The sequence below is a fragment of the Haemaphysalis longicornis genome, unplaced genomic scaffold (assembly GCF_048455015.1).
Source record: "Haemaphysalis longicornis isolate Haplotype H1 unplaced genomic scaffold, Haemaphysalis longicornis Haplotype H1 scaffold_15, whole genome shotgun sequence".
NCBI classification, from domain to species: Eukaryota; Metazoa; Arthropoda; class Arachnida; order Ixodida; family Ixodidae; genus Haemaphysalis; species Haemaphysalis longicornis.
In genome coordinates, this window is record NW_027526257.1 from 18125838 (window position 1) to 18270016 (window position 144179).

Below are 144179 nucleotides of genomic sequence, written 5' to 3' on the forward strand. Positions count from 1 at the left end.
GCTGCGCAACTTCTGGCAGATGGTCTGTTAGGAAACCAGAACAAAAACACCGCAAAGGCTAGGTTTGTACTTACGCCATTTCTGAGCGTTTGAAATGATTTCGTAAAGTCGATAGTCTTTTTTTGGGCCACTTCAACGCAAAAGGTTTGGTTTCTCCTATGTCGGTTTACCTGCGGGTCTGCCTCTCTGCCTGTCACTCGATACAGCCACCCAGCCAATGTGAAACAGAAGCTGCATAATAGGTTTATTTACCCATAGACAGACCTAAATATATCAGTCCGGTGGCAAATGTTCATATTTAAAAAAATGACAAGGGTCAAAACATTAGGCCGATATGAAGCAGAAAGTCAACACTCAGTCATATTAGCAGTATTTCTTTATGAAAAATTTATGGATGCTTAACTTTCGCGGTAGCGAATGAAACACAATATCTACTGCAGAAAAAAAACCCTTCGTCACCTGTTCGCCGCGCCAGTATAGCTCCTAGCGGAATTTTAGGAAACGAAACGGCCACTGTAACGAAGCGGTCCACTACATACCTCCACGTTCTGCTTGGAATGCACGTGGGTTAGGGAAACGGGGTTCCATAGGTATTGGAGCATGATGCCTTGATGCATGCGTGTCTCCGCCATACAGCGGAATGGCACCAAGGAACCAACGAGAAGCAGTGGAGCGCGGTAAATTTGAATTGACTTCAGCAAACCTCTAGTATGTTTATCTTGGGAGGAGCTAGAAGGGAGAGGAGCAGGACCAGAAGTGAACGGGAAAGATAAGGGATGATAATATTTCGCGAGCTCTATAGAGAACTACAGCCTTTAGTCGCCATTGGCAACGGGAGTAGTAGATGAGCGGAAATATTTATTTTAAATATTCGTAAAAATGAACGAAGCTCAAAGTAACGCGCACGACTTGAACGTAGCGATGCTGTACGCAACCCTCACGACGATAACGAAGGCCTAATTTTATGATGCAGCCAATTTTCTTGTTATAGGCAGCCTTAACGAGCTTTACTCTATCATTGTTGCTATAGGTGTTAGCTTCTTTTACTTTTTTGGAAGTGATTATCATTCGAGATCACCATCGGGGGGCGTATGTTATGACCTGTTTCTCTGATTGCCAGCAAGTTTTACCACGACTGCGGCAAACGCTGGGGTTTATTATCGTTAATCTATGGCAATCTTCCTAAGTGGGTATGATTGCCGTGACAAACGAGTGTCTGTGATGGTCGGCGGTCGCCCCGAGGCACGCACGCGAGAGGGCTCGGCATTTCTCTGTTTTTTTAACGGTGGAGTGGTCGCCGCAATTTTGGCCAATGTCCTTACGCTGGTATGCTCAGCTTGACAAGAGTGCGCCGGTGACCCTGGGCGTCGTCGCAGGACACGCACGCACGAGTGGCAAGCATTTTCGTTTTTTTGTTTACTGCCGACTCGTCGTCGCGAGGTCTGCGCTCACGAGCGGACGCTCTGCAATTTTTTGTTTAATTTGCCACAGGGCATATGCATGGGATTATGAGTAGATGGTGATTAGATGAAAATGAAAATGTCCGACGGCAATTTCTTGATATATTTAACTAGGTACACAAGAAATACACATCCCACCAGTAACGACCGAAGAAGTAAGGAAGGCTTTGAAAGAAATGAAAGGGGGCAAAGCACCTGGTAAGGATCAGATAACAGCAGACCTCTTGAAGGATGGCGGAGAAATTGTCCTTGAAAAACTGGCAAACCTGTATACGCAATGCCTAATGACCGCAATGGTACCGGAATCTTGGAAGAACGCGAATATCATCCTAATTCATAAGAAAGGCGACATGAAGGAATTGAAAAATTACCGGCCGATCAGCTTACTGTCAGTCGTCTACAAGGTATTTACCAAGGTAATCGCTAACCGAATTTCTGCAACCTTAGATTTCAGTCAACCTAAAGAACAAGCAGGGTTCCGTAAAGGTTATTCAACAATGGACCATATTCACACGATCAATCAGGTGATAGAGAAGTGCGCTGAGTATACTGAACCCCTATATATAGCCTTCATAGATTATGAGAAAGCATTTGACTCGGTCGAAACCCTAGCAGTCATTCAGGCATTACGGAACCAGGGGGTAGATGAGCATTATGTAACAATACTAGAGGATATCTACAATGGGTCTACAGCTACGATCATGCTCCATAGGGAGAGCAGTAAAATACCTATAAGAAAGGGTGTCAGACAAGGAGACACAATCTCTCCAATGCTATTCACAGCATGTTTACAAGAAGTATTCAGAACGTTGGATTGGGAACAGGTGGGTGTAAGGGTTAATGGAGAATACCTCAGTAACCTCAGATTTGCTGATGACGTTGCCTTGCTAAGTAACTCGGGGGACGAATTGCAAAGCATGCTTTCCGCACTGGGCGAACAGAGTAGAACCGTGGGACTGAAAATTAATATGCAGAAAACTAAAGTAATGATCAATAACCTCGGGACAGCACAGCGGTTTGACATAGGTGGCGAGGCAGTGGAAGTGGTAAGCGAATATATCTACTTAGGCCAAGTTGTGACCCCAGATCCAAACCATGAGGCAGAGGTAATTAGAAGGATCAGAATGGGGTGGGGTGCATATGGCAGACATTCTCAGATAATGAATAGCAGCCTACCATTGTCGCTGAAGAAGAAAGTGTATGACAGCTGCATCTTACCGGTACTCACCTACGGGGCAGAAACTTGGAGGCTCACTAAGAGGGTTCAACTTAAATTGAGAACAACTCAGCGGGCAATGGAGCGGAAAATGATAGGTGTAACATTAAGGGACAGGAAGAGAGCGGAGTGGGTCAGGGAGCAAACTGGTGTTAAAGACATATTAGTAGAAATTAAGAAGAAGAAATGGACGTGGGCAGGACATGTAATGCGAAGGCAAGATAACCGCTGGTCATTAAGGGTAACAGAGTGGATCCCTAGAGAAGGCAAGCGTTGCAGGGGGCGGCAGAAAGTTAGATGGGCAGATGAGATAAAGAAGTTTGCGGGGATAAATTGGTCACAGTTGGCACAGGACCGAGGCAATTGGAGAATAATGGGAGAGGCCTTTGCCCTGCAGTGGGCGTAGATAGGCTGTTGATGATGATGATGATGACAAGAAATGACGACTTGCTAAAACTTCGCTCCTGATAGAGTTTTTAATGAGTTTCTCTCAAGATATTACATTGTTGATAACTGCCAACAAGGCTGGCAAAATTTTATCCTATTAGCCACAACCGTACTGGCAGACTCTTCGTTAAAAGAAAACGCCAATATTTTTTCGTTTCTTGAGCTTTAAACGGCGTGTTTTTTTGTTTCACAATTACATTAGACACTGTTCTTTGCATTTTGTGGCATGGTGTTTGAATATATGGGCAGTCAAACATTTTAATCCAAGCCCATTATATAACTACGGAGAGAGCACGGGGTAATAACAGCCCATGACGACACAGGTGGCCTTGATGAGAACCACATAGACGATAGCGGGAGATTCCTCTCTAGTGCATATAGTCACAAACGCTATATCTGCGATCACTTCTTCGGAGGCAGCTGCTATGCGCCGTGACTGAGAAGGCTGCAGTTCTCCCGGTGGCAAAATTTCGCGACAGAGAGTATCGTAGTTGTAAAGCAATTTTACGAACTACCGATTGCCTGAACCTTCAAACACGCGCTCTTCAAGCGTTCAGATGTGGGCTCCCGCCTTAAAACCTAATGTGACGCTAGACGGGCAGTTGAGACAGGAACACTTCAACGGGAAAGGGTGCAAGCTGGGCATCGCTTGGTTTTCAACCACTGGGCCGCCAAGTGATATTATAAGTGGTTCTCGCCGCACGTCGCCATCTTGCATTGCCGAATCTTTTCGTAACGAATATATCGTTCAAGAGCGATTAAATCCTGTACGTGTCTTCGCTGTACAAGCAGCGTACTACGACGTGGCTATGGTTGTACTTGGTCACACGCTGATCGCAACCCACGCAACAGGCGTTTAAAGCGGGCAGATTAATGATGTAGAAGTCTGGTAAGTTTGAGAGTATCAACATACTCCTTCTGCTCCCTCGGCTTCAATCTTCTTGGTATGAATAGAATCGACGGTTGACCCAACAATAACGGAAGGCATCAGCATCCACCGGTATACACGCCACAAGAAAATTCGACCCTTTCCAGTTACGCTAGCGGGTCAATGTTAATAGCAAAGCCCACTCCCTAGGCACCAAACAATTTATAGACAAACTATGTGATAATCTCATTGGAAACTCGCAGTAAATGGTTCTGCCCCAACAACTCGACACAAAATGCCTACACCGCCCACAAGCCTTAAAAGTAGTTCTACAGCACCTGACCAGAATATGCTCCCGATTTCTTGATATGTTTTTATGCTTCATTGCATTTGTGGTGGTGGCATATTAGTAAACACAAGCAAATGGGGGGGGTTCCAGCTTTATACCCATCTATAACACAGGTTCAGAAATAAATGTTTGAAGAAAGATCTAAGAAATGAACACAGAACCAAAACAGATGTTGCATCCAGACCTAATGACGGTTGTAATAGCTTGTAAACACATCAGGTCACTTTAGTTGTAACAAAAATGCCTACATTTGATATGAATACATCGTCAACAGGGAACGGATCTGTAAATTAGACACAAGAAAAAATGGCATTATATGATTGGACTCACCAGCATTACGGCCGCAAGAGAGAACTACGCAAATGAAATAAACTGTAACAACAAGAAAGGATACAGATGCGCAACTGGAAAATAAAAAAAAAACGAAAGAAGAGAACCCACAGGAATAAAAATGGCCCACGCCAGCACACAATTCCGTGAGCCGGGAGCAATATTATTACTATGTGACAGTCTTTTCAGTACCACGTGATTGGGAAAATATTTACCTTCTTTGGCAGTGCGAATAAAAAAAACTGATTGGTCAAGTGTGTTGGTACACGGGAAAGGGTAGGAAAATCGCAGATTGTTTTAGCTAAGAATTGATGCTTTCGGCGTGACGTAAGAGTTGGTGACAGTCAGTTGTGAAACGTGAGAAATAACGCCAACCTTGCCGGGTTGCGGCGGTGGTTTCCTGACGTCGAGATACGCGGAAAATAACGTAAGTGACGCCGGGAAATCGCGAATAATATGACAAAGGGGAATGTATTCGCATGGTTTTGGATAGCCTCTATTATTCACCATATTATTTTTATGCAGCTCGTATAGTCCCTAGTTCTCCGCCGCTCCAAGTTCACCGCCTTTTTTTCCCCATGGATCCGCCTGAAATGGGGCTTCCTCGGAAACGGTGGGACTAGTAGCCGCCGCCCAGCCGCATGCCACTTTTTGCGTTTCATTGTATACGGGCGCCAAATTGGGCTCTAAAGTTGTTAATGCTTTTTTCTTGGACGTTTATGAACCCTGCAGCATCATGGTTCACCAGAGAGCGCATTCCAAGAGAGGGAGAACTGCTTGTACGGCAAGTTTGCCCATGCTGTACACGGAGCGCGAATTTAAAGTGTTCCTAGCAGTTCTCGCAGTAACTACGACCTCCCAACAAACGACTAACATCTCTGCCACGTCCCAAAAAGATCTAAACGTCTATGTCCCAGCAGTATCTCTAATAGAGATTCGTACAATGTGCAATATATTTGTGAACAATTTGGAGCGCGAATGTAAACTGTTGCTAGCAGTTCTCGCAGAAACGACGACCTTCCAAATACTGACTAACATCTCTGCCACGTCCCAAAAAGATCTAAACGTTTACGTCCCAGCAGTATCTCTAATAGATATTGCTACAATGTGCAATATATCTGTGAAAAATTTTTTATGGGAAGATAACGTTGCTGGAACCTTAATGTCGGATGTTCTTTCAACTATGCTAAAGACGTATTCTCAATATCGCTGCTGCTTCATTTTTGCATAGTATTTAGACAAATTTTGCTGACTTTGTTGATATGATGCTGGCATGTCAATTTTTTACTTCGTACATGTCTATGGTAGTTACATTTTTTAGCTATATCTGCTATACTTTATTTTTAAACTCCCCGCAGGCGTACTGTTTAGAAGTTACCGAGGCATTTTATATGTGTTTTGTGGGGGTGCTGTACCGAGGGTTTTTGTGCGAGTTTTGTGGTCCACCAATACTTCTTTTATAGAAATATATATGCGGAGGACATCATAAATAATTTAGGCTCAACCTAAGCCCGACGAAAATTTGATGCTCATAGGAGTTTTTGCTGTGGAAACCAACACTTTACTTGGTCCTTCTACCTGCGTTCCGAAAATACAAAGGCTGGCCTGACAAATCACTGGCGACACTGTTCAGCCACGTATGTTAAAACAAATCCCCAGCTTGTACCAATGGTGAAAGGTTGGAGGAACGGGAGAGCTGGCGGGCCCGGTCCCTTTCCTCACCGTACGGACATGTTACCCTGCCACAGCGGAAGAGTTGGAAATAGTACTCGCCCACATCACCAGGCTGCAGCCACACAATATAATCACATATCCGATGACGGTCATTCAAAACTTCATTCGCAGTAGCGTTTCGTCTACGACACTCAAGATTCTCCAAAATCTGAATACTCAACCGCTCGACATTGTCTGGACCGTGGCTTCCACTGGGGCGTGAGGCAACGAGTGGGCCCGCAAAGCAGCACGAAAATTAAACAGCCATGCTCGGGTCACTCCTGCTCTCTAACACAGTGCTCGGTAGGCCCGCGTTCGTATGCTCTCGTACCAAGAAGCCACGGAGCATTATCACCTCTCATTAGCGCTCAGAAGACCAATGCCCTCGCCCATGGATCCCTCCTCCACAAGACATATCCCTCTGAGTTCCTTGCGCCAACTTTCCCCTCTGTGTCTCCCTGGGCGCACTAAGCCACACCATGTTGGCTAGCCCTCATAACCCATTCCACGTCATCTCCAGCATCGAGCACTGGGCGACGCGCTTGGCAGCTCGCAACCGGGGGCGCAACTACTTCTGGTTGGCCGAGCAGCCACAGCCACCGCCATACTTCGGCCGGAAGCCACCACGCATTCTTGCCCCTCTTGCTTGGAAAATAAAGTGATTTCTCTCTCTTGCTCTCGTCGTTCGTCGAACACCTGGCTGTTGCAAGTGACATGGATTTCCTAACTTGCTCCTGAAATGGCACCATCAGTGGCAATCCGGGATCGTTTTGTTCGTTAGATTTAACATATTTAACAAGGTGGACCGTGTCAGCACGCACTCGAAATGGCAGCTATCAAGTTAGCGACCTTCCCAGCAAACCACTAACATCTCTGCAACGTCCCAAAAATTTCCAAACGTCTATGTCCCAGCAGTATCCGTATTACGCATCCGTACAATGTGCAATATTTTTATAAAAATTTTCGGATGTCGAGATAACGTTGCTCGTATGTTATATTCGAACGTTCTTTCGACGACGCTAATGACGTACTCTCGATGTTGCTGCTGCTTCATTTGTGCATGGTATTTAAATATTTTTTGCTGACGTTGTTCAGATGTTGCTGGTATGTCTGTTTTTTTACTTCGCGCATTCGTATTGCAGTACAAAAATGTTAGCTATATCTGCTATACTTTACTTTTAAACTCTTCGCAGGCGTTCTGTTTTTAAGTTACCGAGGGATTTTGTATGTGTTTTCTATTGGGTTTGTACCGAGGGGTTTTGTGCAAGTTTTGTAATCCACCAATATTACTTTTACGGAAATACAAATTCGGAGGACCTAATGAATTAGACTCAACATATGCATAAACAAACTTTGATGCTCATAGGGGTTTTCATTTATTGAAATCACTATTTTACTTGGTAGTTCTACCTTCGTAATGAAAATACAAGTTCTAACCTGACAAATCGCTGGCGACATTGTTCAGCCACATACGTTAACAAAAACATTTCTCCAGCTTGTACCGATGGGGCAAGGCTTTCAATCGGTCACTTTCCTCTCCGTACGGATCTCTTACCCCGAAATGGTGGAAGAGCCGGGAATAGCCCTGGCCCGCATCACCAGGCTGCCACCACACATTATAATCACTTATTCGAAGAATGCCATTCAAAACTTCCTTCGGTGTACTGTTTCGGCTACAGCACTAAACATTCTCCCCAATCACCATACTCAACCACCCCACATAGTCTGCACCCCACCCCCACTGGGGTGGGAGGCAATGAGGTGGCCCACAAGGCAGCACGAGAACCAAACAGCACTGCTGGTCTCGCTCCTGCCCTCCAACACACTGCACGGTCGGTACTCGATCGTCTGCTCTCATACCAAGAATCTACGGAGCATGATCGCCTCTCCCACGGCGGTTTTTCCAGTGCCAACTCATCTGTCACCAACGCTCAGAAGCGCCTATGCCGACTCCTTAGGGCTAACTCCCTCGCCCGTCGATCGCTAAACCACCAGACCTACCCCTCTGAGTTGCCTGCGCCTAACTGTAACCTCTGTGAATCTTTGGACGCACTAAGCCACGCCATGTGGGCCTGTCCTCTTAGCCCATTCCACCCCATCTGCAGCGTCGAGCCGTGGGCCCACAAAAGCCTGTATGAAGCCGTGCGCTCTTTACCAAATAACGCTTACGTGCGCACGAAATTTTGGGGGGATTTTTTCTCTTCCAATCAAGAGCTTAAAAAACAGCCCGGCAGTCAAAAGATCTGAAATTTTAGTAAAAAAAATCAAAAGGCATTTGTATTGTCTATCAATGTTTTCTGTAAAAAAAACGCTTTGCCATGTTTTGAAAGCAATTCTAGCAACACCCAGCCTAACACAAGGGCTCAAAGGCAGGTGAAATAACCTGTTTGAAAAAGACATCGCTGAATTTAAAAATTACAAGACCTTCAAGGTTCGCAGTGACTTTAGGATTTTGTAACTTCGCAGTATTTACGATTCGTTGGAGTTAATTTTAGTCCTCAGCTTCACTATGCCACTTCTGGAGAATCACAAAAATTTCCCCGCATTTCCCCGAGGGGAAGAATGTGAAAGTGCGAATGGAGGAGTTGAATTTGCGCGGTTCGGTAATGTTCGCGAAAGAGAGATCACACACACCCACAACACCAAAGAAAGAAAGATGCATTTATTCACAGACACCTATTTGTGTTGTCGTTGTACTTGATTGCTAGAGCGGATCTCAGCTTTGAAATTTCGTGTCAGTACTCCTTTAAGCGGGTGCATTAGCCCTTCTCATGCCCGATTCCTGGCCAATCCCCCACGTGGGTATGTGCCATGTCAGCGGCCAGGCAGCGCGCGCCCATCTCCCCCCGTTGCCAAGGAAGACGAGGAGATTCCTGGCCAATCCCCCACGTGGGTATGTGCCATGTCAGCGGCCAGGCAGCGCGCGCCCATCTCCCCCCGTTGCCAAGGAAGACGAGGAGCGCGCGCACCCGCAGCTGTTGCTATGTCGACGGACGGCGGTCAACGGAATTCAGGGTCGCTTATAAAGTGCATTCGCACTTAAAAATTACCAGAACTTTGGATATCTCATTGAACTTGAAATTTTCCGGTGTGAGTGGTAAAGTTTTCTAACTGTGCACCACTGTTCAGCTTGGTTCAAATAATAAAATATTTTGCCGCACAAACTGGAGTTGTCACTTATTAAAGATGTGAAGCAAAATTTTTATGGTAAGTGATCTCAAGACGGTATGCACTCCCTTCAGTGGGCTCTGCTATTTTACCTGGCTTAGTAAAAGTTTATGCTGCTACAAACAAATAGGTGTGTCCATGTGTGTTTCGCCAAAATGTGGCACCTTTTCTACTTTTGCGCCTTAATATTCCCTAGAAAAATACTACATTCTCAAGCATCATACACGTGTGTTTCACAAATTCTTTAAGCAAGAGGAGCGGATAATGAAGCTAGCGCAAGTCCCTGATAACAAAACCGTGTGCTGCAGTCGGGATTGTTGGAGAGGCTTAATTAGCTGCTGGGATAGGAAATGGACTTCCCTAGTATCGGTTTCTGAAGTAAAACGTTAGCGTTATGCGTTATATTTTAAATTTAAGCTTATACGCACTAATGTGTTAAACTTGTACGCACGTAATCAAAAATACAACTTGTATGCTTTTGATTATGTTGTTTGAATTTCGCGCCATTTGCGTATGTTGGACTACTCGAAATAGCCATGCAAGATTTTGGCAGATAAATTATCTTAATTTATTTTAGGCAGCAAAATTCCTTACATAGAACGAATTTTTTTTTGGGCTCGAGGTTCGCAGCCAACAATGTTCTGTTATTTGTATCAGAGCCATGGACGCCGTCTGCTTCATTATACCCGCAATGCCCAAAGTGGGGCATGAATTCCTCCCGTTAAGACAAAAACTACATAAAATACACAAAATATGTACTAACGATACAGTTTGAACCGTTGAAAAGTTAATTTTTTATATGTTCTTTTGAGACCACAAAATAACCACGGTGCTAAAAGACAGATCACATGAGACAATGCAATCCACCGGTCATGACCTTTGGCGTGCAAGAAGTGCAACTGTCAGACTCTTGCCGCGCAGTTCAGTTTAAAGGTGTAACAGGATGAAAGCCTTGACTTTTACACAAATGCCTACTGTTACTACTGTGAATGAAAGAAGACTGTGTGCAGCCTTGTGAATGGTGTTGTGGACTAAATTCATCTGCAAGAGCTCAGCGAGTCGTAGGCACCACGGCAGTTGTCATCGATGCAACGCTATTTGGACCGTTGCCATTGCGACCGCCTTCCCCTCATGGGTATTGCGCATCTCAAAGTCATTACTAATGAAATATCACGCTTTAATATTTTTCCAGCATATCTGAGAGAAGGCATACGGGTTGTACTTTGTTGCTGGCGTTGTGGGAAACGTGGCTTCGAAATAAAGCGGCGGCGTCACAGACGGGACGGAGCGATAAGTAGAGAAACACGTGGGCTTTGTCTCTTTAGATTCCGCCCCGTCCGCTCCTTTTGCTTCTGTCTTCTCTCGAACTAACCAGCCGAAGTTCAAACTCTTGCCATGCGTGACTCAACAAAAACTGTATTTGGCGACGCTATATTCAAAGGATTAACAGCGCACGTAGACGGGGACATAACAACAAGAGAACACAGGAGAAACGGCAGGACCATAACCTATTTTTAGTAAGACAAAAAATACACAAACCGGGACACTTACGATAGTAATTGCAACGCCACCTGAAGTAAACATCAAATCGCGCACTGCCAGCTACACCCGTTGCTCCTACTGGCTCCGCAGTGTTGATTGGCCGCAGTGCCCTAGCTGTGTGGATGTTTTGTTCATATGCTTTAGAGCAGCCTTGTTTCCCACTCGTGCGTAAACGCACAACGCTTAAGAAGTGTCTTCAGGATTTCGATGTGTTCGCAGCGGAGAAGGAGCCTTTTGTGCAGTCTGTGAAAAAAAAAACAGAACGAGAGATTGTTCACCGGAATGGGGAAACCCTAGTGCGGCAGTGATGTAACGAACACAAGTGGTAGGCAATTTAATTTTTACATTCTGTGCGTATATATTTCTGTGATTTGGGCGGAGAGCCTGCAAAATGAGAAAATTTCTGTGATGGCACCCGCAATGAAAGGGAAGCGCCTAACCACTCAGCGTGCAATGGAAGGGAAGATTATAGGTATAACATTAGGCGACAAGAAGAGAGTGGGGTGGATCGGGGAACGAACGCGTGTTAAGGACGTATTAGCAGAAATTAGGAAAAAGAAATGGACGTGGGCAAGGCATGTAATGCGAAGGCAATATAACCGTTGGTCATCAAGGGTAACAGAGTGGATCCCTATAAAAGGCAAGGTTGGCAGGAGGCGGCAGATATAAAGTTAGATGGGCAGATGAGATTAAAAACTTTGCGTGGGTAAATTGACCGAATTGACGATCTATGGTAGAGGCCTTTGCCCTGCAGTGGGCTTAGATTGGCTGATGATGATGATGACTCACTTTGTCCTCCAGCATTTTCAAAATAAGCAGCCTAAAAGAATACCATTGTGACATTCATATTTTTAGCACATCGTTCTCTCTGAATAAAGCAACCCGGTTTTCGCACAAGTTGGTGTCTCGTTTATGTTTAGCGCTTAACTCCAAGTGCGACGCCAAACTCGTAACAAGACTGACTGCCAACTTTTACTTGGGAAACACCTACCCCCAACAGCATGCTACACAGTCAAGTAATCCCACCTATGCAACAATCGAAGATTGCTGTATGCCATAAAATTGAGCCAGTATCAATCAGAAATTTCGTTTATCATGTTTTACTTCACGTGCATCGTTTTTGCATCCTGCTTATTCTGTCTGCCAGTCTTGTTTGTTGCCTAAATGCCACACAAGTCCTTATATTTTGTATGTGCTTCATTGCTTGGACAAAGATTCCTTTACTTGTTTTCCCTGTGTAGCTCTTGGTGCAGGAAAATGCGGTCTCATGCCACACCCTGCACTGTATTGTAGGAATTGTGCGGTAGTTGTTTTATGTGGCCCTATTACTGCGCAATGATGCAAAGTTGAATTGAAAAAATATTCAGCTTGCTTTAGATCAGGGTATAGTAAGTATCAGTAGTAGCCAAAGGGAGTGGGGGGATCTATTATTTTGGTTTCATTCCCACCTGGTTTTTAAGCAATGACGCAGCCATTACCGTCACATGGCCGTTGTTTAGGCGCATAGGCCACTGAAAGAACATAAGCAAAATGCACTTAATTTATTGAAAGCCTGCCTAAAAAAATTACCGTACTTACCCGATTCTAACGCGCACCTTTTTTTCCGTAAAAATAGGCCGAAAAATCGCATGCGCGTTACAATTGGATACAAAACCGAAACTGCTGAAACAGCTGAAATTTCGTTCCACCCATCGCCATCGCCATCTCAAGATGGCGCCAAAGCTTTTAGCAAGAATTTTTCGGATCTAGGCGCCTAGGCCTTTTTTTCGGCGTTCACACTGATCGTCAAATTATTCCACTTGCGTGCTTGATAACAGGAATGGCAGCAACGGCAACGAAGGTGCACCGCTTCCGCGGCTTACGAGCGGCTCCCGCGCGTTCCCAACGAGCAGTTGGTTGAAGCGTATGCCTCTGGAGAAGCTCGCGGGATGGGCATGCGAGGCGTGGGCCACGATCCCATCAAACATGGTTGAACATTCGTTCAGAAGTGTGGCATCGCGAACGCACTTGACTGCACCAATGACGAGATGTTGCGGTCAGCGGAAGGCGACAAGGAGCTCTCGGAGAGCGACGAGGAGTGAGATGAGTGAGATTACTTCGGGGAATAAATCGCCCGTTTCGCTCGCATTCGTTTTTCTTGCTCACAAAGTTCCTTGCGCGTTACAAACGGAGGTGCAAGTTTCTACGGTTTTTTGCCTGGAAACTAGGGTGCGCGTTAGAATCGGGGGCGCGTTAGAATCGGGTAATTACGGTACTACAATCGAATTCAACCTTGGCTATTCGAATACAGTGGTCACTGGAAATTTCTCTTAGAGGTAAAATAAGGAAAGACTATGTTCGAATGTGATTGTGAAGTAAAACGTTCCTACACTACTTTGGTGCTTATTGCTGTACAAAGCTTCCTTGAATTAAAAATGTAAGCATAACAAAACAAGGAACAGGACAACCGGACAGGTTTTGCAGTGCTGTGCTTTTTGAAGGTTTAGTTATGCATATATACCAACTAGCCCACCTCGCCATTCTGCTGCAGGAAGTATACGTCCAGAGCAGTGACGCTGTCCGTGTTTGGGCATGTTTCCTTTTGCCAGGTTTTGTGGACATGTCTTCATCCGTTTATATATATTCATTTCAATCAACCAAGCGGTTAAAATAGACACAGTAAAAATATTTTTCGAGTTCAGATGGGACCTGTATCTGGGCTAAAATGTCCTCACCGTCCTCAGAAGCCTCCTGGGTTGCACCGCGAGCAATGAAAGCCGGCGGGCGCCACCAGGGGCGCGGCAGGGCGGGAGGGTGCCGGCCGTGCTGCCTTTGCAACCTCGGCAGGAGCACTGCTGCATTTTTGCGTTAGTGCAGCAGCCCACATCTGTCATGTAGGGAGGTAATCACAGCGTTAGGTTTATTGTGATTCTTCAAATAAGAGGTCCATAGTTAGAGAATGTTCCTTGCGTGTAAGCGTGCATGAATTTCAGCAAAACTATGGGGTTTCGCACATATCATGCTCTCGAAGGTGCGTTCTATCGCCGTTTCATCAGTATAGGCTTTCTTTATAATGCTCTTCAGCTAACTCTATTTTCCGACAGAGTAAGTGGACTGAGTGAATTTCATCTGCTCTTAAGCATATGCATACTTTGTTACCCATTGCTTCGGTGCAATGAAAAAAGCAAAGGCCTACTCCGCGGTGGTCTTCCTAAAAAGAAAGCACTTCTGGGGAAAATCATTGTTCTGTAAGAAGGTAGTGTTACTGAAGCATCCTCTCCAGCATTCCTCAAAAAGATTTGTCTTGGAAACATTGTTGCATTATAAAACGGTCTCTTTGCAAGCGTGCACATGTCTGGCCGTCTTTCGTTCAGGTGCATACCGTTCATATCGATGTCATTAGAATATAGAATATCCTAATTAGGTGCTATTGAAAGTGTGCAGAACCCGATCTACAGGCGCTTGCCGCTTCACAACCACGGCCTATGGTACCCTTAGGGCATATTTATTAGGGATAAATGACTTGTGGACCAATCAAATACTTTCTTAGACACATTGGGAAATGTGCCCTACTCAGAAACATTTCAGCTGTAAAGCTGTTATGAATCAATGCTTATTTGAATGTGTAAAAAATGAAAATATTGTTTTCGGTCCAAAGTTCTCAGGGCGCTTTGACGGTACCCAGGGCAGCAACACTCGATATCGCGCTGGTGTCATCAATGGTGCCCGCACACGCTCATCAGTTGCTTGTTTAAAATTGTGCGAGGGAAAACATCCTTCACGCTGTTACATAGTTGGTGATCATAACTTGGCATAGAGGTAGTGTTGCATTGGGCTGCTTACAAGCTGCGGTTGCTCAGTGCATAAGGCGCTGTGCTGCTGAGCATAAGGACGCGGGTTCGATTCCCTTCCGGGGCGGCCGTTTTTCTCATCGAGGCGAAAAGCAAAAGGGCCCATCTCCCCGTGAGGGGGACTAGAGTAAATGCGTCGCATAGGGGGTGGGTGCATTGCGTTAACGTTTAGGGTTTGGGGAGTTGGTGGTAGTGAATGCGTTGTATCAGCAGCTTCTTGGCGTAGTTTGAATGTGTCAAGGATATAAGGCGCGTTCGTAGCCTTTCATTCTGTGTCGGCTTTGTGGCACAGTGGGAAGAGCACCATGTACCTCGCGTTACGCCCACAGGTAGTAAATGCATTGTATCAGCAGCTTTTTGACGTAGTTTGAATAAGTCAAAATATAAGGCGCGTTCGTAGCCTTTCATTCTGTGTCGGCTGTGTGGTGCAGTGGGTAGAGCACCATGTACCTTGCGTTCCACCCGAAGGGTCGTGGGATCGAAACCAGGCGCCGGTAGTATTATTTTTTATATAGTGTAGGGGGAGGGGTGCCGACCTGTTGTTGACAGCGAGGAGGGTAGCGTGATGCGGGGGAGGAGGAGTGGGGGAGAGGGCGCACGTGGAACTGCTGTTGCAGACGCCGAGGCACGCCAACGCCGACAACGCCGGGTGCCATCGTGAGTTAAAGAAATGCTCTGCATTTAAAATTTCTTTGTCTACAAGATTTCGGCGCATGTTAAATATCCCAAGGTGGTCAAAATTAATCGGGAGCTCTCCACTACAGCACGCTCCATCACCTGCGTTGCGTCGGCGCGTTAAACGCTACAATCAATCAATCCATCAATCAATCAATGAATCACTGCTTTTAGGTCCCTCAACCTTTTGCTTTGTTTCGTAGCGTGGGCATTGTCTTGGAACCTTGGCTACGTTGACGTAGAGTGTAGCCTTTGACTTTTTCGAGATTGGGATGGACGTTTCTAAACTGGGTTTACTATGTTTGCATGGAAACCTCGCTTTTGAACCATTGTCCCCTTACCAAAGGGGCAGAGGTAGGAAAACCCAAATTAGAGCTAGTGAAGACCACGAGCTGCTGTTTTGCCTCAGCCTTCCCACCTGAATTGTGAAGGTGTCCGAAACATTTTCAGTTTTTCTGTAGTTAGTGAGAAATAGTTTGGATGAGATCACGTTCAGCATGTTGCTGTATTTTGTTATAACAACTAAGTAAGGAGTAGCATGCGTGCAGCGAAAGTTGGAGTGGTTTGTTCTACACAATGCGAATAACCGTTTCAGTCACCGTTTGTCCATATAAAGACGCCACTTTCTTGGTCGTTTTCCTCGTGAAAACGAAAACCGTTCCCGCTGCAGAGCGGAGCGGCCGATGTTCGAAACCTACGAAAGTGACAGGTTGCACCATGTGATGTGGAATGGTGGAACCGCACTCATAATCATCGCTTCAAAATGGACGCCACCCCGTTTTTAGGAGCTCCGGTGCGTTGCCGCGCTAAGTTCTCTTTTACCATCGCGTAAATCTTTTATAAACGCTGAAACCTCTCTTTCATGTGCAGAAATTATAATTTCACCTTTTTTGTGAACTGCCAAAGGATATTTTTATTTTTTATGGAAAAAGCAAGATTGAGTAATGGTGCCTCCGTATGAGGAAACGATGTCATTTGCGTAATACGTATTCTAGAGAGACTGAACCTTTTTTTTTCTTATCTCTAGAGAATTGACACTGCTAAACCTCCAAGCAGGAAGTTTTTCTGCAGTGAATATACCAACTCGTGACTGAAAGGGATAAATTCTCGATCTGGTAGCGTGTTGTAGAAGTCTTTATGTTACAATAAAAAGAGGAGTTAGAATAAGTTGTCAGTTTTGTTGTAAACCCTCGGAATAAATTTATCAATATGATAGAATGTTATACAAGGTTTTATGGTACTCCAACTAGGGGCGTAGAATAGTAGCAATATATTCTTAGAGCACTGCCCTCCAAGTGATTCCACTCGTTGAAGAAAGCTTGGAGTTGGCCACCAATGCTTTGTGTCGGGTGAGCCTTAACTTGCATGCGGTTGTGACATTTCAATTTACCCTATACCTGACACCAATGTAAGCTCTCAGATCCCGGCCAGGTAAGTTTGTACTGCTCAAGGTGGTGCTAGATGTCTTGATCGCAGATTTGTTCTCACTGTTTGAAGATTTCCGCCATGAAATTCGCGTTGGTGCATGCGCTCATTAGCGACAAGCATCTGCTTTGGGCAGCCTGTTCCTTCGGAACGTCGGGGAATGCCTGGGCATGGTCATAGACACTTCGAATTTAAATGCTATGGTGGTAGGAGGCCTTACACTTTCACGGAATATCCGCTATTTTCTCAAACATATGTATTTCACAGGTCCGGCGTAATTTGAGATTAATTCGAGAGGTGTTTTCCCTGCACTGGGCGTAGATAGGCTGGTGTGATGATGATGATCATGATGTGCTTTTCGTTTTGAATCCACCTCTCCAAACCAAAAAAAGTTGTTTACAAAGATCCGTTCAAATAATGACCACTTTATTTTGAAACAACCGAAGCGCAATAAACATTTTATTTCGACTATACATGCCGACGATACCGGATTCATTCTTTTAACACGTGTATAACATGGCTGATAGCTCACGTTAAAGCTGATACAGCTAACATTGTTTTTTTGGGGCTGAGATAATACAATTAATATAACGGTAGTGAAAATTTTTATTTTCACATCAAGAAAAAAACATTTGAAGCACAAATGTGTCATTGACCAGTGTGAGAATTCGGTTCAGGCTGTTGATAACACAATTTTCCTGCAGTGAAGCTCAACACGTAAGAGTTTGCAACTCGTATCGCATAAATGGGCCAGAAAAACCATACCATTTTTTGCTTTAGGTGAGTTCTGGGTCCTGATAACAATGACACCAACTTCCTTGCAAATTTTTATACATTTTGCATAATAGAAAGAAAACACACGAACCAGTTGCCACTGCAGAGCCTCATCTCGGAGATTTATATATGGCGTCACAGAATCTCGTTTGTGGAAGGGCGACCGATGAAACAAGGCAGCGCCATGAGTTAATACTGGGGCTTTTGTAGAGGGTTCTCTAGTGCGGTTTTATTGTATCATTACAATTCTATCGTCGAATAAAACACTAAGAAATATGTTTTTAAAGCTAGTCTATATAACGTCATTCCCGACTATATTACGTTTGTGGTGCAAGAGTTCCCAATATTTCACCATTTTTTGCTTGTTTTCGCTGAAAAACACTTCTTTCGTGGTGGTGATTGAGATGATGATGGTGATGATGTTAATATGGTTGGTGCATAATGGCGCGAGGCGAACGAGGGCAAAGAGCGACATAGAAAAAGTTATCTAATGGTTGAAGAGAAGTGATTAAAACTAAAAGAACCGCAAAAAGTTGTGTAAACCGGACATAGCAAAATCATTTAAAAATAATTGTGATGTCTGGTGTATAGGGCCAGATTTGATTACGCATGATAGGAAATGAGGTTTTAAAACTTAACGTCTGCCGAATACTTAAACATCTGTTTCGCAGAAACCACGACATCGTCACCCAGAAACAAACATTGGGGTACTGGAATGTATTGTGTCTAAAGTTCTCTTAAGTGTTTGTGTCGTATTTTGTCGAGTGCCTTGCATTGATTGAGTTCTTTAACTACGGTTAGATACTCTCCTTACGGGCTACACACAGGTCTTAAGACCCTGCGTGCAGATACGAGTGTGTGACATGCGTGTGCCCAATGCGATTTATAGCAAGTGCAACTTCTGTTGATCTGCTGCGTGTATCGAGGGTGTTTGGTCCCGAATATGGGTTTATTACGGGTAACTTGTTTGTATTTGTGACGAGATGCCAAGTCAATCCCCCGTGCGAGGGTATGTGCCACGATGTCATGCGCACTGATGATGAGAAGGCAGCGAGAGTGCGAGAAGGGGGACGAAACGGCGACATCAGCTCATCAGCGACATCGGTAAAGGCAAACGCAAACTGGCCCCCACACATTCAGGGGGTGAAGAAGGCGAGCTCCAAAAAGGAAGCCTGGCAAGCAGCATGCCTGTGGCCACCGGCCAGGTCTACGGGCGGTTGGTTTCCGTTCTACGAGACACCGGCAGCAACACCGTCATCGTGCGTCGAGAACTTATTCCAGACAGTTGCCTCACAGGCCAGGCATCGACAGTCCTGTTCGTAGACAACACCACGCGGCGCCTTGAGGAGGCATACATTTACGTAGACGCACCGTATTTCACAGGACATGTCCTGGCAAAGTGCATGGGCGATCTCTTATATGACGTCATACTGGGAAACATGCCAGGTGCTAGGGAGCCCAACGATCCTAACCTGGCATGGCAGCCACAACTACCGGATCCGACAGTGTCTGAGGAGACGCGCGAGCGTGTAACCTGTCACGTGACAGCGGAAAGCGAACCATCCGGTGTTCCACAAGAAGTCTCTGCTGTAACGGGCCCCATCTCGATCACGGATGTTACAAGCAGAGACATGATCCGAAAACAGCAGCAAGACAATACCCTTGACGACTGCTTCAGGAAGATCGGAATGGAGTTTCTATCCCGAAGTGGGAATGCTTACAACTTTGTACGAGAAAAAGGGCTGTTATACCGTCTGTACTGTTTGCCATCTGGCCGACGGTTTAAACAACTGGTCATACCGCAAACCCTCAGGGAGGCCGTGATGAGAGTGGCACATGAATGAATCATGTCTGGCCACGAAGGCACGAGGAAAAGCACGGACAGAATTCTTCGAGAGTTCTTCTGGCCGGGCGTTCATGCAGACGTAAAAAGATTTGTAAAGTCATGTGACGTCTGCCAGCGTACGCCTCCAAGAGGCAAGGTGGGTATCGCCCCCTTGGGGAATATGCCTATTATAGACACGCCGTTCCAAATAGTAGCAGTGGACATTATAGGCCCGCTGAGACCAGCCTCGGAGAAGGGCAATAGGTATATCTTGACGATGAAAGACTTCGCCACCCGCTATGCGGATGCGGTAGCCCTACCGAGCATCGACAGTGTCCATGTCGCAGAGGGGCTATTGGAATTGTTCTCCCGAGTCGGCCTGCCGAAGGAGATCTTAATGGATAGGGGGACCAGTTTCACATCCGGCCTCATGGAGGAAGTGAACCGACTCTTCGCTATGAAATCTCTGCACACGACACCATTACACGCTATGGGAAACGGCCTGATCGAAAAGTACAACGGTACGCTTAAGACCATGTTGCGAAGAATGTGCCAAGAAAAACCCAAACAGTGGGACCGCTATCTTGCATGTCTGCTATTCGCGTATCGGGAGGTCCCTCAAGCCAGCCTGGGATTTTCGCCATTTGAGTTGATTTATGGTAGGCACGTCCGTGGACCAATGGCGGTCTTAAGGGAGCTTTGGACAGACGATGGGCTCGACAAGAATGTCCGCACCACTTACACGTACCTTATCGAGCTCCGCAACCGTCTCGAAGAAACCTGCAAGAATGCTCATGAGGAACTGCGGAAGGCTAAAGTCAAGCAAAAGGCCTACTATGACCGCAAGGCAGTCAGGCGACAGTTAAAACCTGGGGACTATGTCCTGGTGCTTCGTCCAAGCAGCACAAACATGTTAACAATGCAGTGGAAGGGGCCGTTCGCTGTCCTCGGTCAATGCAATGACGTGCATTACGAGGTGGACGTTCGCGGCAAAACGAAGCGTTTCCATATCAGCATGCTAAAGAAATATGAAAAGCGACAGCAGGCTTCAGCATTCGTGGCAGCCATTAACATTATTGAAGATGGAGCCGACGGCGAGGAACTACCTTTCTTCCCCGCCAAACACGAGCAAACCTTTAAGGACGTGTGCATTTTACCGGGGCTAACGCCAGAACGCAGACAGGAGGCACATTCCCTGTGCAAGCAGTTCCAAGACATTTTCAGTGACTTGCATGGAAAGACCGAATTCGTGGAATGCGAACTAACCCTGACCAGAATGACACCCGTACACGTGCGGCAATACCCTGTCCCCTTCGCGTTACAAGAACCCATTGAAAACGAAGTTCAGGATACGTTGCGCCTCGGCGTCATCGAAAGATCATCTGCCGCATACAACGCACCCCTTCTGGCTATCCGTAAGCCGGACAACACAATCCGAGTGTGCGTCGACTTTCGGGAGCTAAACAAGATACTCCGGGAGGACAGAGAGCCTATCCCACGAATTGAAGTGTTGCTAGCACAAATCGGACCAAAGAAGGTTTTCTCAAAGTTTGACTCCACATAAGGATATTGGCAAGTTCCGATGGCCGCAAACTCCAGTGAAAAGACTGCGTTTTCCTGTAGGTCGGGGTTATACCAGTTTAAATAAATGCCATTTGGGTTGAAGACACCACCAGCAGTTTACGCTCGCCTTATGAGGAAAGTCTTTGCGGGAGTTCCAAACACGTTTCACTATTTTGATGATGTTCTCGTCGCAACGGAAACATGGGAGGAGCACATCACCACTCCACGTGTTATATTTGAACGCATAAGAGAGGCAAAGCTCACCATCAAGCCGAAGAAGTCAGAAATAGGACACCAGACGGTGTCCTTTCTGGGGCACAAAATCGGTAACGGTAGGGTTGAACCAATGACCAAAACCCTGGATAAGATTCTTGCATCCATACGCGGAGACGACGAAACTGTTGACGGATCTCACACGCAAAACTGCCCAAAATGTAATTGTGTAGACAGAGCAGCACGAACACGCCTTCTCCGTTTTAAAACAGAAGCTGTCGTCCGCTCCTATATTAGAAGCACCAGATCTGCGCAAACACTTTGTGCTGCGAACAGATGCGTCCGACAAGAATATTGGGGTAGTTCTGTTACAAGAGGACAACGGAAACCTCCACCCCGTCTCCTATGCAAGTCGAACGCTTTCCCCGCGCGAGACCAAGTACTCCACCGTCGAACGTGAATGTTTAGCTCTAATTTGGGCTGTGAGGAAATACCACCTTTTCCTGGGTGGCCGAAAATTTGTCCTCCAGACAGACCACCAGCCTCTACAATACATCCAGACAGCGAAACACCTGAACAGTCGCGTCTTGAGGTGGAGTCTATTTCTCCAAGAGTACTCCTTCACGGTGCAATACATCAAAGGCTCGGATAACGTCCGAGCTGACTTCTTGAGCCGGGTGTAATCAAGTAGCGTTAGCAGCCGCTTGCTCACTCGATATCATTTCCCCTTGTTGCAAGCGTTAAGTACTGTGTACATAATATTTTCATTCTTTGTCTCCGTTTTTCTTACTTTTTCTTTTTTTCCTTTTCCTCCTCACCGCATCCCGCCGACCGAGGACTCTGAAAGTGTGTGCGGCTCCGCCCCAGCAACTTTCTGAAGCCGGGGGTAGTGTGACGAGATGCCAAGTCAATCTCCCGTGCGAGGGTATGTGCCACGATGTCATGCGCGCTGATGATGAGAAGGCAGCGAGAGTGCGAGAAGGGGGACGAAACGGCGACATCAGCTCGAGCTCGGGGTCGCGCTTGGAATCGCGAAGAAACCCATTAACGGCGCCCGTGCTACCGCGCCGGGACGTCGACAGCTCTTGCCGGGGCTACGGGGCCATCGCCACAGCGCCGGATACCCGTGTCTGTCGCTGCGCCGGGCATCCGCGCCTTGCGCTGGGTCGCCTGGTCGTCGGGCCAACCAGGAGGGGGCCGCAACCTCTTCGGGCAGACCACCCGTTGGATCCACCCCACTACCTGTGCCTGCTGCCGCTTCTACCGTGCCTGGCGCTACAGGACCTCATCGGACGCTGCGCAGCAGCGTGAGCACGTTCGGTTGGCATTAGGCGCTGACGCCGCACCCGACTAAGGTTACTGGACTAGCGCGACTAGGACTGACAAGGACTGCTGTCCTCTTTCCTTTTTCTTAGTCTTATTATTTGGTTTTTTTCTTTCGTTCCGCGCACCACGTGTATCACGTTCCGACAATACAACCACTGCATTCTTCGTCCATGCCATGTCTCCGACCCTTATGACTTCTGGCACGTGTCTCGGCTAACCCGAACTTCATCACAGTATTGTTACTGCAGTGCATTTGCTATGTTTTGTGAACCACTTGTTTGATGTGTGGCTTTATGTTAGTGTTGAATAATGTTGTTATGTGTAGAGTATACAAGAGTACGTGCAGCAGCCGTTTCATCTGCGGTTTCGTTCCCGGCTATCCTACAGTGGCCAGGAACCCAGCATATGAAGACTTGAGGTGTATGGAGACATAAGGCCGTAAACACAGGATTGATTACATAATTTTTTGAACGTTTTCTAGACAAAAGAGCGTGTACAACGATATCAGAATATGTAGGCACTATGCACTTCTAAACTTGATGTTCTAAAATGTCATGTAAAACAAGTAAAATGCCGTGTGCTTCAGCCGTAAAAATGTTTTGGGAGCTCTTTACTGGCATTCCAGTTCCGGCCATGCACAGCACAAGACACAGCCGCCGCAGTTTATTATGCATCGCCGTAATACTCTGCGCTGTGGTGCTCCTCCTGGAGGAAGAGGATATGCTGCATAATAGCTACTGTTGGTGCACTGTTTTTGTTGAATTGTGAAAGGATAGATCATAGCACACAACCCGGAGTTGCCACGGCGCAATAAAAGTAAAGATGGCTGTTTTGTGGACGTCTGAAAAAGGCACTCTTAACTCTGAAGCTTCTGCTCTCACTCTGAGAGGGAAAGACATGAAAATAGATGGACAGTTTAAAAAGAGTCGCTCTAAGGATTCATCATGAGTGGTCAAATTAGAAGGATGATTTGTCGTAGACATAATTTTGGAGGCATACAAGTCAGTGCATATACTATGGTGATATAGGGACTATTGGTGACACTGCATATAGGCTGTAAGGTCCTCGTATGAGATCAGGGGCCAGGCATCCGGCCTGCACGTCTGGTGGCTCAACACTGTGGACTCTACGCCGCAGCCGTCGCCAATTCGTCACAGCGCGCACCAGAGACGGATTGTCTGGCCCACCGAATACCACGGGGATAATCCTCCATTGAGAACGCAGACGGCGCCGCCGGGTTCCGAGAATCATCGACGCGACGCACAGAGTGAGTGGAATTACCGGCGTCGAAGGGCGCGCCACGCGAGACACCATTGTTAAGGCACCCCGGTCGGAACGGTGCACTCTCACCGCTTTCGCTCTTACCCCGCAAGGTAGCGCGCACTTGCTCGTCCGCGAGCGTGCCGTTTAACCAAAGATGGCGGTGCCTCATTGAATATTCCGTAGCGCGCTCAGTGACAGCGGTCTACGTAAATTTGGGCACTACCTTAGGCGTGTACGAGCGCTACAGGGGCGTTCCCGAGAGAGTGTGATCGCGATGTGCTATAAGGCCGAACTCGGCCGTTAGAAATCGTTCTTGTCTGAGCGCTTAGCTGGGCAGTTTCCGGCGGAACAAGGAGTCTCGACTGTTAAAGGTTTCTTGGGATTTGTGAGCCCCCTAGGCTAGAGGTTAAGATCCCCTCGGAAGTTTAGGGTGCTGCGCCGTACCGGGCAACTAGACGGATCTTGCGGCGAGACAGAGTCTCGGCCATCGTTTTTTGAGCGGTTTGTGTACGCTCAGAGAACAGGAGAGTTAGACGAAGTTGAGGAGCTCGAGTGATTTGTGTGCACTCGGAGCTAGCGTCTAGCTGAAGGTTGAAGTTTTTCCTTTCACTGCTCATGTACCCAGTTATCCTACTGTAAATAGCTGTATAGAAACCTTTGTTTCACTTAATCAACCCCAACGCCTCGAGTTCGTCAATTCGACCACCGTCTCCTAGAACTTCATCACCAACGCCCTGCCAGCCTCCTGCCGAATCAACCGGAGCCCGGGCGATTGGGTTCCTGATCGACACCGTACTTCGGGGAAAAGAGCCACAAGCATCTTTACTGAGGCTTTCAATGGGGCTAGTGGGAACGGAGCCCCAGGCAAGACGAAGACACGGCCATAAGACACGGCCATAATTTAGGCGAGATCCTTCCACTGCAGTATAAAGGCACTGAAGGAGCTGCTTGCCAGCACCGTAGGATTGCTGTAGAAGGTCTTCAGGAATGTTCATTGTTTTTAGGCACTTCTGTTGTAAATGCTTCAACTGAGGGATAAATGTGAGTTTACTGTCGAATATTAAGCCCAAAACCTTCTCTTCCGTTCTGACAGGGATAATTACACCAATCATAGGGATATCGGGGTCCGCATAAATCCCGCACTTCCGGCATAAAGCAGGTACTTTTTACAGCATTCAGTTTAAAACCATATGTATCCGCCAACCCAACAAGTTTGTTCACCCCAAGCAGGATTTGGCACTCACAAATTGAGAAGTTACAAGTCTTAAACGATATTTCGACTTTAGCTACAGACATAGAACTGGAAATGGTTGATGGTAGTGCCTTCCGGAGCGAGCTCATCTTAACAATAAACAGTGCACAGCGCAACATACGGCCTTAGGAGACACTATTTCCGTGCACGTATACATTCGACAGATCACTGCCAACCTTCACTCAAAAGCTCCTTTCCGACATGAAGCTTGCGAGGGTGCTCAGCATGTTACCAGAGGCACAAACCGACTTCGTCAATCAAGATGCCGTACCACCACGCTGTGTCCTAGGCCTTTGCGATATGGAAGAAAACTGTTATACAATAATGGTTATGGATGAAGGCATTTTTACATATGATTCCAACACAACCAGTTCATTGTAGGTGGATCTCCCTGCCCTGAAGCCAGCGTGGCAGTTTTCGACAAGACCATTGTACTGTAAGCACATGAGTCTCCTATTGATTATCGTCTCGAGCAGCTTACACAGGCAGCTTGTCAGGGGGATGGGACAGGAACTTTCGGGAGCGGAAGGGTCCTTCCTTTCCTTCCGAAAGGCCAGTACGATGGCTTCTCTCCAAGACCCTGTATGGCACCCCGAAAAAAATATTTTTTATTGTAAAGGTGAAGGAGTGTTTAAAGTGGGTCTCCGTGTGTGTGGGTTGTATCATAGTGTATGTAACGTCGTCTTCCCCGGGAGGTAAAGGTTGTCAAGTTCTGAGTGCCATCTTCAGCTCATGAAGTCAGAAGGGGGTGTTATAAGATGAAGTCGACTAACTACTATCTCCCAAGAACTTCTTCTCACCGGGTGTTTTGTGTTTTATGAAATTGTTGGTGTAGTGTGCTGAACTGGACACATGTTGGAAGCGTGCGGGTTTGTTAGCCTGGTTTCCCAGTTTGTCCCCTCTTGCACTAACCAGGGTTGGCTGTGTGTTTGTTGTCTTTTGAGTTTTCGTGTACGTATACAGACATTGTGAGGGTCGGTTTTTACGGTAATAGGTGTAAGGAAGGTGCGCAAACTTTCCCTTTTTGCCCCACGGCGCACGAATTTCCCAAGTGGTTTTGTCCGTTTGAAAGGTGCAAGGTTGTTCGGCGTGGGGTACCAGCGAAGGACACCCCCCGCTTGTTTTAGGCCTCTCGTTCTCACCTGCAGTCCTCGTACCACGAGGCCCTCCTTGGCTTGCCTCGGAAAGTTGAAGCCTGGGGAATGGACGTTCTGGCAGCATCGAGGATGTGGGCCTAGATGAGTTGGGCAGCTTCGTCTACATGTAAACGTGCTGTGGCTGTGTGCTGAATTTTGATGTGTCAGAGAATTTACTCCAGTTTGATTTTGATTCGAATAAACCTGTTCTGGGAAGATAAACTAAATGAGCCTTTACCTATACATGTCATTGAAGTGGGGAAGTGGTCACTACCATATGGGTCCGTGCCCACGCCCCACTCAAGGCAAGGAAACAGAGCTGTGAACCTTTAGCCAAGTCAGGGCATTAGTAGGTGTTGTGTCCTATGGTACGGTATGTAGGCTGTTTGTTCATCATCATCATCATTCAATAAACCTTAAGGACCCCAGAGGGGTATAACATAAGGGTGGCGCAGTTATCGTAGTACCTATGTGGCACAAGATGAATGCGGTTCGATACAGGGTTCAGTAGAAAGTGTATCCAAAACTTTATTTTGAGAATTTAAAGGCAACCAAAATATTAATAAACGAGAAATGGCAGCAGGGGCAAGCTGTGGGAATTTAATGAAATTAACGTTTAAGGTTAAATAACAATAAACCTTTGAATTTGGCCGGATTGCGTTCATGGACAACAGAGTCTGGCGACTTGTTACATTTTTCGATGGCACGTGGTACGAATGATATATTGAATGCGCTAAATTAAGCACGCCAGCTTTGGAAGCTCTTGGAATTGAACAGACGGCGTTAGTAACGGGATGGTGTGAGCAGGACCAAAGAGCGGAAATGGTTAAAGGGATAATACAGTTTGTGAAACAGGTACATCTGTACAATTTCTTGTGTAATTGTCACGGAGGGGAGGGAGAGCGGCGCTGTTTCTTGCTAAAAAGGCATGCTCCAGGTGATATAAAAACTCTGTCAGGCGACCTCGGGAATCCGTGGGAGATGAGCCCCAAAAATAATTGTGGCATTCAGGTGGCCTATGAGGACGTACGGTTCGGGAAGCTTGTGAACCAGCGCCTCGAAGACAGAGCTCGAAAGTGCAAGATCAAAAGGAATGTGAATTAAGCACACCATTATCAAGCTTTTAAATATTATTGTGTGTATAGCTGCAGCCTCAAGGACAGAGTTCAAAGAAGGAAGCTGGCATAGGCTAACAATTTTCTTGCGACAACGGCCACACCGCCGGGAGAGTGTGTGGAGACAACCTGTCCTTTCTGAACACCATGTGCCTATTTAAGAAACTTGTTTGTTTGGAATTGAGGTCTGTTTCGTGGAGACGCATAACACTTGGCTGATTGGCATGCAGTATCTCATAGATATCATCAAGACTTTTAAGGAGGCCCCTTCCGTTACATTGAATGAAGCTTGCAATTCCAATTTTTGGAATTGAAGGATAACAGGAGTATGCGTGGTTGTGTTCATGTGTTGTCTGTCGGGGCTGTTATTCTAGGATTGGGCTTTTTGAGCTTTTCTGTTGGCTTGGACGCCAGAGGTCAATCCTTGCGCTCCGTTCCAGGCCGGAACGGCCCGTCATCCATCTCCTCTTCAAATGTCAGAGGAGTTACCAATAGACCGGGACCCCTGTACTTTCCCCCCCTTCGGGGGTCCTTCGTTTGCGCTACTACTGCCGAGGGCGTCGTGGACGCCAGAGGTGGCACGGCCGGTGCGGTGATGGTGGGAGCCGATGCGGCGCCTCCGTTGAACTTCTCGGCAACCTCCAACGTGCTGAAGTACGGGGAGCAGAGGCGGGAGCGGGATTGGTCCCGACCGAGACGGTTGGCACCACCACTGCGGCTCCCTCAGCAAGCGGTGTGTTAACGACCGGGGTTCCTGAGGCAGCGCTGCGGGAGGCGTGGGTGGGACCTGGTCATACTTCCTGAAAAAGGAACTTGTGGAAACCAGACGCCGCTCAGCCCCCAGCGAGCTGCTTCGGCGTACCTACTGAGGTGAAGTAAGCGAACCCGTCCGCTCCTCTCTGAAGGGGATATTTTCAGTGAGCTTTACATTTATGATCTCCTTCTCCTGCTTAAAATTCTCGCATTTTCGAAAGTAGGCGGCTTGGGGTCCCTGGCAGTTGGCGCAGGTGAGGGTTTGTGACGGCCAATTCTCAGATGGATGATCATGCTGCCCGCACATTGCGCAGGTTAGATGGCCAAGGCAGGAGTTGGTTTCGGGCACTTATAGCCGCAGCGCGGGTTTGGAATATATGACCGGGCATTACAACGTACAAAACCTGCATTTACGTACTTTGGGAATGTGGACCTGTCGAACGTAAGGAACATGTGCTTGGTCGAGACTTCATTGTCATCTGTCCTCAGAGTTATGCGCCGCAAAGCGTTCACGCCCTGATTTCTCAGGCCGTTTAGCAGGTCAGCATCTGTCTTATTCATGAGGTCTAGTTCTGAAATGATACCCTGTGAAGTGTTCAGGCTCTGGCGTTACACTTGGCACCATTGGTACCATGCGCAGCTAAGCATTTAGAATTACAACTTAAAGAAATTTTTCATTGTATGCGATCTTATTACTCGGCACATTTCGTATATTGTAATTTGGAGATTTAGGTAAATAATTTCTTCATGTTTATTGGTATAAATGTTCTTACGAACAATTACCAATATCACAAAACCAAACCCTGGTTCACCGCCAAGTAATTTTTGCACTACAATGACAGAGTCCCGAATGTACTTCGGTCAACTTTCGCCGACTATTTTGGGCCCGCCATCAAGGAATTCACCATCCGCTGCCACTAAATCATCTCCTTCAATTCATATGTTCAAGATGAAGCGGTTACACAACGTGGTAAAAAGTGATGATTTATTTTACCCATCAAAACGTGAACAAAAATATTGCCAGGAAAGCCTCGTGCTTCCTACTTTCCGGAATTACCCAAATTGTCTACACTTCCGTAAATACATTTTAGGTATCATACGATCTGTACTGATATGAACGGCATAGTTTGTTATTTTTTCATGTTCCTATGGTAAAGGGTGCATCCAAGTCTTGACTATAGGACATTTTAAAAGGAAGTGTTTGGGCAAATTTTCATTGCTCTAGTAAACAGATATTGTAATGCATCGATAATAATGAAAAGACATTCGCTTAAACAGCTACCTTTAAACCTCTCGGTGTCTTTCCGCAACCACGAAGAATTTAAACCCTTGGCTATGCATTTACGGCAATGTTTCTTAATGAGCCACTCCGGATGCAGCTCCCCTGCTCGACGCAAGGCATGGGATATCCTAGAACCATTCAATCATAGTCCTATAACGCTTTTACTCAAACCGGAGATAAACAAGCTATTCAATAGGGTGCTTGCAGAGCGGAATGTTTGAAAGTTAATCACTGACGCCATGAAATTACTTTCCTTAAAAATTCCGTGGGCAACAAACGATTACATTACGAAATTACCTGCCCGAAAATGCTTCATGGCTACATATACTTCCTCCCGGTTACAGAGATAAAAGAAATTGCTATTCGTAAGAGAGATAACTCTGTATATTCACGTTGAAAGGTGTAGAAAGTACTAAACTTGAGATCAGCAAATCAGGCAGAGACAACCGTTTTTTTTTCATTCCAAAGAGGCTACTTTGCACTTTGTTTCTTGTGACCTAATCGTGTTCACGCACTTCGTGGAGCCGATTTCACTGCAAAAACTGCAATTTCTCGGAGACGTTAAACGAGTTCGGAATTGGTTTTCGAGGAAGTTGTCTATAATGTACTTGTGGCAGGTGTGTTCTTGTTGCTCTTCGTAAAAACTTGAGTGCGGACGCGGTTAACAGCACCGTGCTGCTTGGACATGTGCACTGTTCACCTGAGCTCTTTGTTCCTTCTGACAATTGGTATTTAGCGGGTGTATGAGGCGGCCTTTGGCCTGGTCAACGTTTGCCCACTGGTGGCTAAAATTTTCAGTATCAAGCGTTTTACTTTTCTGGATCGCGGCTCTCCAGTAGCCACGCTGAGTGAATTCTGTAAAACGCCTCCGCGGTGTTTATTTGTTTGTTATTGTTTAAACAAAGCCACGGAATTTTGTGCCACCCTAAGTTCTCTCTTTCACAAGGGAAAGCCTGGTGTCTCTCGGTATTTCGTGTCTTCGTCTTCTTTTGTTAAGTGACATCGGTCGTGTCGAAGCCATTCCAATGACGAATTCGTGGGTGGCAGCACAAGTAAGGGTGATGATTGAATGGATGCCCCGGTATGCAGGCAGTGGCGGTGCTCATCTGCGCCGGGTAATTTCTCTCTGGTCCACGAACTGCTTCTAATGGCAGGGCAAGCTGTTTTGATCCCTTAAATGTCCATACACCTGCCCCATAGAGGGGCCACGAAGACAAAACGCTACACCGACACCACTTTTATTGCAAGAGTCACTGAAATAAGCTGCGTGGTGAGTAAAACAGAATTGCAGCACGACCCCATAGTTTTGTTTCCGCACTAGACCTACAGTGTAAAATGGGTAGCTTTTGTGATTGGCTGACGCCGACATATTCCGAAGCAAATTAAACCGATTAAACACCGAATATAAGATGGCGGCAATGGCGATTTCTACTTGTATTTAGCGCACATTCTTTCATAGCAGTAGGAAAGTTGGCCTAAGCATGGAAATTTACAAAAGGACATGTAGACATAGAAGCTGTTGTGTCCTTGGTGTCTAGGACTCAGAATTCACGTCTCATAAACAAGACAGTGTTTGAAAAGAGCGTAGTACACCTAGACAAACGTTTCTGCAGACGAGACAACTGACGGTAAACGATACGGACGACACAATAATGAGCAGAATAAAATACAAAGCTCTCTCTTAAAGATACATAGTTCTGCGAGGGCGACAAAGAAATAACAACCGTTCACGGTCTAGTTTAGAAACCTGCCCATGATAGATTAAGTGTTTGACGTGGTAGGGCACACTCCATGTTGAGGCGTTGGCCAGTCCCGGATATCGATGGCTTTGGGTATAACGGCCGGACGAACACCACGTCACACAGTCGACGCCGGCGATTCCGATTCAATGCGAGTTCGTACACGCAGGACACGGCTGACACTGCAGCCTTGCTGGGTTTTCGGGCATTTTCGACGACAGCCTCGGGAGACCACGGCTACCGCATCTTGCAGGGGCAGCTCTAGAAGCCTTGCTGCCCTGTTTCTACTCCTGCGTCATCAGCAGCCTTTCTCCTCTTCTTCTTCCTTCCTCTGAGGCATACTCACCAATAGAAATTTTCATGTTCCGCAATTATACGTTCTTAAGAAACTTTCTCTTCATCGCAGCCACGTCTGACACACTTCCAACCATTGTCCTCTATCTCATCATCAGGCTACCCACTTAAAAAGGTAGCTGGGGACCCACAACACACTTTTAAAAAACACACAATGAAGAACGCCACGGCCACACATAAAATAAACAACCGTCCCAAACACTTCTAGAACAGGTCCTGGAAAACAATCACCTTTAAGTGCAGCCCTAATAAAAGTCCAGATTTCTGTTAGTTAAAACAAATGTGCGTAGCGCTTGGTTTAAATCAAGGCACAAGCATCCGGTATGAACCACCAGTTTTTTCCTGTACTTCTTAATACGCAAGTACTGAGAGTTCTGGAGAAGAAGTCGATTCAGAAAGAAGACACTAGTTATTTTTATGTGCCCTTTCGGCTTACCCAAGGCCATGCACAATGCTTTGTGGAGCTTGTTTCGGCATCCACTCGAACCTTTCTTACGTTTTTTCATTGACCAACCTAATGAACGCAAATGGCGGGGTGCTGTTGAGGGCTCTGTTTCCGTATCCTCTTTGGTTTTGGTCGTCTTCTCAGTCTCTGCTCGCGGCGAACTTCTGCCCCATTGTAAACAGTCGCCTTCTGCTTCAACGAGGTCACTGTTGGAACGGATGCAGGGTTTTGTCTCAACTTCACATTTTTGCGGTGAACCGGCTGTCCGTCTCCTGAAGGCGCGTACGCACTGAAAAAGCCCTCATGTAGTCTTGGTTTTCTTTCGGTTTATGATTATGAATAGCTTCACCCGCCTTGACTCCTTTCATCGTGTTTACAAAAATGGAACTCCGTTGCGCTATTTTGTCTTTGCTCCTAGTTCAAGCTTTCGCGCGTAGCAGCTTTGGTCCGAGAACCACCACAGTTATCCAGGTCACATTCAAAGCCGTGTTCTGCAAATTGATCCCGGTCTTTATAATCAACACTTTCGGGTAAGCAACCTGGCTGCAAAGTGTAGTCTCCGTTTATAGAAGATGTCTCTTCACTTTCGTTGTTGTCAGGAAGAACACTGTCACTTGCATCGGCGAAGTTTTGTTGCGGAACGATAGAACAGTGCGCACTCGCTTGTACAAGCTGTAGTCGGAGATCCAAATTTCACTTTTCAAGTTCTGCTTGTGACTTTCTGGTCTCAGCTATCTGCTTGAGTGCTTCTAGCTCAAGAGCTCTTTCTTCGTGTCAGCGACTTCGTTACGTGACCACCCACCCTGACAGCTATTCTCTGCTTAACCCTAAGCGCTTAACACGTTCTGTTCACGTTGCTGTGTCCATACTGGGTTTCTGTGGCATTCCAAACGATCTAGTCTCGTACTGTCTGAGCACTGACTGTCATTAGCTTCTAAATCTTGTTTTCTCGTATCTGCTCCGCTACTCCCGAATTCTAGCCTTCACCTCTTGCAGATGGTATTGGAGTTTGTCCTGTCGCGGACACCAGTTGTGATGATGTCAGGTTCGGGTGTAATGAACCAGACGACGAACACGTGACAAGCGAAGAAAGAGACGCAACACGGGTCTCGAAAAAAAGTACACACATTTATGAAAAAGGTTCAAGAAACCTAATACGCGGAAAACACACCAAAGAAGGCAAAACTAACACACACTATACAAAAGCAAAACTAAATTGAATAGTCTTGGTAAAAAAAATATTTCTACGACCTACAAAATGTCACTATTAGGGCAAAGAACAAGCTCCCAGTTCTTTAGGTGCGTCGTCATCAGGTGCGTTCGCACGGTAGGACAAATTTTGCATCCCTGTTTTTATGAAATCGCCGTCTACAACCTCTGGCTGGAACAATGAATAACGAGGCAGGCAGAAGGGTAAGAGGAACATCCAATTCAAACAACGACTTCCAAAAAAATTGAGAAAAGACTGCCGCGACGGCCTAAATCGTCTTATAGTATTAGGCAGAAATCGAAGCTCTTCGAGCCGCATCCAAAAGATGGGCGGAGCATCTTAAGCGGAAATATTGACTCATGACATGCTCTACTTAACAGTGCTTTTGGTCACACTGCACATGATTGTCTCACCGGCGGGCTAATAGGCGATGAGAGTTCGTCTTCACTTTGAATACAGCAAGGTAACGGGGCCCATTTGATGAAGACACATTTACATGTTTTTTGTTGCAGGTGAGCATGGGGTACGCACGATTGTGTTTTTTTTCAGTTCAAGGTAATTCTTTATCCAACATTTTTCCACGTTGAATTTAATAGGGTATTTTTGACACTTGGTCGATGGGAAAGTGGTTATACACCGCCCCCTTTATTTGCAACATATCGTCGACTTACGAACGGGTATTCCAGAAAAAAGCAAAAGAAGCTAAAGGAACCAATGTTCCTTTTCTAAGATAGAGATGGTTAAAACGCCAATCCTTCTGCCATGCCACTTCAAATAAAGTGAGTATCCAAGATCTAAACTACTTCAAACGAATCGGAATGTAGCAATGGGATAACCGTAGTCTTCTTCACTCGAGGGTCGCAAGTTCGATTTTGAGCCCGGAAAGTATTTTTTGGTGGCAATAGATGGGCGTCTATAAAAACCCGTTTTGTAAGATTACTTTACTGCAGTCACTTTTCTGCGAAACAATTTTCATATTGAACGTTCTACTTTGAAGACACAGGTTTAATAACAGCTGAAACCCCTTGGCTTCAACCATTTTTTCTTTGCCAACAACCGTCAACATCGTCACAGAAAGTTAACTCTTCAGAAATATCCAGCGATTAAACAAGTCTTGGTCGTACTAGCCACAGAGAAAGATATAACTGTCGAACAGACGCGATTTTACAAGCACGCGCGTAGTTGTCAACGATCCGGTGCAACGACTGGAGGGCTGGGTACGAATGAATCGTCTCGGCAGTGGTGAGAAAAGCACTCTTCCTCTCATTTCTTCCCCTCTCATATGCGGCTAGAAAGGAGTGGCATCTCCAAGCAAATTTTCGCAGCCGCCGTCAGAGACTGAAACCTGTCCGAATGAGCCAGAACCCATGGGTGAGACGTGTGTAGACCCGTTCGTCACAAGGAGTTTCGTTATTGGCCTGTTCGTAATAGGCCGTTTGGTCACATAAGATCATTCGTCATTGGACATTTTGTCACTTAGTAAAGTTTGTCAATGGAATGTAAAACAAAACTTGCGGTGTGTTTTTGGACGTAAGTGGTGACTATTCATCATTCATTATGATTTTTACATCTTGCGTACAGGTTGATCAGTAAAAAAGTACAATTTTAACTAATTTTCACACATTGTTCTCACAAACCATGTCATTCTCACAATCCTTTTTCAGCTATTTGGATTCAGCAAGTTTTGTACCTTATCTTTCCGGTTGACCCATATTTCTTGACACGTGACACATTTCTTTGTAAGGGGAAGTAAGACAAGAGAGAGACAGCGTGTTAACAAAAAGATTAATTTCCACCACAACGTGCAAAAAAGCAAAAGGAAAGCCCAACTCACGAACTGCGAAAGGGTGAACCTGGTACGAATTATCAGAACTGACGCCCTACCCACCCCTCCATTCCCCCGCTTTCCCACCTCCTCTACATCCATCCGAAATGAAACTTCCACACAAAATTTCCGTGAATGAGAAGGTCACTGCTACCAGTTTCACCATTATGGACCAGTGGGAACCATGTGCCTCTTTGACCAGTGTTCCCACAAGGAGTCGAATGTGACGTGTGGGCCTGTTCTCATGGAGGGTGCCCAAGCCGCCCGCAATATTAAAAGGTGGGTGCGACTCTCTCTTGGTGTTACGCATTTCAAGAAATTCATTAGGCTACCTCTGTGCCTGAACTTTCTGTCTAGGGTTCTTAAACTGGGTTCTGTACTCTTGATCAACCCAGGTCACCCTACGTGCCCGCTCTGCATGTTCCAGGAGGGAGAGTTGGGTGAGTTGGTATTGCGACATGGTTATTTGGAAACACCGCGTTAAAGAGAACCAGAAAGAACAGAACTAGACAGGACGAGTAGTAATTTATGCCAGATGTACAGCCAAAAAAGAGAGAGAAAAAAAGAAAGCATGTCCCTCACTCCTCCCTTTTATGTCAAACCATCCTAACTTCTTCCGTAAGACCCACATACATTGAAAAAACACGTGGACAGTCATTTTCTGCACCTATGCCGAACTTTCCAATTTGTCTAACTGTTCTATGACCAATAATTCTATGTGAATAAACGGCCTATTAAGAACCAAAGTATGACGAAACATCATGTGACATACGGGCCGTATGTATGTGGGGACACTACACAAATAAATGTCGCACGATGCTACTATTCACGGGGAACTTCTGCGCCCGCCGTTAAGGACAGCGCCGCGGGGTACCGCTTTGAAATTCCAAAGTGAAGGCAGCACTATCTCTTCGTCTCGACAAACAGATTGGGGGAAAGCGCAAGAACACAAGCTGCAGATTTGGCGCGCCCGCCTATTCGGTAAAATAGCGTGCGCGGTAAGCGAAAACCCATAACCCCAAGGATGGCTTGGGGTGAGCGCTTGCGCATAACGGTGCCCCAAGATGTCTAGCCCCTGTTGTGAAACTCCCGGTTATTTCATAAGGCACCACTTTGAACCAGACATTGTGATATTGGCAGTGAGATGTTTTATTGGCGACCCCTGGCTCTGACGTCAGGTTAGGGACTAACGCCGCGATGTCTGCTACACTGCGCTTGTGTGGGGCTACAGTGCCTGTGCAAGAAAACGCCCGCTTTGAACATTTATTTCTTAAAAAGCGTATTTCCAGTACTTGACCTATTATGCCAGCTTCTGACACCTCTGAATATTTTAAAGCTGTATCCCGCACACGTCTGCAACACACGAAGAGTGAGAAAACGTTTTTCAGAGCATCGGTCAGTTGATAGTGTGTAACTCGTTCGATCTAGCTTATTTGCAAGGATCAGTAGTCAGAGCACCTCGATAAGTATCTAAATGCGTAGGCGTCCCTATAATATTTTTGTGATGCTCTTATGAAGATTCCACGGTCTAAAGCTGTGCACCGCTCCTTACCCTGGATTCGCATAGCAGCAAATAAAACGGCTGTCTTCTATTTATTTAGTTTTTGTTGACTAGTACTAGATGAATTTGTTTCTGTGCCCAACATCACAAACGTATTATTAGCAAATTTGAGGGTGTTTGTGAGGATCACAATGTTCGCGTAGATATTTTCTTCAGGCGGTAAGGCAAACAGTACGTTCTTCACAAATTAGATTTTGTTTACGTCCACGTGCAAGGCGCCCATCCTCGGCATACATTGTTTATTCACATGCAATTCGATAAAAGTGTTTCTGCTACGCCACTGCGAAACGGTGGGGACAACAGTGTCCAGAGCTCTTCGATGTGGGCAGTTTCGAAACTCCGCATCAGAAAATGCCCCGCACCAGGAACCCCCCCTGCTTTGGATGGTGCGTACTGCGGCGCTACTGCGCCCACCGCATGCACAATTCAAAAACAAACTTATTTATTCAAACTGACAACTTAACGTTACATTTTGTTTTAAAGTGCATATTTCTTTATTACTGCGCTTTCGTAAGTTAATTATTGCTATCTTAACTCCGGTTTTTAGGGTTAGATTATTTCTGCGTCTCCGCATCTGCCTCGAACATTTGGCGCTTGTGCGGGCCCTCCGGCACAACGTAGGTCCAAGCGGAAGTACTAAATGTGCAGTTATCCTTTGCCTGCAGCTCATTGTATGACAAACCTAATCTAGGAGCCGATCAAGCGGCTCTACGTAACCAATTTCAGCTTGCATACAGCCGTCGAAGCATCTTATTTGTTGTTTTTTCGACAGAAGACCGAAGAGGGATCGCAGGAGACGACCATCGCAATTGCGACGGTTGACCTAATGGTCGCATTTCTTTTTACTGTTTTTGCTTCGAATGGATGCAAAACACATGCATAGTTGAGCACATTTGGCTTCTTTAGCATAACTAATAAACGTAAGACTGAAGTATCTTTTTTCACCCAGGTCGTCGAGCGGCAAAGAAAGTTGTATAGTTTATTTTGTCACCAAAAGATTGCACGACTGCAAACCAAGACCAAAAGCAGTGGACCAATTGTAGGGGCAGTTTTTGATGCATGGGGCCTAAGGGGAGGTTTGCAACTCTATATCAAGTAACTCTAAACGTTGTCCAGAGCAGTCGAGGCCGGTTTCCTGCTCCGAATTTCCATTGCAACCATCGTTATCACAACGAACTGACTACCAACCGGCACAGTGATGACATGAATACGGTGTTGAAGGCTTGATATACTCGCTAACGAAAGCAATAAATAGTATACCTGCCGGTCTCCGGTAAAACAAGAATCGAAACGCATGAATATGTACACGCAGCTCTTTATTGTTTTCAAAGCATGTCAGGCGTGAAAAAATGGTAGCCTACTCGGGATGGCGTTCTATAAATTGAAAATTGCTCGCTCTTTCTTGTCCGGCCACTGAGGACAGCGCCCACGAACCAGCTCGATTTTACCGCTAAATAAAGTTTTCTCTTCGTTGTTCCTCATCCTACTTAACGCTTGCGTGCATGTTTTACTCTAATGCATATCGTAAAATGTGAGGATAGGGCTGTTTTAGGTGTACCGAAATATGCTTCCTGGTCGGAACAAACGTAGCTTACTGCATTATTACAGTACACGTGACTAAGTTTGCTCAACGAGGCTACGTACTGGCAGAGTCCTTCAATGCTTTTGAAGGACTCTGGTACTGGTTAGAAACCCGGTGTAAAACCAGCAAGCGCTTATACACACAGTGGGTTGTTTGAAACCCAACCTACAAGTTTTCCAGCCCATAGTGCATGGTTAATGTGCTGCAAAAGTGCATGACTTTATGGCGCCTTAGAACATTGTTGATTTGAGATATTTCCGAGGCATGCCGATGCCAGACTTTCCACAAAAGCGGTCCTATATGACATTTCTGTGCGTTTCATCCGTCGCGACAAATCAAACAAAAAAAAACTTCTAGGTAAATGACGGTTATATGGCAAGGTCTATTGCAGGTACCACTGTACAGTGCTACATACAGGCGTAAATTGAAACTTTCCTTGCTCTTTTTAATATCCTGAACCTGGTGTCATAATAATTATATCAATGTGTTCAAGCAAGGACATCGGTTTAAAAGGGAACTTCAACAATTTAGCGAAGCTTAGTCGTTGAAAGTATGTATGGTGATGTATACTATGCATGAGAATGTAAAGAGGCTGCGAATGAGGTAAAACATTGTCTGCAGCAAACGACCATTCGAAGTCATGCATATTCTTTGAATGGTGCACCAAAACAAGCAAGTCTACCAGCGGTTGATCTGGTAGACAGTAGCCAACCGCTGTTGCGTTCCCACATCACAGCAGAGAAATGTCGATTCTGGGGTTTTCGCCAAAGAAAATAGTAGCTGGTCCCACCTAAAGTCCCTGGATCGGCTTTTAGCCAAGCAGCGACAAGTTCCCCCTCTCCACTTTCTACCGCTTCTCTCCCGTCGTATGCTAGCGCTGTCCGCAATGAACTTCCTAACTCGCAGGAGCTGCACGCCCGCCCGACACATAGGCAGCATCATGTGCACTTCCTGCGCAGTAGTACGAAGATGCTTCACCAACGTTTCGCTGTAGAATAAAGCGGCAACGTTATTATTCATGCCATACCACACAAAAATGAAGTCAAGCGCTGAATATACCCGGTGAAAAGCCGATTAAGGGACTTCAGCTACGCGTGCCGTGGAGCGCGGCAGTGAGTATGGTCTGAAGATTCGTAATGCAGGTAGACGACATTTAGTGCCTTCCGCTTTGAATTAGGCATAGATAAAGGTAATAAACATGAGCTAAATATGCCTCGACGGATTTGCTTTTATGTAAAGCCTGTTGATCGGCGGCGGTGAGGGGACTTCAGTTTTATGTTGGCCGTGCACCCTTCCGGGGTATTTCTTGTTGGTTCGTTCGCAAAATACCCTGCTAACAAACTCTTTTTGCGCACACGTAATTCCCCACAGCAGTAGTTTGGGTGCGTACTGTCAAATTTACGAATCAACCTTGAAAATTTTCGTCACCGGAATGTTTTTGTACCGCAATGTTGTACTAATATGAAACCGCAGTAGATAACAGCGTGGTAAACTCCGCACCGACGTTTGTTAGTCGCAAAGGTAGATAAGCATGCTTAGCTGCTCCAAAACAAATGTATTTTCTTCAAGAATAGAGCGCTGCCCAGTACCTCTCATACATCTTTCTACGCTCAAGATCTCCTCCCCAGATCTGCTTCATAGGCAGTAGTGCTTCGCCCTGCGAGTGTCGGGTATATGCTACGTGCAGACGGCGAGGTATTAAAAAAACATGAAATATAGCCCTTCTGGCTTGCAGTGTACTAGTTTCAGAAAAATCAAGCCTATTTTCTCAGAAAGCAACGCTAGAAGTTTACAAAATAATTCTGTTGAAGTATTTTTTTATCTTATATAGAATACAATGAAACCTCACTTCAGGGATTTCCGTTATTTCCTGACATTTCGCATATGAAAGATGCATATAACTTTGACGTACTTCTGAGTTTAACAAATGCAGATGTTCAGTGGTAGCTGCATTGCACTTTCGTATTTTGTATTTTTTTTATAATTTTCCGAGGGATCTGGTGGAAGTATCTTACCAAGGTGATATTTTGTATGCAGCATGCTGTTAGCTTGCACATTAGAGAAAGAGGTTTTCTCAAAGTCAAACACTTCTGAGATCATGCCCAAATAATGAAATTGGACACAACCAATATTGTAGTTAAAGCAAGGTTTCATATAAAGTAATCCGGCGCCACAAATGCCATGCATGGCACTGTGGCTTTCAATCTATTTGTGTAAAGGTATAATCTGAGTTCGACCCAAAAAATGTACTCCCTTCAACTGAATATATTCTGGAAGTAATCTTGAAGAATCTCACGTTACGTGTTCGAAATATTTTTTATTGGTGTACAGTTAGGCGAAATTTCAGCTAACTTATGGGGAATCCAGGGTTCAGCATTATTTGCCTTCAAATAAACATTTTAAAATAAACACCTGACATTGTGACTAGTCACATGACATAACTGAAAGAGTACACAAAGAATCGTTTACCATAAAAACACTGCTAATTGAATGATGGGAAGAAAAACAGGTGCAAACAAACATACTCAGTTTAAAAGATCTGCTCGTCTTAACAGCTGCAAGCTCTAGATTTGAGTGAAAATTGGTGAAAGAAGAGAAGGCTACATTGTTAGATATAGCCTTCAGACTTGTTAAAACTCTGTACATCTCTACAACTGCCAGCTTACAATTAAACTCTTACAAAAAGCGAAAACAAACGAAAACCGAAAAAAAAACCGCGGCAGTAGGGTAGCTCACAGCCAGATATTTAGAGACGTTATCAAAATTTGCACCAAACTCGATCCTAATCGTTGCATGTAGCAGTTAAGGCACAGCTAAACAGTGGGCGACAAAATCCATCACCTCAGAATAAACTTTTTAAACATACCATTTGGGCTTGTTTAAAAACATGCATCATATAAACAGCAAACTGAAAATGCCCTCCTTCTATGTATTAGTCCGTAATGCATATGTGAAAAGGAAATGACAAGGAGTACAAGTGGCAGAATTAAACAATGTGCAGAACGCTGAAACGAGAAACTATAGGATTTCGTATGTGTATGAATAATACATGAGTGGAAAAGAGGTCACCACAGGCAAAACACAAACAACTAGCAGGTTCACAATCACTCAGCTGAATGCCTAAACCGAAACCTGAGCAATGACCATCAACCGCTTCAGTAAAAATAAAAATAAAAGAAAATACCCTTCAAAAGATAAGAAACGACAATATCAACACATGAGACTACAGAACTTCACAAGACTTAGTTTAAATTCCAACATATTGCAAAAACATCAAGATCATTTGACCTCACATCATTATACAAATGAAACAGTCGTTGCATTGGAGAACAAACTTTGTTCCCAACACATTTATTTCTCGAAATAGCTTTTAAGGTACGCACAAGTGTATATACGACGTCAAATTCTCTCACTCAGTCACACGATGCAAATATTTATACAGAAATATAAAATCTGCATCCTTTCTTCTCTTGGACAGTGTTACCAAGTGCAATTTATCTAAAATGTTATTGTAGTGGTAAAACATTCTCCGATAAAAATGCCTATCATAAACAATTCTAACAAAACGTCGTCGAACGCCTTCAATCTTCGCAGCCTGGCTTGCCCAAAGTTCTTTCATTGGATAGACCCAAAATGATGTTTAGAAATGAATAAAAATAAAAAAAAACGTTTGAGGCACGACACATCTGGAAAGGACGTGTTATGCCTGATATTTCTGCTAATTGACTGTGTGCCTTTTTAACAAGCTTTTCAATGGGCACATAAAAACGTTGAATTTACAAAAATCCCTAGGTCAATACACCCATCCACTCTTCTAAGGATGCATTGATCTAACATGTAATCATATGACACACTTGTGCATTTCCTGGTTAGACTCAATACATGTGTTTTAGTAGGATTAATAATAACTTGTTAACAAGACACTGATTACGCTGCAAATGTCGGAATGTAAAAGGGCCCAGTCATCACGACAGTGAACTTTTCGGAACAGCTTGATGTCATCCGCGTAGAGAAGCATTTGGCTATTTCTTACTGAACAAGTGAGGTCGTTAATAAAAACATTGAACAAAAGTGCCCAAAAATGGATCTTTGAGGGACAAAAAAGGGAAAAAAGATTCACAGAACACGCCACGTATGTTCGGTCAGTTGGGTCAGCTATTTAGATAGTCACGAAAGAACATGCAAAGGATGCTGCAAACACCATATCGCAGCAGCTTTTGAAGTAGAAGAGTTTGATCCACCAAGTAAAATGCCTTAGACAATCAAAGTACATTACATCAACATGTCCGCGATTGGCGATGATTCAGCTAGTGCATTCAACCAACGTTGTCGGGTTGGTTTCAACCGATAAGATCAAAGTACACTACATAAATGTTGCCGCTATTGGCGATAATTGGGCTAGTGCATTCAATAAACATTTTCAAGTTGGTTTCATCCGATCAGCCTTTTAGAAATACATGCTGAGCATCTGTTACTTGACGTTTAAAAAAGAAAGATAAATGCCGAAATAACACAATTTCAATAACCTTGGCAAAAGGACTTAGCAAACATACTGGTCGTTTTTTTGTAACGTCACGCTCATCTTCTAGTGGCGAACATTGACCAGACGGTGAGCACTCAGCTGTAGCAAGTGGGCATGTCGGTAGAGAATGTCCTTGCTCGATTATAGTTGCTGAAAATTTGATTTGGTGTCGTTATGGATGTACATAGATATGAATGGGAATGTTGTTTTACTTTTATAACATCGGACTTTAGCTTTTTCTAAATAAGCAAGCACTTACTTCCACCGCTTCCACCTGCAGCACAACTTCGACGGTGTGTCAGCTTGCGTAATGACTTTTCTGGCCTGTGGATGAATACTGATGCAACAGCAGTACTCCTTAGCTTAGAGTGCCTTCACTCTCATTTGAAGCTATTTCAACGCCTTTCAAAATTGAACGCACCAAGATGGCTCAGCGGCTAAGTAAGGTGTTGTGGTGATGAGCCCGAGGACTGATACAGGACACGGTGGCTGCTTTTCCGATGCAGTCGAAAAGCGAAAACGTCCGTGTGTCGAGATTTCAACGCACGTTGAAGATGCCCAGGCGGTCAAAATTAATCAAAATTATATTAGCAAGTAAGAGACAAATGCTCAAAACTACAGGTTTTGAGCATTTGAGCACAGTTTTTGGGCATTGAACAGGCTTCCACCTGTCAATAAACATCGCTACCACCACGACCACTATCACCGGCACAGGCTTACAGCTTGCAGGTTTACAGGCTTCATTTTGCTCATTCAAACGTCATGAACACAGATGTCAATGTTTCATCCTTGCTTGTGCGCATTGCCAAGTGACTTCGAGAAATACTCTTGCTGTCAGCACAATAGTGCTGACCAAGCGGTGCCATTACACTGTAGTTTTTAAGCGGAAGGTAGTCTTGGAGACTAAGAGATCCCCGAATCACCAACCACAGCGTGACATCAGCATGGGTAAAAAGAATGCGCGTTCATGGCGAAAGGAATAGAACGACATTTTAAACTGCACTGCCAAGCGAACGGCCTTCACAAGACCTTAGACGTTGTCGACACCACGGGGTGGAGAATTATGTCGCCTACTTTATCCTGCCGCAAGAGAAGGTGGAATGACTCTGACGATGGAGATTTACAGGTAAAGAGAATAGAGATCGCAAAACATTCGAGGTGTAGCATGGACTTAGCTCAAGGCCGGCAAGGGATGGGTAGCTAGTTTTATGAAGCAGTCAGGTTCAGCCTGTGACGGCCGATGTCTGTGGGACAAAACCCAGCACGTGACATTATGGAGAGGCTAGTCAAATTCCAACTCTTTCTTATCAAGAATCAGCGAAAAAAAGAGTGGGACAAATCCTGACCGCAATCAGACCCCAGAGTATTTTGGCATGGGTTGTGGACTTTCCTGTGAATGAACAGGACGCTAAGCACGTGAAAGTGGAAACTGCAGGCTACGAGAACCTGCGCACCACCGTGACATCATGTTGCACAGCTGATGGGTGAAAGCTGCTGCCCACATTATTTATAAGGGGATGACTTCCAACTGGAAAAATATGTCCAAAAATGCTTTCGAACGAGATCATGAGAATGGGTGGATGAGTGGTGCCCTCGTCAAAGATTGGGTGACGACTGGCAATGTGAAAGCTCTCCTGTTTAGGGAGTCACTTCTGTTCACTCCTAGGAATCACTCCTACCGTGGTTACTGGATATATGTTACGTCCGTGCTTTCAGGTGGTGGTACAGACATTGCAGTAATATATGACAGCATAGTGAGCCAGGTACAACCACTGCATGCGGCCATCATCAAGCGGTTTAGGTATAGGCTGCGATAGAGTTAGAATGAATGGTTCACGCTGAAAAACATCCTACTCGCACCTACCAGGCGCATCAAGCGTGCTTCACTCAGCCAAGTCGCCAATTAGGGTCACTGCAGAATGGGGCAATATTCCGGCCAAGCTAATTGTGCGGCCCTTCCATAACTGCAGCGCCTCAAATGCGTTGGACCGAAATGGGGGCAGCCCGCTTTGGGAATGGCCTAGCCATCAAAACGACAGCGATTGCAACAAAGACGACATCGACGAGTGAGCATTGAACATGCAGAAATGTATGCCGCAAGCGCAATAAAGCGCATGCCTTAGTCTCAAGTCCAGTGACTTTTTATTGGGTTTTCTTTTAAGGTAACTTTACTTTAGGAGCTTCCAAACTTCGTGGTTCGGTTTAAAATCGAGGCAGGAACAAATTCGAGTAAATACGGTAACTCTTGGCTTCTAATAAGTGAACCGCTACAAGCATCAAAGAAAATAGAAACCCTTGAAACCAAATTGCTACTTGAACACGAACTGCGCAGTGATCCAGTGCTGTAAACACTACAACTTTACCGTAAATGAGCTTTTAAGATGCATATTTCCTGAAAACTAATCTGAAACCAATCGGCGAAGTTGCTTTAAATTCAGCAAAACCACAAGAGAATATAAAAGATCACTATTTATTACCGCAGGTGGGGTTCACAATGCTACTTTTACATCTGGGTCATGGGACAAAGTTTGCAGAAAGATTTCGAAGTGCTCTCCTGGATATGTTTACTATAACGTCACCATATCAACGTGAATCCATGCCAGCCTCAATTCTAGGTAGACCCACGAAATTTAGGTCACAAAATAAGAGAAGCTTACCTCGAATGTAAGCCGAATGAAAAAAAAAAAGGTGTCGGTCTGGGACTAGAACGTGAGCTGTATTGTGCTTATGGTGCTCGTCGAACATTTTGAGTGCTCAGTTACCGTCGCTTTCTTCGACGTTGCGGTCCTCTTCCCCCAGCCCTGTCCTCACTTTCGTCCAGCGCACTAGAAACGCTGCAGTTTTGAAAACACGCACAATTAGCTCTGCCAAAATATCGCCTCTATCTACGGTTACCCAGGTTTGCTACTTGGTTTAGTGAAGCGTGCTTGATTCGCCTGGTAGATGTGAGTTGTTGGACGTCAGAATCAACCAGTCAGTGTAACGCTTCTGCAACATGTTCCTAAACGGCTTGTTGATGGCCACGCCTTGCAGTTGCAGCTGGTTCACCATACTTCCAGCTATCCCTGCAATTTTTGTACTAGTTTTTGAAAGCACGGACTTAACAGCTCCTGTCACATGACCAGCAGTTACACCTTAAACTGCAGAGCAAACAATGTTGCCAAACAGTCTTCACCCAGTACTTCGTGAGTGCACTAATCGTCAATGCATTCTCATGAACTCGTACCCCTTTTTTGGGTAAACATTCCGAGTTGGAAGAGTCTACCGCTTAAAAATTATTTATGGCAGCAGCGTGACTACAATGACGACACTGACAGGAGACGCAGAAATCCCGAGCCCCTAAAAAAACATCGAGCAAATGCACTAACCTAGTAGGATGATTGGCTTAACGTACAGGACAGCGATTGCGAATAAAGCAAAATCAGATCATAGGCTCCAACCTACCATAAATGGCTTCAGTGTAGCAGGTTGCAAATCGTGATCATGATTGACCTAACTCTGATCAGCGAATGTGGCCTGTCGCTAGGAGCCCACCTTTGTGAAACCGCTGCTTGCACCACAAATGCTTTACGCGACGAGCAGTAACTATTTTGTAATTGCAGTACTTTAGATTCCGTGGCAACGCAAAAGGATTAGAAGCTTTTCCTTTGACCGGGCTGTGAACAGGTTGAGCTATTTTACAAATTCAGCGTTCACGCGTATTTCGAGCTGCGTTTCCACATTTGCCTGCCTGCTTTTCCTGCTATCGACCAGCAGTGTGCGATGAAGAAAGTGATCCTTTCATATCGTTTGGCAGTGTTATGAGTTGGCCTGAAAAAAAGTAAAAAAAACGCCTTGATTTTAAAGGTTAGATTAGATGAAAAGGGGATTGTTTAATACCAATCGGCTGTAATGACAAAACAATATATGGTATTTTAAATTGACTACAACCAGAAGTTATTGTAATGTTGTATTGTATCGCCGCTCGTGAAAGATCCCCAAGTGGTCAAAATTAACCCGCAGCCCTCCACTACGGCGCGCCTCATCACCCATGAAGCGTCGGGGCGTTAAACACCATATTGAACGAATCAATCAATCAATCAACCAACCAGTCAATGCTGTATTCTAAAGGATAAAGTTGCTTCTAACATTTCAGGGGGTTCCGTTCATTGTCGCAGCTTTGAGCGGGAAAAATGAATTTCGCTTCGTCTGCTTGCCGTCCAAGTGCACCCAACAAACCCTGCAGTGTGTCGTTGGTACAAAGTCGTTGAGATTTATCAATGGAATCCACCGACATCTCAACTCGGTGTGCGTTAGGAAGTGATGCCGCAAAAACACGCCGCAACCGCACTGCATTTTCTCCAGGCAGTGCCGTGCACATGCGTGCTGTTAGCGACTGTTTCTCGCTTTCTCTGGTTTTTCAATAACCCACCACCGCGCAGTGCTGACCAAGCGACGTTTGTGCCTTGAAAGGCATCGTAGCATTGGTTAAAACAGTTGAAAGTTCCGCAGAAACTAAGCACATGGTGCGAAATACTCCTTATCTACGCAGCGGAGCACACCGCGCCGAGCGATGTTAGCAGCCCAGCGCGCTCAGGAAACGCTGGTCGGCCGCCGAGAGAACTGGTTTGAGAGTATTTTCCCCCTTTCCCGGCTGCTTATGGAAAATGATGTATAAGCGGCGGAGCGCGCGTTCGGAATTCAGTGAAGGGCGTCTTTGCTTGGCTTTCGCTTGACTTGACGCTTTGCTTGACTCGAGTAGATGCGATGGAAGCAACGTCTTCACCAGTTACGCAATCGCACGACCGCTCCTGAAAGACGCCTTGACAGTGCACTTTAGCGACCACAAAGCAGTCATCCTATACGTCCAATACAACGACGGCCCCAACCAATAAAGACAGACTTTAACTTTACACTCCTTGCACTCGCTTCTCCTTCATTCAATAAATAGGAATAATAAAGACGAAATAACAATTAAGCATTCCAAAACCATACCCAATTACGCAACATTCACGCGATACCCCCGCCACTCTGCGACGCATTTACTCGAGTTCCCAGCATGGGAAGATGCGGGCGGGTTTTTTTTACAAGGTACACATTCGAGGGAACATCGTATTGTTTATAGTGTAAATATTTCGACACTGTAGGCTACGCAGTGTAAGCCATGCCATGTATTGAATCCTTGGAGCAAGTCAAGCTATGTTTAAAGATTTTTTGCCTTGGAACCCACCTAGGTCTTTTAGAAAATAGGTAAGTAGCTGGGTTAACTGTTTTATTCAGAGGAAGAATTGGAAGTCAATAAACCCCGGCTACTCCATTTCGCGGAACGAAGGGCCAAAGATACAATTAAGGATATCACAAGTACACAATATCGTCCACGAGGTTCCCGAGGTTTAGTTGGTCCTTCTGTGTTCGTTTTCAGGAATTCGCGGTGAAAGGCTTAAATACGCGTTGTTTAATTTGAAGGGATACCTGTTGAGTTAAAGAATGCATTGAAGGCACGGACAACCTTATTTTTACGTCAACCGTCAAGCCATATATTTTCTGGACACTCCATATTATGGTTAGCTACTGCTATTGCTTGTTGTAGAGTTCACGTTTTAGCCTGCAGTATATTGGGAAGTCCAAAATAACACGCTGGAAACATCTTCCTTGTGCTCTCCGCATGCACGGGATGGTGAATTTTCACAGCCATTTTCACAGCAGAACTGGTTAGGTTGAGCTTTGGCCGTCAGTCTTACCAAAAAGCCTCGAAGCCTGAGAAATAACTGTGGTTCAGGAGGGCATGAAACCATAAACCAGAAACGCCATGAAACCGGAAACCGAACACTGTGCCACCCCAAAGGCCCGATAGTGCCACGATTGTAGCGGCGGCAGTGAACAACACAATAACAATAATTGGAAAGAAAAAAATCCCGGGCCATCTCCACTAACGTGACACCTGAGGTGGGGCGATGCATGCAGTGGAAAAGTGTATTTTGGCGCTTTGGCGTTTTTCAAACGGAGATGAACCCACTGGGGGTAGAGGTATACAGCTTTGCTGTAAAAGTCTCTTGTCTTCGAAGCACGAAGCTCTCTTGCGCGAGGCGTAAACTAGTGTACCGATTTTTTTTTAATAATCGTTACGAAGCGCTCCAGCGCGATAGGTAAACGAGTGTCCCGGATTTTTTTTATTACGCGTTACGTTCTTGCGCAAGGCGCAAACGACTTTTGCTGTTTTTTAGCACCATGACTACGCGAGCCGATGATTACGACGACGAAGACGATGACAGGATACGGCAACATCCCCAGCCCCTAAGGGACCCATGCCCGGGGTGGGTATCGAACCAGAGATCCTCGCGTTATAGATACTGACTGAGCATCGCATTCCGGGCGCACCGCATTTCCTTGGGTTTGTAGAGCGGGCGTTGACTTTAGACACGGCCGCCAGTTCTAGGGCGGGCGGCCCACTTCGGGAAAGCTGTGGAAGCCTGCGGAAGAAACGATCCGGGCCTGCCAGACTTGGAGACGTTTCAGCGGCAAGTTAGGAAATAAATGTGAGATGCAACAGACTGGTGTTCGACGAAGAGAGGGTGCCGCTATCTCTGCTTTTTTTTCTTGCAGTGCACGCTGCGACATTTTTTAAACAAAAAAATGTGTAGGCAACGCCGAGTCGCATCAGGTAGAAAGAGCTTTCACATATTGTGGCACCTCTACATTCAATCGGAACTGCAAGGCTGGAAATAATTGAATAGAATCGAAAGAACTGTGATACACCGAGATTTCCTAAAATTTTAGTAAGGGGGTGTCAAGGCAATAGCTTGTTATTATTATTATTATTATTATTATTATTATTATTATTATTATAATCTGAAATTAACCCCCAAAAATTGAAGGGCTACATTAAAACGATTAGTGTAAGGGATCGTTTGAAAAGGAAACAAAGGCCATTTTGAGTTTCATATAGCCCAACCTTTCGTCGTTTCTTTTTGACATTTTTGGTTCTGTAAAAGAAAGAGCAGCGCAACGTGAAGAGAAACTCCTACAGAGCATCTTCCGCCCTCTATAGTATTTGTATACGCTTTAAAAGCTAAACAATTGACCAGTTAGGCATTCCATAAAATTCGTGCACTTCTCTCGCTGTGCTGTTGTGTCGCGAGCCCTTTAGACGCCATTTCTTCGTGCGCTGTTTTGACAACGCCCCACATATATATATATATATATATATATATATATATAGATATATATAGCGAATCAGAAAATGGGAAATGAGGGGCTCCGTGAAATAAGACAGAAATTAAGGGTTGGCAGTGAAGAAAACCTCTGAATGCAAAGGGGAGGAGGAGGGGGGTCATTGAAAGAGATGAATTTTTGTAGTCAAAAAGAAAGTGGTGAAAAAATTTCCGCTGGGTGGGATCTTAGCCCACTACCTCCAGAATACCGGTCTGGTGCGATAACCACTAGGTTACCGGCGGGGCTGTTTCCCCAGCACTTTCTCGGGTATTTATGTTAAGGTATTTTTGTTTTCTGTACTTGGGGGTGGTAGCCAGCGCCACTCAGAATACTCAAGGTGAAGGGGACCTTCTTTTTAACCCTCGGGCAGTGACTCGAGTGTCTAAATGTCGAGAGTGGTCGACCAGCGTTGAACCCTCTTAAGCTCCCTTTGGCACGAAGACTGCCAGAACAGAGGCCCTGGCTAAGCATGTAGCAAATCAGAAAATGGGAAATGAGGTGCTCCGTGAAATAGGACAGAAAATAAGGGTTGGCAGTTAAGAAAACCTTGGAAAGCAAAGGGGAGGTTGTGGTGGGTCACAGAAAGAGATGAAGAATTTTTCTAGTGGAAAAGAAAGTGATGAAAAAATGCCGGCCGGGTGGGATCCGAACCCACGACCTCCAGAATAGCGGTCTGGTGCGATAACCACTACGCTACCGGCGGGGCTGTTTCCCCAGCACTTTCTCGGGTGTTTATCTTAAGGTATTTTTGTTTCCTGCACTTGGGGGTGGTAGCCAGCGCCACTCGGACTGCTCGGGGTGAAGGGGACCTTCTTTTTAACCCCCGGGCCGTGACTCGAGTGTCTAAATGTCGAGAGCGGTCGACCAGCGTTGAGCCCCCTGAAGCTCCCGTTGGCACCAAGACTGCCAGAACAGAGGCCCTCGCTAAGCATGTAGCGAATCACAAAATGCGAAATGAGGGGCTCCGTGAAATAAGACAGAAGACAAGGGTTGACCGTCAAGAAAACGTAATTGTGAAGCATCCAGAGCCATGCCAACCCCCGCCACGTATTTAAAGGCCAACTCAGAAAGCAGAAAAACGATTCGCATCGCCAGGCTCCCACGACCGATCTGAATCTCCGCCGCTGGGGGGAAATAAGCTTCTTGTACAGAGAGCAATCCTGTGGTATGTCCACCGGGCAACTTTTTATTTTCCTTTTCCTTAGCCAGGGAACTGTCCCCCCGTAAAGGGATGCTAATTTTGAAAGCATCTAGAGCCGCGCTATTCCCCGACACGTATTTAAAGGCCAACTCAGAAAGCAGAAAAATCATTTGTATCGCAAGTCCCCCTGGGCCGATCTCAATCTCTGCCGCTTGGAGAAAATAAGCTTCGTGTACGGAGAACAATCCTGTGGCATGTCCCTGGGCCAGTTTTTATTTTCCTTTTCCTAACAAAGGAACTAGGCCCGCCACGTAGGAATGCTAATTTTGATGCATCCAGAGCTGCGCTAATCCAACGACGCGTATCTAAAGCCCAACGCATAAAGCAGAAAATCCATTCGCATCGCAACGTTCCCGGGACCGATCTCAATCTCCGCGGCTGGGAGCAAATAAGCTGCCTGTACAGAGAACAAATCTGTGGTATGTCCCAGGGCAACTTTTTTTTTTATTTTCCTTTGCAAGGAAACAGGCCCCGCCACGTAGGAATGCTAATTTTGAAGCATCAAGAGCCGCGCTAATCCACCGACGCGTATTTAAAGGCCAACTCAGAAAGCAGAAAAAATATTCGCATCGCAAGACTCCCTGGACCGATTTTAATCTCCGCCGCTGGGGGAAATAAGCTTCGTGTACAGAGAACAATTTTGTGGTATGTCCCTGGGCAACTTTTTTATTTTCCTTTTCTTTTGCAATGAAACAGGCCCCGCCCCGTAGGAATGCTAATTTTGAAGTATCCGGAGCCGCGCAATCCCCCGACGCGTATTTAAAGGCCAACTCAGAACGCAGAAAAAACCATTCGCATCGCAAGACTCCGCGGACCGATCTCAATCTCCGCCGGTGGGGGAAATAAGCTTCATGTACAGAGAACTGTGCTGTGGTATATCCCCCATGCCACTTTTTATTGTCCCTTTCCTTTGCAAGGGAACAGGCCCCGCATCGTAGGAAGGCTAACATCGAAGCATCCTTAGCCGCATTATTCTTCCGCCGCGTATTTCAAGGCCATTTCACAAAGCAGAAAAATCATTCTCATCCCAAGGATCCCTGGACCGATCTCAATCTCCGCCCGGGGGGAGAGAGAGGGATTAGCTTCGTGTACAGAGAACAATGGTGTGGTATGTCCCCCGGGCAATTTTCTTTTCCCGGGTTTTTATTTTCTTTTTTCTTAGCAAGAAAACTGCCCCCGCCACGTAGGAATGCTACTTTCGAAGCATCCAGAGCCACGCCAATCCCCCGCCGCATATTTAAAGCCCAACTCATAAAGTAGAAAAACCATTCGGATTGCAAGGCTTCCTGTATTGATGTAAATCTCCGCCGCGTGGGGGAAATAAGCTGCGTGTACATAGAACAAACTGTGGTATGTCCCCCGGGCAACTATTTTATTATCCTTTGGCTTAGCAAGGCAACTGGCCCCGTCGATTAGGAATGCTAACTTCGAACGACACAGAGCCGCGCTAATTCCTCGCCGCTTATTTAAAGCCAAACTCATAAACCAGAAAAACCATTCGCGTTCGCGAGGCTCCCTGGCCCGATCTCAACCTCCGCCGCGAGGGGGAGGGGAAGGGGGAGTAAGCTGTGTTAGGTCCCCCGTGCTTCTTTTTATTTTCTTTTTTCTTAGCAATGGAACTGGTCCCACCACATAGGAATGCTAACTTGGAAGCATCCAGAGCCGCGGTAATCTCCACCGTGTATTTGCCGACCAACTCAGAAACAAGAAAAACCATTTGCTTTCGCAAGGCTTCGTGGACCGATCTCAATCTCCGACGCTGGGGGGGAATAAGCTACGTGTACAGATAACAATGCTGTGGTATGTCCCGCGGGCACCTTTTTTTCTCTTCTCCCTAGCAAGGGAACTGACACCGCCAAGTAGGAATGGTAACTTCGAAATATCCAGAGGTGCGCTAATCCCCCGACGGGTATTTAAAGGCCAACTCAGAAAGCAGAAAAACCATTCGCTTCCGCAAGGCTCCCTGGACCGATTTCAATCTCCGCTGCTAGGGGGAAATAAGCTACCGGTGCAGAGAACAATGCTGTGGTATGTGGCCATGCAACTTTTTTATTTTCCTCGTCCTTTGCAGGTGAGCTGGCCACGGCGCGTAGGAAGGCTAACTTTGAAGCATCTAGTGCCGCGCTAATCCCCCGGCGCGTATTTAAAGCCCTTTCTTAAAGCAGAAAAACCATTCCCGTTCGCAAAGCTCCGTGGAATGATTTCAATCTCCGCCCCAGTGGGAAATAAGTTACCTGTACAGAAACCCCTCTCCTGTTTCCGCCGTCTGTCCCCCACCCCCTCGGCACGCCGACCCACCCGTATTTCCGTCCCCTACGTTAAATGAACGAGTGAAACATTATCCGGCATTCTTCGCAAGGAAGGCATTGTCACCTCCAAGGCATTGTCAACTCTTGGACGGCTTATTCCTCGACCTAAAGAGCGGCCGCCAAAAGAAAAATTCCAAGGGGTCGCGTACAAAATAGCTTGCGCACAATGCCCCACTAGTTATGTTTGGGAGAGCATGAACTTCCCGGAATGCTTCCGCCAACACAAAAACAACGTTCGCAAGTCCGACACTCAGCGCAGTGCGTTTGCCGAGCACCGTGAGAAAGCTGCCCACAGGATTAACTTCGACGGCGCACAGGTGATTGGCACCGAAACCAATTAATCACAAAGATTTCTCCTTGAGTCCTGGCACATACAAGGCAACCGGCAAGGCCTGAATACATCCCTCGGAGCCCTTGCCACCATCTACGCCTTCGACCTCCGACGCGCAAAGGCAAGAATCCAGTAAGAAAAAAGAAAAATAAGAACACACATATAAAACCACTGTTTCTTGTTTGCACATAGTCACCCCTGATGAAGGAGTCGAGCTGGCTCCGAAACGTTGGGACCGCTTTGAATAAACGCCCTTTGTTGGTGTATTTGCCTCTTACGGTGGCCTTTTAATTACGTGCGATGACCACGCAAAAAAGCACAGTATCATGTTCAGACACTTGTTATCTCCAGACATTATTTTTTTGGAATCTTCACATCCCATCACCATTGGGACGTCTCTACTACGGCAGTCCCTGAACCCGACGCTTTTGCATGAGTCATAAGTATTGAAATCGCTCTCTTTTCTCGACTCGTCTGTATTTGCGCAAACTATCTATTCATTTTTCGTGTGCTTGCGATGCCCCAGTCGTCGCACTTAACATTCTGAGCTATTGAACTGGTTTGTTGGGAAAAGAATTAGCAAAGGCGCATTTCTCTGGCTGAGCACTTCATAATATCTGCAATCAATACCCATGCTTCTTTCATGTGCAGGCAACGCAGTTTTTAGGCGAACATTTACAAAACTTACCAGTTTCTTTCTGTGACAGAAAAACCTTTTATGTTTATTATTGTATTTTGCTTTCTCGCCACTCCTGCTTATTTAGAGTAGAGTCACCCGGGAAGGCCTTCTAACACCAAAGGAGTGGCACAAAATTAGTTCTCAACTGATTCGGAAAAGGCCACGTACGTCCTTTTTTGACGGTGGTGAAACAATGGGTGATGCAGAGCGTTTGCTGCGACTCTCATGGCGAACGATAAATCATCGCATCACTTCTAAGCGGAAATTATATAAACTTTTCTAATTTTTGTATGTTTTAACAGGATGACACAACGAAGGCGATGAGGCGCGCCGTAGTGGAGGACTCCAGATCAATTTTGCAACCCGGGGATCTTTAACGTTGGCCGAAATTTTATACAGACAGCCATTTGGCAGATTCAGTTACAAGCCACCGCGGCCGGGAATCGAGCCCGCGTCCTTGTGCATGTCATCTTTTCCGATGACGGGTGTAAGTACTTTTTGTTTTATTTCAATGACCAAAATTAAATTTACGTAGATAATTGAAAAATTACGTCTTGATAGTACGCCTTAAAGAAGAAAACAAGGTTTAAAAAGTGGTGTTGTTTAATAAAAAATGGAAATTAAAATATGCAGAAAAATTTGTGTTTAGTAAACAATATATATTGCAAGCCTCAATAAACCGTAAATAAGAGTCTGCCAATGAATATTTATCATTTTATAATTTGTGGTAATAAGAATAATTTTTAGAATAAATATAAAATCCAAGGTAATGTGAGGATAACTATTTTCGGTAATCATACGCACAATACTAAATAGCTGCTTTTAAGACGATACATACGAATTTTTACTGGTTAAAATTGTTTAAAAATTGCGTGAAAATTTCCCTCTAGCAATATATACAAAAAACGCATAGCATGCAAATATAATTGAAAAAGCTGAGCTTAACTGCATAGAGCACTTCATACTACGGGTATACACCTAATATATAAATAACAATGCATTTGTTTGGGTTGTTCCAAATTTAGGATTTTTTTTCCACCGCAGTAAATATGTACCTAAAGCGTTTATACAGTTAAACATGGATGCAACGAACATCTAGGTAACGAATTCCTGGATTTAACGAACTTTATCAATTCCCCACTTCCACCACCATTGATTCCATGTTTACGACCCCTATAAAACGACGGTGTTCGGGCGGCTAACCTTGATGTAACGAACTCGCTGCACTAATCGGTAATTTTTTTCACGTTTTCTGAAAAATTGGCTGCCGAAATGCAATAACTTACCGAATACTAGCACTGCGTTAGGGAGCCCTCAGCTATAATCATTATCTATAATCATTATCTATAATTTATAATCACTGAAAATAAAATTGTTATGATGAAGATGAACGGAGCTGGAAGAGTCTTTTCATGACTTACGTAGCGCTCACTTGGGATTTTGCTTGAGTATAGTGACACCAAGTCGCAGGGGTAGCTACACTTTCCTTTTTTCTCCCGCACGGCAAACGAGCGTGCTTCCCCATGTCTGAGAGCGGCGTCGCTTCGACTGTTGAAGTTTTTACGTGCTAGATGTACCTGTGGGCGTGTATTCACGCATCTCTACTACTATATGTTGTACCGGTTCGTCGGCGATGAGGGCTGCTGCACGTTAATGCCATCGCCGCCCGATACACTATCCCAGCTGGCACCATTAAAAAAAAACTCTCCCCACCTCCCCGAAGGGGATCGTGCGGAAATGCGAATGCATTGGGTGCACCGATGAGTGTGCTGCGGCAAGCAGTAACGAAGAGAGGCGTGCGCTCCACTGCATTTATATACATTTTCTGAGCGCAGCGAGCGGAGAGAGGGTACGCGGAGAGGAGAGAGAGACCCGCGCAACACGCCCGCCCCGCGCGCGAGCTCTCTCTCCTGCCGAGCTCCGCGATGCGAGCGCCCTCACAAGCCCGGGCGCGCTCCACCTCTCCCCTTGCCCTCCGGTACTCCCGCACGAGCTCCGGTTGCTCCGGTTGCTAGGCGCGCCACAGCTGTTTCTAGGGGCGAGGAGGAGCGCGGAGAGATAACACCTGCGGGCGCACGCCGACGGAGCACGACAACCCCCGACTAAGAAATGCATTCGCATTTACGACGACGACGACGACGAAGGAATAACCTCGAGGCGCGCGCTCACGTGCGCTAGCGCTGGAAGAATGCAGGCGCACGCCGGCCGACGGAGCAAGACAACCCCAACCCCCGACTAAGAAATGCATTCGCATTTACGACGACGACGACGATGAAGGCAGAACCTCGAGGCGCGCGCTCACGTGCGCTCGCGCTGGAGGAATGCAGGCGCACGCCGGCGAACGGAGCAAGAACACCCCCGGCTAATAAATGCATTCGCATTTAAAACAGGAGTGCCCAAGTGAGCATCACGTTCGCAAAAATCCGCCATTTTCAGCCTCAGCTTGGTTCTTTAAGCGCATTTCAAACAAAAAAGTTTCGACTGTAAGTTATGGTTGTGAATTCGGGGTACGGGACTTTGCCTCTTTGGAGGTCCGTGCAGTGACAAAGCTCGTGCGGAAGCAGCAGGGTATATCCCGCAGTTTTTAAAGACTATAATCGTTCTTGGGCTACTTAAACCAAGAAATTTTGGTTTGTCTGTCTGTCTGTCTGTCTGTCTGTCTGTCCGTCTGTCTGTCTGTAACTCGATTCAACCACCCGGCCAAAGTAAACTGCTCACTGCGCAATAGTCTTATACACTCACAACCAAATGTAAACCTCTAAGCCTGGTTTATATGTTCATACTTGTCAACTTTGTTGAACAAGAACAAGACATTACGCAAATATAAGAAAGGAAATTAGTACACAAGGGATATTTACAGTGTTCCTTTATAAAAAAAATCGTGAATGCTTGGTTTGTCAATAAAAAATGATATTCTAAATCTTCTGAACAAAACCGCCGCCTCCTGGCGGCATGTAAAAAAATCATGCGGCAACAGCAACGAAAGGTTCTACTAGCTAGTTTCCACGCTCTGCTTGGAACGCACGTGGAGCACGGTTACGCGGTTCAATAAACCTTGTAGTCGGCCGCCTCCATTCACGCGCGTCTCCGCCGTACTGCAGCGCTGGCATCGAGGTACCCGGCCTGTAGCAGTGGAATGCGGTAAATTAAAATCGCCAAGCGCAAACCGTTAGTGTGTTTACCTTGGGATGAGCGCGACGGTACATAAACAGCATAAAAGGTGAGCGGGAAAGCAAAGGGGGGGGTATTTCCTTGGCAAATGTCTCAAAAGACTATCGTCTTTTGACGACATTTGGGACGAAAGGAGCAGATACGCGGCCAATTTTTTTCTCGGTAAATGTGTCCTTGAAGGGTAAGTTCACACTCACTAAGGTCTAGTATTACGGTTTCATTCCTGCTTCATTCACGCGAACCCTAACTCAAAATCGGCAAGTAACAAAATCGTGGATGTAACAAAAATTCGCGAGATTTTGTCAACTTCGTTATATTCATGTTTACCTGTAGATTACATCATTTTTTAGGGCACCAATCGATGTCTGCATACAAATATTCTGTAAGAAAAATTTCATAATAAATGTATTTTCACCAAAGGTACACTCATCAATGATTACCGGGAAATTGAAAACATGATGGGTGTATTTCAAAACTCTAGTCCAGTATTTCAGTCATATTGTATCTTTGATATTCTTACACAGAATTCTTCCGTCCTTGATGCAGGCAATATTCGTGTACCAGCGTCATCCAGTATAATAAACAGTACTAAAAAAAACTCCAAAATTATTTTAGGCTTGGTATAAAAAACCACAGGATAGAATTGTGATTATAAAGTTTGTTGCTTTTATCCGACAAATTAGGGTGAGCAGCTAAAGATATTGAAAACGGACTGCCCAACAAAGCATCATTCATTAGATACGAACCCCTTATCCAGACATTGAAAACTGTGCAAACAACTGACGTGGCAATTTCGGGCCAGTACATGGTACAGCTACGAATCCCGTGCTTGTTTTGCAATAACTTATAAATTTCGGTGTGTCAATGACACGTAAATCTTGAAGACAGGTCAAAGGCACCATGTGAGTTTTCTTCTTTTATAATTTCAAGGCCACGACAACAATTGAAATAAAACAATTCAGGGCATTTCCATAGATATTTCTCTAAAAACACCTGCTCTGCCATTAGAGCAGGCTCTATTTGTTGAAGATGTTTTGAAAAATGTTGGAACCTTTGTCTGCCGCAACAATGTGCATGACCATACGGTTCAAAACTCAAGATACGTTACCATCTCGTGTTAAAGTTCACTTTCCAAAAGATTTGAAGATCATACTATTTATGTCCTTGTTTTGACAGCAAGCTATATTGTTGACTCACAAAATGGTGCATTGACATTTGGCTTAGCAAAAAAATGTTTTCTGATTATCGCGTAAAAACATTCACACTATTACATTTGGATAATGAATATAAAACGCTATAATGATTTGAACCTTGTGGAAGGAGCTTGTATGTGTCAGAAACAGTGCCCCCAAGGCATAAAAAACCCCCCTTTTTTCCCCCTACTCATTCTGACTTTTTTCCCTGTACGCCCATCAGGCTATGTTCAGACAACCTACGCAAAAAACCACATTGTGACCTGTGGACCTAAGAAAACGGCATGTCACGCAGTTGAATAGGCATAGACGTGAAGTGACGACATTCTGTAAAGTTGTTACGACTGTTGTTGCGATAGTCTGAACGCGGCCTGACAATTGTCCCAAAAGGTGGGTTCGGCCAGGGCCCCTGGAGAAGCTTATGTTCACTTGTTTGTTGTTGCCTATTGGTAACTTACCAACAGGCGTAATCGATAATTTGTCATTGTTTACCTGGTCTCAAAAAGCTTTGCTATAAAAAAATGTTACTATACTTGACTTCAATCTTTTACATTCGCTATTATACACTGGTTGGTGGGTGTAAACGTTCATTACCCAACGGAACACTGCCACGGAAGAGTTTTTACGAGAAAGGGCAGGGTATGAAGATTTCTTTAAATAGGCACAGCAAAGCGAGTCATCAAGAGAGCTTATTGACACAAATAAATGCGGAAGAACTCAAGCAGATGTTTTTTAAACAATTAAGTAGGGAAGCTAAACGCCACCTCATCGACAATCAGGATGGTTCAAGTCCACAATTGACACCGATCTGCTTTTTCTTCGCTGTCGCTACGACATTTACTCCATAATTGTGGATAAGGGTTGGTCATTCTTAGTTTTTGGATAGCAAGTGCAAATTACCTTTGAGGTTCTTTCAGGTTCCGAACTAGTCTTGCCACGATGACAGTGAGCGCTTGAGAGGTTTTTTCACAATCTTCGCCAATCTCTGTAAGTGGGTATGCTTGGCTTGACAAACGTGCGACGGGGACGCTGGGCTGTACGCATCCGAACGCCGGGAGTCACTCACACAAGTGCGCTCAGATTTTTTCTTTTCAAACGAAGGGTGGTCTCCATGTGCTCTGGACACGCTTGCGCTGGTCTGTTTTTTTTCTGTTTTTAACTGCAGACAGAAAAAATTGCGATTTTCTAATATTCTACGCGTTTAGAAGACGCTAACACTGTTGCATAAACCAGGTGCAGAATTGCAGGTTGGCCATTAAGTGGTGGAATTGCCGTATTATTTGCTCGTTACCCGCGGCAGCCGACCTTATAGTCTAAGCGAGCAGCCTGGTTTTGTCGTGACAATACATTTGGAATTGGAATTTCTCCTGCTCAGCTCTCCACGATACTTGCAATGCTGAGTAACGATTCTTTCAGAATTGTTTCTGAACATGCGGTAAAGGATACCCATCAATGATAATTGCCTCATTCGGTTCCCGGAGGTCCACACACAGCCGAATGTCACCGTTCTTTTTCCGGACGACGACGAGTGGCGAAACCCACTCCGAGGCGTCGACACGTTCAATGACATCATTGTCCTCCAGGCGTCGCAGCTCGCTGGACACCGGATCACGGAGAGCAAGAGGCCATCGTCGTAGCTTAGATGCAACTGGAGTCACACCTGGCCGCCGTTGGATCTTATGCGAGACGTCTTTGACAAGACCCAAGTCGCCGTTGAAGAGATGTTCGAAACCCGAGGGCACGTTCACGGGACACTGCACTACACACACCGATGCTAGTCGACACGTAAGAGACGCACCGTCGATCTGAATACCCAATTGCTGGATGGCGTCGAGTCCCAAAAGCGATGTCCCTTTGTCTGTGACGTAGAATGTGACGGAGCAAGACCGTTGCAAGACTTGAACAGGAGCTTGGAATGATCCGCGGATGCCGATACGCTGCTTGGAAAAATTCTACAATTCGACGGAGGCCTTAGACAAGGCATGCTGTCTACTGAAATGACGCTTGAAATCTTCGGCAGTCATCAACGACACGGATGCTCCGGTATCGACCAAGAGTTGCATGGTCACTCCACTGACTTCGGCTTGTACGACTAAGTGCTTTCTCGGAGGATTGTTGACGCTGACTTCGGCTTGGACGACTAAGTCCTTCCTCGAAGAAGTGCTGACTGTTAAGACGGAAGATCTCGAAGATGAGTTGATCTCCGTGGATGTTGGATGCTGTACAGGTTCCGGTGCCGGAGCGAAGCCCGTAGCTTCCTCCGAAGAAACTCAATGCACTGGTGCCGGCTTGCGACACATCGACGCGAAATGTCCCCACTTATTGCAAGAGTTGCAGCGCCGATTTCGGGCTGGACAATTTTGAAATGCTGAATTATGCCATTTATTGCCGCATCGTTCGCACAACTGAAGCTTGCCTGCAAACGTCTTCGCCTGGACTGTACCGCGAAACTCTGCAGCTGACTGCGAATGGAAACGTCCATCTTGGGGGCCACCATCTTGCCTTCCCGAACCCGGTGGAATGACGTCACGGCCTCCCCGGCTGGCCAGGCCATCTTGAATTCCTGTGGCGCCATCTTGACCGCGCCGGCTTCCCCGGCGGCCCATGCCATCTTGAATTCCTGTACCGCCATCTTGAGCGCGCCGGCTTCCCCGACTGCCATCTTCTGCGCCGCCACGTTCTCCGCGCCATCCTACCGCTTGTACTTGATGATGATGCGAACCGAAGGCTTGATTCGCCAACGGCAACGATTCAAAACTCCGGCCAATCTCTTCAGCTTTCTCCAAAGACAACTTTTCACCATGCGCGAGCAGCTTTTCTCTAACTTGGGGGTTAGACGCTCCATGAATAATTTGATCTCGGACGCGCTCCGCGTACGTCAGACCGAACTTGCAACGTACGGCTTTCTCCTTTAGAACGGTCACGTATTCTAAAAAACTTTCCCCCTGTAACTGACGACGACTTGTGAACTCGTGTCGTTCAACAAGCGTGTTTGTAGATGCGGCGAAGAGCCTGTCTAGCTGCTCCACGAGTTGGTCGTATTTCGAAACGGCCGAAGCCGATGATGCGGTCACACTTGAGTCGGACGGGGAGTCTGTCACGTTGGGGTTGGTCACATTAGAGTCGGTCACGTTACTGGCGGCGTCCCTCCTTGCTTCCTCCTGCTCCGTCTCGGCAAAATACTTCCGTTGCCCCTCCCTACCCAAAACACTGACGAGCGCCGACGCGCGCCGTGCGTCGCTCCACTCGCTGCCGCCAGCCGCCTCGAGATGGGCCTGAAACAATTTTTTCCAGTTGTGCCACGGAATCGGAGGCGGCCCCGGCAATTCGAGGAAAACGGGCAGGTTATCGAAGAGGCCCATGCTGCCAAGCAGGAACGAGAGAGACGCAGGAGCAGAAGCAGAAGAACGAAGTAGGGCGAGGCCTAGGCGATGGTTCGACGAGCCTCAGCACAAAAGAACGCTAGGCCTCACGACGCCAGACGCGCCAGACAGTCACACTCGAGCGAGATCAAACAACGCACTCACTTTTTCATTCTGCCAGAACCGTCGGCGATGTCGCTGTCGCAGCAGAAGAAAAGGATCCCAAACTCGTCGCCAAAAGATGTTGTGTCGTCGGCGACGGCGAGCCGCCTCGGCGGCGACGGGAGCGAAGGCGCAGCGCGTCGGCCCACGCACAAGCCCACAAGAAAGAGTGCGACCTCGCTGTTCCAACCCCAGACAAAGAATGATTTATTTCTCATCACAACGGCACCACCGGACACGCATACGCACGTGATTTGATCATTAGCATCACGTGCGTCCCACCGCAACGACATCTAGTAACAACCTAATACAACACCGCGCACACAGTGCGCGGGCGCTCCACAGAGGGCGCCACTACACCACACTTAGAAAGTGCATTCGCACTTAAAATCCTGAAGGCAAACAGAATGGCGACCGCCAGTGCACGCGTTCCTTTGGGTGACTGCCATTTTGTTTGCCTAACCGATTCGCAATACGCGTGAGGAACAGGGAATGACGAGCGCTGGGGAGACGGTGCCTTGCACCGACACCCGAACGACCTCAGCAGTGTTAACTTTACTAGGAAAGCTGGCCAAACCGCGAGGAGGGACAAAATAGTGAGCCCACGCCAGCACGTGCCATGCGCCAACCACTGAGCCCGTTTCTCATCAAAGACTTTAGAAAAACTGGCGGAACATGGAAAAGCAAGAAATTATGGAGTGCTCGTCACTAATTGCCTACTGTCGACCAGCAAGCGTACAGGGTGTTTGATGAAATACCTATCTAGCGACAAGCGTAAGACGTGCGGTAAATGGTGCGAGGTGCGTTGCAAGAGCGCTTTCTTCTTTTTGCTACACGTACGGGGATAGGACATTGTCCCACATTCTTTACTCTCAAGGAAGATTACTGTTTTGAGTGCAAGAGAGAAGCCACTCTGGAACGGTTCAATTGTGCACTGTTCCACTTGGGCAGCGTGACGCGCACCGATCTCCTGTACATTGGGTGGTGCCGCTTCTCGTGTGTGTTGCCCTGGTCAAAGCTGTCTCATCCGCTCGTATCGTCACTGCTTTTTCTGCGAACGTCTCCTCGCTGCTGCTTCTTGGCTGTCGCTGCGGGCTCCGAGAGGAGAACCTCGCTCGATGTGGGCGGGGACCCTTTGCTGGGGGTGTAGTCGGAGAACTGGCTCATACGCGATGGTCTCTGCTGTTGCGCTGATGGTCACCGCTGCGGCGTTGAGAATGCGGCTCTCAGGGTGGCAGGCACCTCTTAATTATGTTTTATAACCGTCCCCGTACCCGCCGCTATTTGACGGTCCAGCGCGCTTGTGGTTCGAAAGAACTCCTCGCTATCGGGCAGCGAGCAGAATAAAGGTTCCAGCGGCGATTCGCTCCTGTCGTTGCCAAAGACGTTGAAACATGACTCGGTCGTCTCCCCAGCAAGGCTGCCTCCTGGTTTCATCTTCTCTGGGTGCGATGAGGGGACACGCGGATGCTTCGTGAAGTTGCGGAGAATTGCAGCGCTTGGGCGTGGTTTACCGCGAGGGTATCAAGGGGCACCCACGGGCAATCCTGTGCTGCGTCGAGAGGCAGACCAGAATCCGGTCCGGGATGTACTGGGGAGGGCGTTGCTCGATGTCGTGCTTCGACAGTGGTTTGACACTGTAGGTATGGGTCATTTTTTAAAGACTCAGACAGCGCTTTCGAATCAGTTCTGAGAATCTTTCCTAGCACAATCGCTGGAGCTCTTCCCTGGTCTTCTCGTAGAGTAGAAGTGGTACCAACACAATGTTCACTGACAGGAACAAACCTAGGTTGGTGATAGCTGGTTTTCCAAGGAGGGCTCAGCGTAGACAAGGATGCCAAGTCCTTCCATGCGGACCTTCAAGCCTCTGGTGGGTGGGATTTAGAGCGACGTGTTTGAAGAGCAGTCGGAGTTGTCGCTTCGGAAAAATAGTCTCGTGCTTTTTCGTATCGATTTTGAAGCCTAGGGTCGGTGACGCGACGAAGGGACAGACCTCCTACCTGGATGAATCCGTCTTCGCTGTGAGGCTAAAAATACCTAGCTACTGTTTTACGTTCCGCAGAGCATTTGATGGGTGGCAAACGGTTGAGAAATGACCCTTTTCACTGCATTCCTGGCAGATGCAGTTTTTAGCGGGACAAGTGGCCCTCGCTTGACGTTTTTTGCTACACCAACTACACGATGCGGGTTTTTGATGGAGCCTCTTTTGTGTTCTACGGTTTTAGGTGGCGTCGCAGCGGGGTCTTTAACGGGCCTATTCCGTTGTGGTTTTCGAGCATTGAGGCCTCCTACTGTTTCCTTCGGCGTGGCCGCAAAAGACTTCTGCCAACTGCTTTTGTACAGTCTGATTGCGATGGTTAAAGACTTCATGAGGTGTAAGCATGGATCAAGCTGCAGAGTTTGCGACAGTTTTCCGTCATTGAGGCCCACAACTAATCTTTCATGGTTATCTCTTCATAGAGGTCCCGGTAGCTACAAGTCTCTACTAATGCATGCAGAACTGTGACGAAATCTTCGACCGACTCACCATGTATCTGGACTCGCGTGGTGAACTTATCCCGTTCAAAGATGACGTTTCGTAGAGGGAATAGTCCTCTAAGGCCAAAGCTGAGCTTCGAAGTTTTTTCGTTCGTGAGGGGTCCACTTCAATGTTTGAAAGATGACTTCTGAGGGCAGTCCCATGAGGTATCCCAGTGCGTCCACTTAGCAGTATACGGGTCGATTTCTCCGCCCTGAAGCAGCCCATAAGGAGGAAAAGCGTCTCTCAAATTAGGGCGAGTCTGATGGTGACAAGGTGAAGGGTCAGGTGCCGTGATCTGGAATGAGACAGCGCAGCCGTGTTTGTTGGCCATCGTGGAAGGGTCGCCCGACAAGGTTGTAGTCTGGTCGCAAGTCGAGATAAAGCGATTAGATGAGGCGAAAGCGGTCGAACCAGCTCGATAGCTGCGGCTTCAGGACGAGGGGTTGTTTGGTGTACAACGTGTCTTTCAATCCGAGATCAGCTGCCACCACATCCCGTTTCTGAGAACGTGTTGGATATAATGCCTGCCAAACGACACGCTAATGATGTCAGGTGCATGGCGCGAGGCGCGTGGCCAGGGCGCTTTATTCTTTTCACTAAGCTACAAGTGCGGGGTGTAGCCAAATTTGTCATACCGAATTTGTCAAACTCCCGAAGAGCTACAACGTAGGGAGCGCTCATGACCGCGTGCTGCGTGACTCCTCCTAAAGAAAGTAAATCGCCAACAGGGGCAACGTACTTAGCGAAAAAACAAAAATTTAGCATAAGACCCGATTGGCATGGTCTTGAGCAACGCTCGCGAGCGCGTGCATTGCAGGGACCACCCAGTTACTCTGGCACCCGTAGGTATTCAGTAAAAAACTGGCAAAAATCATTAGGAAAGACAGACTGGCGGACACTGATAAACGGGTGCATTACTGTCAGCGCCGAATCCCTGCTTCTACATTGGCTTTACGAGAAGAAATGCCACAAGTGTCGATGAGGAAGGCATTTTTTAGAGCTCGTAAGCGCTTGCCTAGCGGCGACCACCGAGCATCCTGTGCAAGCACAGGGTGTTTAGCAAAAAAAGCAGGCAAACACCCAGTCACGCAAAGATACAGCGACCGCTCGATTGCTCATTCCTGGTATTGACCGCCGACTGTCCTCCGCAAACGCAGTGGTTTTGTCGACGATCAACCTACGTAAACTTGGGAACACCGAGAAAATGGCGAGTGCCCGTGAAGGAGTGCCTTGCAGCAATTTCCGGACGTTCTCAGTGCGCGCAGTGGCTTTAGGGAAAACTGGGAACATCCCCAGTAGCGAACAAAAGGCGAGTGCTGGTAAACACCTGCCTGACTGTGGCCACTACGTTTCCAGCTGCCACAGTGGTTTGAGCAAAAAAATCTAGCAAACAACCCACTGCCAAGTTCTGGCAGGCACAGTGGTCCTTTCAAAAGCATTTAAAAACAGCGAAAAGCAAGAAAAAGCGGAGCTCACGTGACCGTATGTCTTCTTGTACCGCTGTGTCTCAAATAGCGCATGTTTTTTGCCAGAATATTGTCATTAACCACAAAAGCTTGGAAATCGCCAGCGCTCGAGGGGGCGTGTGTCACGCTGAACGACATGTCATGGTTCGTGAAATCGCAAAAAAATGCCAATAACGCTGAGGATACAAAATAGATAGCGTGGCTCATGGCGACGCCCAGGGTCTTCAACGTGAGCAATTACTTTAGCAAATAAATAGGCAAAAACCAAGACGAGAGCAACAATCGCGACGAGTTTTGAAGCCGTGGCTCCTGTGGTTTCAAGCAGAACAACAATCCCTTAGTGCACATACAGGCCACGCCAGACAGAAGCATCTACGTTCAGAAGTCAAGGTTTTTAACTTTGTTTTGGTGTCTCTACAGTGACGTATCGTGTTCCCCAGACGATGCTTACAGCTATTTCGCGAAATCTGTTGACTGTGCGGTAAGTGGTTTCATTTTCTTTTCCTGCACCACCTTTCGCCCACCGGTGTCTTCTGTAAGTGTGTGTGTGGCGTCACCTCAAAACACTTTCTAAAGCCGGGGGTAACGTGATGAGGTCCAGAAAGGAAACAAGCCCAGAAAATAAAACAGCGGAAGGAGACGAGGAAATTACTCGCTAATGGGTATGCGCCTCGAGAGACCGAAGAAAAGCAGGAAGAACGCGACCGGGCTCTTGGGCAGACGGGCGTTCGGGGTGCGCCTTAGTACAGCTGCGAATACAGCCATCGACGGCACCCTTGCGACCGAGTCGGGAATTCGCCAGGTACCTCCTGGTCGCCAACCGGATCCGCGACTGCACCGGGAAAGAGCGCCGGGATCCCTTTCCTCCCGCTAATATACAGCAGCCACTGCCTGAGACGGTGTCTTACACCAAAGGACTTGCACAAAAATATTTCTACACTGCTTCGCGCTCTTTGACGGTGATGAAACAATGCATGATGCAGAGATTGTCTCGGGCTGTAATAGCGGACAATGAATCATCGCATCAATTTTAAGTGCAATTATGTCAACTTAACTGCTCACAGGTGTAAGAACCTCCAGTTTTTAAACGAACAGAAATCAATTTTTGTAACGTGTTAAAAATTCGTATTGATACGCGGCCTTAGAGAAATACAACGATGTTCAAATCGTAAGAAATTCAATTTTTAATCAATGATTACCTTGCCCTATTCAATATTTAGGAAAGCAAAGGAGAATATGTTGAAATCGTTTTTATAAGCAGTGATGTGCATTTGAAGTCTATAGAAATTGTAAAAACTATGCAATAAATTATGTTTTTATGTTTGTGGAAAATATTAACATTTATACAAAAATTAAGAAAGATTACATGTTCTGATTATCATTGTATTTTCAATAAAATTATACTAATTTACGATTACAAAAAGAAAATTGAAAATAAATTGGCAGTAGCTCAATTCGCAAGTACTATATTCTTCATGTGCATTCTTTCATATAGATACATGCAATTCTTTCGTCTTTGATACAGCAATATTCATCTACAAACGCCATCGAGCATATTGTATGGCATGCTGCAGAATTGCCCAGTTATGAAAACAAGCAAAAAATACCCCATAGGGTCAGATCTTTATCAAGGTGTGGCACAACTCCAACACGTTAGGGGAAGTGGAACTAACGTTTTTTTTAAATGTAACACCAAAAACGAATGTTCCCTTGATAACGACCAGGGATGCATCCCTTGATAAAGACACATCAAGAGAGCGGCAGCAATATATCCAATAAAGGCATCGCAATAACTCGTACACACACCTCAGCTTGCAAAAAATTTCACTTAAAATCTCAATGTTCTCGGAGCCTTTTGATCAAGAACGTTTGGTGGTAATGCAGCATCAAAACAAGCAGCACGCTTTTTTATCAAGCTTACCAGCCGCGCTCCATTTCGAGAAAGCACACACCTCAGCTTGCAAAAAACTTCGCTTAAGATTTCAATGTTGCCAAAGAGAAAAATTTGAACTGATTGTAAAGGTGCAGTGCCTAGTCTAACCTCACGGGTGCATGAGAAACAACTACAACATCTGAAAAATGGCAATGTAATGCACCGATCACCGGGGATCTCAGCACAAATCTCATGCAGAAAAAAAAAGTCATTTCAAAATGTTGATACCTGTCTCAAGGATTTCCAACGAATGTGTTGTCTTCCATCTTATGCACTGTTCTTCACTTCAACACTCGGACCATTCGAAAACATTGCGTTGAGTTTGCCCTAATCTAGAACCTTCTCTCAAACACGGTTGACGTTTTTACACTGACTGAAATCATGTCACTGAAAACCTGTCCAGCACCTTCTGTCTTCCTGGTTACAGCCAACACTTCCTCAACCGCAAAAATTGTAGAGGTGGTGGCATTGCCATGTTCATTAAGCTCAGTTGTTAGTTTCAAATATTAACATTGTATTTTCATCGGCAGAAGCTCTGGCTTTTGAGCTAACAAAAGTGATCTTGTAAGTCATTTACTAGTTGTTCATTGTCCTCCCTCCGAAAGTGCGCTTTGTTTAAGAGAAGAACTGTGAGAGGCGTGCAGGAAAACTTTCAGCTCAGGCAACTTGTGCATAATCGGCCACTTCAACATCGACTTGCTGAGAAGCGAGCGGTCAGCTGTTCAACAATACTTGAACGCCGTTTGCGAATTCAGTATTGAGCCTCTTATCTGGGAGCCCACAAGGGAGGAGTTCGTAAAAGATATTCTCACCCGTACATGTATTGATCATGTCAATGTGCGAGCATCCGACCTTTCTTGTACGGACGCGGCCATAATTAGGCAGAAATTAGATCACTACTTCGTTCTAGGTAAGTTAACCAAATCCCACTCTTTACAAACGGGTCATACTCACACTATCACCATCTTAGATAACGAAAGTTTTAAACACAAATTGATAGCTTTGACTGGAATTCTTTCATTCTGTACAATAACAATGCCACTGCATGTGACAATTTCCTTCGCATGTTAGGCCAGATGAAGGAGGCGCGTAAGAAAACGGTAGTTTTAAAAAAATAGAGGGCTGAGCATCAATGGTTGACCCCTGCTGTTTTGGCAGCGATAAAAGAAAAAAAATATTTTGTGGGCAAGACGTCGCCGAGCCCCTGACAACACTGCGCTGCGCGACGAGTTCTGTACGGTGAGAAACAGTGACCCCGCAGATTCGTTTGTCAAAGAGGCAATACTGTAGCGAACAGTCTAAAGCATATAGTCACAATATGACTAAAACGTGGTCCCTAGTAAATAAATTACGAGTTACCGAGCGCCTGCCTACAAAACCACAAAAGAACGCAACTTTGGTTCCGCTACTTCCCACCTGGCCAACAAATTCAATGAATCGTTTTCATTGGAACGAAACGATCTAACGCAGTGTTCAAGTAACAATATACTACCAAATGTTGTGTCATCGCCCGCATTTCTGCCGTTTTTGACAGAGCCTGATCTTTGGATAGTAGGTAGTTTAAACCGCAAGAAATGATTATTCTCTGGTAACATACAAATACGTGATCTCTGCAGAAATATTGGGTATTCAAAACGTGGTATTTTGTTTACTAAACAACATATTTGAACATTGCTCTTGGCCAGAGTGTTTAACGTCCACATGCGTAGTTCCCCTCTATAAAAATGGCCAAAAAAGACCCTTTAAGCTACCGCCCTATTTCAGTTGTATCTTGTTTTTCTCAAACTCTTCAAAAGCACATATTGGGTGTCATGACTTCCCTGTAACAAAACATGAGTTACTGAGTGAACATCAACACGGGTTCATCTCTGGCGCGGGCAGGCAGGGGTTACTTGAAAAGTTGTTTAATACCCTTCATAAGAGCATTGATCAGAATTCACAAAAGGTGTGTTTTTTCGTGGAACCGTATTCGAGGAACAGTAGGCAAATCGGCTTGAAGTTGAGTAACTGCGTAGTACTTTGAAATATCAAGGTTGCAACATAACAATGAAAGGTTAACTGCGGGAAAGTGGCTGTAAATGCCAGGTTCACTTGCTACACATGCATGGAACCTTCAGAAATAAGTACATTTTCTCCGAACCAAAGCTCACTAGTGGAAAGCTGGTGTAACGTGAGGTACTTTTCACCTGTTAACACTATCATACTGCGAAGCAGACTACATAATTTGGTATTTGACTTTCTCGGAGCCTTTTGATCAAGATAATTTGATGGTAATACAGCATCAGCACAAGCAGCATTATTTTTTATCAAGCGCACCACCCGTGCTCTATTTCTACAAAGCACACACACTTTAGTTTGCAAAAAACTTCACTGAAAATTTCAATAATGCCAAAGCGAAAAAATTTAAACTGATTGTAAAGGTGCAGTGCCTAGACTAACCACGACGGTGTATAAGAAAGAAGGAGAACATCTAAAAACTGGCAATGTAAAACACCGATCAACGGTGATCAATGCCGTAAGTCATTGTTATCCACGTATTAGCCATTTCTCATGCACCTAACGCCTCCCACTGGTTAGTCTAGGCGTGCAGTTTTAAAATCTGTTCAAATTTTCCAGCAAAGGAGACATTGAGATATCCGACGGTATTTTTTTAAAGTTGAGGAGCACGTTAGCGTCCGTGGCTGCTGCACTAGACAAAAAAAATGTGACTCGTGGTTACACTCCCTTCCTGTTCAACGTTTTCCTTGAAAAGGTCACAGCAGGCCAAATAAAGAACCATGTCGTCAGCTTCGCAATCCGACAGTGATGAGAGGAGAGAACTACATGAAAATGACATGTATTATCCAGTAGTGAGCTTTGGTTTGGAGAAGGAGCAGCTTTTTTTCTTTGAAAGATAATTTGTCAATGTAACCGCATGTCTATGATGTGCACTAAGCATTTTCCGCAATTTTCCATGAGTTTTAGTTTAGTTTTTGCATTGCAGAATTCATAGTTGGCGCTACAAACAGTTAAACAACTTCAACCTGATTTTCCATACCGACTTCGTTGCCCGCTACTGTTCCTCGAAAAAAGAATGCCGTTGGTGATTTCAGTTCAGCCATGCCGTATATCTCAAATACAGATGCAGCTGAAATTTAGAAGATAACCTCAAGTCATTATAAATCAGTTAAGACAGGCAAAGAGCTTCAAAGTTGCTTGTGTTTTCATTCTGTACAAGGTTATCTTCGGAGATTTAGAATGGTTCCTCAGTAGAACTGCATGTTCAAACATTGTTTCCAACAAGTTTGGAATTGTTTCTTTTCGAATAGATTAGGTGGAGCTGCAATTCCAGAGGCTCATAGGTGTGAACTTGTTTTTCGTGTCACGTGAAAGGTACTTCGGGATAGCTAGCTGGGCACGGTTTCAGCGCATTGTAACTAATTCCTGCAAGCACAGCCAAGAATGTGATCCTGAAGATTATAATAAATAGCAATAGATAGTTTTGACAGGTATGTCATAATAAACTAATAGTGACCGAGTCTTGTATTCAAGGCCAAACAGTTTTTGTCACATCCCGAAATCTTGTGCTGGCCGTAAATGCGGTGTCAACCATTGACAAGAAGTTTTTACATCACAGGGGAGAAATCAGTTTCTCGTATAATGTCAAACCAAGAGATATTTCTCAGGAAACTATCGAAAATTGCACATTGTGAAACATGGGTTAGGATTCACTGCATGACGAGGGCACCACGGCTGGTAAGATTTTTTTGTCTGACGATTTGTTGCGGGCAACTCCTTTTGTAGTTACCAAGCAGAGACTGCTGCTCCAACAAGAAGAACAATTATTGAAGCGATAGCGCGGCTTAAATAGTTCAGCGCCGATGCTTATCGGCGCTCACAAAAAGAGAAGGAAAGGCGCATGCTCGCCTGCCCGTCCTGCACGTCACCGCACGACGTCACTTGGCACGATTATCACATCGCCAGCTTGTCGCTTGTTTTGCACGTCACCGCACGACGTCACTTGGCACGATATCACATCCCTCCCTCTTAGTCATCTATGTCGTATCGGTGCACTGGACGACGCTGGCGAGAAGAACGTCTCAATACGGGAGTCGAGGCCGCAGGTGACCTCGCCCTCAGACTTGACGGGCCCGGAAGAGAAGCCCCGGCTTACAGAGGGCCAGGCACCGAACCGGGCGTTTCCGAAAAGGCAAACGAAGGTCTTGTCCCGCCTGTTGAAGTTGTTGGTTCCCAGGCCCTTCGCACGTGGTTCCGATGGCGTCGATGGATACTCCCGTCGGACGTCTGAACCTCGTACATGACGTGACCCCGAGGCCGTAGCACACGAGCAGCTAACCACTTAGGTCCTTGGCGAAAATTCCTTGCGTAGACAGAGTCACCGCACTGAAAAGTTTGTTCTGGAGGCTGCCAGCTGCATTCCACGTCCATCGCATCGGGGTGAAGTTTTGACAGGCCCGAGCGCAGGTTCCTGCCCAGCATAAGCTCTGCTGGGGTCTTGCCTGACTCGGAATGAGGCGTGGAATGTTGCTTGAACAAGAAATGAGACACTTTGCACGCTAGAGAGCCTTGACTCTGTTTTCTTAGTGCACATTTAAGCTCACGAACCATGCGTTCTGCTCTCCCATTACTTGCAGGGTGGTAGGGAGCAGTGTACATGTACTCAACGCCATTCAACTTCAGAAAGGACTGCATGTCCCGGCTGGTAAACACCGTGCCATTATCTGAAACAATCAAATCTGGCAGTCCGTATGTTGCAAACATCTTACGCAGCCGCTCGATTACGGCAGATGGGGGCATCGACGTCATTATTTCCACCTCAGCCCAGTTCGAGAAAGCATCAACTACCACTAGGAAAACGGCACCATCGACAGGACCCGCAAAGTCGATATGCACTCTGCTCCATGCTCGCCCCGGTTTCGTCCAGAAAAGCGTAGGCGCTTTCGGCTCACTTTGCCGGTTCTCCTGGCACGCCTTGCAGTGCCGCACAAATTCTTCGATCTGCGCATCCATCTTAGGCCACCAAACGTAGGACCTCGCGATAGCTTTCATTGCTGTCACTCCCGGGTGATTAGAATGCATCAAGACGAGGACACGTTTTTTCAGCACCTCAGGAATTACCACGCGGTTTCCCCAGACCACAAAATCCCGATGCACGGACAGTTCGTTCTGTCTTATCTCGTATGCGCCGTAGTCTTTCGGTACCCCTTCTTTTGGCCAGCCGTCGATGATCCATTTCCGTACTTCCGATAGCCGACTGTCTTGCGACGTGCAGCAAGCAACTTCTGCGGCGGTGACTGGCGGGTACTCGGCGGCTTCGAAAAGCAATACGTCGCCTGGCGCTTCTGCCTCTAACCGAAATTCTGAAACCGGTAGCCTGCTCAAGCAATCCGCGTTCGCGTGATCCTGAGTTTTGCGGTAGTCAAGCTGGTATTCGTACCCCGACAGCATTAGGCTCCATCGTAGCATGCGTGGTGACAGAACATCTGGTATTTGTTTCTCGCGCCGAAATATTCCTAGCAGCGGTTTGTGGTCTGTGAGAATTGCAAATTTTCGGCCGGCTAGGTACTGATGAAAGTAACGCACTCCAAATACCACAGCTAATGCTTCTCGGTCCATTTGAGCATAATTCCGCTCAGCCTTCGTTAAAGTCTTTGATGCATAGACAATGGGTTGCTCATTTACCGTCTCGTCACAGTGAGGGAGTACAGCACCCACACCCACCGGAGATGCGTCCCAGGACAGTATCAACGGAGCACTTCCGTTGAAATGCACCAGCAAGGACTGCGATGTTAGCAATTTTTTTAGGCCTTCAAACGCCCGTTGGTGCTCTTCGCCCCACTTCTAGGTAGCATTGTCATCAAGCAAACGGTAAAGCTTCTCGGCTATTTCTGATCTGCCCCGCAAAAAGTAGTTGTAAAAATTCAGCATACCCAAGAATGCCTGGAGTTCCTTCGTGTTAGTTGGGGCCGGGGCTTTATGGATGGCCTCGACTTTCGCCTCGGAAGGGTAGATGCCACACTTATCAATGCGATGACCCAAGAACTCGAGGCTTTCCTGAAACAACTCGCATTTGTTTGCTTGTACTCTGAGTCCAGCCTTAGCTAGGCGGCCGAATATCTCCGTGAGAATGCGTTCATGCTCTTCTGCTGTTTCGCTGACCACCAGGATGTCGTCCAGGTACACAGCTACTTTAGGTAGTCCAGCAAGGATAGTGTCTATTGCCCTTCAAAACAGTCCCGGTGCCATAGATACGCCGTATGGTAGCCGGCGAACTTTGTAGAGCCCTTGTACCGTGTTTATCGTGAGCAGTTCGGCAGTTGTATCGTCGACCACAAGCTGCTGGTACGCTTGTGCCAGATCAAGCTTCGAGAAGAACCGCCCCTTTCCTAGCTTCGCGAAGAGCTCCTTGCTGGTGGGTAGAGGATATACATTGCTCTTTACTGCTGGGTAACTGTGCTTCGATAGTCTCCTCAGATTCTTAGCGAGCCATCCTTTTTCCGCACCACGACAATAGGTGTAGCCCATTCGGAGTATTGGGTTGGCTCCAATATTCCTAACTGCACAAGCCTATTTAGCTCGCTCACAACATCATCTTTCAGCGCAAACGAAATGTTCCGGCATTTCAGGAACCTTGGAAGGGCGCCGTCCTTCAGTTCGATGTGAATGGGCGGTAAAACAGCGCGAGGCAGAGACCCGCTGAACACCTGAGGAAATCGGGCAGCGAAAATTTCTCGGCTCCTGCCGATGGAATGAAGACCCATTACTTCTATCTCCAAAGGTCCGAACCAATCGCGGCCAAGCAAGGTGTTCCCGTCATTCTTAACAACCAGCAGCGGCAACTCGCAATTTCGGCCCTTGAACCTCACTGGCACCACGGCTTTTCCCAAAATCTCGATACCCTCTTTCGTCCAGGTTACCAGCTGCGTGTCCGGCTCTTCCAGCTTTCCACGCTTTGACACCAGCAGTTTTTGAAACTCCCTCTGGCTGATAATAGAACGCACTGCCCCAGAATCTACTTCCATTTTCACATTCTCTCCGCCAATCTCGACATCAACTACGTACTTCGGGACAGCGCTTGCTACTTGGCCGATGCTGAATAGGCTATCGTACTCGGTTCCTGTACCACCCGTAGTCTGAGCCAGCTGATCCTGTGCTTGCGTCCTTTTAGCTTTGCATGCTCTTTCTATGTGTCCTTTCCCGGAACACTTGAAGCACTTGGCATTTTTGAACCTGCACCGCTCAGCTGCGTGGTTGCCCAAACACCGAAAACAATGCTGCTCACCCTGCTGACGCGCCCCCGCGACACGTTGGCTTCCGTGGTTTTCCGCGTTCGGCATTTTAGCTCGCGAGCCTACTTCCGCGGTCATTTCTAGCTGAGCTTCCGCTTCTCGTCGTCTTTCGCTTATAGCTTGGTGCTGCTTAGCTGTAGGCTCTGCCGTGTTTGCGAGATCGTACGCTGCTTCGAAAGTCAGTTTTTTTTTCGCCAGTAGCCGTTGTTGCACGACTCCGTCGGCGATTCCGAAAACCAACCGGTCACGCAGCATTTCAGTAAGCGGAAACTTGTCCCCGCCGAACCCACAGTTTCCAGCTAACCTTCGCAAGGCAGTGACGTAGTCGGCCACAGACTCGCCAAATTCCTGGTCCCGTTTCGAAAACACGTACCTCGAATACAGCTCGGAGGGCTTTGGCTGAATGTGGTTCTGTACGGTGTCGATGAGGACCTGGTATTCCACGTTCGGCGGTCGTAGGGGCTTGACGAGTGTTGATATCAGGGAGTACGTTTCCTGCCCGCCGCAGCTCAGCAGCACCGCCCTCTTGTCCACGGCCTCTGACACCTTGTTGACGGCACAGTACAGTTCGATGCGCTCGACGTATTCTTCCCATGTCGAATTTCAATGCACGTCAAACTCCGAAATGCGGGCACCCAACGCCATCACGCCTCTTTCCGGCGGCCCGCACGGGCCAGACCGTGCCTCGTCGCCAATGTAGTGACCAAGCAGAGACTGCTGCTCCAACAAGAAGAACGTTTATTGAAGCGATAGCGCGGCTCAAATAGTTCAGCGCCGATGCTTATATCGGCGCTCACAAAAAGAGAAGGAAAGGCGCATGCTCGCCTGCCCATCCTGCACGTCACCGCACGACGTCACTCGGCATGATATCACACCTTTTTTCTGGGATGTGTTTTGTAATGTTTGGCAAATTCTATACTCCAAATTTTTTTAAACTATTTAGCAAATTGGTGTACACTACTTCTTCGTTATTAGCTATTTCAACGTTTGGACAAGAATGGGAATTTTGTTAATTTGCTAATCTGGTCTTGTTGGAAACGCCATAATCATCTGCAGTTTGAGCTGCAGCAGTGTGTGCTTAATTAACACGTTTAGAACAAAAAAACTGTTTTTTACACTCCAAAGATTTTTCAATTTTCTGTGCTAAAAAGAATGTTAACATGTGTCTGTCTGGGTACCATATCCCGACGTCTATCCTTTGCAGATATCTGCGTCAACGTGACAAGTGCTGTAAACAGCGAACATGGCAATTGATATGAAAGTGTTTTGGTTTTCAGACAGTCTCGGGCGTTTTGATGTTTTGGGACAGGTTCTAGTACTGGGCAGCACGGTTCCGTGCACGAAAAAAACACCATATGTAATCTTAAGCTGTAATCGACTGCTATGAGACAAATTCCACCAAGCAATTTTTGCTGAAAAGCTGTAATAAACACAGCTGGTATTCTTGCGTCTCATTTTATTTATGACTATGGTGCTAGAGTCAGAAAAAACGCGACTGTGCGAAATATTTTTATGAATTGAATAAGGGAGCCCTAACCTAATTGCTGGTACATAAGCCCTCAAGGGCGGTGCAGCAAGATCAAGTCTTGAGAAACGAGCGTTATCATAGCAGAACAGCTTAAAATCTTGAATTCCTACCCAAACCAAAAGATATTTATTGATAAAAAGTTCGCATGTACAAAGACACAGAAGACACCTACGTAGCCGTCGTCGTGCGAGCTACGACGGGCGAAGTCTACAGTGCCCGCAGCGTTCGCGTGCAGCGGGAGCATCAAGCGGAGGAGACAGCCATCGCGCTGGCTCTCACCGACGACAAGTGCACGACGATCCTGAGCGACTCCCGCACAGTGATCCGGAACTACATCAAGAACAGTGTGTGTGCTAATGCAGTGCGCGTTGTGAAGTGCGGTGTCAGACAGTGCGACGAGAGACTGCGGACTCCGCTGGTTCCCGGCGCACCAAGGCTACAGTTGCGGGAGCTACCCCAACCGCAACGAGACGGCGGATGCCGCCGCCGCGCGAGGACTCACTCGCCGCGTGGAGGTAGCACCGTCCCTCGTCTCTGCGGAGGAGCAAGCTGCTGCGAGCGACGCCAGCGACGGCGAAGACAACATCTGCGACAATGAAGACGCCGAGCCCGTAACGAGCTACGCGGATGTATTGGACTGGTATCGGAGCGCACGCCGCTCTATGCCGGGCCCGCACACGCTGCTCTCGCGGGAACAGGCGGTGCTCTATAGGCAGTTGCAAACAAACTCGGTGCTCACGCCGGCGCTCGCGAGCTACATGTGCCCCGACGTCTACGACAGCGAAAAATGCAGTGTTTGTAGGAGTGCTACTGCTACGCTGACTCACGTGTTGTGGGATTTTGAACTGCATCCAGAAGAGGCGGCTGCCTACCCAGGCAGGTTGCCGAAGGACATTGCTAGAGCCGTGTTAGCACAGGACTCAGTGCAACAGCTACAGGCGGTCCAGCGGACCGAGGCAGCTCTCGCTCGCCAAACGCGCAGGGATGCATCCGACGCGATCCAGGGGCTGAAGCCTCGCGGAGAGCGTTGGAATCCCCGACGTAAGCGACGGGACACGACTTGATGACTGCCCCCTTATAGTCAGGTAGCAAGAGGGCCCTGCGTGGCACCCTGCTACCTCCGCCGGAGACTTCAATAAAGTTCACTTCTCTCTCTCTCTCTCTCGCATGCATAGGTTCAGGATGTTCATCACGATGTCTCAATGGTGGCGTGGATAAAGAACCAGACAGTTGTGTTCAATGTCGGTCGTTAGAACGTCACAAGGGCGATTTTTTGAGAGCATTTAACATGTTTTTTTTTGTTTCGGACGTTGTTCGGATCGAGATGATAGAGAAAATTGTGGATGACTTTTAAAGACTGGAAGTATTCCTGCCAACAATAGTGATTTCTTTTTCACAACAGACTTTCTGAAAATCGTGGAACCACAGAAATAAGCAACACTCACTTTACCGAAACTTCTGTGAAGTGAAGTCTATGAAGTGAAATAAGTAAAGTTACTCCTATACTTACTTGTGCTTTTCTGAAGAGTTCGACACCTCTTTCATTCAGCACAACAGGCCGCCGGACAGTGTGTCCACCCGTCTTGCTTCTATAACATAAAAAAGTTGAATAATACTGTGACGTATGAAGCAATAATGTGGGGAAATATAACAAAGGGTATAGAGCAGGGCATCAGAAATAAAAAGCCCCTATGAGGCACGAGCATCAGAAATGCAATGTGACAATTCCTGTGTTCTTGATATTCTCATGGTGCCTAAACATTTGCTTTATTATCAGGCTTTCAACTTTCCCACTAGTTTTATTTATAATATTAAAAGTTGAACTGGATCACAAGTATGTGAAAGAAACTATATTGCTGTAAACAGACAGATGGCATTGTCAAGACTGTTAACGAAGCAAGCAAGTAAAAGCACGTGTAGTTAAATGGTCAATAAAAACAGAATACATCATTGCTCAGTTTGCAAGAACTAGCCTTCGGTAACTCCCTCGGCTCCATGCCAACCGGGGAATATATTCTTTCGCTGGAAATACGGAATCGAAAGAGAATATTTTTCAATTTCCCACTGAGGCTTTGGCAGAAGATCCAATATGGGCAACGACTAAAAATGTCGACCGACGATATTTTTCTGCCGGCCCTGCTATATTAGCGTCAGCACACTTATCAGCACACTATCAGGCTGAATCAAGTCCACAATTTCCATCGATCTGCTTTTGCTTTGTTTTCGCTACGACCTTTACTCCATAATTGTGGAAAAGGGTTGTTCTTTCTTAGTTTTTGGATAACAATTGCACATTACTTTTGATGGTCTTTCTGGTTTCCAACTAGTCTTGCGACGATGACAGGGAGCGCTCGAGACGTTTTTTCCCAATCTTCGCCAATCTCTGTACCTGGGTATGCTTGTCTTGAAAAACGTGTGACGGGGACCCTGGGCTGTACGCAACCGGACACCCGGAGTCACTCACACAAACCCGCTCAGAATTTTTTCTTTTCAAACGAAGGGTGGTCGCCACGTGCTCCGGAAACACTTGCGCTGGTTTATTTTCTTTCTGTTTTTAACTGCAGGCAGAAACAATTCCGATTTTTTAATAATCTACGCGTTCAGAAGACGCCAACACTGTTGCATAAACCAGGTTCGGAATTGCCAGTTGGCTATTCAGTGGTGGCATTGCATTATCATTTGCTCGTTACCCGCCGGTAGCCGACCTTATAGTCTAAGCGAGCAGCGTGGTTTTGTCGTGACAAGACGTTTCGAATTGGCATTTCTCCTGCTCAGCTCTCTACTGTATTTGCAATGCTGAGTTACGATTCTTTCAGAATTGTATTCAAGGTTTGGGAGATATGAGCAATATTATCTGCGCCAGTAAAAGTAGTTTAAATCTAAAAAAAATCATATCCTGTATTCTCGTCGCTTTCGTTCATTTGCGGCAGCCTCTACCAGGAAAGCCACCTTTCACCAAAGGACAATGGCACAAGAATTCACCAACACTTCGTTGCACGAGGCCATGCCCGTCGTCTTCTAATGGCAATTAAACAATACGTGATTAAGAGCTTATGCTACAGCGGTAAGAGCAATCAATAAATCATACAGCACGTTTAACCATAAATACGTCAGCTTTTCTTCTGGAAAAGAGTAAAATCCTTTTACTTAAATTGTTTAAAAATACATCTTGATACGTGGCCTTCCGAAATTCAACAAAGTTTGTAAATTAACAAATTGAATGCTTGGTATATCAAAAAGAATTCTTTTTGTTAAGAAATAAGGAGACCTTTTTATTAAAATAGAAAGAGAAGCGAAATATTTTTAAACCGTTGTTATTTACCAAGCAATGAGGCCTATCGCAAGAGAATAGAAACCGTGAGAAATGGGCATTGAAATAAAAGAAGAATAGGCAGCCAATGAGTAGGCCGCCAATGTTTAACGAAAATAAAAGTTTGTATACTACATAAAAAAGCAAAGGAAGTTGTAGGATAATTCCTTAGTTGTCGTCCTAACAAAACAAAATAGATCCTTCAAAAGGCAATACATCACAATTTGTGTATTACGGAACAGTCAAAACAACAAAATTACCTATAAATATCACTGTGCCCCTATATGCAACGAAAACCACAAAAGCGTAAATATATACTTTAGAAATGTTGTGATACCGGTATAGGGACCTTATTCCGCAGATATCCACGTAGGTACTAACGAAGTCCTAATGTCTGCGTTCTGCCAAATTTAAATAGGGAACAGAAGCCTTTTTGTGATACGTGTATACGGCAACAGCGCTATTAAAAATCAGACCAGCTAACTTAACAAGCAATTTTTTGCTAGTTTTCTTTCTACACACTATTGTGCATAATAAGAACAGTTATCCAAAAACTTCCCCGGCGAGTTTTCCTATCTTCTTTGCATTTACAACAGCACATACAGCCATATTTTAAACAGCATACAGTCGTAGATATATAGCTGCTATACATACATACATACATGCATACATCTGGTAAGAGATGGATACGTCCTCTGCCTTGGCTTGAATGGGTCTATGTCACCGTGTTCTGCTGTAAAAAAGTCTGTGCCCTATCAAACGGCACGTGATGAAGTCCACCACGCGCATTGAAGCTTTACAGCTGCAGGAAAAAAATAAATTCGGTGAATGTTCTAAACAACTACACAAAGCTGCTCTGACACAAATATGCAGCATTTGGGTGTGGTTCGTGTTTCATGCGATAGTTGTTTTCCGTCACGGAGCAATAAAATATCCAATTGGTAAGTGAATAAAAATGGCATAATACACTTTCCAGTGTATAGAAGAGTAATATATTTGCCTGCACAGGCAACACGGCGAATGCAATATCCGGGCATACTTATATCGTAGTTTCATTCTCCAGATGGCGTGGAGGGCCTCTGGAATCTCTGTATCCGGACCGGACCGGAGGACTGGAGGGCCATCGGCTTTCTGTATCCTTAGATACACGGACTTCGCCCCAGCCATTCAAGTGGGCAGGAACATCTAAATGTCGAGGTTGCCATTAAATAGTATTCAAAAACAAAAAGCTTTGCTGGTGAATCCAGCCTTCGTGAAAAACTCTTAGCAGTTATTTAAAAATAATGGCGAAATACAAGGGCGTAGAGGGTACATGAAGTCATATCTTCACAATTACAGTGTCAACGTTAGCTTCTACACCTCCCTGACCAAGCGATACACTTTGCACGTGGGAAAATGTAAGGGCTAATGGCGGAACTAAATTCTACAATTTAAAATTTTCGTTGCTCATCTCTAAAGTTGAGGTCGCAGAGGAAACAAAAGTAACTGTCGCCCTATTTGGAGCTGCTAGCGGACAATATTTCCGGAGTTCTTGAAATGCAAAATATAAACCAAATAGGTCATAAATCTGGCTGAAACTGCAGAACATCGTTATCACAGCTCTGGTGGGAGCTAGCATACCCTGTCGCATTATCGTAATGCCGACTGCGTAAAATATACCGTTATGGCAAAACTTTATATCCATGCCATGTGGGGTGCTAACACCCTCAAGTATATTGATAGTACCGAGCGCTGGCTACGACAGCCAAGCCCAACAAGCCTACATACCCTAACATAAATACCCCAGAAAGTGGAGGGGAAGAATGGCTCGGCCGGTAGCGTTGTAGGAATCGCACCAGACCGGTATTCTGGAGGTCGTGATTTCGGATCCCACCAGGCCAGCATTTTTTTTCCACTTTCTTTCTTTCTTTCCAACTTCTGTATATGTTTCAATGACCTATTACTTCTTCCCCTTTGCTTTCCGAGGTTTTCGTGACTGCCAAACCTTATTTTATATATCTATTTAAATATATAGATGCATATATGTATATGTATATGTATATTGTTGATAAAGTGTTTTACTCAGGAATAAAAATAAACACAGTGCTTTACTATCGTTTCGACTAGAGGTCTAGTCTTCATCTTGAGTAAAGTAACATGAAGAAGCACACACGCTTATATAGGTGCAGGAGGTGTGCTACAGTGCACCCTTGTTAAGAACATTGGTGGGTTGGTGCGATGGAACAGGGAAGGGGGCGGCACTGTACAGCATGGGTCTCAGAATGGGCCTGTTGAGCATGAACCTCAACTGTCCGCCGGGTCCCGGTTAAATCTTTCAATTTACATTTAACTTGTAAAAACCGCGAGTAACGAGAAAATGGCGAGCGCCCATTTGCGCGTAACTTGCACTGACTGCGATATCCCGGCTCGAATATTAAGTTTAACAATGAGCTTGTAAAATCGCCGGAGATCAATATATCGCCAACAGCTCGAACACGTTTGCCTCGATGCGTTCGCCAAACGTACGGCTCGTGCTGTTGCTTTGGCATTAAAACATTAAAGCCCCGATTAGCGAGGAAACTACGGGAGCTCATCAGCGCGTGCGATGGGGCAAACACCTGTCCTGACATGTGCCCTGGCTTCATCAATAAATTGGCATGAACCACGAGAAGCGAGTAAACAGCACTTGCTCGTCCGTGCGTGTCTGGGGAAGACCTCTAAGCGTCAGCGCAAGTGTTCTCGCGTTCGAGAAAAAAACGGTGAAAAACCGAGAGGGTCTTTTGGTGACTGCAAAGTCCACTACTCGCACGTTGCCTTTGGAAAATCAAATTCGCCTTAAGCATAAAAACTAAGCTAATAATGTGCGACCGTGAGCAAGTGCTCGCCTCGACATCCGAGGGACCTCTGCCCAGTTAGTGGGTTTACCATAGAGCTGGACGAAACATCGTGAAGCGAGAAAAAGGCGAGCCAGCGTCTTTATAAAAAAACTGGCAGAAACATCAAAGAGCTTGAAATTTCCATGGGCTCGTCAGCGCGCTCCATGTAACGACGTAGCGGCTTTAGGAAAAAACTGGCAAAGGCCCCGAGGACCGAGAAGTTGGCAAGCGCTTGTTAGCACTTGCCTCTAGGCGATGTGGAACCTCCAACTAGCGCAATGGCTTCATACAAATGCTGCCCAATAACCGGCAGAGTTATTATATGGCTTGCGCCGTTTAGCACGTGAAACGAGTAACTCGTAACTCGAGGCAACTGCCTCGTAACTCGAGGCAACTGCCAGTTATCCTACTACAGCAGTGGCGTTAGCTAACAAACATAGGCATAAATCTCGTGGGGGGAGATAATAGCGAGTGCTCGTGGGCGCTTGCCCCAAGGCAACCGCTGTGTACCTTAGGTATGCGCGAAGGCTTTAGCTTGTAGGGCGCTATGTCGGGCGAGAGGAAGGAGCCTCAGGCAGGACGACCGTTCGTCGCAAGGCAAAACCAGATTCTATTGTCAGCACCAGTGCGACCCCCGTGTCCTCGTGCGCTCGCGCGGCCACGCAGCCTGTGTCCATGTCCATCGGGCTGCTGCGCGAGGAGCGGCGCTCGATCCAGCGATGTCGCTGGAGCTGCCGCTACAGGGCTCCCCCCCAAGAGAGGAGCGGGAGTGACGAGCGAAAAAGTCATGCATGTTTCCAGTGGACACGCCGAGGTCGTCTTGTTAAAGGGGGCAGAGCAGGTTCCAACGAAGTGACTTCGGGCGGCTCGAAGTACGCGGGCTTCAGGCGTTCGATTGCCACGGTGTCTCGAGAGCCGTTGATGTCCAGTACGAAAGTAGTCGAGTGACGTTGAACGACTGGATAGGGGCCGATGTAATGTGGGCGCAGTGGTCGCAGTGGGCGCAGTGGGCGCAGTGTAGGAAGCTGACTCGGTCGTTGTGGTTGATGAGGCTTCCCACATTTTATTGGTGCGCGTAGGCCCGGCCAGGAGTGGGAGCGGCGTGGACAAGCTGCCGCCCAGCTGCACGGTCGTGTTCGATCTAGTTTCCTTCTCGCGAGGCGCGTGGCACTGCTGATGTGCCAGTCCACTGATGATGATAGTGGTGAAAGGATGTGGATGATGATAGTGGCGATGATGCCGCTACAAGCTAAAGAACTTGTAAAAATCCTGAAGGCAAAGCGAATGGCGACCGCCAGTGCACGGGTTCCTTTGGGTGACTGCCATGTAAGAGACTTGCACATTTTGTTTACATAACAGATTCGCAATACGCGTGAGGAACAGGGAATGGCGAGCGCTAGAGAGTGCCTTGCACCGATACAATAACGACATCAGCAGTGTTAACAACTTTAATGGGAAACAACTGACCCCGTTGCCCGTCAAAGATTTTTGTAAAAAACTGGCGGAACATCGAAGAGCAAGTAATTATTGTGTGCTGGTCACCCAATGCCTGCTGTCCCACCAGCTAGCGTACAGGGTGTTGGATGGAATGCCTATCCAGCGACAACGTAAGACGTCAGGTACATGGCGAGAGGTGGGGGGCAAGAGCGCTTTATTCTTTCGACTGTGCTATACGTACGGGGATAAGAGATTGCCCCACATTCTTTACTCTCAAGGGAAGGGTACTGTTTTGAGTGCGTGAGAGAAGCCTCTCTGGAAAGGGTCCCTCGTGCACTGTTCCTTTTGGGCAGCGTGACGCGCAGCGATCGCCTGTACATTGGGCGGTGCTCCTTCTCGTGTGTGTCGCCCTGGACAAAGCTGTCTCATCCGCTCGTGTCATCCCTGCTTTTTCTGCGAGCGTCTCCTCGCTGCCGCTTCTTGGCTGTAGCTGCGGGGTCCGAGAGGAGAACCTCGCTCGATGTGGGAGGGGACCCTTTGCTGGGGGTGTAGTCTGAGAACTGGCTCATACGCGATGGTCTTGGCTGTTGCATTGAGTGTCATCGCAGCGGCGTTGTGAATGCCCCTCCTACGGTGGCACGCCCCTCTTAATTATGTTTTATAACCACCCCGTACCAGCCGCTAGTTGACGGTTCAGTGCGCTTCTGGTTCGATAGAACTCCTCGCTGTCAGGCAGCCAGCAGAACGAAGGTTCGAGCAGTAATTCGTAGCTGTCGTTGCCAAAGACGTTGAACCATGGCTCGGTCGTCTCCCCAGCAAGGCTGCCTCCTGGTTTCATCTTCTCTGGGTGCGGTGAGGGGACACGCGGATGCTTCGTGAGGTTGCGGAGAATTGCAGCGCTTGGGCGTGGTTTACCGCGAGGGTATCAAGGGGCAGCCACGGGCAATCCAGTGCTGCGTCGATGGGCAGACCAGAATTGGGTCCGGGATGTACTCGGGAGGGCGTTGCTCGATGTCCTGCTTCGACAGTGGTATGACACTGTAGGTATGGGTTATTTTTTAAGGACTCAGACTGCGCTCTTGAATCAGTTGAGAATCTTTCCTAGCACAATCACTGGAGCTCTTCCCTGGTCTCCTCGTAGAGTGGAAGTGGTACCAACACAATGTTCACTGACGGGAACAAACCTAGGTTGGTGATGGCTGCTTTTGTAAGGAGGGCTCAGCGTAGACCAGGATGCCAAGTCTTTCATGCTGACCCTCAAGCCTCTGCTGGGTGGGATTTAGAGCGACGTGTTTGCAGAGCAGTCGGAGTTGTCGCTTCGGGGAAACAGTCTCGTGCTTTTTCGTATCGATTTTGAAGCCTCGGCTGTATGACACGACGAAGGGACAGACCTCCTACCTGGATGAATCCGTCTTCGCTGTGAGGCTAAAAAACTTAGCTCCTGTTTGACTTTCCGTAGAGCGATTGATGGGTGGCAAACGGTTGAGAAATGGCCCTTTTCCCTGCATTCCTGGTCGATGCAGTTTTTAGCGGGACACGTGGCCCTCGCTTGACGTTTTTTGCTACACCAACTACACAATGCGCGTTTTCATGGAGCCTCTCTTGTGTTTCTGTTTTAGGTGGCGTCGCAGCGGGGTGTTTTGCGGGCCTATTTTGTTGTGCTTTTGGAGCATTGAGGCCTACTGTTATCTTGGGCATGGCCGCAAACGAGTTCTGCCTACTGCTTTTGTACGGCCTCATTGCGATGGTTAAAGACTTAATAAGGTCTAAGCTTGGATGAAGCTGCAAAGTTTGCGACAGTTTTTTTGTTCTTGAGGCCCACAACAAATCTTTCACGGCTATCTTTTTATAAAGGTCCCGGTAGTTACAAGTCTCTACTAATGCACGCAGGGCTGTGACGAAATCTTCGACAGACCCACCATGTATCTGGACTCGCGTGGTGAACTTATCCCGTTCGTAGATGATGTTTCGTAGAGGTAATAGTCCTCGAAGCACTAAGCACAGCTTTGAAGTTTTTCGGTCGTCAGGGGTCCACTTCAATGTTTAAAAGATGTGTTCTGAGTGCGGTCCCATGAGGTGGGCCCGTGCGTCCACCTAGCGGTATTCGTGTCGATTGCTCAGCCCTTAAGCTGCCCGTAAGGGAAGAAAGCGTCTCTAAAATTGGGGCGATACTGATGGTGACAAGGTGAAGGGTCAGGTGCCGTGATCTGGAATGAGGCAGCACTGTCGTGTTTGTTGTCCCGTCGAGGAAGGGTCGCCCTTGAAGGTTGTAGGCTGGTCGCAAGTCAATATAAAGCCACTAGATGAGGCGAAAGTGGTCGAACCAGCTGTATAGCAGCGGATTCAGGACGAGGGGTTGTTTGGTCTAATGACGTGTATTTCAGTCGGAGAGCAGCTGCCAGCACATCCTGTTTCTGACACCGTGTTGGATAAAACGCCTCCTAAACGACACGCTCATGACGTCAGGTGCATGGCGCGAGGCGTGTGGCCAGAGCGCTTTATCCTTTTCACTAAGCTACATGTGCTGGGTGTAGCAAAATTTGTCATACCGAATTTGTCAAAATCCTGAAGAGCTACAACGTAGAGGGCGCTCATGACCCCGTGCTTCGGGACGCCTCGTAAACAACGTAAATCCCCGACTGGGGCAACGTCCTTAGCAAAAAAAGAAAAATTTAGCATAAGCCCCGATTGGCGTGATCATGAGCAGCGCTCGCGAGTGCGTGCATCGCAGGGACCACACAGTTTTTCTTGCTCCCGTAGGGTATTCAGGAAAAAACTGGCAAAAATCCTGAGGAATGACAGACTTGCGGACACTGATAAACGGGTGCATTACTATCAGCGCCGAATCCCTGCTTCTACATGTGCTTTACGAAAAAAAAATGCCAGAAATGTCGAAGAGGAAAGCCTTATTGAGTACTCGTAAGCGCTTGCCTGGCGGCAACCACTAGGCACCCTGTGCAAGCACAATGTGTTTAGCAAAAAAAGCAGGCAAAATCCCCGTCACGCGAAGATATGGTGACCGCTCGATTGCTCATTCCTCGTATTGAGCGCCGACTGTCCTCAGCAAACGCCGTAGTTTTGTGGAAGACCAACCTACGCAAACTTGAAAACACTGAGAAAATGACGAGTGCCCGTGAAGGAGTGCCTCGCAGCAATTTTCAGACTTTCTCAGTGCACGCAGTGGCTTTAGAGAAAACTGCGAAATTCCCCAGTAGCGAAAAAAAGGCGAGTGCTGGTAAGCACCTGCCTGGCTGCGGTCACCCCGTTTCCAACTCCCACAGTGGTTTGAACAAAAAATCTAGCAAACAACCCACTGCCGAGGTCTGGCAGGCACAGTGGTCCTGGAAAATGCATTTACAAACACCGAAAAGCAAGAAAAACCGGAGCTCGCGTGACCGTATGTCTCCTTGTACCACAGTGTCTCAAATAGCGCATGTGTTTTTCAAGAATATTGGCATAAACCACAAAAGCTTGGTAATCGCCATCGCTCGAGAGGGCGTGTGTCACGCTGACCGACAGGTTATGGTTCGCGAAACGGCCTTAGCAAAAAATGGCAATAACGCTGAGGATCCAGAAAATATATAGCATGGCTCATGGCGAAGCCCACCGTTTAAAACGTCAGCAACAACTTTAGCAAATAAATAGGCCAATACACCGATGAGCGCAACAATCGCGACGGCTTTTGCAGCTGTGGCTAGAGGGGGCACCTGAGTTTCCGGCTCGCGTATTGGCTTTAGAAAGGAACGAGAAAAAGCCTGAGGCGTGAGAAAATTTCGTGCAGTCATGAGGGCATGCCTCGTCAAACTGCCGAGCGCACTAGGCACTTGCAGTGGCTTCCGCAAACAAAACCTGGCAGAAACACCAAGGAGTCAGACAACGGTGAGTGCTCATGAGCACGTGCTTAGTGATAAGTTCCCATCCCCGACAAGCGCACTTTCTGTCGCACGAAAAACAAGATAAATTGCAAGGACACAAAAAATAGCGAGCAATGATAGGCGCGTCCTTCGTCGCGGCCGGCGCCGAGTTTCTATCTCGGAAAGTGATTTCTGGCAAGATTAGCGTACCAAGAAATGGTGGAAAGTACCAAGAAAAGGAGAGTTCGCATGAACGCATGCCTTCTACACGCCATGTGGTCCTATATCTCCAAGCCTCTTTAACAAGAAAATTGACGTAAAACCTGAAAACCATCTTAATGACGAGCAGTCATGAGCTCGTGTCTGGCAGGAACCGCTCAGCGTTCTTGGCAGGCCATGTGGCAGTAGCAAAAAACGGGCAAAAACCGCAAGTAATAACAAAATCGCAGGTGCTCGTTACCGCGCTCCTTGCGGCGACTGCCAAGAATCCTTGGCAACCACAGTGGCTAAAAAAATACCCTGTCAAAACCCCCCGGAGCGCGCAAATCGCGAGCGCTCGTGAGCCCGTGCCTCGCGGTGACCACCGAGCATCCTCCGCACTTGTAGAGTTGTAAAATGTTCCCCTTGTATGCCTTTCAGAAGTAATAGGCGAGACGATGGCTTTCCTAGGATTAAAGTGCTGACGTCGGGTGCGGGGGTAACTGAGCCGCTGCTAACTAAATAAAATAATACACGAAACAGTTCAGATGCATCCCGCGTATAACGGAGGCGCGCACATGGAAAGCGCTCTCTGATATGTAGATATAAAAAATACACAAAGAAATGTACAAACACTGCAAACCATAAGTAACGAGAACCCCGGAGCCGGCGATGAAGGCGTCCTTATCCAACATTCTCACCTAACATCTACCTTCCTATCCTAATATATAAGCTCTCTCTTTGCGCTGCCTGCCTCAGTTGGTTATGAGCCATCAACATTCAACTTATGCAATAATACAAGAACTGAAACTTGAGCACACAGTATTGCGCCACTTTAAATGAGCACCGAGAAACATGTGTTCTCGTACTTTATGTGAGGCTGCGTACGTGTAGAGGGTACATTGTGAAAGTAATGCGGATGATTTTATTATGTCGTTACTATCTATGGCAGTGTATTTAAACCGGTGAGAAGAAGTGGTGGAGGTCCGCCCTTCCAACAGAGATTGTCGCTAGTTTGTTTACTCCGAGCAGTGTGAGCCTGAACACACGCGATGGAGCATTGTCCCAAAAAGCGGTACGGTATTCATAGGCGACATGCTTGTCTCTCTCTCGCTCTCCCTGTAACTCTCACTAGACTTTGTAGCTTCTCGTATGGCTCTCACCCGATATACACCCGATCATGACGCATTGCTGAGAGGCTACTCTAGATTCGTTCAACCATGCTTGGAAGGCTCTTTGGCACACAAACAGCACTCCCTCAAGAAAAAAGGATGTAGTAGTTGGCTTAGACCTCCTGTGAATTGTCAACGCATATTTCGACCCCAAGAGCTCAGCAGCTGTTTAGCACCCATCACGGCGGGGGCAATTCCATCACCAGAGTAAATGGTACTAAGAATCCGAACTGCTGCTTTTGGAACTTCACAATGGCAGCATTTAATTCACGAACCGTGTAGCAAGGGAGGCCTAGCTGTACTACTACAGTAACTCTCTTACATTAGATGAGATATCATACCATAAAGTTCAGTTAAAATAAAACAACAGTCATGAAGATGACTAGCGGGCATTGTTTGTGCTAAAGAGGGTGCAAAAGAATCAGGGATATGATGTGGGGTTCTCAATCCAAAAAGAAATAGAAGGTAACATGGGAGGATTTCGGCAATTACCAGAATTGCAGTCTCTGTAATCAAGCTAAAGAAGCTATACAGGTGTAAAATAGTATAGGCGAATTTCCCAACCCATAGCTGAGGTGAATATGTAGTTATGGATAATTTGTGTAGGGTTATGAAATGAAATACGATGAAGGAAAAGTACAGTTTTCTATTGGGATGAAAAATTAATGCATGATGAGTTAATAGGGCAATGGCATAAAAATCAGCAGCATTGTTTGAAAAAGACAATCGCAACAGTCGGTAAGCTACACTGGTGGGTTTTTAAAGAGAAATAAGCAGCGGCCGATGAAAACATTTTAATTATCAGCGGCATATGACGACAGATAAAAATGAAGCAGTAGGTAATCGACATGTAAAAACCACTATGGTACAAAAAAAAAGAACGAAATGGACCTGTTATTAGGTGACAGACAGGGTATTGTGCAAGAGATAGTGGTTCCAATGAGAAGTCATTGTCGGGATGTTAGGACAGTTAGAGTCAAGTTGAGCTAAATCATAAAAGAGTAAAAAGCAAACTAGTGAAAAATATGAAACAATCCATGGAGCCTGTGAGCCCCAGAAAAAAGGAGAATATTATACCTATTCAAAACAAATTTGCACTTCCAAACTAGAACTATAGCTTAGACCGGCTACATAATACACTAAATAAGGTAATCACACAAGCTGCAGTAGTTGCGGTACAATCAACATGTATAAAACACACTTACCTATTAAACATATGAAATAACTGTGAAAGTTAGGAACATGATTGTGCCAAGGACGGTTAAGTTAGCAGAGATGTTAAAGTTTTTAACAAAAGTAAAGCAAGCAGTCTTCGTGCGTATAACATGGCGCTAATCTAGGAAACCCTGCAATTGGGAGGAACCTCGAAAGCAGCAAAAAGTGAGGTTGCGAAAAGTGAGTGAGTGACTGAGTGCGCGAGCAAAAAGTGTTAGAGCAAAAAATGAAGCAGAAAAAGTGAGCAAAAACAGAATGTACGCGTTCAGGAATGAGCAGTGTAACACTACGTAAGACAAGAAAGAAATTATAAAAATAGCAGATCGAGGTATGTCACTGACCTTAGATCGGGTAAACAACTCAGAGTAGAAGTTTAGGTTGCGGTGTTCCACTAATACCTAAAGAACGATGCAGAATTGATCTCAAAGGCACAAAAACAGAAAACGTGAAGCTGTTGAGGGCATAACCGTGGCTATATTGAAGTAAGAAGGAGATATTGTACTAGAAAAGCTTGTGCACAATTTTCGGAACACCTAAACACTTAAAATATTCCTATACCCTGGAAAAGCGCCAACGTTGTTGTCACCAACTCAAGCGTAGGACGTCTAACAGTAAGGTAACGTTTTTTTTCTAATGTTGTCAGTGCATAACTTTACCTTTAGCTACCAAATGGCATTGGCCCAAATGAGCGAGGTAATGGCGAGAACATATTAGCGCGTGTCTCAAAGAGACAGCGCATATCCTCTGCATATTATTGGGGTTTTTCAGAACACTTCCCAATCGATAACTCAGGGGAATATCTCACGACTCTCTCCTGGAAGCGATTTTTAATTTGTCCCTCGTGATACCCTCATCGAGACCTTTGATTCCTGGAAAGCCCTAGTGGCAATATTTCCACTTTTAGCCCGATATATGACTAATCAATAAATAACTAATTATTCGAGATTATGTAATGAAATAAATGAACCCCGCACAAACCTAATTTTTGATAAAAAAAGATGTGCGTGTCATATCCCTGCCATTATTCCGGTCATGAGACGTTTCACTCTTGATGAAGACAGAAACGTGCGTGCTTCACATGCACACGCATTGCAAGTCCAGCCCATTTTGCGATTTTTTTTATGGGTGGCGTTGTTGAGCCACCTTTCTAATCATAATCATCATCAGCAGCAGATCAGCAGCACCCCCTGTACGCAAAAAAAAGTCCCGGGCCGCGCAAAAAAAAGGGCTGCTTTGTGTTGGTGAGAGGTATAACTCTCCGTCCATAACTTCCGTTTTCCGCCGCTACGGCTAAACATTGGTGCTAGTATCTCGCGGCAAACTTCAAGTTCTCATCCCTATACCCAAAGTTGGAATTAACACGTTAAAAATATTTCCTTGTCCGCCTTTTGTAAACTGTTTTTGAGACAAACTGTGCCATGCTCCTCCTAATTTTAAGCTCCTCGCTTGTACTCGCTTGTAATGCCAAAATTACGGTATGCATGTTCGTTACGGGACCTCTACATATACATTATTGTCGATTCCCTTGCCATATTCCAGCGTTAAAGCTGACCGATTGATATATTTTAAGTATCGTGTAACTAAATCCCCTACCCACCTGTTTAAGCAACATGCAATTCCTACGCTACAAAGTTGAAGCAAACTTTTATAGTCACAATTCGTGTTGTTAGTTATAAACAACAACTTAACCATGCAACCTGCGAGCCATCCTCAGCCCGTCTGTCCAGAAATAGGCACATCCAGTCACTTAGCCCTTACTACGCCAGAACTAACATATCTAGATACTCTTGTTTACGTCGAAAAATAACATAGTAAATCCCCTTTTACATCAAACGTTACAAAATTTGATGCCATCCAAAAAACTGCGCTCTCATAGATGTTTTCATGTAAAACTTGATGTTATGCCTCTCCTGCCTAGTCCATTTAATGAGCATGCAGTATTTAATTTAATAAAAAAATCAAATACCATTACCGCAGCCAATGCTGACAAGTAAACTGTAAGGGCTAATGCAGCCACTAACGTTTGCAATTTTCGGCTAGTCATTGTAAATATTTCACAGGAGTTCTTTTAAACAATTTTACCTCCTTATTTACTCCAGTTCCGACACGATCACTATAGTGCGCTCCTTTTTGTCCACCTTTTTTCACGACATCCAGATTAACCCGAAGAGAATACCCAGCCTGATTGTGGCCTCATGCTATCATTTTCAACAGTCTGCGACCACACTAACAGAAAAATTCTAAGAAAATGTGTAATATTCTAGCCTGATTACAAAATACACATAGAATATTGTTCAAGCCGTATTCTAGCTTCAATGTGCACCACGTTTTTGCAATCAGGCTGTGCTCTCGGCGACCGAAAGGTTGCTGAGATAGTTCTTTTATTTAAATGCAGCATTCGTTAAAAAGTAACCAATCAACGACCAATTTCGCGAACGAGTATACCTTAAAAACTACTCGAAGACATTATCCCCTCAAGCTTACTTTGGAACCTGAACTCAATGCTTTAAACCGCCCCAACATGCCTTTCGAAAATAGTAGTCATGTGAAAACACGCTTTAAAATTCTTTTATGATATAGTACAGGAAATGGAGTATACACATGAATAAAAGCAATTTTCTTGGATTTTGTGAAGCATTCGACAGCCATCTACTCACCAAGGTATCGGCACTAAACCTCACTTGGGCATAATATTACGGGTCTAACAATTCTTAAAACGATACATGTTTTCATCTTAACGTGGGCCCTCAATAATCAACGAGGCGTCCGGTATACCGAAGGGTGGGAGCCTATCGAGTCCTCTTTTTTAACATATATAAATCGAAGCTGATTACATTAGCACAAAGATAAGACTCTTTCCAGGTGACGTCGTGTTATGCAACATCATTTGAGCCGGTGGTGATTCTTCCGACCTGCATTCTAACAGCATTTCAGTGTGATGTATCAACTGGCAGAAGTAATTAAACCCAACAAAGTGCAGAGCACTTTCATTTTTCGCAACATCTAATACCTCATTGCAACTATTCCATCTACAATGTACCCATGAGCTCGGTCACATCATACGAATACCTCGAGGTGCACGTGACTAAATCGCATTCTTGAGCGATGCATATCGGCAACATTTACAGAGAAGCATATCGCACTCTCAGATATCTTTGCTGCAATACTAAAGTTGTTTGTGGACAAATAACAGACTAGCCGATCTGGCATTCTTAAGTAGAAACTTGAATATGCATGAGCCATCTGGCACCCATCCCAAGCAGACAAAACTGTAAAAATTGAAGCCAATCAAATCCACGCTGCACACTTTGTTCCCTCGCATTATACGAGTGGGTCACATTCGCAGCCCTTACACTCTCTACTCTATCGTTCAATCACGCCGCGTCATTGCTCATCTATGAATCCTTCACAGTTTCTCATATTGCCAAAATCAACACTACCGTTCAAATGGCCACCTCACACAAAATCACACCGCTTGAACAAAACGCCCAACAGCCCCGATAACCGACGCAAGGTGAACTTTTTTCTTGTTCGTTTTTCCTATTGCCCATCTCCTATAGAACCTGTTGTCCAGCGACATCGCCACGTTCACCATAAACAAGACTTTTCGAGATATTCTCGGAAAGACATTCAGATCATGTATAACGATGAAATTTTAGTTTAGGTGATTCGATGGTACCTATGGATCTTCAAATGCATCTTGCATTACATTTGTTTTCGCTTTACTTCGCTGTTACCTATGTAAAGATTCTTGTTTCTTTGTTTATTTAGGGTGTTCTTTGTGTATAGTTTAGGTGTTTCGTTTTGAGATTCTGGTTTTTGCCGGGTTTGTTTATTAATACCCCCTGAAACTCTGCTATCGCCCACGTTAGGCAATGCCATATGGCCTTTAAGGGTATAATGAAAGACATAAAACAAAATATTCACTACCAGCAAAAAAATTTTAAATCATAACTTTCGCATCTGGCATACTGATCAGTACCGTTCAATTATGGCAGACTCTGCGGGGAATTTTGTCTTTCACTGAAGGGCAACCTCACAAGAGATCTACACTGCATTGCAGAAAGCCATGCGCATCGTCTTCGAAAGGTTATACACCATATGGGATGCAAAACATTTGGTGCAACAGCAATAGCGGAGAGTAAATGGTGTCTTCACAGTTAATTAGACAAATCACCTACTTTTTGCAAAATGATAAAAGTTCTCTGGTTGTTATTTCACGGAGTAAAAATATTTATATGTGCTAAGCTTGAAAACAGCTCTTGATATGTTTCCTAAAAGAAGTGTAACAACGTTTAAAAATAAAAAAAATCAATTTTGGTGCGAAAAAATAACCAGTATTCATAAGAATCTTTATCCGTGTATCTTCATTCGTGCAAAATAGGCGTCTATACTTGACCCTAAAGACACGCAACAGGCTTTGTAAATTAAGAAATGAGGTTTGTGTTTATATAAAAAGAATATTTTTGTGCCGTGGACATGATAAATAATAAGGAAAGCAAACGAAAAGCACGTGTAACCTCTTTCGTGTTTTAAACAATGATGTGTATGGCAAAACAATGAAAACTTTGACGAACATACAGCCAAAATATACCTTAAGATGTCTACGGTATGTAGAACTCATTTGTTTAAAAATGATAAAACTGAAGTGTTGTTAGATTACGTTTTTTGGTACTTGTACTCACCAAACAAAACATTTTCTGCTTCAAAGGTGTTATATTCCAAATTTTCTGATGAACATAATAAAGATTAAACCTATTTTTTTTCCTCTCACTTTAAAAAAGACATCGCAAATGTTGCAAAGATAATTCATAAAGCTCAAGGTACTTGAATAGACATCGTCGCACAGCGGGTGTTCTCCTAAAATATAAAAAAAGTAAACTTTCCAATGCCTGTGTGTTGCGAAATTTTAAATACTTTTCAGATGAATTATCTGGTATCTGAAAATTTTATAAATGTATTATTCATAATGCCCCAATTAAGGTCAGCATGTAGAGATTTTTAAGAAAGATCACAGGTTTCGAAGGTAAAGGTATATTGACGAAGACATGGTCTTTACAAATAAAGAGTAGTTAATACTTGGGTGTATCTCTAAACACTACTCCTGTGCGTAAAATGGCGTAAATCTTCAATAGAGATACGCAGAAATCTTTTGTTCTTGATGCCGAAAGTATTGTTCCACAATCGGCATCGAGTACATTCATTAATGTTACAAACATCACCCAAGGTATGCTAAACAATCTATCAAAAAAATCCTAAAAGACGGTGATCTTTGCTAGCTGATCATTAACTGCTACACACTAGAGGGAGCAAATAAACTGTACCAAAGAGATGTTGAACAAAAATTCAACGGTCAGCTTCGGCGACGTCTAGAAAACTATGCCAAACAGCTCACGTGACCATTGTGGCGCAACACATTAGATAGCAGAGAATCCCACAGTTGTCTTTCTATGAGAGCTAATATTCTGCGCCACCTAATTGAGCCAGAAAGCAGCGAAATGGCGAGTAGGCACAATTTCAGTTTTCTGGTTTACCGATACGAAAGCGCGAGCAATTATTTCAATGAAACAATACAAGACAAGTGCTTCGGGTTGCTTTGATTGCTTGTGTACCTAGCAATCTAGCAAGCTGCATTTTTGAAGAGGCATTCAATCACTTTACAAACTTTTTTTGGTAAAATGAATATGCATTTTTACTCTGCTCAAAACTTAGGATACTCGGTGGGGAAAAATCTCTGTCTAAAACATTTTTTAATATTCTGGATATACATGCGTAATGAGGGAAAGCTAAACGATTGAAATAAAAAAAATGAAGCAGCGACACATCGCTTGAACAAATTAAGTGTTTTGTGATTATATATTTGGAATACGTTCACAGATTAATATACAAATGATACATAATAAGCTCGTATGCTGGAGTTACCCGGCTCGAATCTGCGTACCGCCAGGCACCCATTGGTTTCTTTATTGGTTACAGGCGTACCAGGTCAACTGTGGACTCAAGAAACTGGAATTGTCATCTGGAAGGCGGCGTTTACCCTTGCGAGGTGCCCCTGATCCTTGTCCATGTGGTAAGACCGCCTTGAATTCATGCCGCGTCGCCACATTGCCAGAGGTGGAACAGTCTGGCGGCATGTTCTGCCACAGCCAGTTGCGAGTCGAGGGTTTATCTTGGGCACTCTACTGTTGTTAGCATGTCCTCAAAAATTTGGTATTTATCCAGGCCCTCCGGTCATGGTCTGCAACTATGCCCCTTTTAATTTTCAACCATGAAGGATGTCCGGTCTGTCTCGTCGATCAATCGACAAGGCTCACTGCTCTATCCTCAACGCAGAAAGTCGCAGCTCCCTTCCCTTCCCGCCAATTCCGAGCCTTCCCCGCTTCCTGGTCTGACAAGCATATGCCACCATTAGAGCGCATAATTCAGCTGCTGGACTACAAATGCTCCGCCCTCTCCACAGCCAGCTCGGGCACGCTACCGCTGCCAGCATAGCCTCAAAATTTTGCTGATCCTGTAGGGAGGTCGCGTACCCACGAATTTTATATACGCTCTAGGGATACCTGGTTGTTAGCGGGTTCGGGCACCCAAATTAGTTTATTGTTATTGCCGATTACAGTTCAAGTCACTTTTTGAATACTGTTCCACCAGGCACCTCATCACCGTACTTTTAAGTCTGTCAGAAGCGGTTGAAGTAAACCCCGGTCCCGACTATGTTGTGGTGCCCGTAACTTTATGAAGCATCGAAGAAAGGTTATCACCTCTTGAACTTGAACATACTGCTGTTGAAAATGACCTTGCATCTGTCCACTTGACTGATACTAACATTGGAAACCTGATTGGCAGCCTCTCGCCTCGTGTCGAAGGGCCTAAAACAATTGAAACAAACCAGTGTAAGAATTCATCCCTAGACACTCCTCCAACCACTGAAATTCCTTTCTTATATTTTGAGCTGAAACAACGTCTTGAAAAGTTACATGATACTGAAATCCGCGTACCACACTAAAATAACCAATTCGTTGGTAATAAAGAAAAAAAATGTGTAGCCTGGGCTGATTTTGTTATTTATTTATTTATTATACCCTCAGGGCTGGAGGCATTACAGAGGGGAGTGGTACAAAAAAGGCATAAAATGAGGTAGCATGTTTACAAAAACGTGGTGTGTATAAAAAAGAAAATAAAAGACAAAACAAATTAGTATTATCGCAACAATATGGTCACATAAATAGAGGTTAAACATCAGATATTTCAGCATATACAATATTGACTGGTGCAGCTCGGAACAATTCTTTATCAGTGATACACGCAATTTCAGCAGGAAGGCGGTTTCATTCCTGGGATGAACGGGGCAAGAATGACTCAGTGGCAGATTTTTTATGATAATAGTTAATGCCAACCTTGTGAAGGTGATCAATGCGATTGGAAATGTATAGTGGTTTGGGTAAGAGATCGTTGCGCAGGGTGGAATGATGATATATTTTGTGCAGCAGGTTTAGCGGAAAAAGTTTCCTGCGTGATGATAACGAGGAAGGGAAAGTCTGCGTTTCATTGAAGATATGCTGGTAGTCCGGTTATAGTTTGATAGGATAAAGCGAACGGAATAATATTGAACAACCTCGAGAGAAGCGATTAGATTTTCATGGCTTGGATACCATACTGATGCTGCGTATTCTAACCTGGGGCGTATTAAGGATTTGTAAAGCGATACTTTTAGTGACGATGGGGTTCTAGAAAAATTGCGGCGCAAATACCCTAACATGCTGTTAGTGTTGTTGATGATATGTTCAATATGTGTAGACCAGCTGAGGTTAGTTGTAATGTGAAATCCAAGTTACTTATATGATGTAACTAGTTCTAAAGCTATGTTGTTTAGGTAGTAAGTTGACTGATGCCTAGGGTTGCGGGTTGCATGCATAACCTTACATTTGTTAATGTTTTACTCCATCAGCCAAGTGTGGCACCAGTCAGAAACAGTGGTTAGATCAGACTGAAGGATTCTAGTGTCATCAGTACTATTATTCTTACGAAATATCACACAGTCGTCTGCAAACAAATGAATATTAGAGCACAATTTCTAGGGAAGGTCATTATATAGATAAGAAATAGAAGGTGCCCAAGGACGGATCCTTGTGGGACCCCAGTGCGTACTTCGCTGAAGTAGTTTTTTTTTCACTACAAACCTCCGGATGGTAGTCAGTGACGCAGACTTAGAGTGGGCAAAACCACTCGGCCGCTACGACTCCGTTAACACACGACCAATTGTCGTGAACATTGCACATTAAAAGGAGAAATTTAAAATTCCTCAGACTTCACTACAAATAAGGAACACACCGTGTTTTATACGGGAAGACAACTCCGCACTTGTTCGCATCACAATGCAAAAGTTATACGCTTTCGGTTAGCAGAGCAACGCAGTTCCTCAAAATCAGGCTTACACATACAATGCAGACACAGAATCTGTCGTGGATCTAACCTGATATCAATGGCAACGTGCCCATTAAACACACTCTAGCCTATTAGAACGTACCAAGAAAACCTTCTCAAGCCATTGAGGCTATTTATAACAAAACCATAATTATAACTACCGTTCGGACCTACATCTTCAAGAAAGAAACTGTAGAAGCTCTCGTGGAAAATATTTGCAATGATGTCGCCATGTCATATATTCGGCCTAATTCTGGCATTCAAGATAATGAAATACCTTCCATGGCCTCGTCACACATTATTCTCTGACAAGATAGGCTCGTTCTCCGCACGGGCTTGGTTGTGGTGCTTGCAAAGCCTAGTTTGCCCTGTTCAAGAAATTATATAGATCGCTGCCATAAAATCATGTGCAATAACCTTATTTTTCAACAGCAAGAGCAAGAATAATAATTTGTTATCGACCGTCTGATTCTGCCAACGATTTCACAGGTTAACATCATTCCACATCAAACCTCCTGCTTTCCTGGGTCAAACATCTTGCTTTGCGGAGATTTCAATTTCCCCTAGACTGATTTCATGCATTCGCGTTCTCATACCTTCCGGAGCCCATCATCGTCTCCGTCGCGGGGAAGAAATACGCTGCAAGTGCAGAGATCAACTCTGTGGTATGTCCCTCCTCGGGAAACCTATTTTTCCTTTTCCTCGCAAGGAAACTGACCCCGCCGGTTAGAAATGCCAACTTCGAAGCATCCAGGAACGCGCTAATCCCTTGCCTAGCAGTTAAAAGCCAACTGAAATAGCAGAACTAACCATTCGCGTTCTCACACCTTCCCTGGCCCATCTTCGTCTCCGTCGCGGAGAAAAAATATGTTTCACGTGCAGAGATCAACGCTGTTCTATGTTCCTCTGGTAACTTTTTATTTTTTATTTTCCTCGCAAGGGAACTGACCCCACCGGTTAGAAATGCCAAATTCGAAGCATCCAGGAATGCGCTAATCCCTTGCCGAGAAGTTAAAGCCAACTGAGATAGCAGAACTAACCATTCGCGTTCTCATACCTTCCCGGGCCGATTTCCGTCTCCGTCGCGGGGGAAAAATACGCTACGCATGCAGAGATCAACTCTGTGGTGTGGCCCACGGATTCGCGTTCGCTTTGAGGCCCAGGACCCAGCTCATGCAATCTCCGCCACGTGCAGATAATACGCTGCGTGTTCAGAGAACAAGGTCTTGGTATGTGCCCCGTGCGCATTCGCGTTCGCACAGACTCCCGGGACCCAGCTCAGTCTCCGATGGGGGAAGAAAATAAGATGCGTGTTTTGTTTCGACATGTCTCCCGAGCTACTTTTGATTTTTCGCCTCGCGTGTAAAAAGACCGTGGTTCGAATCCCGGTGCCGGACGATCCCCCCCCCCCCCCGAAAAAAAAATCCTTTGCAATTCTGGATTTGCACTTGGGGGTTGGGGTGCGGCCTCACCCCGGCGACAATTGCCGGTAATGCCCTCCCTCACCAGAGCAAGATTGGCCAGTCTGGTGTAGTAACGGGCACAACCTCCCATGAATATGCCAATTAACCCACGGCCCCCAGTCACCAGTGGCTGCGAAGCAACCGACCACGGCGGCGGTCAGACCTGTGACACAGCAGGGAGTGCTAAGAATCCCTGGAACCGGGCAGGCCGCCATTGGAATCTGAACCTGGCAATGTTTAACACGAGAACCTTATCTAGCGAAGCGACTCTAAAGGTGTTGTTCGAGGAATTAAAGAGCATCAAATGGGATGTCATAGGGCTTAGTCAGGTAAGGAGAACAGGTGAAGCGTTTACGGTGCTGAAAAATGGAGGCGTTCTATGTTACCGCGGTCTAGAGGAGAGAAGGGAACTGGGGGTTGGATTTCTAGTCAATAAAAGCTTAGCTGGCAACATAGAAGATTACTACAGTATTAGCTAAAGGGCAGCACGTCTTGTAATTAGGCTCAATAAGAGGTACGAGCTCAAGGTGGTACAGGGCTATGCCCCACATCCAGCCATGACGACCAGGCAGTGGAACGCTTCTATGAAGATGTGGAATCGGCAATGGCAAAAGTAAAAACACAGTATAACGTAGTTATGGTAGATTTCAATGCTAAAGTTGGTAAGCGTCAGGCTGGAGAGAAGGCAGTTGGGAAGTATGGTCTGGGATATAGAAATAGCAAGGGGGAGCTACTAGTTGAGTTTGTAGACCGGAATAACCTACGCATAACGAATACCTTCTTCTGTAAACGGGAGAGCCGGAAGTGGAGGTGGAGGAGCCCGAATGGTGACCATAAAAATGAAATAGACTTCGTACTATGCGATAACCCTGGCGTTGTGAAGGATGTTGAAGTGCTCCGAATGGTAAGGTGTAGTGACCATCGTAAGCTAAGATCTCGAATTAAGCTAGATTCGAGGAGGGACGGTAACCAGCTAGTACAAAACAAGCCGAATATTGAGCTAACAGTAAGCCATAAAGTAGAAGAATTCGGTATCGCGCTGCAGAACCGATACTCAGCTCTTACCGAGGAAGCCGAGCTTACGACACAGGAAGCCAGCGACAACCTTACACGCATTATCACGGAGTGTGTAGTAGAGGTCGGGGGCACGATAGCTAGACAGAATACAGAGTACTGGAGACAAATTATATAACTAGGAAAGGGCAAACTATGATAATCTCCACACCAGCTGACAGAAGAGAACAAACGAGCTTTCTAAGTTAACCCTTTGATGCCCAAAACTTTATCTTTCAATCTAGGAAGCCAGAATGTTTATTTAGTTTGAATAGACACAAATAAGCATGAAACAGGTGAACGAATAAAATTAGCTTTACTTATTCATGCGTAATGAATTGTTGCTCCTGGGAACATCGGGCATTTGAGGCACTATTTTGTGTGGAAGGAGTGGAAGCAGTTGCGGCTTGGCCGAAGGCACAAGTGCATTTGGCATTTCTCGCAGTAGAGGAATGTGTAACCTGCTTTGCAGAACTTGCACCTGGTTTTCTTGTCGCCGTACTGAGGCCAGTGGTGTGTGCCATCGTACCGGACATCTACAACTGGCCGTGGAGTGAGAGGCCGCATGATTTTTGGTGCAGGAGCTTGATGACTTCGCGCTGCAGTGGTGGAATTCCTTTTCTGTGGTTTCGCGTTTACTAGGGCCAGAGCTTGCGCAATATGTGCACGAAAGGTTAGAAGAGGCAATTTCTTCTTGATGCCCTGTTGCAAGCATTGCCGCTTATACAGCAGCCATCCATTCACAATGGAGACGTCGATGAACCAAAAAAATATGCGCACATACCATTTTTTCGACTTGTGGTCAGTGCGGTACAGCTCAATAAGCATATCGGCGAGGTCTACGCCGCCCATAAAAGTGTTATATTCTTTTACAGCGAATGGTCGAGAAACGTCAATGGTTCGCTGCTCTTTAGTGCTCCACCGCTTGCAGGTGTCCGTCGGCTGAACTCCAGCATAGCTTTGTACTACGACGACGCAACTGCTGTCGTACCACTTGATCACTTCAACCCCTGATTTTTCGTCCGTCCGGAAATCTACTGAGCCTCTACCCTCAATTTTGAGAGTTGCTCCGGTGGAGAGAGGACATTTCTCGGTCCGGTCAACTTTTACCATCCCTACGGAGTGAAACCCTCTGGCCTTCAACTCGTCCATAGGTCGTAGGCTGGTGAACCAATTGTCAAAATATAACTTGTGGTTGACGTGCGGCTACTAGTACTCTACGAGGTCAATGACGGCATCCCCAGAGATTCCAAATCCATGCTCGCTTTTTGTTTTTTTTTTTGCCTTCATATATGACAAAGTCGTGTATTATTCTAGAGGAGCTTGCTCGCGTGAACACTTTATATCCCCACTTGTGGAGTTTTGACTTCAAGTTCTATTTCAGAGTGGATATCCCTTTGAAGGGGAGTATTTGCTCATCAATGCTCTGGGGCTGCTCCGGTGCCAACTTTCTCATATTTTGCTTCAAAAGGTCTAAAATTGGGCGTACCTAGAAAAGGTGATCGTAGCCGCCTGTGCCCCTTGGCTTTGCCTGCAGGTTGTCATTCATGTGTAAACACTGATGAATGGCCTGGAAGCGATTCCGACACATCAGCTCAGCCACCGCAAGAAACCGCGTTCCTGTCTGCCAAACATACGAAAATGCTGCATTCGTACGATTCCTGATATTACAAGAATCGATAGGTATTTTCGCATCTCCTCAGATGTTACTCCAATGCAAGATCCATTTTTCTAAGTAGAGAAAAGGTTTGTTTGATAGCAGAGAGTACCAATCATTTCTGCGTCGAAGAAAGCTGCGAAGTACTCATACGGACTGAGTACGGCTTCAGGTGGAAGGGGTAGCTCACTTTTCAACGCCGTATCCACGACAGACAAATCTCTGCGCAGCCAGTGGCGGGGAGGCTTTTATTTTGAGTTTTTACAACCTTTGCGATTTGAAGAAATGGCTGATGGCACTTCAGAAGACCCGCTCTGCACTGTACGGCTCTCGTTTTCTGGGGCATTGTTGTTGCGAAGGTTCGTGACGAATTCAAGAGGGCAACGGTCAAGAAAGTTCTCTTGCCTTGGGTCATATTCGGGGTCATCCGGGTCGCTGTCGATATCTACGTCGGATATTTCACCGTCCGGCAAGAAAATTATTTCCTGGATCTCCTCGTCTGTTACAGGCCTCCGAGATCTTGACATGTCCATCTGCATAGCAACACGAAAGCAGAAGCTGTGTCACCGAATGTATTCCTTACTATGTAAGCTTTTCATCATTCGGGAAACCGGCAAATGGAATAAAATTGTGCAGTGTGTATACAGCATTTCAACTGTGAGAGCTCCCTGCCTTCAGCGCACCTAATGTCGCATTGCACCCACAAATGCCCGACGTTGCTCCTGAGCAACATCATATTTTGCACGCTTTGCGTCATCAGACTGTAAACTGTTTTTTCAATGCTCCTGTACACGAGTGTTGTCTACTTCATAAATGAAAAGTTGCATCCAGCACTGATGTTGACAACAGTGCATACCTTGGAATAAGAGGCCAAATATCTCACCTTGTGCAGAGGCATACATCTGTATACTACGGATGCAGTATCTCTAACCTAATCGGATGGTTCAGGAGTAGCTACTCAATGATTGCGCCGAAATAAAATATTCGTATTTCTCGACTGTGTTTACCCATGAATGTGACACCAACATTCACTTTTCACTGTCTAGAAACTTCGCAAAAAGTCTACATATCAATCTCACGACCGAAGGAATTTTGAAGAGATCGACAAGCTTAAGTTCTTGAGTTCCACAGGTCTGGATAACTTCCGCTAAAATTTTGCAAAGCACCAAACTAAAGTCAAGTCATATCCTTGATATCATTTTAAACCTATCTATGGAGACTGGTGGCACTACAAAAGGCTGCAAAATACGCAACGTGTCGCCCGTACCCAAATCACAAAACTGTTCTGACCCCTCAAACAATTGTCCAATTTCTCTAACATGCATCTTCTGCAAGTTCTAGAACACATGATCTATTCCAACATTGCAACACATTTAAGCCTAAATGCCTTGTTTTCTCGTAACCAGCAGGGGTTCCTACGAGGATGTTCGTGCGAAACACAGCTGTATGAACTTACTACCCATCGTCATCTTGACATAGACTCCTCCTTTCAAACCGATGCAATATACCTTGACTTTTCAGAAGGATACCTGCCTTGCAGCTGGTGCAAACTTTCCAAATATTTGTGGCGGTTTTAGCAAAAAGTAGCAAAAACCCTGTAGACCGAGAAACTGGTTAGCAATTGCCCGGCGTCTACGAAATAGCATTCTCCTCAAATATACTAGTGTTATCAAAAGGCCAGGGAAAGGCCTGTGGAACAGTGAAAATGACGAGTGCTCGTGACCACGTACCTCGCAGAGAGCACCGAGCATCCTCACCATGCCCAGTAGCATCATGTAAAACTGGCGAAATCCTCGAGGAGGGCCAAAATGGCTAGCACTCGTGCATGCTGCCTCATGGCGATTGCCAAGCCGGTGAGATAGGAACACTGGTAAATGGGCTATGTGGTGTGGGGAGACGCCCACATTAGCTTTAGCAAGCAACTAGCATTGGCCCCAAGAAGCGAGCTAATGGCGAGAACGTGTGAGCGCGTGTCTCCAGGAGACAGCGCATATCTTAGGCATAATAGTGGGGTTTTCCAGGACCCTGGCCAATCGATGACTCACAAGACTATACAACGACTCTATCCTGGAGGCAATTTTTAATTTGTCCCGCGTGATACCCTCATCGAGACCAATGATTTCTCGCAAGCCTTAGTTGCAATATTTCCACTTTTAGCAAAATTTATGACTAATCAACAAATAAATAATTATGCTAAATAATGTAATTAAAATAAATGCACCTCGCACAAACCTATTTTCGTATAAAAAAAGATGTGCGTGACATATCACTGCCATCATCCCGATAACGAGCGGTTGCACTCTTGAAGAAGACGGAAACGCGCGAGTTTCACATGCCCACGCATTGCAAGTCTAGCCAATTTTTGCGATTTTTTTTGCGGGTGCCGTTGTTAGCGGCCTCTCTAATCATAATCATCGTCAACAGCAGATCAGCAGCGCCACCTGTCGAACGTGTGTGCCCTACTTCGACCGAAAAAAAGTACCGGACCCTGCGAAAAAAATTGGTGCTAGCTGTGGGCGAGAGGGCTAACTCTGCGTCCATTACTTCCGTTTTCCGCCCCTACGGCAAAACATTGGCGCTAGTATCTCGCGACAAACTCCAAGGTCCCGTCCCCATATCCATAGTTTGAATTACATGTTAAAAATTTTAATGCGACCGCATCTTATTCACTCGCTTTGTCCCTTCATCCGGCGTCGTCGGCGTTGTCGTCAGCGTCCACCCTTCCCCCATTCTCCTCGCCGCGCCAGCTGCGCTCTCCACCACTACCCCCTCTCCTCTCCGATAGCGAACACTCTCTCGCGAGGGTCATTGGATTGGATTCGATTGGAGTGGCTTGGATTGGCTTGGCTCTGCTTGGCTTGGCTTGGCTTGGATTGGATTGGATTGGATTGGATTGGATAGGATTTGTATTGGATTTGAATAAAGTAGGTTGCGTTGGATTGTGATGCGTCATAGCGCTGCAGACCCACTGGCACCGGCGCGTCCCCTTACCGTTATGCGCGCTATAAAACGCGGTGCCTGCGACGCGCCGCTCCATTGTTCCAGCGCCGTTTCTCCGCTGTCAAACGCTGCAACGTGAACCCGTATGCGTCGCATCTACACAGGGGTTTTAGCGAGGGGAGGCGAGAATTTGTTTTTGCTTATCTGCCTTTTGTAAACTGCATTTGAGACAAACTGTGCCATGCTCCTCCTAATGTTAAGCTCCTCGCTTGTACTCGCTTGTAATGCCAAAATTAGGGTATGCATGTTGGGTACGGGACCTCTACATAAAAATTATTATTGATTCCCTTGACGTTATCCAACGTTAAAGATGACCGATTGATATATTTTATTCATCGTGTAACTGAATCTTCTACCCACCTGTTTACGAAACATGCAATTCCTACGCTGCAAAGTTGAAGTCACCTTTTACAGTCAGAATTAGTGTATTTTGTTTTAAACAGCAACTTAGCCATGCAACGTGCGAGCCATCCACAGCCCGTCTGTCCAGAAATAGGCCCATCCAATCACTTAGCCCTCACCACGCAAAACTAAGATCTTCAAATACTCTTGTATACATCGAAACATAAGAGAGTGGAATCCCCTTTTACTGTGAAACGTTACAAAACTTGATGCCATCATACAAACTGTGTTCTGATATATGTTTTTATGTACAACTTGGCGTTATGCCTCTCATGCCTCTTCCATTTAATGAGCATGCAGAACTAATTTATCAAGAAAAATAAAATACCATTTCCTGAACCAAAGCTGGCAAGTAAGCTTTAAAGGCTATTGCAGCCACTAACATTTGCTATTTTCGGCTAGTTTTTGTAAAGAATTCACAAGAGTTGTTTAAAACAATTTTGCCTCCATATTTACTCACATTCCGATACGATTACTATAGTGCGCTAGTTTTTGTCCACCTCTTTTCACGATATCCACATAAACGCGGAGAGAATTACGAGCCTGATAATGCCTCTTGCTATCATCATCAACAGGGTTCGACCACACTAACAGAAAAATCCGAAAAAACAAAGAGTAATATTCTAGTCTTATTATAAAATACGCATAAAGTATTGTTCGAGCCGTATATAAACCATTAATATTCATCCAGTTGTAGCAATCAGGCTGCTCTGTCGGCGACCGAAAGGTTGCTGAGGTAGTCTTTTTTATTTAAATGCAGCATTCCCTCAAAAGTAAACAAACTCCGACCAATTTCTCTAACGAGTATAACTTAAAAATTACTCGAAGGCGTTATCCGCTCAAGCTTATTTTGGAACCTTGAATCGAAATTTTTAACTATTCCATCACGGCTTTCGAAAATAGTCCTCATGTCACAACCAGCTTTAAAATTCCTTCATGATATAGTACAGGAAATGGAGAATACGCAATCAATAAAAGGAATTTTCTTGGATTTTACTGAAGCATTCGACCGCCATCTACTCACCAAGCTATCGCCACCAAAGCTCACTTGCGCATAATATTATGGGTCTAACAATTATTAAAAGGATGCATGTAAATCATCTTAACGTGGGCCCTGTTTATTCAACGTAGCGTCCGGTATACAGAAGGTTGGCAGCCTATCGAGTCCTCTTTTTTAACATATATAAATCAATGCCGATTTCATGAGCACAAAGATAAGGCTCTTTCCAGATGACGTTGTGTTATGCGAGACCATATGAGCCGGTGGTTATTATTCCGACCTGCATTTTAACAGCATTTCAGTGTGATATATCAAATGGCGCAAGTGATTAAACCTAAAAATTGCAAACCACCTTCATTTTTCGCAACATGTAATACCTCATTGCACCTATCACATCTACAATGTACCGATTAGCTCGGTCATATTATACGAATACCTCTTGCTGCACGCGACCACATTGCATTCTTCGACTACGCATATCGGCAACATTTACACAGAAGCATCTCGTTCTCTCAGACATATTTGCTGTAATCCTAAAGTTGCTTTACGACAAATAAAAGACTAGCCTATTTGGCATTAGCCTATCTGGCCAAGCACACAAACCTGTAGAAATTGAGCCATGCAAATCCATGCTGCAGGCTTTATCCCCTCGCATTATACGAGCGTGTCAGCATCGCATCCCTTAAAATATCTCTACCGTATCTTTGAATCACGCGCGTCATTGTTTGTCTATGCCTCCTTCACCGTTTGTGATATTGGCCATATACAACGCTACCGCCCAAAAGGCCACACCGCTTGAACTACATACCGAACAGCCCCGATAACCGACGAAAGCTGAGCTTTTATATTTTCCATTTTTCCTATTGCCAATCCCCTATAGAGCTTGTTTCTGCCGACATCGCCACGTGCACCGATAACAAAACTTTTCGAGATAACCTCGGAAAGACATTCACATCATCTATTAACGATGAAATTTCGATGCTGCTATTCGATGGTAATTTTGGATCTTCAAGTGCTTCTTGCATTACATTTCTTTTCGCTTGACTTTGCTGTGACATTTGTAAAATTTTTTGTTTATTTGTTTATTTAGGGTCTTCTTTGTGTGTAGTTTACGGCTTTCGGGTGACATTCTGGTTGTGGCCGGATTTTTTTATTAATAGTCCTTGAACCTTTGCTACCTCCCACTTAAGGCAATGCCTTATGGCCTTTAAGGGTATAATGGAAGACATGGAATAAAATATTCCCTACCAGGAAATAAAGTTGAAATCGTAACTTTCTCATCTGGCATATTGATCAGTCGCGTTCAATTATGGCAGCCTCGGCCCGGAATTTCATCTTTCAATGAGGAACAATCACACAAGATATCTACACTGCATAGCAGAAAGCCATGCACATCGTCTTCGAAAGGTGATAAACCATAGGGGATGCAGAGCATTTGGTGCAACGTTGATAGCGGACAATAAGTGATGTCCTTAGGGGTAGTTAAAATTACACCAACTTTTTCCAAAATGATGAAAGTTCTTTTGCTTTTATTTTATGGAGCAAAAAATTTTATATGTATTAAGGTTGAAAATTGGTCTTGATACATTCCCTAAAAGAAGTTAAACAACGTTTGAAAATAAAATTCAATTTTGATGCGAAAAAATATTCTGTATACATAAGAATCCTTATTACACTATCTTCATTCGCGCAAAATAAGCCTCTATACGTGACTCTAAAGACATGCAACAGGATATGGAAATAAAGAAATGAGGTTTGTGTATTTAGAAAAAGAATATTTTCGTGACGTGGACATGTTAAACAAAAAGAGAACCCAACGAAAAGCACGTAAAACCTTTTTCGTGCTTTAAACCATGATGTGTATCGCAAAACAATGGAAACTTTGAGGAACATGCAGCCAATATATATCTCGGGATGTCTATGGGAATTAAAACTAATTTGTTTAAAAATTATAAAACTGAGGTGATGTCAGAATAAGTTTCTTGTTACTTGTACTCACCAAACAAAATATCTGGTTCAAAGGTTAATTTTTACAAATTGTCTCATGAACATAATAAAGATTAAAGGTAATTTTTTGGCTCTCACTGCAAAAAGGACATCGCAAATGTTGCAAAAAAAATTTATCAAGCTCAAGATACCAGAATAGTCATCGTCGCACAGCTGGTGTTCTCCTAAAATATAAAGGAGTAAACTTTCCAATTCCTGTGTATTGCGAAATATATAAATACTTTTCAGATGACTTAACTGGTATCTGAAAAGTTTATGTAACGCATTATTCATAATGCCTCCATTACAGCTTGCATGTATAGATTTTTAAGAAATATCACAGGTTTCGAAGATAGAGGTATATTGATGAAGACATGGTCTTTTACGATTACAAATAAAGAATCGGTAATACTTGGATGTATCTCTAAACACTACTCCTGTTCGTAAAATTGCGGTGTATTTTCCATAGAAATACGCCGAAATCGTTTGTTCTAATGCCCAAAATATTGTTCCACAATCGTCATCGAGAGCATTCATTATTGTTGCAAAGATGAGCCGAGGTATGCTAAAAAAACTATCAAAAACTGCAAAAAAAGGGAGATCTTTGCCAGCTGATCATTTTCTGCTACACACTAGAGAGAGCAAATAAAGTGTGCCAAAGAGACTTTAAACAAATATTCAGCGGTAAGCTTCGGCGACGTCTTGAAAACTATGCCAAACAGCTCACGTGACAATTCTGGCGCTATAGATTGGACTGGAGAAAATGCAACATTGGTCTTGCGATGACAGCAAATATTCTGCGCCGCCTAATTGAAGCGGAAAGCAGCCAGATAGGGAAATAGCACAATTTCAGTTTTCTGCTTTACTGATATGAAAGCGCCAACAATTATTTAAATGAAACAATGCAACACAAGTGCTTCGGGATGCTTCGAAATCTTGTGTACATCGCAACCCAGCAAGCTGCATTTTTGAGGATGCATTCAAACACTTCACAATCTTTTGGTGGGAAAATCATTATGCATTTTTCTCTGCTCAAAACTTAGCATACTCTATGAAGAAAGGTAAAATCTCTGTCTGAAACATGTTTATAATATTCTAGATATACATGCGTTATGAGGAAAAGCTGAATGATTGAAATAAAAATAGAGCAGCGACACATCGCCTGAAAAAAATGAGTATTTTGTGATTATCATTTAAGAGTATGTTCACCCAATAATATACAAATCATACATTTAAGCTATTAAAACTTATGTGCCCCAGGTACAGAAGAGTCATGTTATCAGGAACATGCGGTTGGGCCCAAAAAAACGTCCCTTACTCCATCTTTGTCATATCCCATTTAGGGCATATTGCACCCCTGAAACATACCCCCGAGAGGAGTGGTTGGCCAAGGCGCCTTCACCAGCCAATCTTCACTTTGTAGTTGTAGTCTGCTGTGAATGAACAACCCCCTAAAAGATATTGGGTTAACGTAAACAACTAATCATGTGCTTTGTTACAAACGAATTTTAAAATCCCTCATTATCTTTTACATCACGTAGAATACGCTTTGTTGTGTGTGTAAACCTTCTTCGCCAAACGCCCTGACATCAAGGAGGTGTGGTTGGTGTAGTCGTTGATCCTATTTAGGATGACATGTTCCAGTATTCCTGCACACGAGGTAAACAAAATGGGACGAAGGTTTTCAAGTTTGAGCTATTTGCTGGGTTTAGGGGTGGTGATGAGGACAACCATTTTGCATTGAACGGGCATGTGGCCCGCGTCCCAACACACGTTGAAGAAGCGTGCGAGTATTAGTTTGGACTGGATTGCCTTTGAGTTGAGCTAGTTCTGCTTTACCACTCGGTTATCCAAGAGGACCAGCTCTAGCATTTGGCGGATTCGGGCTAGTTCGGAGCGCGAATTAGTTTAAGTCGCACATGTTTGTATCCGGTGTGCTTCTGCCCTTCCGCTCATTTGTACTGCAGGAGCCCGTAGCTCAAAGCTAACCTTTTTTTGAGGTTGTTGACGATGGCCCTACGACGCCGCTTGACGTGGTTCTGTATGTTCGTCGCTGGAGGCTCTGGCCCTCTATGCTCGGTTGGCAACGACGTGATGATGATCGCGAATGGTTGCGTCACTGGGTAGAAGTGTCCCGGGTTCCCGTTCGGTTGACTGTGTCTCCCTTGCTCTGCCGCTCTTTTTTCGGCAACCATGAGACGGAGGTCAAGCGATGCCGGTCTCCGTCCAGAGAACCACCGGATTTAAGGATGCTTGACGATTTTACTCCGTGAGTATTGCCATGCTGTTGTTGACAGCGGTGTTGCTGCTGCTCCCTTTGCCGCTTGTCACACTTGCGCTTCTCCAGTACGTAGGGGGTCTGATTGTGGAGTCGGCATTTGTTGTCCCCAGTGGCGTGGTCCTCGCTGCCGAGTGCTCACTTGCGCGTGCACGGGTGGCCCTCCCCCGGTGCCTCTTAGGCGAAGAGATTGCAGTTCTTCTTAACTGGGGCTGGGCATATATCCACGCGGTGTCCTAGTCAGCCCCAACACACGCAGATTTCATGGCGGTTCTTGTGAAAGAGGCAACAATACTTGGCCCCGTGGTAGTGGATGTAAGAAGAACCGTTTTACCCTCGAAAACGATAAGGACCGAGTTGGTCCGGCCCATACGTCTTGCCTGAAGCATAATGGGGTTTTACCAGGCTGTTAGTGATGTCTTCAGCCCTGTCGTAGTCTGGGATATTATTAATTACCCCATTGAGGGTGTCTTCCGGTGGTGCCGCAGACGCGGTGATCTCGTGCATATTTCGTCCAATGTGTACTGCCTTCCCTTCGTTGTTTTTTTGTGCGCGACAGATGCTTGGTGTGCTCGCGACAGTCATATTTTTCTGCAAACATTTGCGGAGGATATCCTCGACTTCCTCGTCGTGGGTAAGGCCGGTAGCATGCAGCACCCCGTCGCAAAGGCCCTCGTGGAAGAGTTTGCTTACATCGAGGCCCGTTCTCGGCCGGAGGACTATCTTGATGTCTTCCCTGGGTAAGTGCGGTTCAAGCGGCGCGCGATTCTGTCCTCATAGGGACTGTAGTGCTCGCGGCTATAGATCTGGCTAATGAGAGCCAAAAGCACCTTGCTCGACAGGATGTTCTGCTGTTCGCTTAGGTTGACAAGGGCGCGTGCACCTCGCAGACCGTGGCCTGATATCCATGCCAGCTTCCTCGGCAAACTCTTCCGGTGTGATTGGCTCAACCTCTACTTCGATGCCGTCAATCGCGCTGCTCCATCTCTCTAGGGAAGTCTCCTGAATCCCTGATGGATGCCGGAGGGCCAACCCTAAGTGCTGCTTTGGCGCACGAAGGTGGAGCGGGACGGAGAAAAACTAGCGCTCTGCGACATGCGACGAGGAAGAGATGAGTGGCAGGTAAAAATGACTTGTGAGGAGTGGCTGGGGCATAGTGGGGGACAGAGACGGCTGTGTATAAGGCATGGCACAACGCAGGTCTCTTGGGGAGGAGGCGAGTAATACAGAGGTTGCTACGTATGGTGATGACGTAAGCTGTGAGGTCAGGTACCCTGATTAAAGAGGCGTAGTGTGCGCTGGCAGATAAAGTTGGCATGGGCTAACGTGTTCAAAAAGGACGCAAAGAGCTCGGCTTTATCATCCGGCTTCGCGACATTAAAAGGACACAGAAGTGACTTTGTCAAGCTCTTGCTTTGGTTTGAACTGTGTAGACTGGCTCAAATAAACAGACTTTTCATCGTTGATTCGGGTGATAAGGTGGCATTTATTCTTTAAATCGAGAAAGAAGGAATACTACCATGTGCGGTTGCGGCGGCTGCCCCAAATAACAGCAGTGACGTCAGTAAAAGGTGTTACGTGATTGGACGATGTTTATTATTCGAATTCAAAAAAGTGTTGGTTTCGGTTTTGTGACACAACAGGCGTGGCGTACGACGTTATTGTTGGTTGGACATTCTTGATATCTCAGTAATTGGCATTCCGCGCTTTTTCCAAGCTTTTGGCTGTACAATTCGTCAGATAAGCCTACCAGCGCGGATTGAATAGTTGCAATCATTAGCAAAGGCATACGCAGTGGATAAATGCCTTCCGCGTCACTCCAGACGCCTAAATGGGATGCGCTTTTTCGAAACCTTTGGGGGTTTATATTGTTTAAAACAGCAAAGAAAACGGGACCCACTATATTCCAAGCCAAGCCAAGCTAAGCCAAGCCAATCCAATCCAATCCAATCCAATCCGATCCAAACCAATCCAATCCTTGTCGCGCTTACGGCCCACGCGAAACTTCTCAACCTCGGCTGTGTAGCTGACGCTACAAAAGCGTGTTTGCAACAGGCCAAGGGTCTGCAGATTCTGGCCTGTGCCGATTTCTCGCAAGCAGACGGTGCATATGGCAACTGCACACGAACGAGAACTGGCTAGCACATCAGTGTCACACAGCGAGCTTTCTGCGAACTGGCTCGTGGAGCATTTATCGTTAAAGTGCAAAAATGATGAATCCTGTACAGAACAATGGCGAGGAGGAAATAAACTTCAAAAAACAACAAAAACACCTACTCTGGGGGATTCCAACTTGCGACTAGCAAAACGATACACCCATTGCTCGAGACCACTTGGCAACAAGGCAGCACTGCCGTCATCGGAGATATAAATATATATATATATATAAATAGTTAACATTTTCATCTAGTTTAAGCATTTAAAGCAGCCTATATGACTATTGTATACCGCTCGGGCGGTAACTGTTCCCAAGTACCCACAATACGTCACGTCTTGCGGCTGCACTTCCTAGACGGTTAAGCGTTCGGAGATCCAAGGTCGTGCTGCTGACCTCTGTGCTTGTTCACCCAGTGCAGAAAAGTGCTTCCTGCACCCTGGTTTTACGCTGTATGGTAAATATTTTGGTTGATTCTTTATGTTTTATAACTACATTAACGTCGATGAGTCTTCTCGCACCTTCGATTGGCTTTAGTTGTTTCTGCTGTCGTACTAGTCAGAGAAAAGTGACTTGTGCCCATGTGCGGAGATACTTGGACATAGCTTGATACTGTTTACAGACTAACAAACTAAAGGCCCATTCTTCCAGGCACAAACGTTTTGTCGCTTAGTTTCAGTGTACCGACGGAAGTGCGATGACCCGCTAGTGGCCGGCCCACTAAACGCTGGGTCGACGTACTCTTTCGGAGGGTCGGCGAGCCAGGCGATCGCTCTGTGTAGCCAAGCCACCTTTTGCTGACGTCATGCGACATGTCATAGGAATCGGCAAAGAGGATGCAGAGAGGACAGTATTTTTAGTCAATTTCTCTGCTGAAAAGTTGCGTAAACGCGCCGAGAGTGGCCGAAACTTAGCCTAGAGACTCCGGAGTACAATTTGTACGCTTAATCCCGTGATCTTTACAAATATCTTCAGTGTCTCTTTAAGCTTGCGATGCTGGGACTACGGGACAGAGCATGCAACGACGAAGCACGTCCTGTAATTCAGACAGGCCGATAAGTACCTCGGGGTGACACAGCCGTAGGAGGAATAGCCGAACGTTCGGTTCAGGTGGCCTGAGGGGACAAATAATACATTTTTAAGGAACGTGTCACCTGGAAAGGGTTGCCGCTGCAATCGAAAATGAGCAAGCACCATTTAGTGGAACGATCGATAAAGATTGTTGAATAGTGTGCACCGAAAGAAACTGTCCGACTTTAAATCCAACCCACGAGAGCCGATCCATTCGTCGCATATGAAAGAGAGGTAGAAGTGGTTTCCCGAAAGGTAATATAACTGACACAAGAACATCTTCAAAGCGAATACCGCCGTAGCTCACCGCGGCCGACATCTAGACACCACCCCATGCCTGTCTTCAAATGTTGAGCGTTGATATACTACAAGAGCTTCAGCAGATCAGCCCTTATTCATACAAAACGTGATTTTGTCAAATAATGTGGTTGCCATCAGGCTGTGTCTAACTGTGACCTCCAATCCAGGGCAGCAGTAAGTGGTATCAGGGAGAAATCGCTACTGAGAAAGTTGACGTCATTTCCAGAAGAAAAAGTGCTTGCGTTGTGCCCATCGTGTTTTGTCTCCTGCGTGTGTGCGTGGTGCCCGTCGCGCCTGCTACCAGTGCCGGAGAAGTTCGTGTGGTTCCCGTAGCGCCTGCTACCAGGAGGTTGACTGCCGCGTGCAGCCGGCAATTCATTGCTTTCTCTGGTATGGAAAAGAACGGAGCCCCGTGGGGAAGATCGACTCGGGGAGCTATTCTTGCACTACGCGCGTGTAAATTGAACCAGCAAACACCTTTCGAGTGGACATTCTGTAGTGCCGACGGGTGACTGATTTTATATTATGGGTTGAGGCGGTGGCGCCACACCGAACGAAATGTCTTCCCAACTATGGGTGAGGGGACAGCGGTGGAATTGCAGGTTGTCTTCCACTACACTATACGCGAGGAAAAGAAAAGAGGGAGTTGAAGCAGTTCGAGAAGTTGGTCGCCACAAGGGTAACGCTCCTTTTTGAACAGCACTTTGTTTTCACCAGCTCGTGAGAGCACGTGTCTCGGAAGGAAGGGCGACTTTGCGCTGCTTTAAATAAACATTCAGACACTACGGAAACTTGTACACTTGAATGACAAGTGCGGCGTCATTGCAACAACGTTTTTTTTTTCAGGTTCTATGTCCGATATGCGTCTGTATTTGTTGCCATAGGTTTAAAACAATATGCCATCTCTGTGGTTTTCTGGAGAATTGCCAGGAAGCCCACCAACTTCAGCGTTTGGGAGGCAAGTTTAGGCAAACAGCGCACCGACGATTTGCTGATCTCATTGGTTGCAAATGGCTTACATTTTTATTTAAGAGTTTTGAAAAAGATAAAAGTTTTACCCAGATACCTTCTATTCTCGATGCAAGTGTTCTGTTGATTGAGTGTTTTTTATGGTGTTCACACGTATTTTGTATTTATGTAATTGACATGCAATAAATTGACTGTGTCCAGAAAACAAACTGTTCACGTTTTACCATTAATATATTTCAAGCGAAAAAAGACTGGAAATTATTTCCAATAGGGTTCCTACCCACTCCTACACAAAAAATGAAAATACGATTTCTGCACTAATTAGGAACTGAAAATTCAGAAATACATTCCTCAGCACCGCTTATATAAAACGTCGCAGAAAATAAAAAAAAAACACTCGGAATGCTGGTCAACAGCGCTCGCAACGCGCCCTATGAAAACGTTCAGTTGCAAAAAATTATATACTCTCAATGGTCGCCCAGAACCGCCACCTGCTTGATCGGTCGGAAGAATACCTAAGACCTGCAAATACATCAATTTGTTCCGCCAGGGTAGCGTAAGGGTAGAGTTAAGGGTTTTTTACGGCGATGGCCCGGGTTTCAGTCCCACCAAATGGAACTGTTTCCGCAAAAAGAAAGAGGAAAAAATTTTATCTTTTAGTAGTTCTCCATTCGTGTCAATGGCGGGTCTTCTCAGTGCAGAAGCCACTGCGCGGTCGCTGCGAGGCTGGCTATTTCATCCATCCCAAGCTGATCGCCGTTATACGTGCTGGCTGTCACGCTTTCCCAGCGCTCTTTGATGGAGGAAAGAATAAGGGCAAGGTATAGAGTGACCATTTTTTACTAGAGAAACTTCCCATAGCTCAGTTATACCCGTTGTTTGAAGAAATAAAAATTATTTCCTAATATTTAGGTCAATGCTCGTAACGGAGAAGTTCAAACATTTCTTTATTCGTTTTAATACAAAGCGATTAAGAGGGCTGGCTGGGGTGAATTTAGGTTGGCACGTTTTTCAAAAATGCTGGCCGCCTTGAAATGATGATGATACCGTTCTCTACTGTATGGTAAATGGATCACTGCCCAAACAAATGAAAGTGTTCGAAAGGCATTTTTAACTCATACTCAAAATAGTGCAAAAATCCAACAGAAGTGTCTGCAAGTTTTTTAATCAGTGTTGGAACATTGGTTGGTTATCGCAAGCTGTACGTTGTAATATACCGCTGCATTCACCAACACCAGATAGATAGATAGTGAGAGAGAGAGAGTAAATGTTTATTGAAAAGGAGAATACTTCGGCCTGAGAAAAAGATCCTGCGCCTGCTACTTTCCCAGGGGGGAGGGTATTGGTCATCAAAAGAGAAAAGAATGAATATGAAAGGTATGAGAAATGACAATGAAATCGACAAACGAACCATGTACTACCCGTAAAACCTCCCATAGAACGAGGCGCTGAATTAGACGTATACAGTCCACCTTCAGCAGGTGATTATCGTGCGGAAAAACATTAAGACAATATTTTACAGTCTGATAACTTTTCTCGAAACATGGATACCAAAATCCCGAGAGGAGACACTGAGAAATGTCAGCAGGGCTTTAACAGCTATGCGTTGTTGCTGGTTGTCCGACCACATTCCTAAAATATTTTGTTCGGACAGAAGGAGGGTGTCCAAGCGAAGTATAGCCGCTCAAGGTTCTTTGATCACTAGAGTACTCACGACAACCTTACAGAAAGCACTCCGGGCTGTCCTTCTGTGCGATAGTGTGGAGATATTTCCGGGTCAATGCTACTCCAATGCGCAGCCTGTGCAGCAGTGTCTCTTGACTTCTGCGAAGTCGAGAAGCATGGCCAAGCCAGAACCTTCCCTCTGCATCGAGTCTGTGAAGGCGTTCATATATATTCTTCGGGTCCGGCTAATGCAAGGCTGCAGCTTGTTCACGTGGCCGGTAGAGTGTCGCGTTCGCATCCTGTCTTGATAAGGGAGTTTTATTGTGGTGTTCCTGCGGTGCGTCTGCTTCCGCCAACTCATTTCCAGTGATGCCAAAGTGGCTTGGTATCCAGTGAAGCACTATCGCGTGACCCTTTCCCCTCAACTCTTTAAACAGGATGGTGACATCACTGGTGAGCTTATCATGCGAGCTTCGCATCATTGGGTACCTATGTACCTGGAGCGCTAGTTTGCAACAAAAAAAGGTAGTCTACTGCTGTAACCTTTCACAAGAAATGGTGCGGTGCGTTTCGCAGAAGCCGAGCAGTTCTGCCGCCGCAGACGGCATCCTGTGAGCAATACTGAACCATTGGAAGAGTTCCTTCCCAGGCATAGCCACTGCTGTTGCCGACGTAGACACCATGACTGAGCCGTCAACAAAAACATGCCACGCCCTCTACATTTCGCTGATGTAACATTTAAGATCAAAGCCGACATGTGGGACTTTGTACCGATTCCAGGAAGCGATAACCACCCCTGTAGATCATTTACGACCCATGAAGGCACCTCTACGAATTTGGTGACTACAAATATGGAGGGCATGAAATATGGCTCCGCCAAAATACTTTGTCAGTAGTTAGAATTCGGCCGGTTTCTGAAAACACTCGACAGTGGATGACACTCATGCATTGTCACATGTTAGAGGTGCACATGAAAAGGTTTTTGCGCGAGGTAGACTTGAATTGAGCACATTACCGGTTCTGCGATCGTTCCACGTGTTGATGTTCCTCGAGGCAACCCCAAACAGATTCGTTGGTATTGTTCATTTGCACCTAAAGCACACGTAGAGCCGATCGCCGAAGGATAGAAAGTATAGAGGCACTGTATTGCAAATAGCCTATAAAGCGCACCTGCTAAAACCAAACAGCAAAGAAACCGATGGGCCCAATGGCTTCCCCCTAATATCTGGAAGTACGTGGGTGAAACCTGGTAATTTTTTTTTCAGTTAGAAACATGTTCTGACCATGACAGATCTCGATCAATTGTCATACCAAGAATTTTGTGATCCGTGACATATGAAACCACAGCCTGGTCAATCTTCACTGGGTAGCAGTAGCAGATTATGGGTTTTCTGGTAAATGCCAATGTTCCACTTTTTATGATGAAAATTTTAGTCCCTGTTGGCTTAGGTACGTCAAAGTAGCAGAAAATGCTTTTTGAAGTGGTGCGTGCACGTCAAGTCACCTTTCACCTGATGTCCAAAGGCAGATATCTTCTACATTAGCAGATATTAACACTGTTTTAGGACGCATTTTTGTGATTTCTATGAGAGCCAGGGGAAATACCACGGGGCTGAGGAGTCTTCCTTGTGGCACACCGCGAGTGACGGGGTGATCAGACTGTCACTCCATCAAGTGTGGACATGGAAACCATCACTCCGCGTAGATAGCTCGCTAACCACTGAATCAACTGTTCTTCAATACCAATGTATTCAATGACATTCAGAATGACATCATGGAACACTGCTTCCTAATGTCCAGGAACAAGGCTGCTGTGAGACGACGGCACTGTTTCTCAGTCTCGATGGTGGTGACCAGATCAATAAAGCTGTCTATTACTAAACGTCCTTTGCGAAAGCCTGTCATTGCGTCGGGGTTGTTGGGGTCACAGAGATGTAAAAGTAGGCCAGTTACTTTTCCATGCCATGCGAAACCGGCGGCGAGAAACACAAATCAGCCTTTGTCTTCTTGTTTCACCCAGCTAGCAAGCTATCTTCCACCCCGCGGCGGTGCGCTGTACGGTGCCAGCCGCGGCCCACCGTGGTTCGACGGAACAAAGGCCCCGAAAAGTGTTTCTTAACATTGACAGTTATTACTGAAGAAAAAACACACAATGAGCATGCAGGATGCGGTGTAGTAGGTGTTAAGTACTTTGTTGAGTACTGCAAATTACTTTATTCGTCCGAGGTTTACATGACTGGCGGTGCACAAGATGGAGACCGTGCCGAGAGAGTTGGCGGGGAAAAACACGGTCACATGATTGTCTCCCGAAAGGTGCCCACCGGGGACGTGGCGCCACCCATCGTAGCTCTGGGGAACTCACGCGTGTAGTTGCGCGAATTTTAATACGCGGCGGCACCTGTCCACTCTGGAATCTCAGACACAACACTTTTCCCCCCTTAGAAGGATGCCTTGTACCATGTAGGCTGTCGTCTAATCCGTGCTGGACGTTTTGGTGTGCCAGATTCCGGTTGACGTGATGATGGCTTCGCCAGTGTGTTTCCCGTTGGATTACTGCCCATGCCCCATGTGAGTGTCGCTGAGGCTTGTCTGTCCAGGGTCACTTCCCCGGCACGCTTCCTGAGCTGGTTCAGATGGCGTCTTACCGTTCTTCCTGCACACTGCACACGCCAGGATCGGTGACCCATCCTCTTAACCAGAGTTCCTTCTGTCCAGTCGGGCCCCCTGCTGGCTTTGCTGAACTGCCTGACCCGTACTGCTTCTCCTTCAACGAGTGTACGGCTTTGGGGTAGCTCAGCTTGTGTCATCTCTTGTCCTTCAGATGCGTTGACTAGGTCCAACTGCCTTGGTAGCTCCCTCCCAAACATAGCCTTTGCGGGTGTTATGCCTGTCGACTGATGCACAGTGGTATGCTGCCTGAACAGAAAACGCGACAAGCGAACGTTGAGCGAACCGGACGGTTCTCTTGCGAGCGCCCTCTTCAGTTCTCCTACATGACGTTCTGCTTGCCCATTCGTAGCAGGGTGGTATGGGGCTGACGTTACACTCCGAATGCCGTTTCTTTTATGGAAGCCTTGTATCTCCGAAGATACAAACGCAGTCCCATTGTGCGACACAACTTTACGCGGTATGCCGAACGTGGCGAACAGAGAACGCAGCACACTGATGACTGCTGTCGATGTCGGGCTGTTCACTGGTCGCACCTCCAACCACTTGGTGAAAGCGTCGACGACGACCAAAAAGGTATGTCCCTCCACCGGACCAGCGAAGTCCACATGCAAGGTGTGCCATGGTGTCGTCGGCTGCGTCCAAATTGGAACTGGAGCCTTATTGGGATCGCTCTGGGTGCGCTGGCACTGCTTACATGACTTGACAGTTGTTTCAATCTCGGCGTCCAAGCCAGGCCACCAAAGGTAACTGCGCGCACAAGCCTTCATGGCTACAATTCCACGATGTGCCGCGTGAACCAAGGACATGGCCTGTTCTCGAGCTGCCGCAGGTATGACAACTCTTGAGCCCCAGCTAATGCATCCTCGATGGATAGCAAGTTCGGTAGCTCTTCTTCGGTATGGAGTGAACCTGTCTCCCTGTAATCGCTGCACGGTGCCATTCTGTACTGCTGAAAAGACTTCCGCAAGAATGGGGTCCTTTTGAGTGAGTGTGGATACAACGTCAGCTGTCAACGGTGGTCGCGGTAACGCCTCAAACATTAGGATGTCTCCAGGTGGGTGAGGTTCTTCAATGCGGTCTGGCAGTGGAAGTCGGCTAAGCGCATCCGCATTCTGGCGACGACTACCGGCGCGATACTGGAGGTTGTAGTTGTACGCTGAGAGTTTGAGGCACCACCTTTTCATCCTGGGCGAAAGCATCTAAGGTACAGGCTTTCGTGTCCCAAGAATCCCGAGTAACGGCTGGTGATCCGTCAAAAAGGTGACTTTTCGGCCCACAATGTACTTGTGGAAATGAGTGGCTGCAAAGACTACAGCAAGTCCTTCCCGGTCGAGTTGCGCGTAGTTACGCTCAGCGGAACCCAATGTCCGGGATGCGAATGCAATTGGTGCCTCTCTGCCTTGACTGTCCAGCTGAGCAAGCACGGCACCTACGCCATAAGGCGAAGCATCACATGACATTAAGAGGGGCTTGCTTTCATCATAGTGTGCCAAGACAGTCCTCGACAAAAGGCACTGTTTGAGCTCATCAAATGCCTTTTGATGCCGCTGCTCCCATTTCCAAGTTTTGTCCTTCGCCAGCAGCTCGTACAGTGTTGACGCCACTGTAGCGCGGCGCTCCAGGAAGCGGTCATAGAAGGCCAGCATGCCCAGAAAAGACTGCAGTGTTTGCTTACTTGTGGGTGCTGGTGCCTTCACGATGGCCTCAACCTTGTCATCTGACGTGTGGATCCCTGCTGCATCAATCTTGTGACCAAGAAACTTGACTTCAGCCACACCAAACTGACACTTGGATTTGCACAGTCGAAGGTTTGCCTGGGCCAGTCGCTCCAGAACTGCCGCAAGACGGTCTTTGTGCTCTTTCGCTATTGCTCCACTCACTATGATATCGTCCAGGTAAACACATACTCCTGGCAAGCCGCTCAAGGTTGTCTCCATAAAGCGCTGTAAAATTGCTGGAGCAGCTGAAACGCCAAATGGAAGCCTGTTAACTTTGTACAGACCCTTCGTGGTGTTGACTGTGAGAATCTGTGCTGTCTCTGGACTGACGTGAAGTTGAGTGTAAGCTTGGGCCAAGTCCAAGGTGCTGAAAACTTGCCCTCCCTTCAAAGTGCTAAACACTTCCTCTGTTGTAGGCAAGGGGTATGAAGTCTTCTTCGCAGCCTCATTTACGGTACAGCGGTAGTCACCGCAGGCACGCAAGCTTCCGTCTTTTTTCCGTACCCATACTAGTGGTGTAGCCCAGTCTGAGTGGTGGACAGGCTCCCAAATACCGTCTTCTACGTACTTGTCAATCTGCACTTCCGATGATGCGCGCATGGCAAAGGGCACAGGCCGTGCCTTGAAGAACTTGGGGCTTGCCCCCTCCTTCAGTTCCAGATTTACTGGTGGGCCTGTGTGACCCGTGGTGTCTTCACAAAAAACGTCATCATACTTTCGTAGCAGCTTGGTCAAAATGCCTTCGTCCGTTGTCTGGTGAATGCCGTGAAGCTCGATGCCCAGCTTGTCAAACCAGTTGCGTCCCAACAAGCTGCATCCTGTGCCTTGGACAACAAGGAGTGGTAGTTGACAAGTCGCGTTCTTGTGAACAACATTAACTGTCGCTGTTCCAATGACTTGGAGTTGCTGACCTGACCAGGTGCGTCGATGAATGTCGTCCTGCTGCAGTGTAGGTGCGTGCGTTGGCCACACAGTTTGAAAAGTGTCTCTGCTAACCATGGTACACGCTGCACCGGAGTCAACCTCAAAAGTCACTGGTTTGCCATGCACTGTAAGCTTCAGGGTGAACTTCGGGGTGTTGAACCCGTCTGCCACTGTACAGAGATCATGGAGCGTTGAAACGTCTGGTTTGGTTTGCTCCGTCACGTTGGCAGTCTGTGAAGTTCCTAAGGAAATGCTGCGCTGGTACGTCTTTTCCTCAGCCTTCTTCCTTGAGATACAAGCCTTAACAATGTGGCCTTGCTTCCGGCAGTAATTGCACGTTGGTTTGATGAACTTACATGTCTTGGGACTGTGGGATCCATCGCAGCGCCAACAGCGTTGTCCTTGAGAATGCGCCTTGGAGTTCGTAGCGCTGTCGCTGGCGTGCGCTGCTGCCTTGTTGACTTCCGCGTGATCAGTTTTTATCTTTTGTTGTTGCTGGACGGCGCTTTCCGCTCGAATAGCGAAATCGTAGGCCTTTGTAAACGTGAGCTCCTTCTCTGCGAACAGTCGCTGTTGAAGGTTCTCGTCGCGGAGACCACACACAAAGCGATCCCGCAACATTACATCTAACGGCAGAAGCGTTGGATTGTAGTCCGTAGCTCCCTGCTGTGTTGATGCCGCTCCACCAGCTTGCTTCGCCGGGGGTGCTGTTGCCTTCGGCACCGTGCCGAAATTGCAGCTCGTAGCTAACTTGCGTAGTGCCGCAACGTAGTCGTTCACCGACTCGCCTGGAAGCTGATCCCGCCTTTGAAACATGGCACGACTGTAGACCTCCGACGGGCGAGGGTCGTAGTGCGCCTGAAGTGCAGCCACGATCTCGGCATAGCTCACTCGGTCCGGCGTCTTCGGTTGAAGTAGCGCACAAACCACGTCGTAAATGTGAGCACCGAACAGTGTAAGCAAATGTGCACGTTGCTTGACAGGGTCGGTCACATCGTTGGCCTCGAAGAAGAATTGTAGTCGGCCGAACCACGATGACCAGTTGGAGCCCGTGAACTCCTCTAAACGTGACGAAAAATCATGCTGGCGGCCAGCCATGACTTACTGGATGCACTGGGGGTTTCCCTGCCGCGGGTGATCCGCCTCGTCGCCAATGTTAAGTACTTTGTTGAGTACTGCAAATTACTTTATTCGTCCGAGGTTTACATGACTGGCGGTGCACAAGATGGAGACCGTGCCGAGAGAGTTGGCGGGGAGAAACACGGTCACGTGATTGTCTCCCGAAAGGTGCCCACCGGGGACGTGGCGCCACCCATCGTAGCACTGGGGAACTCACGCGTGTAGTTGCGCGAATTTTAATACGCGGCGGCACCTGTCCACTTTGGAATCTCAGACACAACAGTAGGAAATGTTCTTCGTCGTCCCGACGAGCTATTCGCTTGCGTTTGGCTTCCATGGCAGAATTTCGGGTCCTTCCTAGCCTGACTCATGTGTTCGACGTCTTGGGCGAGAGTATCTGGATCTTACGCGAAGGCGTGCGCTAACATTCGAATAAACTTTATTTTCTAAGGAGTTGCTTACATGTGCGGGTCAGCCCACGCCAGAAAATGCTTGCGGGGCCATGCCTGGCGGTTCGAATGTCAAACAACTTTTTCGAGATGAGCTACATACCTAATCTTTATGCGGAACACATGGGCTTGGGAGGGCATTGTTCAAAGGTGCCTTGTCATCCATCATGCAGTTTCTATTCCTCTTTAGTTGTTTGGTACACGGTTACTGAAATTTATTACTTACTTCTGATTAGCCTGACAAATGCGCTCGACGTCAAGGGCGAAAGTGGCTGGGTCCTGCTAAGTTATTTTTTTGACCAGAAATTTTAAACCAACGAAATGCTGAAACCTTCTCTCGACACTTCCACTTAGGGCACAGCAAATTTTTATTCGAAAAACTCATAACCCCAGACATACTAAGTATACCTAAGTGTGGCGTTTTTTTTAGAAATGAGCCAAATCCACCTCTGGTGTCGCTTCGGCGACGACCCCGAAGGGAGCTGCAGGAGACCTAGATCAAATGGAAGAGTCAAGCCAAAGAGGATAATTTATTCAGTACATCGCATATATACACTGGCTAAAGTCGCAAGCGAGCCCCCTGGTGGTACAATCACTTGGCATCAAAACCGAGACCGAAAAAGAAGAAGCCCCAGATACTACATTCCCCCTCACTTAAGAAAAGAGAACAGGACCAGCCCATAACATTCAGATACTCAGAACACACTACTGTTCCCAATGCCATCCCTATAAGCACAGATATGGTTTCGAAAAGTAACAGAAACCTGGCGGGCGTATGCATGGGCAACAAACACAGGAAGAAAAGTTTCAGTGCGCAACCACACCGCAACACATCAACAAAGCACAACAGGCACCCTCTTTGAGCTAGCCACGGTACGACTCCGCCCAGAAGTTGGGAAAAATAGTGCAGTGTATGAACTGAAGCACAGTGGAAATACTGTAATTTACATTTACGTATAGTGAAAGTTTGGTACATGTAATAATGGTGAACATTTGGACTCGGTATTACTTCTGCATGGGGGATAGTGTCGTTCTCTTCTTATAAGAGGGAAAACCTGGGCGATATATGCACAGTCGGGAACATGGTGAATTGTGACATGGTACGCGACACATCTTTCGCTCCTTTGAGAGGAAGGGCAAACGCCAGGAAGTAAGGGTAGACAGAGCAGAGACTATACATTTTGAGTAGTTGAGTTTGCTGCGATCATTTGATATAAGTGGTAGGGCACCTAATGCACCCACAAAGCCAGAAGTGATGTCATGAAAACTGAGAAAATATTGCTGGTAGAAAATTATACCTTCGGTAGGGGACCTCATGCACACTTGTGGACCGAGTGAAATTTGACACCCAACACCAAAGATGCCTTGCGGGTAAAAAGGAATACGACCAGGGTAAGGCGCGAATTGGCGGAAACCGGTGTCGCCCCAAGCAAAGCTCCAAACCAGAAAAAATGAAGGAAGAAGTGTGGCGATATGCCGATGTTACCCTAGTACATTATACGCCCCGACACCAAATACAAAAACTGATACTGTTGCAAGTCTAACAGGGCGTACACAGGTTTGGTTGCCGTTCACTGGATCACACGATACATATTTGAGGACGGACCTTACGGAACCCCAGGGATGCTCATTTTGCGGTTCTGACGCTGAAATCACAGTGGTTGTTCGTGGCGACCATTCTGGCTAAAACTAAAATCAAATGAATGTTTGCGTTTGACAACTGGTGAATCATGAAAGAAGATTGCTACACATTTTATAACCACTCTATTTTAGCATGTGATACGACTCGAGATATTGAGTGTGTGCACGATGTTGTGCCCAGGCCATATTTCTAAGACAGCGTTTAACCGCAAGTTAACCACAGTGCAGATATAGTAACGGACGTTCACGTATGGTGCCGTAATGTATTTGATGCCCTTCCAGACACTTTAGGAGTATAATGTCCTCACAATCACGACAAATTCACACCATTGTGCGTCGTGCCCACAGGCGGATGTCTTCCCGGAAATAATGCCACGTTGAAAACATCTTGTCCGTACTTGACAAGGCGAGACGTTTTGACTGCTTGGAAGTTTTATTGGAACTTGGGAGAACGTGCTATTAAAGATGTGAAGGAAGTTTCCTAGTTCGGTGTGGACGGTCGGATGTTGTTGACGCATTATGCGATGATTGTAACACGCGGTGTGAAGCCGTTGTTTGCCTTGTTGCTGATAGTGGTGATGGTAACCTTGGTGAGGTGGTCGGCTCGTTGATAACGTAGGCAGTGGAAGACTGTGGTGAGTATTGCAAACCTTGCTGGTCTGATGTGCCTGAAATGTTTGTGTCGTTGGTATTTTGTTGAGGGTCTACTGTAGGAAAGGATAGCGTTCATCGAAGTGATGTGCGACTGCTTTTATGCATGTCCTCGCTAATCTGGACGCGTTTCAACGGCTTCCGTCTTCCATTTCATACGTGTTTTCAGCAAATTTACAGAGAATGCGCACGGGTAATGTCTAGCTGGAGTTTATTTTGGAGGCTATGGGGATTGTGGTGCGTACTGTATCTTGAGGTTCGGACATTTTGTTTGAACGGGCATGTCGACTATCATAGTCTCTTTTCATACGAGCTCGCTGGAGCTCCACGTTTCGACGAAGTTCCGACCATTCCTTATATATTTTCATTAAATGACTGTGCATGGAAATTTATACTCGACAACTTTGTTCGTGGAATACGACCTCAAAGGAGGAAAAATGGAGACTGCTTGGTGACTGTGCAGTGTAGTTGTATTTAAAGAAATGTATAGATTACCTCTTGTTTGGAGATGCCTTTTTTCGGCAATGGCACACTGATTGAAACCCTTAAGTTGTCTATTGAGCCTGTCTAACTGACCTTTAGCAAGTTGGTAGTAAAGAGACGACTTGATATGTTTGATATCTTTAAGGTGTAAGTACGCTTCAAACTCAAAGGAAGTGAACTGGGATCTTGTATCAGATACTAGTTGGTCCGGTGTAAACACGAGAGAGACCGGGGAACCATCTGCATCCTTTCTTTAATGGCTGCCAGAATTACGATCGCGCGCTCGCGCCACGAGGAGCAGATCTTCTTGCTCTTCGTCTTCAGTGTTCATGATGGTGATATTTTACAGAGTCCCGCCCGCCGGAAGTGCGCTTGAAGGATCAGTGGCGCGCTTATTTGAAACCGTCCTCGAGCGGGTAAACGTGCTTGGTAGACCGCCGTATAAGCTCCTTGTTGCTTCTCCGCAGAAGACACGCCCTTGTAACACCGTCCCGTCCTGTATACGTCTTCTCTATTCTACACATTTCCCAGAATGTCCTCGGGCCGGTTCCTCCTAGAAGAACTACGTCGCCTTCCTCCAACGCTTTACTGGCCGTTGCTTTTGAACGCGCTGTCGCTCCGATTTCTTTGAGATATTCTCGATGCCATCTTGCCCACCAATTCCGCACGATCCGACACCTACTTCTCCAGGCCTCTTCGATATTCCCGATGATGAGACGTTGTGAATCGTTAAGTTGCTGTCTCCCTCCGATGATGTCCGCAGGGGTTATTGGCATAGGCTCGCCAGGCTCGCCGTACACGTAGGTCAACGGTCGGTTATTTAAAGCTCCATCCACTTCTGTTATGACGGTTCGCAGCTCTTCTACTGTAATAGTCATCCTCGCTATGATTTTCCTCAGGGAGCTTTTAAGGCTGCGTATAAGACGCTCATAAAAGAAGTGGAAGGAGCTTTAAATAACCGATCACGGTTTAAATCCTGGTCACGGCACCACTTGTAAACACGAGAGAGACCGGGGAACCATCTGCATCCTTTCTTTAATGGCTGCCAGAATTACGATCGCGCGCTCGCACCACGAGGAGCAGATCTTCTTGCTCTTCATCTTCAGTGTTCATGATGGTGATATTTTACAGTCCGGAAGGCCATCTCGGGCAAAATCGTCGGGCAGAAATATTATGAGGGCGGAGGAGGAAACGGATGTTTTAAAGCATATTTCTGGCAACTTGAAGAAATAATAGACGAGAACGACAATGTAGCGACAATTTGCTGGCGCTGTCATTAAAGGACACACGATGTCAATGCCTAGTTTTGCCCAAGGTTAACAGTATATTGAACAGGGTGTAATAGATCTTGCTGTATTTTTTCCGACTTGTCAACGGAGCTACATGTAGTACATTGCGTAAATACCAGTTCGACGTCTTAGCGAAGACCCGGCCACCAGTATTCTGTCTTAAGAGATGCCTGCATCCCAGTAATGCCGGGGGGTTATTGCTAGGCGAGCGTTAAGCTGTGTTTCCGCAGATAGGACTGTGGTCCACCCCAACAAATGATATTCTCCAATAAGGAGAGCTCATTCCTTACTTCGAAGTACAGGCGGTCATTTTGCGAAAGTTGGCTTTTAAGGGGCCGCCGTTGAGTAACTACGATGCAACCTCTGATATTATTTGGTCCTTGGCTGTACGCTCTTGTACTTCTTCTTTAAGGATGAAAGAGTCTACTGTTGTTATGACCTGTTGTTCAAAAGATGTTTCTGGTACCACAGTACTTTGAAGATTTCACGAAAGCGCATCGGCGACCTCATTATTGTCTCCTTTCTGGTACTGGGTAATTAATGTATAGTTTGAAAGCCTCGCTGAAAAACGGCCGATATGTAACCAGCGCCGTTTCGATATTTTGGATGACAAGAGTGTGACGAGGGACTGGTGATCGGTAGGTAATGTGAACCGTCGACCCCAACGATACGAGTGCCATTTTTCGAAGGCCCACAGACATGCCAGCGCTTTTTTTTCGCCACCTGTATCTTTCCGTTCATCTGCGGTAAGGGTTCAAGATGCATACAGTTTTGTAAGGGTAATATATCCATCTTGTTGGTGAAGGAGAGCGCCAATGCCATAATCAGATGCGTCTGTAGCGACTGTAACTGAGAGGTTCGTATCGAAGAGGGACAAAACTGCTGCTGTTTGGAGGAGTGCTTTGACCTTTCGAAACCTATCTTCTATTTCTTTATCCCAGACTAATGGATAATTTTTTCAGAGGTTTAGGCATAGGTTCAACAATTTCTGCTAAATAAGGTATGAACTTGGAGCAATGCTCGACGAGTACCCAGAACGACCGGAGCTGAGAGACATTGGATGGTTGTGCGAATGAGTCAATCTGTTTAAGGTTTTTGGTAACAGGCTGAATGTCGCTTGCAGATATAACATGACCAAGCATTCAAAGTTCGTGAACATCAAAACGACACTTGTCATTACGATTCATGCCAACTTGTGAAATGCGCGCAGCACTTGTCGCAGATTGTATTCATGCTGTTCCTGACAGCTGCCATATACCAAAATAGTGGTAAGGACGTTACAAATGGATGAAGGCTTTTTTTTAAAGTCGTGCGGAACCACACGCAAGATGTGGTACAATAGAGGCCGGTGAGCAGTGAGCCGGGGAAAACTCTTCTTTGCCCTCCTCTTCTACGTTCCTGCATGCCCCCTCCATCCGGTTCCACTGGGACGTACCCTACACAGGCGATTGACTGCCAACTAACGTAACAGACAACCTAGTGATCATTCTCTACCTAACAGTGTAATAATTTCCCCCTCTGGAGACGAAGCCCACCGAGCGAGCTAAGGAGTGCGGCTATGACAACGCTTCAGCCTAGCTACAAGCATGACCTGGGTCTTGCGGGAGTGACGGTCCCGAGAAGTAACTCTTGCAATAGCATAGTTCTCAGCACTCAGCTGGGACAGCACTACAAAGGAGCCAGAGTACGTAGGCAAAAACGTTTGTTAGCGGCTTCGTTGGTGAACTGGAGTCCACAACCAAACGAGATCGCCCGGGTAGTAGGAGACTGATGGGTAGCGCTCATCGTAGCGTTCTTTGGTTCGCCCCTGGGAACGGAGGGTGTGCAGTCGAGCCAGCCACCGGGATTCTTCAGCGAGGCACAAAGTTTCAGCCAGCGACATATCTTTAGACGAGGAGAATGGAAGGATGGTGTCGTGAAAGCTTTGAGGAAGGAGGGCGTAGAGAATTAAGAACGGAGAATATCCTGTGACCTCGTGTTTGGCCGTATTGTACAAGTAGGCTATAAAGGGAAGAGCATTGTCCCAATTGTTTTATTCTGAATCAATGTACATAGAGGGCATGTTAGTTAGCGTGTGATTTGTTGCGTTCAGTGAGTGCCTTAGTCTGCAGGAGGTATGGTGTGGAATGTCGATACTCGGAACCACAAGCCTGAAGAAGCGCTTCCACGACGGGCGCCGTAAACTGGCGGCCACGGTAAGTGATTACAACGCGAGGAGCTCCATGGCGTAGAATAACACCATTCAAGAGAAGAGAGGCGACATCCGCGGCCATTGCAGTGCGAAGAGGAGCGGTCCCAAAGGTAGCGCGTCAAAAAACACACAAACGATGATCCATCGGTGGCCTGCCTTTGATTTCGGTAGGGGGCCCATCAGTCCAATACCCACTTTGTCATAGGGCGACATGGGCGGATTCACTGGTTGCAGAGGGCCCGGTGACGGAGACGTACACGCTTGTAACGCTGAAATTGAGGGCAGCTGGCGACATATTGCTGCGCTGCTGTCTGCATACGAGGCCAGTAGAAGCGTTGCCGAAGCCCTTGAAGGGTGCGGGAAAGGCCAAAGTGACCTGATGTTACGTCGTCTTGCATGGCGCGGAGAACCAGATGTTGGAGCGTAGTGGGGATGACAAGAAGTAAACGCACGCCATGAGCAGAGTAATTTTTCTTGAAAGGAACGCCGTCGCGGACAACAATGGCTGTCGACATTGTGTGCGCCGTGGTTGAAAATAGCCTGCGCAGCGTTAAATCTTTCTGTTGTTCGGCCCGAAAAATTGGATCATCTGGGAATTCTGGTGACACGGAAGCCAGACAGTCCTCGAAGGTGTCATCGTCACTCGAGGTGCCGGTAGAGGTAAGCGTGACAAACAGTCCGCTTCGGTATGACCGCGCCCACGCTTGTAAGAGAGTGTGATGTTGTATTCTTGTGAGCGTAAGGCCCATCGAGCGAGACGACCGTAACTGCCGCGCAGTCCGACAAGCCGGCATAACAAGTGGTGTTCCGTGATCAAACTGAAGTGGGGTCCGTACAGATAGCAGCGAAACGTTTGTACAGCGAATACAACGGTGAGCCATACCAGTTCCGTGATGGTGAATTTGCGCTCGGCTCTGGAAAGTGTGCGGGTGGTATAAGCGACGACGTGTTGTGCCCCATCGTATAACTGGACGAGAACAGCTCCAACGCCCACGCCACTCGCATCAGAGTGGATCTCGGTGGCTCAAAATTGGGCCACCGAGCTCGGGATCAAAGTGGCGCAAAATTGGGCCAGAAGTTCGCAAAAATTTAAGCTGCTGATAAGAGGAATTAGAGTCGGACATCCAAGAAAAAGGGCTGTCTTTACAGAGTAAGGACGTCAGGGGACGGGCAATTTGCGCAAAGCCTTTAATGAATCGTCAGAAATCGGAGCACAGACCTGGAAGCTCCGCAGCTCTTTCAGGGATCACGGGGCTTGGAAATCTTGGGATCTGACCTGATCTTGGGATCTGACCTGATGCCTTCTTTATTCACGAGTAATCCTAGTACGAGGGTTTTGCTCTCTTCGAAATGACACTTTTTTGAGTTCAGCACCAATCCCACTTCCTCGAGGCGATCAAGGACGATGTCAAGCCTTCTGTTGTGCTCTTCAAATGACCTCCCGAAAATAATGACATCGTCGAGATAGCACGTGCAGATGTCCCATTTTAAGCCAGGCAAAATAGTGTCCATAAAGCGCGTAAATGTAGCGGTCGCATTACATAATCCAAAAGGCATCACATTAAACTCAAAGAGACCATCAGGCGTCACGACGGCCGTCTTTTCTTTGTCGAATGGGTGCACTGGGACTTTTCAGTAGCCCGACCGGAGATCGAGCAAAGAAAAGTACGACGCTGAATGTAGGTATTTGACGGCGTCATCAATGCGCGGAAACAGATACACATCTTTTTTGTCACAGCATTTAATCTACGATATTCCACACAAAAACACCAAAAGTTATACTTCTTTACAAGAATCACAGGAGAGGCCCACAGACCTGAAAACTTCCGGAGGACCCTTTTTTTCAGCATCTGCTGCGTCCCTTCAGTTATTACCCTGTGCTCAGAAGGGAACACACGGTATGGCTTTTGACGAATCGGTGCCGTATTCTCAGTGATATTCTGATATGGCATGCATGACGCCGCCAGTAAAGTTTCGTGGACATCCCGAGCAAAATCAAATACCGCAGAATGTCGGGTAAGCACCTCAAGTAACACTTGCTGCTTATGAGAAGGAAGCGAGGTATATATTATGCGCTCGAGTTGGGTGGTGTTGTCTGTGTTGTTGGTAGTCGCGTCTGGCGTCCTATTCCCCGCATGAATTGTTACTGGAACGTCTTCGTCGGAACGAGCGAGTTTAGGTCCACGGGGCAAAAGTACTGGTTCACTGGAAGCGTTCACCGTCCAAACGCCGCTGCATATATCCATCACATCAACCAAAGCACGGGGTATCAGCACATTTTTTCTAACGACATTTGTTGCATCCGCCTCCAGCAGAACTTCGTAGAACCCTCGACTGAATGTTTCGCACTTTACAGAGGCAAACATAGCCGTCTTAGGAGTCAGCAGAACGTGATCGGGAACAGAAAACAGGTATTTGTGTGATTGCAGCGTTCTTCTAAATAGGAAGGTAGAGTTATGTTTCGGAACGAAATTTCGCCAGTTCCGCAGTCCAACATCGCACTGCAATCACGTAAAAAATCGATCCCCAATATAACGTGATGAGTGGCCTGGTCAAAAACAATGACCCCCGTTCGAAAACTGTCTTCGCCAACAAAAACCGTCGCTGAACAGATTCCAACTGGAAACAAACACTCGCCTCCGACGGCACGATACTGATTCTTTCGGCCACAGGAAAACACAACTTTTGGTCCAAGACTGGTTGTGTAAGAGAAACTCATTTCTGGAACCGCAGCTCCATGTTTATCTAAGCTACCGCGCTTACACCATTTACAGAAACAGTCACTTTGTTCTTTGACATAACGACGGGCAGGGAAATTGGCGAAAATGACCGGGCCATGACATCACCCCCTTCGACCGCAGCATCTTGTTTCCCTAGGGCGGTGGGGTCATTCGGCGGCGTGGCTTTGGAGATCGCGGCCTTCGAGTGGTTGGTGGAGGAGTGAAGCTCCTGTCGCAACCCGGGGAATCGTTGCGCATTGTAGTTATCTGGAACGACCGCTGGAAGGGTGCGTTGGTCTGGTTATCTCTGTATGGCCGTGGAGTGGGCGTTTCGTACTGCAGGGGAGGCCGACAGCAAAAACGGGAAATGTGACCGCGGATACCACAGTTGTAGCAGGTGCGCTGTTCACAAAATGCGACCGGTTGTCCTAAAGGAACGGCGTGGTCGGGAGTAGCCGACAGATGCGTAAAGGGTTGGCTCTTCGATGTAATTTTCATACTCTCGAGTTGGAGAACTGAAAGCTGTACGCCTGGTATTGTCTGCATTGTAAGCTGTACGCTCATTCCAATTCCCTGCTCGAACCCAATGCACCTGAGAGTGACTCTGGGAGGCTTGCACAGTGCATTGCCGAAATACTGGATGCGGAAGAGCGCACCGTTGAAAGGTTTGGTGACGGCAGAAACTTTGCTGTGTGCTTTCTTCTCTAATGATGCGACACACCACCGAAGCTATGTCTTCGGAAGAAGTCGAGCCGTCGTCCCCGCTGGCAACAGAAGTCAGGTTCGCCTGGCATAGAAACTTGGGGTTGATACGTCGCATTTTTTGCGTTTCGAACGCGCGGCGATGGCGAATGACATCCAGAGCTGACGCCAGGTTTTTCTTAGTTATGATATAACTATAAACGTCCTCAGCAATGCCTTTAAGCAGGTGGCCCACTTTGTCCTCGCCTAGCATCGAAGTATTAACGAGGCTGCACAGTTTCACTAGTTCTGAATGTATGTGGGGCAAGATTCGCCCATGACTTAGGCTCTCTGCGCAAGAGTCTGATGTGCCTTCTTCTTTCGGGCAGCCGTGTCGCTAATGCTCGCCCGGACCTCTTTCACGAAACTGTCCAACCTATCGAATCTGTGCTCGTGATTGTGAAACCACACAAATGTGGTAAGGTCCAAAGAGAGGACCACGTTCGCGAGCTGTTCGCGAGCGTCCCACCAGTTGCACTTGCTGACTCGCTGGTAGTGCTTGAGCTAGTATTCTGCGTGTTCCTCGATAGATCCTTTAAACATGCGTGGTTTTCTATTATGAGCCCAGACTCCGACCCTTCCCGAAGAGGTGGCATCCGTCAACCCCGTTGGCATTGTCGCTTCTTCCGGAGTTATACCAGCAACACGCCTGCTACGTCAAAAATTGAGTGGTTCCCCCTCGTCCAGGACGACGAATACCACGTAACTCCAGCAGATGCTACGGGCGTAATACATGGATCTGGGCTTTATTTACAACTCGTGCGGAACCGCAGGCCTGACGTGGTACAATAGAGGCCGGTGAGCAACGAGCCGGGGAAAAATCTTCGCCCTCCTCTTCTAGGTGCCAGCATAGCGCCTCTTTCCGGTTCCACTGGGACGTACACTACACAGGCGATTGACTGCAGACTAACGTAACAGACAACCTGGTGATGGTTCTGTACCTAACACTGTAACAATATTGTGACGGGGCAATCCCTGTTCGCACAAAACATGCGGTGGGAGTGGCGCCGCTGATAGAAGACGACGAGATCGACAACACTTGGCTCCGGACTCACGCTGCTGCCTAATCCAGTGCTTCCCAGCTTATTCGGACTTATAAATAGCTTCCCCTTACGCGTCTTTGCCACGTAACATCCTTGGTGGAGGTTGCAGAGTTCGAGTGAACAACTCATCCCGTACCCTCGCCCGGGCGTGCTCCACCAGCTCCACCCACCACGGAGCTTCGTAGTGGACGCTCGGTTCCTCGTGTCACCATGCCGACCAATGGAGCGACCGCGTCGACGACACCCCTCGTCATCGTGTCTCATCCCCGGAAGCCTGGCTTCTTTACCGGAAAAGACGACGTTGATGTCGACGACTAGCTCAGCCTCTATGAGCGTGTTAGCGCTCACAACAGGTGGGACCCTACCATCATGCTGGCGAATGCGATCTTCTATCTGAAAGAGGAAAGTCCCGTACGCAAGTGGTTTGAGACGCACGAGACCGAAATGACCAGTTGGGAGGTGTTTAAAACGAAGCTGCGAGCGGTATTCGGAAAGCCTCTTGGCCGTCAGCTTGCTGCCCGAAATGAGCTCGCATCGCGCGCCCAGACGTCGACCGAATTAGGTCGCTTATATCCAGGACGTCTTGGCCCTTTGCTGGAAGGCTGACAGCACCATGACGGAGACCGATAAAGCAGGCCACATACTGAAGGGCATTGCGGATGATGCATTCCACATTCTTATGTGCAAAGACTGTGCCATAGTGGAGTCCATCATTATGGAATGTCGTCGATTCGAAGAGGCCAAAGGACGCCGTATCGCCCACAACTTCACAAGGCTCTCGCACACAGCAGCTACATCTTCATGTGAAGATGGAAGTCCACCAGCCCGTATTTCACGGCTTCAAGATCCCGTTCCGCCATCTGCAGATATAACAAAAATCGTGCGCCGAGAACTGGAGGCTATGGCCCCTACTACTGCGGTGCCATACGGGCCGGATCGGAACGAGCTCCACACCGTTTCCGCCATCCAAGCCATTGTCAGCGACGAAATAGCCAACCTGGGCCTTCACCCTGTGTGCGCGATTGGCTCCACTTTCCAACGACCGTTTAGGTCTCCCGGTCCCCACATCGACCATCCTACTTCCCGCTACCCCCGCCGGAACCCCACTGAGTGGCGTACACCAGACGACAAACCGATTTGTTTCAGTTGCTCTGGAGTCGGCCACATTGCCCGGTACTGTCGCAACCGCCGGCCCCCGACCTTCCGCAACGGCTACGCCAACTACAGTACTCGACCGTCCTTTGGCTACTCCAATGACCGGCAAAACTGCTTCTCTTCCCGCACTGACTTCAACCCGCCCAACTCTACCAGTCCCAACACCCGAGTGAACCGATCACCGTCGCCGCAACGCCGCCAGTCCCGATCACCGCAGCCTCGCTGCCCCTCCGCCATGGCCGACTACTCCCGACCCCTCCAGAAAACAAAAGTCATGCAGCTCAAGGAGGTGACGCTGCATCAACGACCCGGCCCGTAAATCCTCTACTGACTTTGCCGACTATACACAATTTACTTGAAGTCCTTGTCGATGGAGTTGTAGTACGAGCTCTAATCGACACCGGTGCCCAGATTTCCGTCATGAATTCGAGCCTTCGCCACCGTCTCCACAAAGTCCTTACGCCGCCAACGTCCCGTGTAGTTCGAGTCGCCGACGGCAGCAGGCCTCCGGTCGTCGGAATGTGCACAGCTCGCATACGCACCGCTGACCAAGAAACAGCCGTTCTGTTTACCGTACTCGAACACTGTCCTCATGACCTCATTCTGGGCCTTGATTTTCTCTCTGAGCATTCCGCTCTCATCGACTGTTCTACTGGACTCCTCCGCCTCCAATTTCCTCTCCCTCCTTCTTCCGACGCACCCCAGCTGCGCTGTCGCAACACCGAACATGTTTGTTTTCCCCCCAAACACTGTCAGCTACATCTCCTAATCCCCGTCCTCCCCTGTTGCAAACGGCGACTACGTCGTTTCACCTCTTCTGGACGTGCTTTTGTCACGCAATGTTACTATGTTACTAGCAATGTTACTAGCAATGTTACTATAGTCACTATTGTTGACAACAAGACCTGTTTCCAGTTCCTCAACTTCGGTTCCTTCCCTGAAGTTTTACCGAAAGGAATGGCACTTTCGTCACTCTGCCCTTTGGAATCACATACCGCCACTACCCCGTTAGAGCCCGTGATGCCTTGTTTGGGTCCCACTGTGCAGGCATCAGTCCCAGCGAATGAAGTCGCAGCGATGATCGCACCCGATCTTTCGCAAATGGACGCCGACGCTCTTCGTTCTCTCTTGACGTTCTATAAAGACATCTTCGATTTAGGCAGCCGTCCACTGAGTACGACACACGCTGTGACGCACCGCATCATCACTGGGGATGCAGCACCGGTGCGAAGACGGCCATATCGCGTATCTCATTCTGAACGCCTCGTGATCCAACAAGAGGTCGAGAAAATGCTCAGCAAGGGCATCACTGAACCGTATTATAGTCCGTGGGCATCCCCTGTCGTTTTAGTCAAGAAGAAAGACGGCACGTGGCGTTTTTGCGTGGATTATCGGCATTTAAACAAGATCACGAGAAAAGATGTCTTTCCCCTTCCGTGCATAGACGACGCCCTCGACTGCCTGCTTGGTGCCAGATACTTTTCGTCGATTGACCAGAGATCTGGTTACTGGCAGATAGCCGTTGATGCGCAAGACCGCGAAAAGACTGCATTCGTGACCCCTGATGGCCTTTACCAATTCCGGGTAATGCCATTTGGTCTGTGCAATGCTCCGGCCACATTCGACAGAATAATGTACTCCCTTTTGCGCGGTTTTAAGTGGACCACGTGCTTATGTTATCTAGACGACGTCATCATCTTCTCACCCACATTTGAGACACACCTATAGTGCCTGTCAGATAACCTTGAAATAGTTTGACGCGCTGGTCTCCAACCAAATTCCAAGAAGTGTCGCTTTGGCCACCGCCAGATAACAATTCTTGGGCACCTGGTCGACGCCTCTGGAGTTCAGCCCAACCCCGACAAAGTTCGAGTAGTCACCGATTTCCCCGTTCCATGCTCGACTCACGATGTCCGCAGCTTTGTCGGACTTTGCTCCTACTTTCGCCGCTTTATAGAAAATTTTGCCCACGTCGCTTGTCCTCTCACGGACCTTTTGAAGAACAGTGCCACTTTTACATGGGGTCCCGAACAAGCCCAAGCATTCGGCACTTTGATTTCCCTCCTAACGTCACCGTCAATTTTGGGCCACTTCGACGCTTCCGCTCCCACCGAAGTGTGTACCGACGCCAGCGGCCACGGGATCGGCGCCGTATTGGCCCAATCGCAAGCCGGCCAAAACCGCGTGATTGCGTACGCCAGCCGTTTGCTGTCGAAGTCCGAGCACAATTATTCCATTGCAGAGCGCGAGTGCCTTGCTCTTGTCTGGGCCCTCGCAAAATTTCGTCCCTACTTGTACGGCAGGCATTTTAAAGTCATCACAGATCACCATGCGCTGTGCTGGCTTACCAACTTGAAAGACCCCACCGGAAGACTTGGTCGCTGGGCATTACGTCTGCAGGAGTATACGTTTTCCGTCACCTATAAGTCGGGTCGCTTGTATAAAGACGCCGAAAGCCTCTCACGTCACCCTGTTGAGCCCGCTGAGGCCATCCCACCTAGTGATGTTGCTTGCGTGTTCGCAATATCAGACTTTCTCCACATCGGTTACGAGCAGCACCGCGACCCGTCGCTCCGTTCCCTCATTCAACGACTTACCTCTTCATCACCCGATAATTCCACGCGCAACTTCACCCTACGAAATGGCGTCTTATAGCGCCATAACTTCCGTGCTGACGGTCCGGACCTCCTCCTCGTTGTGCCCAGCCACTTGCGTTCGACCGTCCTGTACCAGCTACACGACATACCCACCACAGGCCACCTAGGAATAACCAGAACTTATGATCGAGTGCGGCGTAGGTTCTTCTGGCCTGGCCTTTACCGATCTGTACGCCGCTACGTTGCCTCGTGTGACAGCTGCCAGCGTCGGAAAAAGCCTTCCACACTTCCTTCTGGAGAACTTCAACCCATCGACATTCCCCATGAGCCGTTCTTCCGCGTGGGTCTCGATTTACTTGGTCCCTTCCCATTGTCTTCAGCGGGAAACCAGTGGGTCGCCGTTGCGACAGATTACACCACGCGGTACGCCATCGCCCGCGCCCTTACAACAAGCTGCGCGACTGACGTCGCTGACTTTCTTCTCTACGACGTCCATCTGCACCACGGCGCGCCCCGCCAGCTTCTAACTGACCGCGGGAAAAACTTTCTGTCCAAAGTTATCGACAACATCCTCCGCTCTTGCTCGACGAAACACAAGCTTGCCACGGCCTATCACCAGCAAACTAATGGCCTCACCGAACACTTGAACCGGACGCTTGAACCGGACCACCGAGACTGGGACCTTGCATTACCATTCGTATCTGAAAAGAAATGGGGAGTGGTGAGTGTCGTCAGCTTTTGTTTGTACTACCCAGAGGCATGGCACACGAAGGGGTGCTGCAGGTCGTTAAAACTCCAGCGCAGGAGCCTAATAAATATACTACTTTGAGAGTGCTTGGAGGATATTGGAAGGGGAAACGGTGAAGGCGCCATATTTCACATCGAGCCGCCGTTCACCCGCAGCGGCAGAACCTTCAGCCAGGCCCTTCTGACAACCCGAACCGAAGCCTTCCGCAGGGGACACGCAACCCCCCTACCGCCCCCTTTCGCCTCCACCATCCACCCTCCGCGACCCGTCCTTCGCACTATTCCTCGCTGACGCTGCCAGGCGAACAATGCAGACATCTCCATGCTCCAATAGTCCGATTATGTTGGACGCGAACTCCGAACGAGCGTACGCATTGGCGGGGCAGGTCACGACTGGGCATGTGCAGTACGCTACGTAAACGCCCTGACGATGCGGTGCTAATCACGCAATGGCTTGGAGCCTATGCTCTGGGGCGCTGTGGACCTCCGGGAAGGCACCTTGCTTCTAAAATGGCTGCTGCCTCGGCGATGTCGGCGGCTGGAGGTTCCGCGACTGAAAACGCGGAAGTTGACGGTGTTTCGAATTAGGCGACAACGTTTCAGTTATAACAGGCATACAGGCCAGAAATTAACGGCCAAGGAACACCCGGATGGCTCTCCAAGCGTGTGTGTGGTGCTTGTGAAGTGTTATGGTGGTGGAATGCGCGCAGTGTTGGTGGAGATCGGCGGCCTCCATTTTGGGCATTCAAGAATTTTTGCCAGCGCCGTCGTCGCACACTCGGGTGCGAGCCGAGAACGTTGCGCTACAGTGTAAAACGCGAAGGATTTGCAGTTGGACTTCACAAATAAAGCAAGTGAGTAATGGGAACGCATCGTATATTTTATTGAGTTGCTACACCCGGGTTAAGTGTATAAATAAACCGCCGAGCCAGCCTACCCGTTGTTTCGTTTTGCGCGTCGCATTAGCGCTGCATGCCATGTTCAGTTGTATTTGTCGCATGGTGCTGCCTTATTTTCATAGCTGAATAACGTGAGCATCGCTGGAACTGCATGTTGCTTAAAAACTGTGGCATTGCGAGGTTGAGCAAAACAATCGCGACGGGTGTATCATATTTTTTCTTAATACTGAATCAAGATAAAAACACCTCTTTTATCATACGTGCAAGGTTTTTACAATGAAATCAGCGTTAACGCAAGGGAAAAAACGCCGTCCCGCTTCAGCTTGCCTTGGTTAGCCAGGTAAAGAAATGTCAAATTTGGGTACTTCGCGTTGGGTTCAACAGGTGGCGCCGCAAGCGTTAGCGCATGCTAAGAAAAACGCTGTAATAAAACTATCTATTGGTGAGTGGCGACGAGCGTACGCTGCGCTTTACGCCCAGCAATACGCCAACACCCTGAATGCCGAACTAAATGTGTCTAATTTGGGAAGCACTAAACCACCCATCACCCCCGAGAGGCTGCCTTTGCCGAACATCCTAAAGTGGAACTGCTGTTCTCTTCGAAGGAGACTCGCAGAATAACACACCTTGGTCTAGCCAAATTCCCCTTTCTACATAACCTGCCTCCAAAAAGCGCACAGCCACTCCAACGAGTGCAGACTCCCCGGCTACGCGGCCTACCATAATGCAACGGTCTGTGAGGAGCATACATGCTCAGCCACCAACTGCCGCAACACCTCGCAAAGGCCGGGCCGCTACTGCGTAGAATATACGTGCGGAACGGCTGCGCTCACACAGGACTGGTTCCCACGGGTTTCACCGGCCCGCATTTGTAGTCCATGGGGGCCACTGTGCGTTTTCGCCACACCAAAACGACGACTCTGTAGCTATAAAACCCCCACTCCGTAAGTGGGACCAAGAAGAACTCCGCCCTCTCCGAAATCTCTTAGGTGGGGATGTTTTCCTCCGCGGGGACCTAAACGCGCACCACTTTTGCTGGGGCAGCCGCTCCGTCACCACCCGGGGCTGACTTGAGGCGGCTCAATTAAGACCGACCGGAGTGACGCCTTTGAACTCTCGAGCTCACACTTTCGTCCGGAAAAGGTACCACTCGGAGATGCGTAAACGTCACACTGGCCAGCGACCGGTGTCTGTGCGACCGGTGTCTGTGCTACTCCCTGATGGGGGTGGCAGACAAAAAAGCGTGGCATCCGCAACGCACACTTTCTCGGACCGCAATGAACATCCACCCCCTCCTCGCCGCCCTCTCCACCGCAAGCAAGAAGAGCGCGGACGTGTTGGCCGAGGAATTTGCGACATTTTGCGCCGAGGCTGCCCTTCCGACAAGCCCCGCCGGAGATGACGACGTCATGCGCCCTCAAGACCCGCACCCCTTCCCCTTGGGGCGCGCAGACAACATTGCGCAACGCCACGTAGAAAAGGTTTGCGGCCCCCTTTAACGCAACGTTCAAGGCGGAGGAGCTGACGCGCGCTATTCAAAATGGTAAACGAAAAAGCGCGCCCGGAGCCGACGGCATAACATAACAAATCATTAGCAACCTGGACGAGCGTCAGCGCTCGCGACTCCTCACATTTTACAACTGCCACTGGACATACGGCACGCTCCCCGAAAAATCTGCCCTTCAGATCACCCGCCCCATGCTGGAAAAAAAACCACCGAAGATTTTTTCCTCATTCCGACGAATCTCACTTACGAGCGGTGCATCGAAAATTCCACAATCCATGGCGCTCGCTTGCCTCCATTGGTAGGTGCGAGTATATAACCTCAACCCAGAACAACAAACGAGTTTCCGCCGCCAGCGTAGTGCATGGACAAGATCGTGGACCTGGTCTCGGCACACGAAAATACCAAAGCAATCAAAACTGCCATTTTCGTCTTGCTCTTAGACATACGGATAGCATTTGGCTGCTTCCACCATGAAGCCGTAGACGCCGCAATAAGCAAGAGAAACATCGCCGGCCAAAAGTGAGCGTACGTCGAGGCGTTCCTCCGCAACAGACAGCGGCGAGTACACCTCTCCGGATGCGTCAGCTCGGCCCGCGCCGTCACCACAATAGTCCCCCAGGGCAGCGTCCTCTCGCTGTTTTTTAAACTTGGGTCTGTCTCGCTATCAACCAACCTCCCCAGTGACCGCGCGCATCGAACACGAGGACGGCTACCACCGGGTCGCGGCCACGCAACGGGTGCGACACGTCAGAGCCGACGACAGCGGGGTAGGCCACTCCATTAGGGACATACTCGTAGGATACAAATGGGGAGTTGTAGTGAGAAAGAGATGAAGTAGGATTTGTGTAGGTGTAGAACTTTATTGTAGAGTCTTTTGAGTTTTGATCTGAATTGTATATTGAGCTGTTAATTTAAGGGTTTGTATGCGAGTTGTATTTTGGGAGTGTAATGGTTTGAGTGTTTATCGTTTGTGTGTAGTTTAAATATTGAGTGGCTTGCCTGAGGGTTTTTTTTTCAGTGTACATAAATGTGTGTTTTTAAACACGTCAACGGCTTTCTTGTGTCCATTGCTCCG

At 46.6% G+C, this 144179-nt stretch overlaps 1 non-coding gene and 1 pseudogene across 1 annotated transcript; both read right to left on the reverse strand.

Annotated features, from left to right (window-relative positions):
* Positions 1 to 27907: 27907 nt before the first annotated feature.
* Positions 27908 to 73292, reverse strand: LOC144165713 (uncharacterized; annotated as a pseudogene).
* Trnas-gcu (transfer RNA serine (anticodon GCU)) lies at positions 50585 to 50657 on the reverse strand. Its single transcript has one exon. It is a non-coding gene; the product is annotated as a tRNA-Ser (tRNA).
* Positions 73293 to 144179: the final 70887 nt, after the last annotated feature.